This window comes from Mustela nivalis, assembly GCF_964662115.1.
Source record: "Mustela nivalis genome assembly, chromosome: 7".
Classification (NCBI taxonomy): Eukaryota; Metazoa; Chordata; class Mammalia; order Carnivora; family Mustelidae; genus Mustela; species Mustela nivalis.
In genome coordinates, this window is record NC_139026.1 from 93,124,813 (window position 1) to 93,268,991 (window position 144,179).

The 144,179-nt window shown below is 35.9% G+C and overlaps 3 protein-coding genes and 4 pseudogenes across 7 annotated transcripts; 2 read left to right on the forward strand and 5 right to left on the reverse strand.

The window, feature by feature from the left end:
• Positions 1–15,341: 15,341 nt before the first annotated feature.
• Positions 15,342–16,280, reverse strand: LOC309869878 (olfactory receptor 6C6-like; the record flags this gene model as incomplete). The annotated part of the gene is made up of 1 exon (XM_082741653.1): positions 15,342–16,280. The coding sequence occupies one exon, from the start codon at positions 16,278–16,280 to the stop codon at positions 15,342–15,344; it is 939 nt and encodes a 312-aa protein (XP_082597779.1).
• Positions 16,281–22,689: 6,409 nt separating this feature from the next.
• LOC309870319 (olfactory receptor 6C74-like) lies at positions 22,690–101,952 on the reverse strand (annotated as a pseudogene). The gene is made up of 3 exons: positions 101,914–101,952; positions 98,211–98,936; positions 22,690–22,873 (listed from the first exon to the last, which is right to left on the reverse strand). The product of its transcript is annotated as an olfactory receptor 6C74-like (transcript).
• On the reverse strand, positions 44,162–45,014 carry LOC309869907 (olfactory receptor 6C6-like; annotated as a pseudogene). Its single transcript has one exon. The product of its transcript is annotated as an olfactory receptor 6C6-like (transcript).
• On the forward strand, positions 66,483–67,779 carry LOC309869901 (olfactory receptor 6C6-like; annotated as a pseudogene). Its single transcript has 2 exons — positions 66,483–66,960; positions 67,317–67,779. The product of its transcript is annotated as an olfactory receptor 6C6-like (transcript).
• LOC309869867 (olfactory receptor 6C74-like) lies at positions 78,725–79,663 on the reverse strand (the record flags this gene model as incomplete). The annotated part of the gene is made up of 1 exon (XM_082741641.1): positions 78,725–79,663. The coding sequence occupies one exon, from the start codon at positions 79,661–79,663 to the stop codon at positions 78,725–78,727; it is 939 nt and encodes a 312-aa protein (XP_082597767.1).
• Positions 101,953–112,039: 10,087 nt separating the features above from the next.
• On the reverse strand, positions 112,040–113,682 carry LOC309870320 (olfactory receptor 6C74-like; annotated as a pseudogene). The gene is made up of 2 exons: positions 113,622–113,682; positions 112,040–112,985 (listed from the first exon to the last, which is right to left on the reverse strand). The product of its transcript is annotated as an olfactory receptor 6C74-like (transcript).
• Positions 113,683–129,446: 15,764 nt separating this feature from the next.
• On the forward strand, positions 129,447–130,382 carry LOC309869890 (olfactory receptor 6C76-like; the record flags this gene model as incomplete). Its single annotated transcript, XM_082741661.1, has 1 exon — positions 129,447–130,382. The coding sequence occupies one exon, from the start codon at positions 129,447–129,449 to the stop codon at positions 130,380–130,382; it is 936 nt and encodes a 311-aa protein (XP_082597787.1).
• Positions 130,383–144,179: the final 13,797 nt, after the last annotated feature.

Genomic DNA, 144,179 nt, shown 5'->3' on the forward strand with positions numbered 1-144,179 from the left:
AAGCAAAGGAAATATTTTTCCGCAACAATTGTTATCATGTCTATTTTTTAGACATTCAGACACTACTCTCCAGTTTCCAGGATTGTGTGCTCTTGGGGCTGAAATGCCTAATTCTGAGTTTTAAGTTTGATGCTATTTACAGACCTCATTTTCTTCCTAGATTTTGGTGGAAACTGATGACCCAGTCACTATTCCTGAGCTTAGTAAGAGCTATGATTATTGCTATTCTTAATATATATTCTTTTAAATGTGACCCTGAAAGACCCGCGGATCCCCTTACCCAAGAATCCAACACTGCCACTGGATGCAATCAGCAAGAGGTTCTTTATTGTTACGCAGGCGCCTGCGGGTGGTCAGCGCGCGCCTGCGGGTGGTCAGCAGCTCCTGCCAGCTGAGCACACCTGGCTGGGGTGGTGCCGGGTTTTTATAGACAGGTACAAACAAGTTTTGGGTGGGGCGCAACTGGTTGGTGGACAGTTTGAACTTTTGAAAAAGGCATATGTGGAGTTTGCTGATTGGCTTTGGGGACCCGCTCGCACGGAAGAGAGAGGCGGGAAGGGGGAACAAGCTGATTGGTTCTGAGGGCCCGCGCGCGGGAGGAGAGAGGCAGGGAGGGGGAACAAGAAGGGGGAAGGTAGGAATGCCATCATGGCGTCTTCTATTATTTCTATAAGCCAAACAGTTACAGAAGGGCAAAAGAGCAATTAGTCACGCAATTAATAACCTAATCTACGCCTAAAAGCCAGCGGTTCACAGAAAAGCAAACAAGCGGTTAGTTATCCTATCTATCTTCCAGGGGAGGGGTCTTTCATTCCCCCCTTTTTCTTTATCATGGATAGAATCTTATATCCATTTGTCTTGTTCCTGCTCTAAGTGGGGTGCAAGGCACCAGCTTTTGCTTTCTCCTCAGCCAGCCTCCTGCTCCTTCATTTCCCCCTGAACAATCTTGACCCTGAAATCTTTAAGGGGGTTGAAGGTGGAAGGTCTCATCTTCTATAACTTCTTCATGCTGAATAGGGGCGTAGAGCTGTCCCTACCTGCTCGGGTCAATATTGATCAGGGAAGGAACGTATAAGGGAGTTACAAAGGTGGAGGCAGCTGAATCCAGTGCTGACAGTGAAGAGGCGTCCTTGCGCGCGACAAGGATCGTCTGTCGTGGCAAAGTCATTGTAGCAATGGAGTCTCGGCACCAAGTAGAGAAACATGGAACAAAGTAACATATTAAGATTAATAACGCGATAAGAATGAAAAGCCCGAAAAAGAGATTCGGCCATAGTCCTCCTTCAAATTAGGAACTTAACCATTTACTGAGAGAAGGATCTTGTAGGGCCTTAATCTGGGTGTTCATATCCTTTATTATTCCTGTGACATTTTTGTGATAGTCTGGGATGTATACGCAACATTCTGTCTTGATAATTGCGCATGTGCTATCCTGGGCTGCTGTCAGGACATCCAAGGCCATCCTATTTTGTAGGACCACCTTGCATATCTGTGACACTTCAGTATTAAGCTGGGAGATGCTATTTAGTGAATCATTGAGTGCCTTTGTAGTATATTTATTAAGGGCTTCTACATGCCACATGACATTCTCTAGTCCCGCAGATGGAACAAAGATGGATGCTAAGTGATCATACCATTTAAAAACAGATTGTGTCCATCTTTGTTTCAAGTTGGGGAGATTAGCTGGAGTTGTAATGGTTTTAGTAATGCGCCCATGGATCCAGGCAAATCCTAAAGTACAGCGACCTATCCACCCTGGAGGAAGCCAGGGCCACAGGTTGGTTCCACATATCCAGTGGGTTCCGTTTGGAGCGGGCCATCTAATGCCAGGTCGCCTTACCCAGTCAGTAGCAAACCGGTCAGTAGCCTGGAGTACCATTACTTGGGAACACATTTCTAGTGAGCCATCCTAGACATCATGTGTTATTTGCCCAAGTACCACTCGTATGATTCTTGTTCCCAGCATAAAACTGCCTTCTGACTGAGCTGTCCAATCATGGGTGTAAGACACAGATGTGTATCCCAGATTTGATATATGCCATCCTTAGTATAGCGATGAGGAGGGTTTTGGAACTTAGGCCCATATTGGATTGGGGAGTTATGGCTTGATAGCAATCCCCTTTCCTTCCAAATAGCTCCATGGGCATGTAGTACCAGGAAAGCATATTTGGAGTCAGTATAAATGTTAATTCTTAGGCTTTGGCAATTGCAAAGTGCTAGTGAGCACTATGGCACACCTAGCTTTTCTTATTCTTTCTATGAAAACTATTGACATCAGAAAATCAACTGTCATTCATATTTTTAACAGGGGCATCTTAAATCTGGCCAGATAGAGTAAGCAAGATCAATAACCTTTTTTGCTCCATAGAGAAAGAAGTACAGTGGTCAGGTTCAAGCATACAGGTAACTAGGTTTAAAGTTTGACAAGTTTTAAGTATTATTTCTGGCATATCTGTTAGTGTAGCCCAGTATTTAATAAGTCGGCCTCCATCATCCATTGGTGGCCTTTGGCTTCTAAGACAAATCTGGACCTGATGTGAAGTCATTACAGTCAGGGACTGTTTTATAGTGAGCTTTGAGGCTCTTTTTATGAGGAGGGCTGTTCTATGCTTAGCTACAGCATCTGTTTGCAATTGCACCTCAACAGAGGTGGCCTCTAGGATAAATATGAAAAAGGGATGAAACCAATAAGAAGACCTTTGAGTGGTCCAGCCTTAACAATATCCTGATTACAGAGGATCATTGTCAAGTGAGAAAACTTGTCAAAAGATAAGGGGAGTCCCTCATGGAGCATTCAATCCATTCATAAAGAAAGTGGGGTCATCCATTATCTCCACAAGTCCATAGTTAATCCTATGGAGTGTGATATGGTGGTTTTTAGGCAATTTCATTATTCCAGCCACACATAAGGTGTTAGTTAAGTTATACAATTGTAGGGGAGTCAATCCCATTTTCCAGTTGTTTAATCATGTGCTGTGGGGTCTGCTAATATCCCCACAAAATAATAAGATTGACTAAAGAAGCGATTGTACAACTACTCTGAAGTTTATCTCAAATTGTTTAGCTTAGGTAAACAAACATTTAAAGACAATCAAATCTAGAATTTAACATCCATAAAGGTGTGTTACTAAAACAATTTTTCTCTCTAAAATAACCCTCATTTCCAGAGATAGCCAAATCAGGACTAATTCACTTGTGAAACAAGTCCAGTTTTAACAAACTTGGCCTAATTATTTACATAAGCTCAGCAAGAATAGTGACTGTGATCAATAGATCTTTTAGAATCTGCTTTGCTGGAACTTTGTATAAGGAATCTCTAGGTTGAACTTTTAGTAGCCTCTCTGGGCCAGAAGCCAAGCCCTGTACTTGCCATGAGGCATGCCTGCAATGCCTTTGGGCGAATTCCTCTTCCCCAGGCTGCACCTACCAAGGAGTGACATTCTTTACTCACCTGGTGGGGCTGCTGGGAACTCTGTAAGCAAGGTATCAGGCCAACAGTCCCAAGGGGCTTTATGGCTCCAGGTTTCATAAAGTCAACCTTAGTTCCTTAAAGCTGTCTGGTCATATCTGAGTCTTTTCAAATATGACATCCCAGTCAAAGCCTTGGTAAAATAACCAGTTTCCAATTCTTTCCTGTTACAAGGAGAACAGATTCTTATTGAACTTATGCAAATGACTGATTGCCATGGAAGAAAGAATACTTACTAAGACCTTTTGGTTTCAGAGGGTTCAGATAGAGAGAAAATTTGAATGCCTTGAGCACTTTTACAAATGAGCACTTTTACATCTCTATAAGTTACAGATAACTAGGAGGAAGTATCCCTAGTCTGTAAGAGCAAACAGTAGAGAGAACCAGCAATGTTTAAAGACAAAACATTAAGGGACACAACACTATAATCTTTTAGTTCATTTAGTCCCATATTACTAATTCTGGTGAATGCGGCTTTAGTCCGTTTTGGAAATTCTTACCCATTTCAGTTTTAGGATTTTCAAGCATATCAAAAATCTGTAAAAGTCCTTTATAGGAATCTCCTTGAAGATAAAACTCATTTTACCAGAGAATTAAAACAATTATAAATGACAAAAACTCAGAATGGATATGGTTAGAGCTAAAGAGACATGGGAGTTTACAATTTTGCTGCAAGGAAATCAGGTTATTTCTGATACGTAACTTTTCCATAATTACAGTATCAAGCGATGATCTCTCAAAACATTAAACTTTAGGAAGTGCGTAGAATCTCTAGAATAGTTCTAGCATTTTCCCAAATGTAACCCAAGGTTTATCATTGGTTCAGTAGTACTTCATGAGCAACTTCACATACCAAGGAAAAGCCTGAGTTAAAGAGATTTACAACTTAAATCTTGTCAACATTTGCTAAAATCTTAGAAAGTTCTAAAGCACATGCCTAAATATAATTAGGGATGTTAAACACCTGATAAAACTGAACATAGAAACTCGTTTTTCTGGGCAGGCAAAGAAAAAACCATTTACATTTTCTTAACAGCAGATCAATTGATCTAAGAAAACATTGTCCTTTTGAACAGAGAATTTCAGTCTTGTACCAATGTACCTTTAAAACCCATTCATTTCAATCTTAATCCATTCTTGACCATAGCTAAAATTCCTTTTCTGAAGATTTCCCTTCACAAACCTTCTACAACTTTCCTTTGCATTCAGGTTTTGTCCCAAGCCATTTCCTTCTAAACAACCATCTCATTTAGGACAAAATTATCTTTCTTTACCTTCAACAAAATGTATTCCCATTCCTTAAATCTTTCCTACATATCTCCTATTTTCCTACGTCCAGTAATTAACGACTTAGCATTTTATCCTGTTTGGTTAAGACCTAGATGTCCACAATTTAATTCCATTTGTCATCCAAGCAAAACTTAAACTTTCAGGTTACCAAAGACTTTGAAAGCTACTTCAGCAATTACCCATTAGAACTTTGAGACAGACAATTAACCATCAGTTTAGTCATTTCTCTGCTAACAAATTTTAACAAATAACACGAGCTTATTTGACCTTCAGTAAATTTTGAAGTTTCACATTTACTGCTGATAACTTAAAAGACAGGTCTTAATTAAACCAACAAACTTAACTTAGTTCCAATAGTGATTTATGTTCCACCTGGGCCCACTCCACTTTGAATGTTTACCTGAGACATGCGTGGGAAGATCTGGAGTGGGGAGTGTTAGGTCCAGGGGTGCTCTTCTTGCTCCTTTACAGTGGAGAGAGAAGGAGCCGTGGTGCATGATCTAGAGGCCAGTCATGCAGGCTGCACACACGTTGGTACAGAAACACGTAAGGGGGAAACAGAAGAAACAAAGTGCTACCAGAAGGCAGAGAAAAGATTACCAGTTTTAGAGCTCATAAGCCCCAACAGAGGAGCAGAGGCCATGCTTTCCCACCAGCAAGGGGGGAGGGGTTAGGCAGTCCAAGTCAGGCCAGAGAACACAAGGAAACTTCCCCGAAACAAAGAGAGTTTCGGCAGCTGCTTGGGAATATTCCTTATAGTCTCTGTCTCGAGTTAGACCAACCCCAGTTGGCTCCAGTAATAGCCATTTACATGGGAAGTGAGTGAGGGAGAAGCCCCCCACATCTATTAGGAGAAACAGAGAGAAATAAAGCCAGAGTCCCCTTAAACAGAATGTAACATTCATGACCAGTACAAGGAACATATATCCACATTTAAAGACATAACATGGAGACATACATGAAGACATACATTGTTGGCCTCCATTCGGAGTCAAAGAAAACACAAAGGACAATAAGCAAGACACACAAAACAATTAACAAGAAGGACGCTGCGCGATTTCGGTACAAAACCGAAAATACAAATTCAACCGGCCCAGGGGAACCACGAGGTCTCCCTTTGGCGGACAGATCCAGCCCAGGGGAACCACGAGGTCTCCCTGTGGCGGACAGAACCAGCCCAGGGGAACCAAGAGGCTCCTCTGCGGCGGACAGAACCAGCCCAGGGGAACCAAAAGGCTCCTCTGCGGCGGACAGAACCAGCCCAGGGGAACCACGAGGCTCCTCTGTGGCGGACAGATCCCTGGGACGTCCCCCAGGGTGGCAGGGGAGAAGTCCGAGTTCGTCAACTCCTTCTCAAGCTGCCTACAGAATACAGAGCAACAACGCGCGCTGTTGTACAAACACTATACCACTGCCTGCAGTATAGGTCAAACAGAGGCCTCACAAGACGAGAGACAAGACGAGAGACAACAAGAACACAAGACAGGAGACAAGAACACAATTACAAAAATTTAGATGCTGGCCAGCTTACCTCCCGGTGGGAGTCAGTTGGATCCGTGGGCAGGAGTCCGATGATCTCGGTGGGACCTCCAAATGAAAGACCCGCGGATCCCCTTACCCAAGAATCCAACACTGCCACTGGATGCAATCAGCAAGAGGTTCTTTATTGTTACGCAGGCGCCTGCGGGTGGTCAGCGCGCGCCTGCGAGTGGTCAGCAGCTCCTGCTAGCTGAGCACACCTGGCTGGGGTGGTGCCGGGTTTTTATAGACAGGTACAAACAACTTTTGGGTGGGGCGCAACTGGTTGGTGGACAGTTTGAACTTTTGAAAAAGGCATATGTGGAGTTTGCTGATTGGCTTTGGGGACCCGCTCGCACGGAAGAGAGAGGCGGGAAGGGGGAACAAGCTGATTGGTTCTGAGGGCCCGCGCGCGGGAGGAGAGAGGCAGGGAGGGGGAACAAGAAGGGGGAAGGTAGGAATGCCATCATGGCGTCTTCTATTATTTCTATAAGCCAAACAGTTACAGAAGGGCAAAAGAGCAATTAGTCACGCAATTAATAACCTAATCTACGCCTAAAAGCCAGCGGTTCACAGAAAAGCAAACAAGCGGTTAGTTATCCTATCTATCTTCCAGGGGAGGGATCTTTCAACCCGAAGAAATAAACGTGTTTCCTGTCTTAGAAATATAAGACTAGAATTGCCTTGGTTGTAAATAAATACAAAGTTCTTGTTTTGTGGGAAAGAAAACAGAAGCCAGAGATACGAATATTCACATAGATAGATCTATATCAATATATAATTTGTACAGCATGCTGGTCCATTTATATCATTTTTATATTTCTTATTTAAAATAACAATTGCCTTTTTTTTGTTTTTTCTTTCTTTTTTCTATTATGTTTATCTTGCCTTTTTACTCTCAAATTTCCCTGAAGACAAGAAATTCATGAAGGAGATATTTTTTTAAGATTTTATTTATGTAGGGGTCCCTGGGTGGCTCAGTGGGTGAAGCTTCTGCCTTCGGCTCAGGTCATGATCTCAGGGTCCTGGGATCAAGCCCCACGTTGGATGGGCGGGGAGCCTGCTTCTCCCTCTCGCTCTGTGATCTCTCGCTTTCTTTCTCTCTCAAATAGATAAAATCTTAAAAAAAATTATTTATTTACTTGAGACAAAGAGACAGACAGAGAGAGAGAGAGAGAACAGGGCAAGTAAGGAGAGGGAGAAGCTGACTCCTTGAGGAGCTGAAAGCCCCACCCAGGGCTAGATCTCAGGACCCTGGGATCATGACCAGAGCTGAAAACAGATGTTTAACCACCTGAGCCATCTAGATGCCCTATAATAAGGGAGGTTTTTGATGACAAAATATTTCAATATCTTCTTTCTAAGATACTAAAACATAGAATCAATAAAAAATCTCTCTAAAATTAACTGTGTAAAAACCACAAATTGTTAAAATGTAATCTATATGACATTTATCCGTCATGTTCTTTCTTCATTCTTAGCAACAGCATTTTGTCTATGCTCTAAGTTCTTAATAATATTTGCTGTATTTTTTTCTTCCTGTGGGATGAACTTGGCAAGTAAGTAGGGGCTAAGTGTCAAACTTGCATTGTGACTACTTTTTTTTTTCTTCTGTATTTTTCTGATTAGCATTCTTTTCATTTAGGAATAGACACATATTTGTTATTAGACACCAGTAAAATGGCAGATCAAAAGGCAGATTATCAGTGTATCTAAACAATGACTGAAATGTGAAATTATAAAATTAGTGATCCTAAATATACTGATGTGATAACTTGGAGACCCCTGTAATTTATTCCAGCAAAATAACCTTTGGAATGGAGGAGAGATAAACACATTCATTGACAATATGAAGCATACTTTCTTTTTGCTATTTTAATGATTCAAGTTATATATATATAACCCCAAATTTTCTTAATTTACTTAAAATGTGAGAGGCAGTTCACTCATAATCTATTTCAGGAGGTTTTTGTCATGAGTTTACCCTTGCCTCTGTCATGTAAAAGCCTCTCACACTGAGAAAATGCAGGCTTGATTGCACAGGAGCTTTCTATAGCCTCTGCTCTAAGCAAAGGAATTTCTTTTCATCACTCTCATCTTTCCATATTACCATAAACATTGTTCTGAACTAAACTCCAAGAAGTACTTCTGTAAACCTGTGAATTCTAAGAGATTTCCCAGGGTTAAAACCCTATGACTGGAAGGTAAAACACTTCACAGCTCCCTGAATAAGACAAAGATTGAATACTATTCAAAGACAAAATAATTTTACCTTCTCTTGTCATGGTATAAATCCCTGAGAGACCAGAGTAAGAAAGGAAAAAGTGCAAAGAGAGATAAACTCAAGAAGCATAGTGATGCCATAACAGGTATCATTCCAGACAGCTAACAATATAGTGAAGTAAAAGCAGAAGTGTATTTACCAGCAACCCAATCAACACGGTTTCCCTTTGTCTGTACTTATTTTTCCTGATATGACCATGGAGTTCAGTCTACACTCAGGAGATAGTTTATTCTCAGTTCCTTTGGGACTGGTTAAATACAGGGCTGAGCTGCACAGTAGTGGACCCTCCACCAAAGGTAGTGCCCAGGCTTTTTAAATTTATACATCTCCATCATTATAAAATAGAGTGAACAAATAAACAATTCATTTTTGTTGTGTATTTTTAGTATTATCTTTAAAGTGAAAACAGATCTTTGAAATGAAAATGTCCCAAACAGTTACCAAATTTATTGCCCCAAAAAACAAACCCAAAAAAACATTTTCAAACTTCAGTGTTAGGCTGTTGTTTGTTTGTTTGTTTCTTTCTTTCTTTCCTTTTTTTTTGTGGTAATTTTTCTTTTCTTTCTTTTTAAAAAAAATTTATTTATTTTTAAAATTTCTTTTCAGTGTTCCAGAACTCATTGTTTATGCACCACACCCAGTGCTCCATACAATATGTGCCTTCCACAATACCCACCACCAGGGTCACCCAACCTCCCACCCCCTTCCCTACAAAACCCTCAGTTAGTTCCTCAGAGTCCATGGTCTCTCATGGTTCTCCTTCCCCTCCAATTTACCCCAACTCCCTTCTTTCTATCTCTCCATGTCTTCCATGTTATTCCTTATACTCCACAAAGAGGTGAAACCATATGATAACTGACTCTGCTTGACTTATTTCACTAGGCAAAATCTCTTCCAGTCCTTTCCATGTTGATACAAAAGTTGGGTATTCATCCTTTCTGATGGAGGCATGATACTCCATAGTATATATGGGCCACATCTTCTTTATCCATTCATCTGTTGAAGGGCATCTTGGTTCTTTTCACAGGAGAGTATGGCCATTGCTGTTATGAACATTGGGGTACAGATGGCCCTTCTTTTCACTACATCAGTATCTTTGGGGTAAATACCCAGTAGCGCAATTGCACGGTCATAGGAAAGCTCTATTTTTAATTTCTTATGGAATCTCCATGCTGTTTTCCAAGTGGCTGAACTTTCTCCACATCCTCTCCAACACATGTTCTTTCCTATCTTGTTAATTTTGGCCATTCTAAGTGGTGTCAAATGGCTAACAGATGCATGGAAAATTGTTAATCATCACTAGCCATCAGGGAGCTTCAAGTGAAAACCACATTAGACCTGTTGTCCACTTTCTTTCAAAAAACCATTCAAGATTAAATCCTCGGCCAGAACTAAAAGTCTCATCAAAAATCCTTTATCTTGTCAACTCTCAGCCCCAACCTACTTAATATATCCACACTCCATGTGACCAATCTGAATATCATTATTCCCTTGAAAAATACCTGCTCTGTGCTCAACAAACTTTGCTTTCTTTTTCTTTTTTTATTTTCCTATGCTTTCTTTTTTAAGTTACTATTTAAAAAAAAAAAAAAGGGAGTATAGTTGTCACACAATGTTATGTTAGCTTAAGGTGTACCACTTAATGATTTGACAAGTTTATACATTATGCTATGTTCACCACAAGTGTAACTACATCTATCCTGTTACACTGGTATTATAGTATCATAGATAGTATTCCTTCTGTTGTGTGTTTTACTCCTATGACTTATTCATTCCATAACTGAAAGCCTATATCTTCCTCTCCCTTCACCCATTTTACCCAACCCCTTACCCACCTCTCCTCTGGTAACCATCAGTTTGTTCTCCATATTTACACATCTGATTCTGCTTTCTGTTTATTTATTATCTTTTTTTAAAGAAATCACTTATAAGGAGAATCATATAGTATTTGTCCTTCTCAGAGTTATTTCACTTAGAATAATACCCTCTTTGTATTCCCATGTTGTCACATGTGGAAAAAAAAAAAAAAAAAAACACCTATCATCCTTTTTTATTGCTGCATACAATTCATGTATCCATCTATATCTCACCGCTTCTCTTTCCATCTTTCTAGTAATATTGATTTCTATTATAATAATGTTGGCTTCTATTATAAATAATGCTGCAGTAAACATAGTGGTGCAAATATCTTTTCAATTTACTGTTTTTTTTTTTCTTTTTCCCAGAGGGTGTGTCTAAATACCCAGTATGGAATCATTAGATCATAATGCATTCCTATCCTTAATTTTTTGAGGAAATTCCATAATGTTTTACACAATGGCTGTACCAATTTAGATTCTCACCAAGTACATTTGGGTCCTTTTTCTCCACATGCTTGTCAACGTGTGTTGATTTTTGACATTTTGATTTTAGTCATTCTAACTGGTATAAGGTGATATCCCAGCATGGTTTTGATTTTTATTTCCCTGATAATGAGTGATGTTGATCATTTTTTCATATGTCTGTTGGCCATCTATATGTCTTCTTTGGAGTGATGTCTATCAGATCCTCTGCCCATTCAATGAGATTGGGTTTTTTGGTGTTCAGTTGTGTAAGTTCTTCATATATTTTGGATATTAACCCCTTATCAGGTATATCATTTGCAAATATCTTCCCCCTTTCAGTACATATTATTTTTGTTTTGTTGTGCAACAACTTTTTATTTTCATGTAGTCCCAATAATTTATTTTTGCTTTTGTTTGTCTTGCCTTAGGGTACATATCTAGTAAATGTTGCTATAGTTGATGTCAGACAAATTACTGTCTGTGATTTCTTCTAGGAGTATTCATGGTTCCAGGTCACACATTTAGGTTTTTAATCCATTTTGAGTTTGACTTTTTGTTTTGATTTTATCATGTTTTTTTAGATTGAATGTGAGGTGTTAGTGGTCCAACTTCATTGTTTTACATATAACTGTCCAGGTTCCTAGCACTGCTGTTTGAAAATATTGTTTTTTCCCCCATTGTATTTTCTTGTCACCATTGTCAGAGATTAGTTGACCTTAGAATCATAGCTTCTACTTCTGAGGTCTCTATTCTCTTGTATTGATCTATGTTTCTAGTTTTGTGCCAGTACCATACTTTTTTGATTACTATACCTTTGTAGTGTATCTTGAAATCTCAGATTGGGATGCTTCCAGCTTTGTTTTTTTCTCAGGATTTCTTTGGCTATTTGGGTCTTCTGTAGGTCCCTACACATATTAGGATTATTTGTTTTTGTGAACAATGCTTTGGTATTTTCATAAGGACTGCTCATTGTGGTCTCAAGCCACTGGACCCAGATCCTACTCTAGTCTTTGCTTCTTGGATAGATGGGGAGAGAGTGTGCCTGCAACTCTTCAGTTTTTTAAAACTGTGGCTTTTTTTCTGTGCCCAAGGAAAGAGGAATCTATTCCCAGTCCCTCAGTACTATCCCTCCTCACTTGTTTTTCAAGTAAAGGAGTGGGGGGAGCTCCCTTTTTTACTGTGTCTCCCTGTTTATTCTGTGCTCTTGCCTTTTTCTTTGTCTTTGGTTGTTCAGAAGCTGTTCAGTCAACCCTAGCTCTTCTTCAGGAGGAATTGTACTACTAATAGGTGTAATTTGGTGTGATCTATGGAGGAGGTGTGTTCAGGGTCCTCCTATCTCATCATCTTCTCCATTCAAAAGAACATTTTAACATCTTGAAAAGCCTCAAGAGTACTTGAAACTTTAGCATTTCATTTTTAATTTAAGGATAATATATGCCTAATGTAATGAGAAAATAATGTCAAAGACTGAAGTATCAAATCAGTAGTATTTGGGAAATATAGAATGGCCCTTTGATTTTTGACCAATCCTCACTCACATTTTCAGTATAACTGGGATTAAATATTTATAGTATATTCTACCAGAGTTTTATTTCTGTCAGATGTTTTTATATATATATATTCCCTCACACAGTCACATTCATACACTCAGACTTGTCTTTTTCCTTATATAATATGGTAATACATATTTACTATAGAAAATATTCTGTAAGTTTCCTTTTTTTAGTTAACAAAGTGCAGTAGATATCATTCATGGTCAAATTATCATCCATTTATAATTGCATAGAATAACAGAGGAGATTTCTGTATAATTTAGTGGTTTCATTGTTGGTTATATTTGAGGAAATCAGGTTGGTATCAATGCACATTATTAGCTGCAGTGCTAAAGTCATTTGTATGCATTCATATGCAAGTATATAAGTATGTGTACAGCATTTATGTGAGGACTGAAATTTTAAAAATTATGTTATTTATTTATTTTCAGAGAAAGAATGAGAGAGTGAGAGTACAAACAGGGGGAGCAGCTCACAGATGGAGAAGCAGGTTCCCCCTGAGCAAGGAGCCTGAATCCCAGCATGATGTAATCATGACCTGAGCTAAAGTCAGATGCTTAATCACTAAGTTACGCAGGTATCCCAGTGAGTACTAAATTTTGATAGATATTTTACAATTTCTCTTCCACAGACAAGAATAAAGACATTTCCTTGCATGCTAACCATCATGGATATTAAAGATCATTTGCACATTTTTAAAATGGAAAAGCAAAAATGATGTCATAGCTCACCTAATAATAAAGACACTATTATAAAGAACAGATCATATTGTCTAGATTTTGAGGTTAAAAAGATCCAGTAACTTTGTAAACTTGCAAAACTTATCCAACCTGTCTTAGCATTAATTACTCTTCTCATAAAATGAGAAGACCAACCGTCTTCCCTCCTAGGATATTGTAAAGATTAAAGGAGATAATGAATGAAAGCACTTACAGACTAGTTAGGATACAGGAAGGTCTTAGTAGATGAATGTTAAGGACTCCTTTAAATTTCATATTCTCCAATTGTTAGAGAGGTTTTTTTTATTTTATTTGTTTTTTGTTTTTTGTTTTTTTTTTTTAACCTAATGTAGTTTTAATGAGTTAAGCACAGGGCTATTCCATATGCTCCAATACATATGTTTAAAAACACATATATTGTAACAAAAGAAGATTTTACTTGACTGGTGGATCAAACAGTGTTCATTTCAATGACTTAAGCATAAGGCAATCTCCATATGCTTCTAAACTTATGTTTACATACACTTATAGCTTAATAAAAGAAGATGTTGCTTGAAAGAAAGATTATGAACAGTGGAGTTTCAATGAGTTAAGCACAGCAATATTCTCATGTACTTCTATACTTAAGTTTACAACACTTTTTTCTTTCCAAAAAAGTTTTTTATTTCAATTCCAGTTAGTTAACACACAGTGTAGTGTTAGTTTTAGGTGTACACTATAGTGATTTAAAACTTCTGTAAAAAACCCAGAGCTCATCACAAGTGCCTTAGAAAGGAAGATGGTTAACAGTGTTGGCTTAAGAGGTGTCTGGGTGGTTCAGCAGTTAAGTGTCTGCTTTTGGCTCCGGGATCTAACCCCACAGGAGACTTCTCATCCTTTTCCTTCTGCAGATCTCTCACTCTCTCTCTCTCAAATAAATAAAATCTTTAAAAACAAAAAAGAGTGTTGGCTTAAAATAGTAAAACAAATCAGAACACAAACCTGAGCTTAAATTGTTTTCTTCTCAGGGCCACATGGATAGGATTACAGTATTAAGTACTCTGTTTCACTCATATTTCTCTGATGGCACATTATATCCAATAGAGAACACATTATAATTCATGGATTTCTTTGCACATCCATTTTTATTTTTATTATTTTATCTGACAGGATATCGGTAATACTCACTTCTTTAAAAGCATTTTAAGTATGAGTGAGTACGTGCAGGAGTGGGCAGAAGGGAAGGTGAAAGGAGACCCAAATCATTTTTTAAATATTTTTTCAGTGATCCCATATGACCAAATGTCCAACCATTCCTTTCTTTTCTTTTCTTTCTTTCTTTCTTTTTTTTTTTTTTTCAAATATCTCTGGAACCATTTACTGGAGCTTCAGATTCATTGACATTATTACATTTCAACACTCAAATAACCCATTTAGTTTAAAATATAAGCCTTCCAACTTGCCTCCTAGATGCCAATTCCAAAAACCCATCCTCAACACATTTAACATAGTGTTTTTATAAGGTAAAAATCTGCTTGCATAGGTTTTTATATTAAAAAAGAAAACTCTCAAAAGTGCCACCTGCATTAGAATCACCTACTATCCATGTTCCTATATTGTACTCCAGGTAAACTGAAAAGACATTTTAAGAGTGAGAACATTGACTTGTGTGTGTGTGATTAACAAATCATGTGTGTGAGTCTTAGTCATTTCACATTTTCAGGTCTCTAAACCTACCAGATAACATCCTGCTACATTTTAGAACATATGAGCTTTTTATGACTTGAAGCCTCCCTTTTTTTCTTTCTGTGTTGAAACAGGTGATTCACATTTGAAGAACTTCTTAGAGTTCCAGTAGTGTATATTGTTATATTGATGTCTGTATTATTCTTTAAAATTCTAATGATGCATATCTATTTAAAATCATTTTTTGAGGAAGTCAGTACCATGTTTTGTAGAATAAAAGAAATTTCATATTTGTATTGATAACTCAAGATAATACTCTACTATAGCACAGAAAGGAATGCATCTAATCATAAAGAGAAGTAGGAAGGAAAAGATGCACTGTGCTGAAATGTTTGGATAAAATGTTGTGAGGTGAAAAAATATTATGAGGTGAACTAAGTGAAGGACAGAATAAGTAAACTTATGAGTCAAAATGTTTATTTACTTTCTTTTTCAAGGTTTTAAAATTAAATTTCCTCTTCATTTTTTGAAAAAAGAGAAAATCTTTTGGAGTGTGTCCTTGAAAGCTTGTTTCACTTGCTGGTTTCTGAGAGTGTAAATGAAAGGGTTTAATAAAGGGGCAACCGAGGTATAAATGACACTTACACCTTTGGATAAAGTCACCCTTTCCTTTGCTGTTGGCTTTATGTAATTAAAGATACAGCTCCCATAAGTAAGGGAGACTACAATCATATGAGAAGAACAAGTAGAAAAAGCCTTTGTTCTTTTCTGAGCAGAGGGGATTTTTAGAATGGTCTTGATAATATATGTGTAAGAAAGAACCAGTAACAGCAAAGTGACTAGGAGATTTATAAGAGATAAGACAAATGAAAGTAATTCCAGTAAATGAGTGTCAGTGCAGGAAAGCTGAAGCACAGGGGAAGTGTCACACATGAAATGATCAATTACTTTGGAAGCACAAAAATCCAGTGTTAGTCCTGAGGCCAATGGTGGAAACGAAAGCAGAAAGCCAACCGTCCATGAACTGAATAGAAGTTGGTAACACACTTTGTTGTTCATAATGATGGGGTAATGTAGAGGTTTGCAGATTGCTACATACCGATCAAAAGACATGGCAGCCAGTAGGTAAAATTCTGTAATTTCTAACAAGAGGAAAAAGAATAACTGAGATGCACAACTATTGTAGGAAATTATTTTGTTTTCAGTCATGATGCTTATCAGGTATCTGGGAATACAGACTGTTGTCAATGAAGCTTCCAAGAAGGAGAAATTTCGGAGGAAAAAATACATGGGAGTCTTGAGGCGGGGATCTAGCAAGGTAAGAAGGATGATGGTTAAGTTCCCCAGCACACTCAACACATAGTTTATGAAGAAAAATATAAAAATCACAATTTGCAATTGTGGGTCATCAGTCAATCCTAGGAGAATGAATTCGATCTCTCTTGACTGATTCCTCATTTTAGACCTGAGTACTATTAAATACAGACAGGAAGACAACTTCAGAATTGGAAAAAAGAGGATTTTTACAAAAGCTACTGGCAGAAAAAAAAAATGTAGTCAGAAATGTAAAGAAGTTTTAAAAAATTGATCTAATTTAACAGGATAGATGATACTTAAAACTGTATTAGCCTAGGTCAATCTAACTGATTGCTGCTGTGATAGTTATGATAAGAACACTACTAAACTTTTTCTTTTTCCCTATTTGAACTTGAAAAATCATTTAAATTTTAGCTGATTATTTCCTAATGAGGTAAATTCTCTTTTATGTCTATAGAACAAAAGCTTGACCTTTAGAATATTTTCTATGTATAGCTTAAAAATCATTGAAAAACTTCTCATTACATCCAGAAAATTAATACCAATATCTATATGTAATTTGCTCTTCAAAAATTCTTAGCTCACTAAAACACTTAAAAATTTGTGAAATATGGAAGTAATGACAGTTACATTCTATTTCTATGATTGAAATATTCAGATATATACCATTATTTTGTCCTGATGCAGTACTTCCCCATTGTTCCTTTATCTCATTTCACTTAATTATTATTTTTCATTCATGTCAAATACATCAGTCTTCTCAGCAGTTGCATTTAATCATGAGGTTTTGACTGTTACATCTACATAAAAATAGAAAAGTAAATGACAGTTCAAAAGTCAATGGATATTACCTGGCTTTCACTTGTGGCAATGCTTTCATTTATGATCTATATATTTACTACAAATTATAAGTGACTTACCATATCTAGAATACATTGATATAATTTTTCCCTTATGGGAATATGGGTGAAACAGGGGTCAAAAGTAAATGATGAATATTCCATCTCTAATAATATTACAAAAAATTCAATAGCTTAAGAGGAAAGTTAATTCCAAAGCATTTCTGCAGAAAGGTTCTAAAAACATATATGCATTCTGGAAATTATATTAATCTGCTAATAACTTTCACTCTCACTGATGGTCATTAAAATGACACAACCCAGATATTACAAATAATTAGAATCCTCTTTCAGGCTGGATGAGATTGATTTTCTGTCCTTTTTCTTATATATTAAGATTAATGTAAATGTCTCTATAAAAATACTAAGTGAAAATATAATGCTCTAAATGAAAAGTGATTTGGGGAAATCCTTCATACAAAAGGAACCCAAATTTTGTAACATAGAATTCTTGCTTCAAATTATGCACTAACAAAAGGAACAGTTTTATTACTTTGCTCATAGGATACACAGGGGATTAATTTAAAAAGAAGAAGAAGAAGAAAGAAAAAGAAATGCCCCCTCGAGACTCATATCAGGAATATCAGTTATGTGAAAAATAACACAACAACCAAAACAAACAAAAAAGGAAGGAAATAAAAACTACTGTGAAATGCCTTAAGCACAAAACTGAATTTCTTTAACTACAAAACATATTCTCCCAAACGAGAACTAGAAGTAATTTAAACCCTATACTTAATGCCAACAAGAATTTCAGATATTCCAGTACCCTGGGACAGTATGACCATTTCTACACATTAAGAGGATTTAGCCCAAATGGAAACCATTCACTTGCTTCCCCAGTCAATAGTGGGATTTCATTAACTAGTGAATTAACTATGCCCCAAATTGGAGGTATAGGGCAGTACGTAATATTTTGCTATTTTTAATATTTTGATATAAAATATAAAGAAGAAAACCAACAAATAACCATGAAGATCATTTATTCCTGGATCATTTGTTGATCTATCTGCTATTCAATATAATAGTATGTGTTAATAACAAAAAAGAATATTCTACTAGATAAGCATGATATAGCCATTAGTATCAGGGCATTAACATTTATAGATTATTAACATACTTCTCCAATGCTATTTAAGTTTCACCGGTGACTAAAAGTTTTTTTAATGGAAAATAATACAATTTAGACTTATATGTTAATTTAATTACCATAATGTTTTAGTTTCCTTTAATTTGGAAAATTCTGTAGTCTTTCCTTAACTTCAAGAATATTGATTGAAAAATTTTTTTTCTTCCTTAAATTAACTCTAAATACATTTTTAAAAAATTTGAATCCAGTATAGTCTACCTACAGTTTTATATTAGTTTCAGGTGTACAAGGGAGTGATTCATTACTTCTGTATATTATGCAGTGCTCTTCAAGGTAAGTGTGATCTTTGTCCCCTTCTGTACATGCACACTTGAGCTGCTTCTATATTTTGGCCATTGAAAATAATGCTTCAAAATCAGAGTGCACAAATCTTTTAAATTACTATTTTCATATTCTTTGGGTAAATGCTCAGTTGTGGAATTAATGGATCATAGAGTAGCTTTATTTTAAGTTTTTAGGAAGCCTCATATTTTCTTCAACAGTGGTTGTATCAATTTGTATTTCCACCAATAATGCACAAAGTTTCCTTTTGAATTTGTTTTTGTGTTTGATATAAGAAAATGGTCCAGTTTCCTTTTTTTGCATTTAGCTTTCCAGTTTTTCCAACTCCATTGGTGAAAAAGACTGTCTTCTCACAGCTTACTTTTGCCTTCTTTGTCAAAGAGTAATTTTATCATGGGTTTATTTCTGGACTTTTTATTCTGTTCCATTGATCTGTGTCTACTTTCCTGCCAATACCATACTGTTTTGATTTATAGCTTTGTTATATAACTTGAAGTCCAGAATTGTGATAACTCCAATTTTGTTCGTTTTCAACTTGCTTTGGTTATTTGGGTTTGTGACTTTGGTGGCACCCCTATCTAAAACAAATTTTAGAGTTGCTTGGTGTAGTTTTGTGAAACATGCTGTTAGTATTTTGATAGAGATTTCAGTAAATGTTTAGATTGCTTTGGGTAGTATGAACATTTTAACAATATTTGTTCTTCCAGCCCATGAGCATAGAATACCTTGCCATATGGTTGTATCATCTTCAATTCCTTTCATCGGTGTTTTACAGTTTTTAGAGTACAGGTCTTTGATCTCATTGGCGAGTTTTTTTTTTTTTAAGTATTTTGTTATTTTTGGTGTAATTGTAATTGAGCTTGTTTCTGTCTATATGATTTATCCATTCATGTAAATAGGGTGTGAAAGTCGCCTACTATTATTGTATTATTATTGATTAGTACCTTTATGTTTGTTATTAACTGCTTTGTGTATTTGGTGTCCCATGTTGGGTACATAAATACTTACAATTGTTATATTTTCTTGTTGGATTGTTCCTGGTGTAATTATTTAGCATAATTTGCCTCTTTTTACAGTATTGGTATTAAAGTCTATTTTATCTGATATAAGTATTGTTACCCCAGCTTTCTTTCCACATCCATTTGCATGATAAATGAACAATATATATTTCTTTGAGTACAGAGAGTGAGAAAGGCTAAATATATGGGAAAAAAAAAAAAAAAACAAGGAAACAATAGCATTGATGACACATTGGATGGCCCAGATGAGTTTAGCAGTTCTATTCAGATTATTCCAGGCTAAAACAGCAAAATACACATTCTTTTCAAGTGCACACTGACTACTCTCTGGTATAGATCACAGGTTAGGCCACAAAAGAAGCCTCAACAAATTAAAAAAAAAAAATCAAAGTCATACCACAATGCTGTGAAACTAGACCACAACACTATAAACTACAAATCAACCACAAGAAAAAAATAAGTGGAAAGAACAGAAATACATGGAGGTTAAATAATGTGTTACTAAACAATAAATGGGTCACCAAAGATAACACATAGAAATAAAAAAAAAAAATACATGGAAACAGTGAAAATAAAAACCCAATGGTTTAAACCTTTGAGGTGCAGCAAAGGTGAATCTAAGAGGGGAAAAAAAATCAGAAGATGTTTTGAAAGTGTCTGGTATGGTTTCTACACAGATTTTATGTAGCATAAGCTACTTATTATTTTATATGTTCTCTCTGCTCCTGGATCACTGGAAATATTTCAGTGAATCAAAATTGCTAGAGCAGGACTGCTCATAAAACACTAAAAAATATAAAAGATCATATACATTAGTACTGAATTTGAAAAGGAATCTTGGGGACAGTGTCCAGTGAGACAGGAAAAACAACAACAACAACACCAAGCAAAAAACCACACTAGGTAAAGTTTGCTTCCCTTGACAATATTTTTCAGAGATTAACAACCAAACATCTAGTTCCTAATGCATATCTCTACTGAATGTGCTACTTCCCATGCCAATGTTTAAAAACTGGTAATCTACTATATAGTACTAAGTCCATTCTTGTTTTTAATTTAAATTCAATTAGCCAACATATAGTAGCGTATCATTAGTTTTGAGGTAATGTTTAATGATTTATTATTTGCCTATAACAACCAGTGCTCATCCATTACATGCACACTTTAATGCCCATCCTCCAGTTATCCCATCCTCCCATCCCCCCTCCTTTCTGCAACCCACAATTTGTTTCCTAGAGTTAAGAGCCTTCAGAAAGAATGAATACCTACCATTTGCATGACATAGATAGAAATAAAGGGTATTATGCTAGGTGAAATAAGTCAGTCAGAGAAAGAAAATTATCATATGTGGTTCCATTGTTTACTTAATATTTTTAATCTGTCTTCCATAAGAAAGTTTGTTACTATAAAACTGCTAATACTTCATACATTTTTTCTTTCCCACTCTGTTACTCACCAGCAATGGACCTTGAAAAACTTCTTGTTTTGTTTGATTAGAATTTTAATGTATTTGCCAAGTATAATATTAAGAATTAGTACCTTCCCCGACTAGACTATAGTAATATAATCATGCCCAAATGATATAATGTGTAAAAGTATAAAACACCAATAAAATTGTGCAGGTCCTAAGTAAAAGCTACAGATTTTTTCAGGTTCCCACAATTTTAAATATGCATGAAATAAACACAACTTTTTGTCTGTCTTGTTTTACAAACCAGTTACCACATTGGCTGTTATACCTCAAGATCTAAGGCAAATTACTCAACCTTTCCAAGCATCACTTTTAATATCTATAACAAAGATAATTGGTCTATGTTACCATATAGCTGTGAAGATTAAACACAATATTATTTAGGACATACCTAGTTAATTGTTCTCTAGAGAAGATATATTATTATTATTATGTTTAAAGATTTTATTTATTTTTTTGACAGACAGAGATCACAAGTAGGCGGAGAGGCAGGCAGAGAGAGAGAGGAGGAAGCAGGCTCCCCACTGCGCAGAGAGCCTGACGCATAGTTAGACCCCGGGATCCTGGGTTATGACCTGAACCAAAGGCAGAGGCTTTAACCCACTGAGCCATCCAGGCACCCCAGAAGAGATATTATTATTTATGAAATTCCTCTCAAACACTCATGTGGCATAGGTGTAATGGTGACTGCCTACCTCTCCATCTGTTACATATTTAAACAAATAATACAGATTTGGGAAGCCTGGTGGCTCCATTGGTTAAGTGTTGGACTTCAGTTCAGGTGATGATCTCAGGGTCCTGGAATTGAGACCCACATTAGACTCACCACTCAGCAGGGTATCTGCTTATCCCTTTCCCTCAAACCCTCTTCTTCCCCTGTTCATGCTCTCTCTCTTTCTCAAATAAAAAAAATAAAATATTTATTTTTATTTTGTATTATTTTTAAAACTTTTATTTATATATTTGACACAAAGAGATCATAAGCATGGGGAGCAGCAGGCAGAAGAGCAGGCTTCCTTCTGAGCAAGGGTCTGATGCTAGGCTCGATCCCAGGACACTGGGATCATGACCTGAGCCGAAGGCAGCAACTTAACCAACCAAGTCACCCAGGAGCCCCTAAAATCTTACATAATAATAATAATACAGTTAAATAAGGGTAGTACATAAAAAAGACATAACACATACCTTGAGCATAGCTAGAAAGGAATAGATGTATGACTTTTAGACAATTTATAAGTAGTAAAATAAACACTCAACTGAGCATGAAGAACTAGACAGATACTGCAGTTTGTGTGCATAAAATATGATTGTTGGATAATTTATTTCATACTTTTTATAGCTTTAAGAAAAAAAAATGTAAGAAAAAGTAAGAAATGCAATATTAGTAATGGAACAGATTTTAGAATAAATCCATGAAAAGAATGTTTACTCAAGTCTTTACAGTAAAAATAAGTATTTATATTATTTGGAACAATCAGGAAAATGATTATTGTTGTATAGCCACAGATGTCCAATTTAGTCTTACAAATCAATGAGGAAATGGAACCTATAGAGGATTTGAAAGAAACACACAATAAAGTTACTTTAGGTTTAAAAGAAAGCTTAAGGAAATGAGCACATCATAGCAAGTATTTGGGAGATGGATATTAGAAGATACTCTAGAAGTTGAAATTTTATTTGCCCTTTATTGGATCTTCACAATGACATCCATTCGTGTTAATACATACTTTCATTTTTTTCTAGAAAGCAGTACTTTATGAAGCAAGTTTCTGAAAGCTTGTTTTACTTGCTGATTTCTCAGGGTATAAATAAAAGGGTTCAACATGGCGGCAATTGAGGTGTTGAGAATAGCTATTCCTTTGGTCAGTGATGCTCTTTCTTTTGCTGAAGGCTTGACATACATGAATATACAGCTCCCATAAGAGATGGAAATGACAATCAAGTGAGAGGAGCATGTGGAGAAAGCCTTTTTCCTCTGACTAGCAGATGGGATTCTCAGGATGGTGCTAAGGATGCACAGGTAGGAGAGAATCACTAATGCCAAAGTGAAGAGCAGAGTGAGAAAAGTGTTATAAAGGCAATCCTCTCCAAAAGCCACATATCTGAGCACGAGAGTTGTAGGATGGGGAAATAGTCACAAGAGAAATGATAAATTACTTGGAAGCACAGAAATTTAGCTGGAGGATAAGCATGAGTGGTGGGAAAATGTTAAGAAATCCTCCTAGCCAGGACCCAAAGACAAGCAGTGTGCAGATTTTTTGCTCATGATGGTGGTGTAATGAAGAGACTTGCAGATGGCAATGTAATGACCAAAAGACATGGCAGTGAGAAGAAAAAATTCAGAAAGACCTATGAAGATGAAGAAAAATAGTTGAGCTAAACAATTGTTATAGGAAATGGTCTTGATGTTGGTAATGATTGCCCCCAAAAATCTTGAGGTAGAGACACTGATGAATGTGATTTCTAAGAAGGAGAAATTCTGCAGGAAGTAATACATAGGAGTCTTGAGATGATAATCAAGGTGAGGATGATGCTGGTTAGGTTTCCAGTGACACTTAATACATAAGCCATAAATAAAAAGATAAAGATTATAACCTGAAGCTGTGGGTCATCTGAGATGCCCAAGAGAATGAACTCTGTAATCATTGTATGTTTTCTCCTACTGCTTTTAATTTTCTTTAAGCAAAATCTGTTGAGAAACAAGACAGAAAGAAAGAGTATATGAACAGTAAAGGAATTGAAAATTTAAGAGTTCCTATTAGCTCCAATGAAATGAAGCAATGGAACTTTTTCCTGTGTGCAGTTTCACAATATCCACTCAGCCTGTTAAAGCATAAATATTTTACACATCCTCAGTGTGTACTTTGGGATACTTTGGGATGGATCAAGGTGGGCAATGGGGAATTGCTATTAACTGGCAGGAGTTCAGTTCTGTATGGTAAATAAGTACCAAAGATTTTGAAGATGAAGATGAATATTGTTGAGGAACAGTGTTTTCTGTACTACATTTTCCTTAAAGTTAACAGTACTGTATTTTAGATAGTCCAAGCTGGTGGATGAATAGGAGACATTAGTGTTTGTCTGGCCCCAGGAATTCAGCTAGATAGCATTCAAAGCATTCTTAAAACATGTGAACTCAACTGGAGATCTAAGAAAAGAAAAGCTGCAACTCTACAAATAGAAAAGTGACCCATTTCTACAAGGTAAGAAATGTGGAGAAGTGAATCTGAGGTGATCTATGGGTTGATAAACCGAGGAGGGAAAGAGACTTCATCAGTCAGCTACTGGAAAACGATAAAACAGAGAGCCTAAAATCAGAACTTTTAGAAGTCTGCTCCATTGGGGGGCCATCCCTGTCTGAAAGGTGCTCAGGTGGTAGAAACAGGGTAAAATACTTGGTGGCACAGTGTGGTCTCAGGATCCCCAGAGTCACAAGAAGGCCAGGATGTGGCAGCATTCCCAGTCATCAGAGCAGGGAAGTTGGCTACAATCAATGAGCCCAGGAATGGACTCTCAGGTCAGGTTGCCATATACCATGAAAAACAGTATGGCTGACCCCACCTTCAAGCAGGGGCCCACCAAAAGGCAGAACTATTGTGAGACCCCCTTTCCACCTGTGGAAGGAGTGGTGTGAGTGTGAACCACAGGGGTCTTCAGGGTTTGGAGACTCCAAATGGGGTTACATGCCTTGGATAGAAATGCACTCTCATAGGGTGGGTGGGCACTAAGAGTGGATGGAGACCAGGGAGATGGGAGTGATTGAGTACTTTTATCTGAGGGCACACTGAGGAGTGGGGCCCTTTTCTTTAGTCTCTGTGGATGGAGACTGGGAGGCTTCCATTTCCATTCATATCCTCTAAAGAGGCAAGGAAAGCCTTCAGGGAACAAAAGACACAGGGAGCAATCAGAGTAGATTACTTAACCTGATCCCTTGGCAAGGGCAGCACCAGTCTGTCTGGGGCAAATACACTGGAGAATCAGTGATCTCAGAAAGATCAGCAAGGACATCTGGCTCAGACCAGGTTTACAGATTATAGGAAATTGCAAAACTCCAGTGCTTGGAGAAAACAATATATAGAATGTATGGTTTTCCCCCAAATTCTTTTACCTTTCAATTTTAATTTTTTTCTCCTTCCCTGTTCAACCAATTTCTTATTTTGTCAACTCTTTTTTTAAGAACTTTATTTATTTATTTATTTGACAGACAGAGATCACAAGTAGGCAGAGAGGCAGGCAGAGAGAGGGAGAAAGCAGGCTCCCTGCCAAGCAGAGAGGTCGATGCAGGGCTCAATCCCAGGACCCTGGGATCATAACCTGTGCTGAAGGCAGAGACTTAACCCACTGAGCCACCCAGGCACCCCTTACAACTGTTTTTTAAAAAATCTTTTTAATGTTCATTTTCACACTTACATTCTATCCTTTTATTATATTTAATTTTATTTTTTGTATATATATATATATATATATATATATGCACACACAAACACACACACACACATATATATATACACATATATATGTATATATATATTTCTTTTTTACAATTTTAGGATGCACTTTCTTCTAACAAATAGGCAACAAACTTATACACCAAGAATCTAGTATATAGCAATACAAGCCTTTCTCAAGAAACATGAAAGTTCTCAAATAGACAATTGACTCTACACCTAAACTTCTTGGGAAAAGAACAGAAAATAAAGCCTAAACCCATGAGGATAATAAAATTAATAAAGATTACAGCAGAAATCAATAAAGTAGAAACCAAAAGAGCAGTACAGTAGATAAGCAAAACTTGCACCTGGTTCTTTGAAAAAATTAATAAGATTGATAAGCCCCTGACCAGACTTATCAAAAAGAAGGAGAAATGACCCAGATAAATAAAATCTTGAATGAAAGAGAGAGGTCTCAACCAACACTAAAGAAATACAATTATAAGAACACTTGAGGAGCAACTATATGCCAATAAATTAGGCAATGAGGAAGAAATAGATGCATTCTTAGAAATGTATATCCTACTAAAACTGGAACAGGAAGAAACTGAACAGACCCATAGCCAGCAAGGTAATTGAAGCAGTAATCAAAAATCTCACAACAAACAAGGGTCCAGTACTGGATGGTTTTCTAGGGGACTTCTACTGAACACTTGAAGAAATACTATTCTTCTGAAATAAAGCCTATTCTTCTGAAGCTTGTTCAAAAAATAGAAATGGAAGGAAAACTTCCAAACTTTTCCTATGAGGCCAGGATTACCTTGATCCCCAAATCAGAGAAAGACCCTAACAAAAAAGAGAATTACAGATCAATATCCCTGATGAACACGGATGCAATAATTCTCACCAAATTACTAGCCAATAGCATCCAAAAGTGCATTAAAAGGGTAATTCACCTCAACAAAGTGATATTTTTTCCTGATATGCAAGTGTGTTCAACATCTACAAATCAATCAACATGATATACTACATTTATAAAAGAAAGGACAAGAACTATATGATCGTCTTAATGCAGAAAAAGTATTTGATAAAGAATGCTTTCTTGATTAAAACACTTCATAGTATAGGGATAGAGGGAACGTACCTCAATATCATAGAAGCCATATACAGAAAGCCCAGACAAATATCATTCTCAATGGGGGAAAACTGACAGTTTTTCCCCTAGGGTCAGGAACATGGCAGGGATGTCCTCTCTCACCACTATTGTTCAACGTAGTACTAGAAGTCCTAGTCTCAGCAATTAGACAACAAAAGAAACAAAGGACATCCTAACCGGCAAAAAAGTCAGACTCTCACTCTTCATAGATGGGTTGATACTAAATGTGGAGAACCCAAAAGATTCCACCCTCATATTACCAGAACTCATGCAGGAAATCTGAGTGGCAGGATATAAAATAAATGCACAGAAAACAGTTGAATTTTATACACTAACAATGAGAAAGAAGGAAGAGAATTTAAGGAGTGGATCTCATTTACAATTGCACCAAGAACCATAAGATACGTAGGAGTAAACCTAACCAACAGGCAAAGGAACTTTACTCAGAAAACTATGGAGTACTCATGAAAAAAATTGAGGAAAATAACACAAAGAAATGGAAAAACACCCCATGCTCATGAACTGGAAGAATAAATATTGTTAAAATGTCTATGCTACCTAGAGCAATCTACACATTCAATGCAATCTCTATCAAAATACCATAAACTTTTTTCACAGAGGTAGAAAAAAAATCTTAATATAAATATGGAACCAAAAAAGACCCTGAATATCCAAAAGAATGTTGTAAAAGAAAACCTATATTACAAATCTGTAATCATTCAGATGCTATGGTAGTGGCACAAAAACAGACACATGTAGTCTTTTGGATGCTACTGGCTATTGGAAGAGAATAGAGAACTCAGAAATGAACCCTCAACTCTATGATCAACTAATCTTTGACAAAGCAGGAAAGAATATCCAGTGGCAAAAAGACTTTTGTTGAAAAAGTCTTATCAACAAATGGTGTTGGGAAAATTGGACAGCCACATGCAGAAGAATGAAATTGGACCATTTTCTCACACCATACACAGACTCAAAATGGATGAAAGACTTGGATGTAAGACAGAATCCATCAAAATCCTTAAGGAGAACACAGTCAGCAACCGCTGTGACCTCAGCCACCACAACTTCCTGCTGAACAAATCTCCAAAGGCTAAGAGAGTCAATGGCAAAAATGAACTCTTGCGACTTCATCCAGATAAAAAGCTTTTGCACAAGAAAGGAAACAGTCAACAAAACTGAAAGAGAACCTACAGAATGGGAGAAAATCTTTTGCAAATGTCTTAACAGATAAAGGGCTTGTATCCAAAATCTATAAAGAAGTAATCATACTCACACCAAAAAAACAAATAATCTAATCAAGAAATGGAGAGAGGACACAAATCAACATTTCCCTAAAGAAGACTGTAAAATAGCCAACAGACACATGAGAAAATGCTTCACATCACTCAGCATCAGGAAAATACAAATCAAAACCACAATGAGATACCATATACAGCAGTCAGAATGGCTAAAATTAACCATTCAGGAAATGACAGATGTTAGGGAAGATAGAGAATGGGGAACCCTCTTACATTGTTGGTGCGAATGTAAGCTGGTGTAGTCATTCTGGAAAATAGTATGGAGGTTCTTCAAAAAGTTAAAAATAGAGGTACCCTATAGCCCAGCAATTGCACGACTAAGCATTTATCTCCAAAGATACAAATGTAGTGATCCGAAGGGGCACCTGTACCCTAATGTTTAAAACAGCAATATCCACAATAACCCAACTATGGAAGGATCCCAAATGTCCATCAAGAGATAATTGGATAAAGAACACGTGGTGCATTTATACTATGGAATACTACTTATCAAAAAACATAAAATCTTGCCATTTGTAATGACATGGATGGAACAAGAGGGTATTATTCTAAGCAAAGTAAGTCAATCAGAGAAAGACAGCATATGATCTCACTCATATGTGGAATTTAAGAAACAAAATGGAGAATCACAGGGAAAGAGAGGAGAATATAAAACAAAGTGAAATCAGAGAGAGACACACAAACCATAAGAAACTCTTAATCATAGGAAACAAACTAAGGGTTACTGGAGGGGAAAGGGGTAAGGGGATGGGATAGCCAGGCAATGGACATTAAGGAAGACACGTGATGTAATGAATACTGGGTATTATATAAGACTGATGAATCACTGACCTTACCTCTGAAACTGATGAAACATTTTATTTTAATTAACTGAATTTAAATAAAAATGAAAGAGGGCGCCTGGGTGGCTCAGTGGGTTAAGCCGCTGCCTTTGGCTCAGGTCATGATCTCAGGGTCCTGGGATCGAGTCCCGCATCGGGCTCTCTGCTCAGCAGGGAGCCTGCTTCCCTCTCTCTCTGCCTGCCTCTCCATCTACTTGTGATTTCTCTCTGTCAAATAAATAAATAAAATCTTTAAAAATAAATAAATAAAAATGAAAGAAAACATTACTGTATCATGCCTTTAAAAATACAAATGGGTAGATCTTAAGTGTTCTCACCACTTTACAAATATAATTTGTACTTATTCACAACCAGAGCAGTTAGCTATATAATCCCAATATTATTAATAATCTCTACTATTTATTGATAACTAATTACACTATGTGCTTGAAAGACTCATTTCCATCCCATAGTACATTACGTGTGCCAGATTTATCTGACATCTGACTTACCAGTTACCATCTGACTTATTAGAGGGAAGCCTCTATTGAGAGAGGCTATAAAAACCCTGTTTGTCAACTATTTGCCTTCTATCACATGCAAATTATACTTCAGTCAAAATGAAATTGAGAAACCATTCATACATTTTATCTTCTATTTTGATCCCCTTTAATTTTTTATACTTATTTTATTTTTTTCTTAACAAATACTGTGCTATATTTCTTAATTGATACACTGTATAGGGATCATTATGAATGTTGAACAACTAATTAGGATGTAGTATATTTTTCATTAATAAAAAGTGTTTTCTATTATTTAGGAAACATTTCAATATCCACAATTCTTATTTAACCTACATATGCATGCATGCACACACACACACACACACACACACACACACACACACACAACCACACATACATATCATCCAAAATACTTTAGGCATTTAATACATTCAGTAGAATGGAAGAGTATTTTAACAGATGAAATTCTAATTTTATATGAGATGGGAAATTTTGTTCTGTTATGTAGTTTTTATTTTCTAAAAACACGAGTGATTTTGTTTAGGCATTAAGTAATTTACATACATGCCCAGTTTTAAACTAGTCTAAAACTAGAGAAGGAGCTACACATCTATATTCTAGTGTAGTGTATAGTGTACCTCTAGTGTATACCTATAGAGATATTTATACTATTTCATACTCTCTTTCTATTTAAAATCATATGAATTACTGCTATTAGTATGGAGGAATTTCCCTAAGTTAAAGAGGTAGGAAAGCACTCTCCTAGAAAACTTGGGTGAATAGTTTAATTTCTTTACTTGTATGTGTTTTCAAAGTAATAGGTTTTAATTTCTTTTTTATTTTCATTTTTTGTTTTTCATTATTATTACTTATTAAAGATTTTATTTTTTTATTTGACAGGGAGAGAGAGAGTACAGTAGACAGAGCAGAAGGCAGAGGGAGCGGGAGAAGGCTCTCTGCTGAGCTGGAAGCCCCATGTGGGGCTCGATCCCAGAATCCTAAGATCATCACCTGACTTGAAGGCAGCTGCTTTAACCAACTGAGCCACACAGGTGCCCCATAATTTCTCTTTTCAAAAATATTAAATGATATTACCATAGTTATTTCCATAAGGAAGAGTGAAAATATCTGGGCTCAAATCCAGACCATTTAACTGGTCTGAAACCATGTATTCTTTGTACAGCATGAACTGGTCAGTAGGTGATAAGTGTCAAAGTTTGTATTTTGCCTTAATTTCAGTCTCTTTGTTTTTCTTTATTTATTTTTATTTTTATTTTATTTCATTCTCTTATTTTTTTTTCCTGACAATCAGATTTGTCTTCCCCTAAAAAAAAGACATATTTTTGACACATTTCAGCAAAATTTGCATATCAAAAGGCAGAGTCTGTTACAATATTTTGAACAAACAAATACTGAAATATTAAGATATTAAACTAGAAATAGTAAGTATGTTAAAGAGATAATTTGGGGATTCTTGCTATGTATTCCAAAAATAACCTTTTGAATGAGAGAAAGATAAAAATATATTTATTGACAAATAAGAACATACTTAATTTCGGATATGTCTAATGATTCCAGACAGAAGTATAATCCCAGATTTTCTTAATTTACTTAAAAGGTGAGACACAATGCATTCATAAGCTACTTCTGGAGACTTTTTGTCAGGAATTCACCCTTCCTCTATTATGTGATATCTCTTTCATTTTTTCATATAAATATAAACATTATTCTGACCTAAATTTTAAAAAGCTACTATTGTAACTCTGAGAGTTCTTTAAGTAAATTTCTGGAGAATACTGCTTTGTGACTAAAATGTAAACCATTTTAAAGTTATCTGGATAAGATGAGGATTGAATACTATCCAAAGATGAAACAATTTACCTTCTCTAGTCACTGTATAATGAATGAAAGGCCAGAATAAAGAAAAGCCAGATGCAGGAGAGATGGGCCTAAGAGGTAGAGTGATGTCATAAAGTATATCTTTCAGAAAACTAAGGAATATAGTGAGATAGAAGCAAAATTAGACCTACCAGCATATCCAATCAACTTAGTTTCTCCTTGGTTGTATTTAATTTTTCTCATATGCACATGGCACTCGGTCTTCACACAGGAGATAATTTAATCTTAACTCTTTTGGGTTTATTAAATACAGAGCTGAGCTCCAACTCTTCATTGAGGGTAGCACTCAGGTTTTATTCATTTATACATGTCTACCAGCATGAAAAAGAATGAATGTACCAAGAAAGAAATGCAATAATTTAAAAGTCAGAAGGGTATTTGAAACTCAGTGTTTAATATTTTAATTTTAAGTGTATAGATGTAATACCATGAGAAGTAAATGTCAGTGAATTAATTATAAATCAATAATATATAATGAGAGATGGAATGGCACTTAGTTTCTAACTGATCCTCCATTTGCCCTTAAATCTTCAAATTAACCAGTATTAAATATTTACAGTCTATTATATCAGAAATTTTGTTCACGAAGACAGTCATATTCATACACTCAGAGAGCATATTTTTAATATGTAATAGATAATGGAATTTTACTACAGAAATATTAACCATTTTTTTCCCAGTTAACAATGTACTAGATATCATTCCTTGTCAATTTACAGAGCTGGCACTCATCCTTTCCTAACAAATTCATAGACTACCAGAGGAAACTTTTAATAATTTAGTAGTTTAATTATTAATTGAGATTCAAGGAATTAGCTTGCTATCAATTTCACATCATTAGCTAAAATGCTAAGTCTATTTTTATGCATTCATTTGCATATACGCAACTACTAGAATAAAATATGTGTAAGTCCACATTTTGATAAATACTTCAAAAATCCTACCAACAAAGAATGAGCCCTTTTCATTGGATCCTAGCCATCACAGATATTAGAAAGCATTTCCATATTTTATAAACAGATACAAAAATGAAGCCACAATCCACATAATGAGATATCATAAGGATCAGATCACAATTCTTAGATTTTGAGGTTAAAGAGACCCAATGATTTTGTAAAGTTGTAAAATTTATTTAACTTGCAAAATCTATTCAACCTTCCTATCAATTTCTGTACTCATAAAATGAGAGGGCCAATACTATTAACTCATAGTTTATAATAAAGATTAAGTGAAATAAATCACGAGTGGAAGTCATTCACTCTCACATGTGTTGTGTTCCCTGCTGGAAGTGGTTTCTTAGGCATCTCAATTCATTTCTAACCATTCATCAGTGCTAATTTATTTGTTCTTTTTTTTTTTATATTGAGTATAGCTGACATACAACTGTTAGTTACATTAGTATATTAGTAATATTGTTGTATTATGCTCAGATGGAAAGCATAATGAATTGACAAGTTTATACATTGTGCTATGTTCACCACAAGAGTAGCTATGATCTATTACCAAAGAAAATGGACCTCTTTCTCACACAATACACAAAAATAAATTCAAAATGGATTAAAGACCTACATGTGAGACCCAAAACCATAAAAGTTCTGGAGAAAGAATAGGCAGTAAGCTTTTTGACATTGGCTATAGCAACATTTTTCTATATATATCTCCTGAGGCAAGGGAAACAAAAGACAAAATCTACTATTGGGACTACACCAAAATAAAAAGCTTCTGCACAACAAAAGAAATAGCCAACAAAACTATAAGGCAATCTATGGAATGAGAGAAGATATTTGTAAGTGCCATACCAATAAAAGGTTAATATCCAAGATACATAGAGAACTTATAAAACTCAAAACACCAAAAAGGAAAAAATCCAATAAAATAATGGGCAGAAGACATGAATAGACACTTTTCCAAAGAAGGCATCCAGATGGCTAACAGAACATGAAAAGGTGCTCAACATCACTCATAATTAGGGAAATAAGAATCAAAACTACAATGAGATATCATTTCACACCTGTCAGAGTGGCTAAATAAAATAATACGAGAAAAAACAAGTATTCATGAGGATGTGGAAAATGGAGATCCCTCCTGCACTTTTGTGCTGAATGAAAATTGGTGCAGCCACTCTGGAAGACAGTATGGCAGTTCCTCAAAAAGTTAAAAATAGAACTACCCTATCATCCAGCAATTGCACTACTAGGTATTTACCCAAAGAAGACAAAAAATTCTAACTCAAATGGCTACATGGACCTGTATTTGTAGTAGCACTAGCTATGATAGCCAAATTATAGGAAGAGTCCAAATTTCTACCAAATGCTGAATGGATAAAAAATGGTATATATACACAATGGAATATTACTCAGTCATAAAAAGCAATGAAACATTCCCATTTGAAATGACATGGATGTAACTGGAGAATATTATGTTATGTGACATAAGTCATTCAGGGAAAGACAAATACCATGTGATTACACTTGTATGTGGAATTGAAGAAACAAAACAAATAAGCAAAAGGAAAAAACAGATGGAGGGAAGCAAACCAAGAAACAGACCCTCAACTGTGGAGAACAAAGTGTTGGTTACCAGAGGGGAAGTGAGTTGGGGGGATGGGTGAAATAGGTGATGGAGATTAAGGAGTGCACTTCTGATTAACAACAGTTGCTGTATGAAAGTGTTGAGCCACTGGGTTGTACACCTGAAACTCATATTAAGATATATGTTAACTAACCAGAACTTAAATACAGACTTAAAAAGAAAAACAAATAAACATAAATGCAAAATAATTGATTTATTAATGAATAAATGAACAACAGTTCTCCTTCAGGATCTGGGATGTACTAAGTAAAGATAATTCATTTTCTAAATTATTGTAGTGGTCTTATTCTCCTTGGACATTCTAGAACTTAAAATATATATATTTTTTAAAAAGATTTTATTTATATGACAGAGAGAGCACACAAGTAGGGGGAGCAGCAGGCAGAGGGAGAGGGAGAAGCAGGCTCCCCACTGAGCAGGGAGCCTGAAGCAGGGCTCAATCCTAGGACCTGGACTCATGACCTGAGCCAAAGGCAGATACCTAAGTGACTGAGCTACCGAGGCACCCCTAGAACTTAAAATCTACACCTGTGCTAGCCTCATGGAAAATTATACTACATTACTAATAATATAATTTATTACCCTATTTTTATCACATTACTTCTCATTCTTCCTTTTTTTTTTTTAATTATTTCTTTTCAGCGTAACAGTATTCAATGTTTTGCACCACACCCAGTGCTCCATGCAATCTGTGCCCTCTGTAATACCCACCACCTGGTTCCCCCAACCTCCCAACCCCACCCCTTCAAAACCCTCAGGTTGTTTTTCAGTGTCCATAGTCTCTCATGGTTCACCTCCGCTTCCAATTTCCCTCAACTCCCTTCTCCTCTCCATCTCCATTTGTCCTCCAGGTTATTTGTTATGCTCCACAAATAAGTGAAACCATATTATAATTGACTCTCTTCGCTTGACTTATTTCACACAGCATAATCTCTTCCAGTCCTGTCCATGTGGCTACAAAAGTTGGGTATTCATCATTTCTGATGGAGGCATAATACTCCATAGTGTATATGGACCTTTAACAGAAACTCATCTATTCTACCCTGGAGAGATGTAATTATCAACCAGATTGCCAAGGGTATTGGAAATAACATGAGTGGATAACACGCATTTAAGCATTTATAATGTCAGGATCTTGGCATAGTGCCCTATACAGTGGAGGTAAATTGAACAAGAAGATGTAAAATCTCTTTCTCTTTTTTTTCCCTAAAGATATTTATTTATTTATTTATTTTTAGAGAGAGAGAGTCGGACAGAGTGAGGTTAGGGATAGAAGGAGAGAATCTTCAAGCAGACTCTCCACTGAGTGTTGATCCTGAAATGGGACTCAATTCCATAGTTATCGCCCTCGGAGCACAACGACAAGATGCCCTGGTTCGGATGCATCTTCTCTCTCTTCTCTCTCTTTATTTCCGCAAGTCTACACACTTATATACACTTACATGACCAATCAGCGAGCAGGGTACAGGAGGGAGCGAATCAGGCTGTGCACCTAAACGAACAACTTCGCTAGCAACCAATGCTGTTTACTTCCTCTTTGGGCGTTCTGCTTAGTCTCATGAGGCAATCCTAACCTGGCAACTAGCCAGGCGCCATTTTTTAATGGCGGAGGCCGCCCTGGCCAGGGGCCTGCCTCCGACATCTCCCCCTTTTTTCTTTTATGGCAGGGATCATTCCTGTCTTAGGTTGTCAGTGGCGGGGAATATCCTTACCTGTCATCAGACGGCAGATATCAATGATCTGCGTCCTGTCTTAGGTTGGTATATTTTTCCCACCAATCTTACCCGTCATTGACTACCGATCCAGCATACTTAGCCACACTTGGGGGGATGTTCCAGACTTGATGGCTAACAAGGCCTGCACCATGGCTTGCTGTTGCCTAGGTTGCTGTCGCCTCCAAATTTGCAGTTTCCTTACTAGCAGAATCAAACCCACTACGAGGATTATCATCAAACCAATTACGCTAGCCCATTGTTTCGTAAAGGTTAACACATCTTGCAATGTTTTGATTATCTCTGGGAGAGTTGCAAGCTCAACTCTGGTGTTATTTATCCTTGTTATTCCTAGTACCAGGTGCTGAGTATAGTTTTGGAATTCTGCGGACTAATTTCTCCGCAAGTATTGGGAGAGCTGTTGGGAGACATTCTGTAAGTCACTCATATTAGTATAGGCTACGGTAGTTACACAAATTGCCAGGAAGGGTACTATACATACCAGTCCCAATAGGGCCCCCCATATATCCACTTGTTCTTGAACCAAATCCACTCTCTGGTTGACTATCAGGATTCCTGCTTGCAGATGTGCATTGATCTGAGTCTATGTTTGAAGGGCAGCCGCCGTTCCTTCTGCAAGGGTTTTCACAGCTTCCACAGTGGGTATAGTTGCAGCAAGCAAGACTGCTGCTGCCGTGGCAGCTGCTGTAGATATAGCCAGTGCTGTCAAAATGGCGGCTGTGATACCAGAATCTCTCTTCTTTCTGGATAGCACCACCAGTAACTTGTCCTCTGGAATGGAAAATGGGATAGGAACATGGGTAGGGATACGCATAATCACAGCCAGCTTGAAGGCCGTGACATTCCAGCACTGGGAAAGATAGCAATTCTTAGTGCAATCATTCAGCTCGCTAGCATTTGTTACGAGGAAAAGGCACGGTGGCCAGACGCATATGGGAGTGGGCTGATAAGTAATATTATTGGGACAAGACACATTAACTGTTGTCTCAAAGGTACTAGAGTCATTTTGTTTATAAGAACAGTTGAGGAATTTGCCACCGTTTAACATGGACACTGCTGAGATATCAGTACATGCTCCTAGCAAGTACAGACCTGCCATGCATCAAAGGGAGAGGAGGGAATATGAGAGAAGAGTTAGTCACTGGTAAAGGATATAGCCATGCTTTAACCACTGCTCACAGCTCTCTGGCTTGAGTCTGCTGCAGGAGGTTTAGCCTCCCCAGAGTTATCATCAGCATCTTCAGCATCATGACTGGTGTTTGGAGGCAAGGCTGCACGCACCAGCCGCTCTGGGATCCAAATTGGAGCCTCCTTTTCCTGTGGAAAAACACATACAGACCCCCTACTCCACCTAACACTGGATCTGGTTCATTTCACTTTCCTGTGAGGATGTCCTTCCAAAGTACTAAAGGCTTAAGGGAAGCAGCAGCATCACTTGCATGTCTGTCTGCAGCTGATTTACCCGTTTTGCCCAATGTTAAAAATTTCAAAATAAAGAGAATGGTGTTGAGCTTATCTTTAGGGGATCTGAAGGTGCTCCTTATTCCCCCTTTTTGTTTATAAAGTGCATTTTTTATTGTAAGATGCGCACGCTCCACAACACCCTGTCCTTGTGGGTTATAGGGTATTCCATGTATCAAGTGAATGTCAAGTTGTTGTAGGAAGGCTTTAAAGGGTTGTGAGATGTAGCCTGGACCATTATCTGTCTTTAATTGGCGTGGCTTTCCCCATGCCGTGAAAGCCTGTAGGCAATGGGCGATAACATCTCTGGATTGCCCCCCCCCACCATGCACTGAGGCGAAAATTATTCCAGAGCAGGTATCTACAGAGACATGAACATATCTTAACTTTCCAAATTCTGAAACATGTGTGACATCCATATGCCATATATGATTAGGTAACAAACCCTTAGGATTAACCCCTAAGGACGGTGCAGGTAGTAAGATCATGCAATTTCTGCAGGAGACTATGTCCCATGCCTGTGCTTTTGTTATGTTAAATTTGAAGCGAAGAGTTAAAGCATCCTGTTTCTTCAAATCCTCCCCTAAGTGGTCCCTTTGAGGTACGTTTAGCAAGCCTTCATCTAGGAACCATGGAGCCGCCTTTTCCACTGTATTCAAAAAGGCCCGAGCAGTTTTTGCTTTTAGTGGAGTTCCATTGGCTTTCAGCAGGTCTTCTAAAGACCCTTCCAACCACACTTTAGGTACTTCAGATCCCATTATGAACACACCGACAACAGACGCAGACGTTAAAGACTCGCTGCTAAATTCTGCTCTAAGGCCGCCCCGCTTCTTATTGCGGACTTGTACAAGATTCCCACCACTTTGGTCCCTTCCCCGCTTATCTGCGGTTTCGATAAGAAAATCCCGGCTCTATGGCCGCCCCGCTTCTTGTTGCGGTCTTGTACAAGTTTCCCATCACCTTTGTCGTGGTTTTACCCCACTTACCTGCGGACTTCTCTCTTGCAAGGTTTTTCTATTTTTACTCCCCGCTTTACCGCGGAATTCCCACTTTTGAACGTGGCTAATGTCCCCACTTACCTGCGGACCTTTAGTCCCTGCTTTCCTGCGGAATACCTTGCAAGATTCCTTTATTTAGTTCCCGGGTGCCGGCGCCATTTATCGCCCTCGGAGCACAAGGACAACAAGACGCCCTGGTTCAGATGAATCTTCTCTCTCTTCTCTCTCTTTATTTCCACAAGTCTACACACTTATATACGCTTACATGACCAATCAGCGAGCAGGGTACAGGAGGGAGCGAATCAGGCTGTGCACCTAAACGAACAACTTCGCTAGCAACCAATGCTGTTTACTTCCTCTTTGGGCGTTCTGCTTAGTCTTAGGAGGCAATCCTAACCTGGCAACTAGCCAGGTGCCATCTTTTAATGGCGGAGGCCGCCCTGGCCAGGGGCCTGCCTCCGACACACAATGCATGAGATCATGACTTGAGTTGAAACTCTTGGTCCCTGAGCCATCTAGGGACTGTGCATCTCATGTCTACTAAGATGCTACCAATACTGATATAGCACTTCAGGCAGAGCCAGTGAAAAAAAGAAATAATTGGCCATAATAGGACTTGGCTTTGGTTGTTTTCAAAGCACTTGCCTTTAGCTATCTGTTGCCAACTCAACATCACATAATACATTTTTAGTTTTTCTCTCAGTGCTGTAGAGAAACTAGGATGCTATTTCTCAAGGTTCCCTTCCCTGTATGGTCTTAATTTATGATTTGTCAGTGTTAGGACTTAGCACAAAATTTGGAAGTTGGAAGGGAAGTGGAGGCTATTGCTCTACAGTTTGAAGCCAGGCTGGTGTGTGCAGGCTAGATCATGGTAGATTTTCAGGAAGTGTTTGAAAACTACCAACTTTATTGCTAAGATATAGGTAGACGCTTTCTCAGAAATAACAGACTCACTGTGATTTCCTGTTAAGCTTTCTTGAAGCATTCTCACAAGGCTTCAACATGAGATCTTTGGTGTTAGTTTCCTCAACATTCTCCTTTGTGTTCAAACTTTTATTTCCATAGTTATCTCTTTAATTATTTTTAAAAGCTATAATTCCTCCATTATCTCCTTTCTTTCCAAAGTGCTTACAGAAATCCTACCTTTACCTGAACCCTGACTGATAGATGACTCATGCTGTAAGAATTTGCAAATTTATGATTTCTTATAGTTACACCATTTTGTGATTCTATATATAACTTGCAGTATAACCTTAAGCCAAATATGCTGATTCATCAGAGGTTAACAAAGATGAGAGGTAAGACAGTGTACTATTCTATCGCAAGTCTTTGGGTATAAAGCCCAAAAGATCAAGTAGATACTAGCACACAGGAGAAAAGTAGGTTGTCTTGCAACATGCTGCATCTGAAAAGAGAGTAGAAGATGTTAATTAAGAAGCTGGGATGAGATGCCAAAAATAGCAACAAAATGGTGAATAGTGTTTCTCTTCATGTATCCTTCATACTTCTTACATGTATCTTGTCCTCTAAAGACAATTGGTATAATTCTGTAGTTCAAACTGCCATGGAGAATGGTAATTGAGGAATAGAGTCAACAAAGAATAGGGGAATAACATCAACCCCCAATTATTTTTCCTTTGACACTTACTTCAGAAGGACATTATGAAAGGATATATGCTTTTAGGGACTGGCATTTCAGAATATAGTGTGTATTTGATTATGACAGTAATTGAAACAAATCATTGAGTCTTGTGGTGAGATTCCACAGAGAAAAAAAAAACACCAATGTGTGGGAATTGGGAAAGGAAGGCTGGCTATAACAAAAGGATGCCAGAGATTCTGAATTTGTTAAATCAAATATGGTAATTTAGATCTGCCAAATAGCATTAGCAAAAAGGAAAGAATTTAAGCATGCATGAAATAAAATGGGTGATCCTCCAATTGTGAGATTAAATTTCCCAATTTGTGATTTCTTTTATAAGAATTCCAGAAAAAATAAAAGTAATTGATGTGGCCAAAAGATACCCGTGTATATCTAAATCCGGTAGCAGGCATGGAGAGTAAAGCGAATGGCTCTGAAGAGGCCAAGGAAATTGTTAAGCATGATGCAGATATTCTATATACGCTTTCTCAATTGTTGTCCAAATCTATTGGATTAAAATGATTGCATATGCTTTTATGTAAGATACATTAATAAATTTCATTACATTGACACAACTAGAATGAATCAGTAATTTTTAATTTATAAATGGTTTAAAATATGAGAAGATCCCCAATCACAGAAATAAGTAAATCAGACTTTGAATTTCTTCCAAGATTCATTCTCACTGGTATAATAGAAATGATTCTGACCAAAATCCAGGGTTCAATTGTTTATACACAGAAAAATAACTGATATTTATAAATACTATAAGTTTCAGTCAACTTTTTCTAAACTCCTGTTCATGTTGACTCTTTTGGCCCCTTGCTATGAATCATGAATATTCTTAGTGGCATCTAGAGTGGTAAAGCCTTTCCAGAAAAATTTCCATTTTGCCCAGATCCATTAGAGAAATCAGGATCCATGACATCTCTAGCCTTATGAAGTGTATTTTTAAAATTACTTGAAAGTCAGAATTACCCCTTGATCCAAGGGCTTCAGAATGATTGCTGTGTTAGCAGTCATGAAAACATTATCCATATTGTACCTCTCCATCAGAACTCGAATGGCCAGGTGCATTGTCAATGAGCAGCAATATTTTGAAAAGAATCTTTTACTGAGGAGCAGGTCTCAACAGTGGATTAAAATATTTAGTAAACCATGTTGTAAACAAAGGTGCTGTCATCCAGACTTTGTTATTCTATTTATAGAGCACAGGCAGAGTAGTGTTAGCATAATTCTTAGGCCTAGGTCTTTCAGAATGATGAATGAGCATTGACTTCTATTTAGAGTCACTGGCTGCCTTAACCTTAATATGAGAGTCAGGCTAGACTTTGATCCTTTGAAGTCAACTCATTAGCTCCTCTTTGCTAGGAATAAACAGCTTAGATGGCATCTTCATCAACTATAAGTCTTTTTCATCTGCATTGAAAGTGTGTGGTTTAATATTGTCGCTGTTATTAATTATCTTAGCTAGGTCTTCCGGATAACTCACTTCAGGTACTACATCAGTGCTTGCTGCTTCACTGCATACTTTAATGTTATGGAAATGGCTTCTTTCCCTAAACCTCATGAGCCAATCTCTTCTCACTTCAGACTTTTTTTTTTCCCCTGTAGCTTCCTCACCTCTTCCTGCCTTCACAGAATTGAAGACAATTAGGGCCTTCCTCTGTGGTAAGCTTTGGTTTAAGGGAATATTGTGGCTGGTTTGGTATTCTATCTATACCACTAAAACTTTCTCCACCATAATAAATATATCATAATGAAAAATCTTGAAATATTGTGAGAATTACAAAAATGTGATGCAGAAAGGAACAAATGCTGTTGGAAAAATAGCCAATTAGAATGGCTTGATGCAGGATTGTGACAAATGTTCAACTTGTGAGAAATGTAGTATATGCAAAATACAACAAAGCAAAGCACAATAAAGTGAACTATACCTGTACCACATTTTGTCTATCCATTCATCACTTAAAGGTTACATGTGTTGTTTCTCATATTTGGCTCTTAATGCCTGATCCTCTGTGAAAATGTGTATTGAAATCTTTGCATGAACATATGTTTTCAATTCTTAGAATTTCTAGGTTATATGGTAACTCTGCATTTACCTTCTTGATGAGCTGCCAAACTTTTCCAAGTGGCTGCATGTTTTACATTCCAACCAGCAGCATATGGGGTTCGTAATTCTGTACATCATCACTTGTTATTATATACAATAACACTTGTTGGTTTTTGTGTTATATATAACCAACATATATGTACTCACACCCACATAGCCACACACACACACACATACTTAACTGTCCTAGTAGCTGTGAAGTGGTATGTCATTGTAGTTTTGAATTACATTTTCCTAAAGACTACTGTTCTCGAGCATCTTTTCAAGTGCTTTTTGTCTGTTTGTATATCTTCTTCAAGCCCTTTGTCTATATTTTCTTGAGTGTTGGTCTTCTTTATTGTTCAGTTGTAGGAGTGATTTATGTAAATTTAACCATGAAAGTACAACACTTGTACCAAAAAAAAACCCTACAACTTAAAAAAAAAAAAGAAGTCCTAATTAAATAAAGACATTCCATGTTATTGGGTAGTACACTTGACATTATTAATTAAGATAACAGTTCCCAAAGTGATCTGATTCAATGTAATCCTTATTAAATTTTCAACTATTCTTTTTGCATCAATAAACAATCTAATCCTAAAACTCGTATGGAATTGCAAGGGACCTTGATAGCCAAAACAATATTGAAAAAGAGGAGCAAAATTGAATGAGTCATACTTTGCAATTTCAGAAATTAATATAAAGATACAGTGATCAGGACAATGTGATACTGGTATAGCAACTGAGTTTTACCTCGAAGTAATAGATTTGTGCATTAATGGTCAATTGATTTTTAACAAGGGTGTTTTTTAATGGGGAAATAATAGCCTTTTCAACAAATCATGTTGTGATAACTATTTACATGCAAATTGTGACTTGAATCTTTACCTCAAACCATACACAAACATTGACCCAGGAGAATTCAAACCTAAATGTAAGATATAAAACTATAAATTTCTTAGAATAAATGGTAGGTATACATCTTGCTACTTTGGATTAAGTAATGGTTCTTTTACATATGCCCCTGAAAACACAAGCAACCAAATAAAAAATAGAAAAACTTGACTTCATCAGAATTAAAACTTTTGTGACCAAAGGACACTACCAGAAAAGTGAAATGACAACCCAAACAATAAGAAAAATACTCATAATCCAAATCTAATAAGGGTATAGTAGTTTTTAAAGAGCTTAATGGAAGGCTTTGAGGGCCTTGAATATAATAACATGAACTTATTTTCTTGTAATTGCAATCAGAAAGAAGATGGCTAACAGTGCTGATTTAAAGAAGTAATATAAATCAGAATACAAACCTGAACTTATTTATTTTTTCCCTTAGGGCCACATGGATAGAAGCTATTGCATTAAATACCATAATGTTTTTTTTTTTCACTCATATTTCTCTGATGGCATATTATATCAATATGGAACTCATTATATTTCACAGTTTTCTTTGTAGGCTTATATTTTGTTTTTATCTGAGGGCATACCAGTAACACTCTCTTCTTTAATAGCATAAAAACATGAGTGAGTCCACACAGGAGTAGGCAGAAGGGACGTTGAAAGACAATGTAACTAATTTTTTAAAAATCTCTTCAATTTATCCCATATATCCAAATGTTCAACCATTCCTCTCAGTTTGTGTTCCTAAATTTCTCTGGAGCCATCACCTGGAGCTTCAAATTCATTTACACTATTGAATTTCAACTCTCAAATAACTCACTTAGTTTAAAACATTAGTCCTCCAACTTGTCTCTCAGATTCCAATACCCAAATACCCATCCACAATACATTTAACATAGCAATGACTATAAAATAAAAATCTGCTCACATAAGTTTTGATATTAAAAAAGGAAACTGTTATGGAAACCACCTATATTACAATTAGCTAGAGTCCATGTTTCTACACTGTACTACAGGTGTATTGAAAAGACATTTTAGGAATGAGAACCTTGACTTTGTTTTGAAGTAATACAAACAGGTGTGATTCTTATTCACTCCAAATTTTCAGATCTATAATAGACCTACCAGATGAAATCCTGCTCCATTTTAGAACATAAGTGCTTTTTATAACTTGAAGTCTGCGTTTTTCCTTACTTATTGAAAACAACTGACTTATATTTGAAGTGCTTCTTAAAGTCACAGTGGTAGTACATGTTGTTATACTGATGTCTGTAAAATTCTATTAAAATCTTATGATATATATCAATTTAAAATTGTTTTTTTTTTGAGGAGGTCAGTACCATGTTGGAGAATAAAAGAAATTTCATATTTGTGTTGATAACCTAATAGATGACTCACCTTGATCTCTGAAAGGAATTATGACAATAAAGAGAAGTAGGAAGGAAAAGATGCTCTTCGCTGAAAAGTTTGGTTAAAATATTGTGAGGTGAAAAAATATTATGAGGTGAACTAATTGAAGGACATAATAAGTAAACTTTTAAGTCAAAAATTTTATTTACTTTTTTATCTAAGATTTTTTAAAATTAAATTTCTTCTTCATTTTTTGAAAAAAGAGAAAATCTTTTGGAGTGTGTCCTTGAAGGCTTGTTTCACAATAAAGGGGCAACTGAGGTGTAAATAACAGTTACACCTTTAGATAAATTCACCCTTTCCTTTGCAGTTGGTTTTATGTAATTAAAGATACAGCTACCATAAGTAAGGGAGACTACAATCATATGAGAAGAACAAGTAGAAAAAGCCTTTGTTCTTTTCTGAGCAGAGGGGATTTTTAGAATGGTCTTGATAATATATGTTTAAGAAAGAGTCACTAAAAGCAAAGTGACCATGAGTGTTACAATACCTAAGACAAATGCAAGCAATTCCAAGAAATGAGCGTCAGTGCAGGAAAACTGCAGTATAGGGGAAATATCACACATGAAACGATCAATTCCTCTGGAAGGACAGAAATCCAGTGTTAGTCCCACAGCCAGTGGTACAAATGAAAGCAGAAAGCCAACTGTCCATGAACTGAATAGAAGTTGGTAACACACTTTGTTGTTCATAATGATGGGGTAATGGAGGGGTTTGCAGATTGCTACATACCGGTCAAAAGACATGGCAGCCAGTAAGTAAAATTCTGTAATTTCTAATAAGGGGAAAAAGAAGAACTGAGATGCACAACCATTGTAGGTAATTATTTTGTTTTTAGTCACGATGCATATCAGGTATCTAGGAATACAGACTGTTGTCAAGGAAGCTTCCATGAATGAGAAATTTCGGAGGAAAAAAATACATGGGAGTCTTGAGGCGGGGATCTAGCAACGTAAGAAGAATGATAGTTAAGTTCCCCATCATAATCAATACGTAGTTTATAAAGAGAAATATGAAAATCACAATTTGCAGTTGTGGGTCATCGGTCAATCCTAGGAGAATGTACTCCATCTCTCTTGACTGATTCCTCATTTCAGATTTGAGTCTTAGGGGATAGATGTAGGAAAACAACTCCAGAAGTGCAAATAAGATTTTTTTAAAAAGCTACAGAAAAAAACCATAGTAAAAATGTAAATAAGTTAAAAGGTTGATCCAACTTAGTAAGGCAGATAATACTTAAAATTATAACATAGGTCAACCTAGGCAGCCTCTAACTTATTGTTCCATTTAAGTAACAGTTATGTTAACACTATTAAATTTTTCCTTTTCTCTATTTGAACTTAAAAGATAATTTAAATTTTAGCTGATAATTTCCAAAAGAGCTGAGTTCTGTTAAAGTGTCTAAATAGAACATAGGCTTGACTTTAAATGTGTTTTCTATGTACAGCTTAAAAATTTTTGAAAAGTTCTTGTAACATCTAAAAAATTAAACCAATGTCAATTCACAATGTTTATTCAAAAATAATGCTAAAATATATGTGAAATATAGAAACAATGAATTATACATTTCTCTATGATTGAAATTTCATGATATATACCATTATTTATTTTTCCACAATGTAGTAATTCCCCATTGTTTTTTTGTCTCATTTCACTTAATATTATTTTTCTTTGATTTCTAACACATCAGTGTTCTCAAATTGGTTGCATTTGATCATGAAGTTTTGATGATTAAATCTACATAAAAATAGAAAGATATATTACAGTTAAAAAGTCAGTGGCTACTACCTGACTTGTACTTGAGGTATTGCTTTCGTTTATGATCCAGATATTTATTGCAAACTATAAGTGACTTACCATATATAGGAGACATTGGTATAATTTTCCTCCTATGGGAATATGGTAGAAATTGGTCAAAAATAAATGATGAGGGGCGCCTGGGTGACTCAGTGGGTTATAGACTCTGCCTTCGGCTCAGGTCATGATCTCAGGATCCTGTGATCAAGCTCTGCATCGGGCTCCCTGCTTGGAGGGGAGCCTGCTTCCTCCTCCCTCTCTTTCTCTCTCTGCCTGCCTCTCTGCCTACTTGTGATTTCTCTCTGTCAAATAAATAAATAAATAAATCTTAAAAAAATGATTCAAAAAAATAAAAAAATAAAGGATGAACATTCTCTCTCTTATAAAAAAATTCAACAATTTAAGAGGAAAGTTCATTCCAAAGCTTTTCTCTAGAAGGAGTCTAAAGAATAATATGCATTCTGGACATGATATGCATCTGTTAATATCTTTCACTTTCACTTACACTCATTACAATGATTACCCAGATATTACAAATAATTAAGTTAGAATCTTCTTCCTGGTTAGGTAAGATTCATTTTCCATCTTCTTAGATTTAAAATGAAGGTAACAGTTTCCATAAAAATTGTAAGTGAAAATATAATGATCTAAATGAAAATGGATTTTGGGAAATCCCTCATATGAAAGGAGCCCAAATTTTGTAACAAGAAATTCTGGCTTCAAATCATGCACTAGCAAAAAGTCACAGTTTTATCATTTTGCACATAAGAGACACAGGGGGTTAATTAAAATTAAAAAAAAAAAAAGAAAGAAAAAGAATTGTCCCCTGGAGATTAGTGTCAAGAGGAATACAAGTTATGTAAAAAAAATAGAAAAACAACAACAAACCAAAGTAGGAAAGACATAAAAACTACTATGAATTGCTTTAAGCACAAAGTGAATTTCTTTAGCTACAAAACAGATAATCCCCCAAAAGAAAATAAGAAATAATTCAAACTCTATACTTAAGCCCAACAAGAATTTCAGATATTCCAGTACCCTGGGACACTATGACCATTTGTACACATTAAGAGGGTTTATTCAAAAAGGAAACCTTTCTCTTGCTTCCTCAATCAATGTTGGGAAGATTTCATTAACTTGTGGCATATCCCCCAAATTGGAGGTATAGGGCAGTACTTAAATGTTTCATTATTTTTTTTTAATTTTGAAACAATATAAAATATAAAAAAGAAAACCAACAAATAACCATGAGGATCTTTTATTACACCATTTGATGATCCATCTGCTGTTCAATATAATAGTATGTGTTTATAACAAAAAAGAATATTCTACTAGATAAGCATGCTATAACCATTAGAGTTAGGACATTAATAATGCCATATTATTAACATGTACTTCTCCACATTAATAATGCCATATTATTGGGGGGAGGAGTCAAGATGGCGGAGAAGTAGCAAGCTGAGACTGCTTCAGCTAGCCGGAGATCAGCTAGATAGCTTATCTAAAGATTGCAAACACCTGAAAATCCATCGGCAGATCGAAGAGAAGAAGAACAGCAATTCTGGAAACAGAAAAACAACCACTTTCTGAAAGGTAGGACCGGCGGAGAAGTGAATCCAAAGCGACAGGAAGATAGACCCCGGGGGGAGGGGCCGGCTCCCGGCAAGCGGCGGAGCAACCGCGCACAAAATCAGGACTTTTAAAAGTCTGTTCCGCTGAGGGACATCGCTCCAGAGGCTAAACCGGGGCGAAGCCCACGCGGGGTCAGCGTGGCCTCAGGTCCCGCAGGGTCACAGAAGGATCGGGGGTGTCTGAGTGTCGCAGAGCTTGCGGGTATTGGAACGGGAAAGCCGGCTACAGAAACAGAGCCGACAGTAAGCTCGCAGCTCGGGGTTACCTTGAACCGATCGCAGGCTCGGTGAGCTCGGAGTGCAGCCAGAGGTCAGGCAGACAGGAGTAACTGGGCGCTGTTCTCTGAGGGCGCACTGAGGAGTGGGGCCCCGGGCTCTCGGCTCCTCCGGGCCGGAGACCAGGAGGCCGCCATTTGTGTTCCCGTCCTCCGGAACTCTACGGAAAGCCCTCAGGGAACAAAAGCTCCTGAAAGCAAACCCGAGCGGATTACTCACCCCGGCCCCAGGTAAGGGAGGTGTAATTCCGCCTGGGGCAAAGACACTTGAGAATCACTACAACAGGCCCCTCCCCCAGAAGATCAACAAGAAATCCAGCCGAGACCAAGTGCACCTACCAAGGAGTGCGGTTTCAATACCAAGGAGAGCAGCAGAATTCCAGAGGAGGAGAAAGCCAAGCACGGAACTCATGGCTTTTTTCCTGTGATTTTTTTTTAGTCTTGCAGTTAATTTAATTTTTTCTTTTTCATTTTTTTTTTTCTTTCTTTTTCTTCTCGCCTTCGGGTAAAATTTTTTTTTTTTTTAACTGTTACCTTTTTCTTTTTTAACGATTTTTTACTAGTTTATCTAATATATATATTTTTTCTTTTTTACATTTTTCTCAGGTGTTTTCTTTTTTTTAAAAAATTTTTTTTTCTTTTCTTTTTTTTTTCTTTTCTTTTTTCTTTTTTTTTTCTTTCTTTCCTTCTGAACCTCTTTTTATCCCCTTTCTCCCCACTCACGATTTTGGATCTCTTCTAATTTGGTTAAAGCATATTTTCCTGGGGTTGTTACCACCCTTTTAGTATTTTACTTGCCCCTTCATTTACTCTTATCTGGCCAAAATGACAAGACATAAAAATTCAACGCAAAAAAAAGAACAAGAGGCAGTACCGAAGGCTAGGGACCTAATCAATACAGACATCGGTAATATGTCAGATCTAGAGTTCAGAATGACAATTCTCAAGGTTCTAGCCGGGCTCGAAAAAGGCATGGAAGATATTAGAGAAACCCTCTCGAGAGATATAAAAGCCCTTTCTGGAGAAATAAAAGAACTAAAATCTAACCAAGTTGAAATCAAAAAAGCTATTAATGAGGTGCAATCAAAAATGGAGGCTCTAACTGCTAGGATAAATGAGGCAGAAGAAAGAATTAGGGATATAGAAGACCAAATGACAGAGAATAAAGAAGCTGAGCAAAAGAGGGACAAACAGCTACTGGACCACGAGGGGAGAATTCGAGAATTAAGTGACACCATAAGACGAAACAACATTAGAATAATTGGGATTCCAGAAGAAGAAGAGAGAGGGGAGCAGAAGGTATACTGGAGAGAATTATTGTGGAGAATTTCCCCAATATGGCAAAGGGAACGGGCATCAAAATTCAGGAGGTTCAGAGAACGCCCCTCAAAATCAATAAGAATAGGCCCACACCCCGTCACCTAATAGTAAAATTTACAAGTCTCAGTGACAAAGAGAAAATCCTGAAAGCAGCCCGGGAAAAGAAGTCTGTAACATACAATGGTAAAAATATTAGATTGGCAGCAGACTTATCCACAGAGACCTGGCAGGCCAGAAAGAGCTGGCATGATATTTTTAGAGCACTAAACGAGAAAAACATGCAGCCCAGAATACTATATCCAGCTAGGCTATCATTGAAAATAGAAGGAGAGATTAAAAGCTTCCAGGACAAACAACAACTGAAAGAATTTGCAAATACCAAACCAGCTCTACAGGAAATATTGAAAGGGGTTCTCTAAGCAAAGAGAGATCCTACAAGTGGTAGATCAGAAAGGAACAGAGACCATATACAGTAACAGTCACCTTACAGGCAATACAATGGCACTAAATTCATATCTCTCAATAGTTACCCTGAATGTGAATGGGCTAAATGCCCCTGTCAAAAGACACAGGGTATCAGAATGGATAAAAAAACAAAACCCATCTATATGTTGCCTCCAAGAAACTCATTTTAAGCCCGAAGACACCTCCAGATTTAAAGTGAGGGGGTGGAAAAGAATTTACCATGCTAATGGACATCAGAAGAAAGCAGGAGTGGCAATCCTTATATCAGATCAATTAGATTTTAAGCCAAAAACTATAATAAGAGATGAGGAAGGACACTATATCATACTCAAAGGGTCTGTCCAACAAGAAGATTTAACATATCTATGCCCCCAACGTGGGAGCAGCCAACTATATAAACCAATTAATAACAAAATCAAAGAAACACATCAACAACAATACAATAATAGTAGGGGACTTTAACACTCCCCTCACTGAAATGGACAGGTCATCCAAGCAAAAGATCAGCAAGGAAATAAAGGCCTTAAATGACACACTGGACCAGATGGACATCACAGATATATTCAGAACATTTCATCCCAAAGCAACAGAATACACATTCTTCTCTAGTGCACATGGAACATTCTCCAGAATAGATCACATCCTCGGTCCTAAATCAGGACTCAACCGGTATCAAAAGATTGGGATCATTCCCTGCATATTTTCAGACCACAATGCTCTAAAGCTAGAACTCAACCACAAAAGGAAGTTTGGAAAGAACCCAAATACATGGAGACTAAACAGTATCCTTCTAAAGAATGAATGGGTCAACCGGGAAATTAAAGAAGAATTGAAAAAAATCATGGAAACAAATGATAATGAAAATACAACGGTTCAAAATCTGTGGGACACAACAAAGGCAGTCCTGAGAGGATAATATATAGCGGTACAAGCCTTTCTCAAGAAACAAGAAAGGTCTCAGGTACACAACCTAACCCTACACCTAAAGGAGCTGGAGAAAGAACAAGAAAGAAACCCTAAGCCCAGCAGGAGAAGAGAAATCATAAAGATCAGAGCAGAAATCAATGAAATAGAAACCAAAAAAACAATAGAACAAATCAACGAAACTAGGAGCTGGTTCTTTGAAAGAATTAATAAAATTGATAAACCCCTGGCCCGACTTATCAAAAAGAAAAGAGAAAGGACCCAAATAAATAAAATCATGAATGAAAGAGGAGAGATCACAACTAACACCAAAGAAATACAAACTATTATAAGAACATACTATGAGCAACTCTACGGCAATAAATTTGACAATCTGGAAGAAATGGATGCATTCCTAGAAACATCAAACTACCACAACTGAACCAGGAAGAAATAGAAAGCCTGAACAGACCCATAACCAGTAAGGAGATTGAAACAGTCATTAAAACTCTCCAAACAAACAAAAGCCCAGGGCCAGATGGCTTCCCGGGGGAATTCTACCAAACATTTAAAGAAGAACTAATTCCTATTCTCCTGAAACTGTTCCAAAAAATAGAAATGGAAGGAAAACTTCCAAACTCATTTTATGAGGCCAGCATCACCTTGATCCCAAAACCAGACAAGGATCTCACCAAAAAAGAGAGCTATAGACCAATATCCTTGATGAACACAGATGCGAAAATACTCAACAAAATACTAGCCAATAGGATTCAACAGTACATTAAAAAGATTATTCACCACGACCAAGTGGGATTTATTCCAGGGCTGCAAGGTTGGTTCAACATCCGCAAATCAGTCAATGTGATACAACACATCAATAAAAGAAAGAACAAGAACCATATGATACTTTCAATAGATGCTGAAAAAGCATTTGACAAAGTACAGCATCCCTTCCTGATCAAAACTCTTCAAAGTGTAGGGATAGAGGGCACATACCTCAATATCATCAAAGCCATCTATGAAAAACCCACCGCAAATATCATTCTCAATGGAGAAAAACTGAAAGCTTTTACACTAAGGTCAGGAACATGGCAGGGATGTCCATTATCACCACTGCTATTCAACATAGTACTAGAGGTCCTAGCCTCAGCAATCAGACAACAAAAGGAAATTAAAGGCATCCAAATCGGCAAAGAAGAAGTCAAATTATCACTCTTCGCAGATGATATGATACTATATGTGGAAAACCCAAAAGACTCCACTCCAAAACTGCTAGAACTTATACAGGACTTCAGTAAAGTGTCAGGATATAAAATCAATGCACAGAAATCAGTTGCATTTCTCTACACCAACAGCAAGACAGAAGAAAGAGATATTAAGGAGTCAATCCCATTTACAATTGCATCCAAAACCATAAGATACCTAGGAATAAACCTAACCAAAGAGACACAGAATCTATACTCAGAAAACTATAAAGTACTCATGAAAGAAATTGAGGAAGACACAAAGAAATGGAAAAATGTTCCATGCTCCTGGATTGGAAGAATAAATATTGTGAAAATGTCTATGCTACCTAAAGCAATCTACACATTTAATGCAATTCCTATCAAAGTACCATCCATCTTTTTCAAAGAAATGGAACAAATAATGCTAAAATTTATATGGAACCAGAAAAGACCTCGAATAGCCAAAGGGATATTGAAAAAGAAAGCCAACGTTGGTGGCATCACAATTCCGGACTTCAAGCTCTATTACAAAGCTGTCATCATCAAGACAGCATGGTACTGGCACAAAAACAGACACATAGATCAATGGAACAGAATAGAGAGCCCAGAAATAGACCCTCAAATCTATGGTCAACTCATCCTCGACAAAGCAGGAAAGAATGTCCAATGGTAAAAAGACAGCCTCTTCAATAAATGGTGCTGGGAAAATTGGACAGCCACATGCAGAAAAATGAAATTGGACCATTTCCTTACACCACACACAAAAATAGACTCAAAATGGATGAAGGACCTCAATGTGCGAAAGGAATCCATCAAAATCCTTGAGGAGAACACAGGCAGCAACCTCTTCGACCTCTGCCGCAGCAACATCTTCCTAGGAACAACGCAAAAGGCAAGGGAAGCAAGGGAAAAAATGAACTATTGGGATTTCATCAAGATCAAAAGCTTTTGCACAGCAAAGGAAACAGTTAACAAAATCAAAAGACAACTGACAGAATGGGAGAAGATATTTGCAAACGACATATCAGATAAAGGACTAGTGTCCAGAATCTATAAAGAACTTAGCAAACTCAACACCCAAAGAACAAATAATCCAATCAAGAAATGGGCAGAGGACATGAACAGACATTTCTGCAAAGAAGACATCCAGATGGCCAACAGACACATGCAAAAGTGCTCCATATCACTCGGCATCAGGGAAATACAAATCAAAACCACAATGAGATATCACCTCACACCAGTCAGAATGGCTAAAATAAACAAGTCAGGAAATGACAGATGCTGGCGAGGATGTGGAGAAAGGGGAACCCTCCTACACTGTTGGTGGGAATGCAAGCTGGTGCAGCCACTCTGGAAAACAGCATGAAGGTTCCTCAGAATGTTGAAAATAGAACTGCCCTATGACCCAGCAATTGCACTATTGGGTATTTACCCTAAAGATACAAATGTAGTGATCCAAAGGGGCACATGCACCCGAATGTTTATAGCAGCAATGTCCACAATAGCCAAACTATGGAAAGAACCTAGATGTCCATCCACAGATGAATGGATCAAGAAGATGTGGTATATATACACAATGGAATACTATGCAGCCATCAAAAGAAATGAAATCTTGCCATTTGCGACAACATGGATGGAACTAGAGCGTATCATGCTTAGCGAAATAAGTCAAGCAGAGAAAGTCAACTATCATATGATCTCCCTGATATGAGGAAGTGGTGATGCAACATGGAGGCTTAAGTGGGTAGGAGAAGAATAAATGAAACAAGATGGGATTGGGAGGAAGACAAACCATAAGTGACTCTTAATCTCACAAAACAAACTGAGGGTTGCTGGGGGGAGGGGGTTTGGGAGAAGGGGGTGGGATTATGGACATTGGGGAGGGTATGTGCTTTGGTGAGTGCTGTGAAGTGTGTAAACCTGGTGATTCACAGACCTGTACCCCTGGGGATAAAAATATATGTTTATAAAAAATAAAAAGTTAAAAAAAAAATAATGCCATATTATTAACATGTACTTCTCCAATGCTATTTAAGTTTCATCAGCGACTAAAAATTTCCTTTATGCAAAAAAAAATACAATTTAGAATTACATGTTAATTTAATTACTGTAATGTTTTAGTCTCCTTTAATTTGGAAAATTCTGTGGTCTTTCCTTAAATTTCAAGAATATTGATTGAAAATTCTTTTTTTTCTTTTTTCTTTTTCTCTTCTTTTTTTTCTTTAAATTGACTCTAAGTATATTTTTTAAAAATTTAAATCAATGTAATCTACATACAGGCCTATATTAGTTTCAGGTGTAAAATACTGTGATTCATCAATTCTATACATTAACACAGTACTCTTTAAAATAAGTGTGGTCTTAATCCCCTTCACCAATTTCACCCCTCCCCTCAGGTTTCTGTCATTTTGTTTTTCATAGTTAAGTGTCAATTTTTTGGTATGTCTCTCTCTTTCTTTTGTTCACTGTTTTGTTTTGTTCGTTTTGTTTAGTTTGTTTTTGCTTAAATTCCATGTGTGCATGATATCAAGTGTTATTTGTTCTCCTCTGACTGACTTATTTTGCTCAGCATTATGCATTCTAGATCCATCCTGATTTGCATTTCTGTAATGATGAGTGATGTTGAGCATCTTTTCATGTGTCTAATGCCATGTGGATATGTTCTTCGGAGAAATGTCTACTCAGATCTTCCGCCCATTTGTTAATTGTATTGTTTGTTTTTTAAGTGTTGAGTTGTATAATTTCTGTGTATACTCTCCATACTAACCCTTCATTAGATAGGTCATTTGAAAATATATTTTCCCTTTTGGTAGTTTGTCTTTAGTTTTGTTGATCGTTTCCTTTGCTGTACAAAAACTTTTTATTTTGATGAAGTCTCAATAGTTTTGTTTCATTTTGTTTTGCTTTTGCTTTTGTTTCCTTGCCTCAAGAAACATATCAGGAAAAATGTTGCTATAGCCAATGTCAGTTACTTCCTGTGCTCTCTTCCAGGATTTTTTTATGGTTTCAGGTGTCACATTCAGGTCTTTAAACTTTTCTTTTTTTGGTAAGAAAATCTATTATTTTTGTTTGGTGTAAGAAAGTCATCCAGTTTCATTCTTTTGCATATAGTTTTCCAGTTTTCACAACCCCATTGGTAGAAAAGATTGCATACTTTTGCCTCCTTTGTCAAAGAGTAATTGAATCATGGGTTTATTTCTGGACTTTTTATTGTCTTCCATTGATCTGTGAGTCTACTTTCCTGCCAGTACCATATTGTTTTGATTATTATAGCTTTGTAATATAACTTGTAGTCTGGAATTATGATAACTCCATTTTTTTTCCTTTTCTAGATTCCTTTGGCTATTTGTTTTTTTGTGGTTTCATACAAATTTTAAGCTTTTTACCTAATTTTATGAAAATGCAGTTGGTATTTTGATAGAACTGCTTTAAATGTGTAGATTGCTTTGGGTAGCATAGAGGTTTTAACAATATTTTGTCTTCCAACCCATCAGGATGGAGTGTCTTGCCATTTGTTTGTGTCCTCTTCAATTTCTTTCATCAGGCTTTAATAGTTTTCTGAGTACAGGTCTTTCACCTCTTTAAGTTAGTTCCTTAGTATCTTATTTTTAGGGTAGTTGTAAATGAGTTTGTTTTCTTAATTTCTCTTTCTGTTGCTTCAATATTGGTATATAGAAATATGACAGATTTTAGTACATTAGTTCCATAACATGTGATCTTAGTGAATTCATTTATCAGTTCTAGTAGTTTTGGAGTTTTTTGGGATTTCTCTATACAGTATCATTTCAGTTGCAAAGAGTGAGTTTCACTTCTTCACCAATTTATGTGACATTTATTCCTTTTTCTTGTCTGATTGCTGTGGTTAGGACATCTAGTACTATGTAGAATAAATGTGGTGAGAGTGGATATCCTTGTCATGTTTTTGACCTTTGGGGAAAAGCTCTCAGTTTTTTCCCATTGAGTGTCATGTTAGTATTGGGTTTTTGTATAGGGCCTTTATTTTTTTGAGGTATGTTCCTTCTACATCTATTTTGTTGAGGGGCTTATTATGAATGAGTATTGTACTCTGTCAAGTGCTTTTTTTGCATCTATTGAAATGACTGTGATTTTTATCTTTTTTCCTTGTTGATGTGATGTATGACATTGCTTTGCAAAAACTGAAATGTGCTTCCATCTCAGGAATAAATCCCATTTGACCATGGTGAATACTTTTTTAAAGGTATTTTTGGATTTGATTTGGTAATATGGTGTTGAGGATTTTTGCATCTATGTTCATCAGAGATATTGGCTTCTGGTATTCTTTTTTTAGTGCCTGTATCTAGTGTTGGTATTGGAAGAATGCTGATCTCATAGAACGAATTTGGAAGCTTTCCTTCCTGTTCTATTTCTTGGAAAAGTTTGAAAAGAATAGGTCTTAACTTTTCATTAAATGTTTGGTAGAATTCACCTGTGAAGCCTTTGGTCCTGAACTTTTGTTTGTTGGAATTTTTCAAATTATTGATTCAACTCTATTGCTCATAATTGTTCTGTTCAAATTTTCTATTTCTTCCTGTTTCAGTTTTCATAGTGTGTATGTTTCTAGAAATTTATTCATTTCATTTAGGTTGCCCAATTTCTTGGCATATAATTTTTCATAATATTCTTTTAAAATTCTTTGTATTTCTGTGATGTCAGCTTTTTTTTTTTTTTAATTGATGAGTGTGACTAAGGGCTTGTCAATTTAATTGATTATTTCTAAGAACTAGCTACTGGTTTCTACTTTTTTTTTTCTTTTAGCTTTTGTTTTGTTTATTTCTGCTCTAAACTTTATTTCCTTCCTTCCACTGCACTTATGTTTTACTTATTCTTTTTTTCTGGTTTCTTTACAAGTAATGGCAGGTTGTTTGAGATTTTTCTTGTTTCTTTATGTTGGCTTGTGCTGGTATAAACTTCCTTTTTAAAACCACTTTTGCTGTATCTCAGAGGTTTGAACCACTGTGTTTTCATTTTCATTATCTCCAAAATTTTTGATTTCCTGTGTGCTATCTTGTTTGCCCTTTTATTGTTTAGTAACATGTTATTTAACCTCCCATGTATTTATGTTCTTTCCAGGACTTTTTTGTGGTTGATTTCTAGTTTCATAGCATTATGGCAGAAAAGATGCATGGTATGACTTCGATCTTTTTGAATATGTTGATATTATTTTTCTCTCCAAGTTTGTGGTCTATTTTGGAGAATAGTCAATGTGCACTTTAGAAGAATGTATATCCTGTTGCTTTAGGATGGAATATTATGAATATAACTGTTGCAATCATCTAGTCCAATGCATCATCAAAGCCACTGTTTTCTTATTGACTTTCTGTCACTATGATTTATCCAATAATGTAAATAGGGTGTGAAAGTCCCCTACTGTTATTGTATTACTCTTGATTAGTTCCTTTATGTTTCTTACTCACTGTTTTGTGTTTTAGTTGTTCCAATTTTCGGTGCATAAATATCTACAATTGTTATATCTTCTGGTTGGATTGTTCCTTTTAGAATTATCTAGTGTCTTTTGTGTCCTGTTACAGTCTTTGTTTTAAAGTCTAATTTGTCTGGTATGAGTATTGCTACCCCAGATTTCTTTGCACAACCATTTACATGATAAATATTTCTCTGAACTCTTACTTTAAATGTGCATGTGTCTTTTTGGTGAAATGAGTCTCTTAAGGGCAGCATATAGATGGGACTTGCTTTTTAATCCCTTCCATCACCCTGTGTATTTGATTGGAGAGTTGAATCCATTTACATTTATTGTAATTATTGATAGATGCACTTATTGCCATTCTATTTCTTGTTTTGTGGTTGTTTTTGTAGTTCTTCTCTGTTCCTTTCTTCTCTTCTCTCCTGTTCTGCTGGCTTGTTCTTCTGCTACCTACTTGGATTCCATCCTCATTATTTCCTGCATATCTATTACCGGGTTTTAGTTTGTGTTTACCATTAGCTTTGTGTGTAACATCTTCTGCATATAGCAGTCTATATTAAGTGATAGTCACTTACGTTTCAATGCATTCGGAACTCCCTTTCACATTTTAGGAATGTGGTGTCATTCATTACATTCTTTCATTTGTGAGTCGCTGACTGATTTTTACAGATACATTTATTTTTACTGCTTTTGCCCTTTTTACTATTTTCCTCTTACTTAAGGTCTTTGTTTTCCACTCAAAGAGTCCCCTTTAACATTTCTTGGATAGCTGGTTGAGTTGTCATAAACTCCTTTAGCTTTTGTCTGGGAAACTCTATCTCCTCTTCTATTCTGAATATTATCCTTGATGGATAGAATATTCTTAGCTCTAGGTTTTTCTGTTTGTTTGTTTGTTTGTTTGCTTTGTTTTTGTTTTGTTTTCTTTTAGCCCTGTGAATATATCATGCCACTTTATTCTGGCCTGCAAAATTTCTGCTGAATCATCAGCTCATAGCCTCTTAGGGGTTCTTTCATATATTACTGTCTTCCTTTCTCTTGTTTGCTTTAAAATTCTTTCTTAATCACTAATTTTTGCAATCTTAATTAGTATGCATCTTTGTGTGGACCTCCTTGGGTTGACTTTTTTGGGGTATCTCTGTGCCTCCTAAGTGTGGATTTCTGTTTCCTACCCCAGATTCAGGAAGTTTTCAGTTACTACTTCTTCAAATGAATTTTCTTCTCCCTTTTCTCTCTTCTTCTGAGATGCCTATAATGCGAATGTGATTACACTTGATGGAGTCACTGAGTTCCCTTAGTCTATTCTTATTTTTGGCGTGTGTGTGTGTATAAATATATATATATATATATGTATATATATATATTTTTTTTTTTTCACACTCTGCTCAGCTTGATTACTGTCCATTACTCTGTCCTTCAGGTCACCAATGTTGGTTGACTTAATCTAGTCTGTTTCTTCTTCCATGTAGTGTTTTTAAATTTCACTTATTTTGTTCTTAAACTCTGATATTTTCCTTTTAATATTTTTGTTAAGGATCTCACTGAGGGTCTCCACTCTTTTCTCAAGTCTAGTAAGTATCTTTATGATATAACTTGAAATTTTATATCAGGCATATTACTTTTCTCCATTTCACTTAGGTCTCTCACTGTAGTTTTTTTCTGGTTTTTCATCTGGGATATATTCCTCTGCCTCAGGAACTCTGCTACTTCTCCTGCTTTTAACAGTAATAGCTTTATGAAGAGGAGATCCTGTATGCCCTGAGGGGTTGTCCTCTATTCACTGGAACCTGGCATGGGGGGGGAGTCTCCTAACTGTGCTCCATGTATCTTGCTATTGTATGTTGGCCACTTTTTCCTTCACTCCAATCATCTTAGTGGCTCTCCTTGCCTCTTGTGGGCAGTGTTGTCTCCCTGTGGTATTAGTGGATCAATCTGGGGCTACCTTGTGCTGAATTTAGTCAGACCAGGTGTTTGTCAGAGATGTAGTAGCACCAAACTGCAAGGGGATTTCCCTGTGCTGTCCCCTGAGAAGCTTTCATTGGTGGGTGGGGCCTGAAATCAGTCCAACTGTCTTCTCCCAGCCCACTGCTAGGGGTAAGTCTGAGAGATGTGTGCTTATATTCCCTTGACTCCAGGCACCTTGGAGTGGTACTGGCCCCTATCAAGTCTGCTTTGCTTGCACCCTGCCAGGCTTGTGCCTGGTTTGAATGGGCTCTGACCAAGAACATATTGGAGGGAGTGGGACATGCAATATCTACACAGTTTACATGCTAGTAAAAGAGGACATGTTGCCATTTACAGTCAGAGTAATTAATGAAATATAAATTTAGTGCCCGTAAGTTAGCTGTTCCTCTGGATTGTCTCTACTCCTCTCTAGTCCTTTTTACATCCTGCCCCTTCTATGATTGGGATATTATTTTGCTTATGGAATCACCGAGTTCCCTATGTCTACCTTAGTGATCAATTAGCTATCTTTCTCCTCTTCTTTTCAGGTTCATTATTTTCCATAATCTTACCTTCTATATCACATATATTCTCCTGTGCTTCTTTAATCCTTGTAGTGATTATATCTACTCTGTTTGCATCTCTATTGTAGCTTTTTTTTTTTAATTTCAGCCTAACTAGTTTTTAGATCGGCGCCTGGGTGGCTCAGTGGTTGAGCCGCTGCCTTCGGCTCGGGTCATGATCTCGGGGTCCTGGGATCGAGTCCCGCGTCGGGCTCTCTGCTCAGCGGGGAGCCTGCTTCCTCCTCTCTCTCTCTCTGCCTGCCTCTCTGCCTACTTGTGATCTCTCTCTGTCAAATAAATGAATAAAATCTTTAAAAAAAAAAAAAAAAAATAAAGTCCTTCTAGTAGTCTTATGACTGTTGATCTAAATTCTTATTCAGATATATTGCTTATATCTGCTTTGAGCAAGTATCTGGCTGTGATATCTTCCTGACCTTTCTTTAGGGGAGAATTCCTCCATTTTGTCACCTTGGCTAAGTTTCTATCTTTTGCATGTTATAAAATGTTGTTACCTCAGAGTAGTGCTAAATTAAAAAGAGGTCATACAGTGTCCAGGGCCTGGCACTTTGGGAAGTGTTTCTGGTATATGCTGTGTGCACTCTGCTGTTGTGTTTGGCTGTTCTCTCCCACTGGTCAGTCCTCTGCAAAGTTCCTTCTTGTTTGTAGTGGGGAGAGTTTTGGCCATTATTGAGGTATGCATTGATTTGTTTGTTGAAAAAACCTAAGAAAAAAGCAAAAAAGAAAAAGAAAAAAAATGTTGTATGTGTGGGGAAGGCTGATCCAAAAAGGAAAGGAAGCAGAACAACAATGACAACAGCAAAAACAACAACAGACACTCAAAAATACTATAGACTGATTCCAAAGAAATAGAAAAAAAAAAGGAAAAACAGAAGAAAAAAAGAAAAAAGAGTCCTGAACAAAAATAAAAGAGAACTAAATTTAAGTGAGAAAAGGAAATAAAAACCAAGCAAAAAACTGTAAGAGGAAAAATAAAAAATAAAATAAAATATACAATAAGACAAAAGAAAAAAAAAATACTGCCCAGTCCTATTTTCCAGAAGTGAAGGGGGTACATTGGGACAATTTGTTCAGTATACTTGGTGAGTGCAGCATCCTGCTGCTTTGCTTCTCTGTGTGGGAGGGGGAGAGGCCCACTGAGCTGGGTCTCTCCAAAAGACATTAGGGAAGTTCCATTCCTTGCCTCTACCTACTTTTGGAGGCAACTAGTGTTCTTTGGTTTGTGGTCACATTATCAAATCTCTGCCTCTGTGTTTAGATTATTTTCTCTTCTTTCTGTCTCAAATATCTCTCTGCCTCTCTTTTAATAAGGATACTTGTAGTTACATTTAAAACCTATGTGGATAAACCAGGATAATCTCTCCATTTTAAGATCTTTAACTTAATCATATCTGCAAAGACTTTTTTTTTTTAATTGGATAATATTTGCAGGTTCCAGAGATTAGGTCTCCTTATTTTAGGAGATCATTATCAGTCTACCACTTTCAGCTACATTATCATCACCATCTCTTCACCAGCAGATTATTATTCTCATTATTCTGGTTACTTACCTTTATGAGTTTGCTAAGAGGGCAATGATTAGTATGGTGACCAGGGTCATCGACAGAGATGTAAAGTTAAAATTCTTGTGATCATTTTTTTAGAAGTCAATGTTTTAGAAATAATATATCCTGATTAATAGCATCAAAATTGTTTTATATAATTCTCCAAGTTTGTTTCTTTAGCTTTATATTTCATCGTGTGATAATTAAATTGACAAATTATACTGTACATTGACTACTACTAAGTGCTGTGCATAGTACAAATATCTTCTCATCAAAGTTAAAACAACTCCATAATATAAGAATGCTCTTACCATCTCCTTTTAGTCAAGTAGGAAATAAATGCTGGAATGATCAACCAATTAGACTGTTACAATATAGCTAAGTAGTTTGGAGCTGAGATTGAAAAATGAAGACTTTCAAGTAGTCTACCCATGGCTATCATATGCATTCATATTTTCTTGCAAACTAGTAGTTTTTTAGTAGCATTTATTAAAGTTTTTTAAATTCTAAATAGAGTATGTAAAATCAGACAAATGTCTGACTATAAGAAAACAAAGAAATTGTTGTCACAAGATTAGAAGTAATTCCTTTCTATGGGTATCTGTAGCCCAATGAATCACATACAAAACAAGGCCAAAAAAAAAAAGAAGAAGAAAAGAAAAGAAAAACTCACCAAATTAAATAAATATATTAAGGATATAGTTTTTTCCTTTTAATAAACGAAATCAATATTAGAGTTATCTACAAAATTTGAATATACATATTGTGTTCAAAATTATTAGAGAATGGTTATTTATTCATTTATTTATTTATTTATAAAGATTTTATTTATTTATTTGACAGATAGAGATCACAAGTATGCAGAGAGGCAGACAGAGAGAGAGAGGAGAGAGCAGAAAGCTGAGCAGAGAGCCTGATGTGGGGCTCAATCCTAGGACCCTGAGATCATGACCTGAACCAAAGGCAGAGGCTTAACCCACTAAGCCACCCAGGTGCCCCAGGAATGGTTATATAAAATCTGATACCTGATACACTGATTAATGTAGGAAAAAAAGGGAGTATATTAAATTTAAATATGAATCTGTTCCAGTCAAGTACGTTATTTACTTGGAGTTTACAAGCTTGTCATGAAAATCAGTAGGTCCTTGAGGGAATTGCCCCTTGAGAGGCAAGCACCTGGAATCTGTCTCCCCACCTAGACAACATTTCTACTGGTAACATCTGTCTGATATAATCAGTTTAGAACTCTAGGGTTTAGTGAATTCCTGTAACTGCCAGAGGAAGGCTGGGATGATAAATTACTGTTAATTTTGGTAATTTTAGATCTTAGCACAGTAGCAAAGACCCATCCCATGGACCCAGCTGAGGAACTGAATATTTAATTTTTAATTTAATGTTTATTACTTTAAGTTTAAGTGTATATATCCACTGTGGCCTGTCCCTATCTTATTGAACAGCACACATCTAAGTAATTTTACTAGTAGTCTAATAAAAAGTCAAGTCACATCCAAATTATTTGGTAGATTATTGAGATAGAATTAACTACAAAAAAAAGGTCACCTTTTGGGGAGTATATAGTTTGAGGAACTCTGAAAAACATATATAATCAAGCAACCACCATTATAATCAAGATATAAAATAGTTCCATTATCCTACACAGTTTTCTCATGACACTTTTGCAGTCAATCACTTCTCACCATCAGCCCCTAAAACCACTGATCAGATTTCTAACCCTATAGTTCAATGTTTTTCAGAATTATAGAAATAGAATCACAGAATATGTAGACATTGTATATGACTTCTTTCAGTTAGTGTAATATTTTGAAGACTCAATCATTTTTTTTTAATCTGACTAATTTATTGCATTGCATGTACATGGCATAATTTTTTAAAGTACTTACCAGATGATGGAAATTGGATCATCTCCAGGTTTGGGCATTATCATAAAGTATATTTAATGGCTAAAATTCAGTTCACTTGAAGGATCAAAATAATTTCACCAAACATCCAATTGAAACCTCAACCTATTAATATGATAAAATGTTATGCTTTTTACTTGTAAATAAATACACTACCAGGTGCCAGTGTGTAAAATAGTTTACAATAAAGTCTAAAATTACTTCTGTTGCTAATTGGAAACAAGGCTGTGTCTTGGGCTTGTACAATCCAGCTTGGGATTTTTCCATATTGCCCCAGGACAGTGAACTGCTGATGATCCTGTTAAATATTTCATCCATTATTCTAAATTATTAATGATACTCCTCTGGGATACTTTCACTTCAGCTTTTGTTTAAGGTAAATTACAATAGTGTTTTTTATTGCCAGTAATTAGTATTTTTGGAACTTTGATCCAAAGTTGCTTTTTTTTTTTTCCTCTTTACTTTATTTCAGTAGAACCCTTGAGTCAGTAGTAAATAGAAAATGATAAAGCTGCAGCATTTCATAAGTGGATAGAAAGCAATATGGAGTTTCAGAATAGTTGCTTAACTTTCATCAGATGATGCCCCGAGTTCTTTTAGTTGCCTCACTTTATTTTATTTTAATGTATAACTACTGATTTTGAGGCTTTGAATGATAGCAATTATAACAACCAGCTTTCACAAAATGCAAGTTATCTGGAAAAGAAGATGGACGTCCATTAAAATTATTAATACTTGTGTTCTTAACTTCAAAGTGAGTATAAATTTGAGGGATGTGGAAATTCTTTACAGAAGGACCATATGTTCATGGTCCCTCCCACAAAAATCATTGATAGGAAATATTCAGCTTATAAAGTAAAATGTGATGATAAGAGAGTAAAATCATGATTAATTATTTTAACATAAATTTCTGGCATGTGCATATAAGGGAACACTAGATGCAGTAGATGCCAGAAGGTAAGGAGACTATAATTTTAACTTGACTTCAAACTCAGAAATTAAGTTAAGTGCACAAGTGCCATTCAGGGAGTTGAATTTGACTACACATTTTTAAGGTTTACAGGTTTTTATTTTTTTTTAATGGTTGTGTATTAACAGATGTTGTAATCTATTCTATTCATATATAGTTACATGTAACTTTCATTTCCTCTGATTCTCTTCATCAATTATTTTACTGAGTAAAATAATGTGGAAAAATGCTGAGCATCTCTTTTCTAAAATCTGAAATACCATAGCTCTAGAACAGTCTGTTAGATCCACGTGGTAACAGAAACTGTATGCTAACTCCTGGACCATAGCTTTTCAAATAAAAATAGAGCAAGATGGGAGTTATAACAAGGATATAAACATATATTTTTATATAAAACTTTGTGGTAACACAGTAGTTGAAGATTGCAAGTCTTCAATTGCTATTAAAAATATTAAAGCTATTCCCTAAAATCTGTTTCAGAAAAGCACTTTGAGCATGGAACAGTTTTATCTTTCCCCAAATAAGAAAAACTAATATATATGCAGCAATATTAATAAGACAAATGCAAAAGAATAAAAATAACAGAGTGCTTTAGCAAACCATTTCCTTTATAAGTCTGCAGGTAATGCATATAATGAAACAGACTAGCATGTTTCACATAAAAGAGAATGGTATTACATGGAAATAAGTAGAATTCTTATACTTAAAAAGAACAGGTTAATATTATGTTAGGGAGGGAAAATGTTACCCTAATATGCAAGATTCTTTTGGCTGGTTTAAGAATTAAAGTGACATGAGACAGATTAATAGGAGAAAATGAAATTAATTGCAAATACATGGGATGTATGTACATGGAGTGGCTCCATGAGAATATAGGAATAATTGTCTCATATAAGACAATTGAGTCTTATATGCCATTCTGGTCAAAGAAGTATGTGGAGGTCTGGGACTTCAAAGGGAAGGAAGACAATTCAAAGGAAAACAAAAAAGAATAAATGTTTGGGAAACAAATGTTTGCTGGGCCACACGGAAACAGTGGGCTATACAGAAGAATTTTAACAGACTTTACTAAGTTCCTCCCTCTCTATCACACCTAATTCATATTACATTGTAGTTGTTTTTGGTGATGGTTCCCTTTTGGAGCAGAGAGCATTATCTAAATTTGGAGCATTATTTAAATTCTTTCAGACATTTGAGGAGGAGATAAAAGGTTGTAAAAGGGGGGGGGAAATAGGAGGTAAAAGTATAAACATGCTGTCTTCCATTTATCAAAAGTAATTAGCTTAAATTAATGATCATGCCAAAGAGACACATTTTGGGGTAGCAGATTTTACTTCCCTACAATAATTTCTGTTAGTATTCAACAATTCTACAAAGAATATTGGGAAAGTAAAATAAAGGAGTGACTCAAATTATGTAGACACATGTAGGAACCTCAAAAAGGTTAATTAAAAAAATACAGAATATGTTTTATTAAAATATGTTGTTTGTGGGTGCCTGGGTGGCTCAGTGGGTTAAAGCCTCTGCCATTGGCTCAGGTCATGATCCCAGGGTCCTGGGATCGAGCCCCACATCGGGCTGTCTGCTCTGCAGGGAGCCTGCTTCCTCTTCTCTCTCTCTCTGCTTACTTGTGATCTCTATGTGTCAAATAAATAAATAAAATCTTTAAACAAAACAAAAAAAAGTTGTTTGTTTTTGTCATGTTTTGCTTTGTTGTATTTGTTATATATACTGAAAAACAACTGTCCATTTGACTATAGCAAAGCCAGTGAAAAAAATTCATAATAATAATTGTGTACTCTAGGTGCAGAAAAAATTTCACTTTACCAAATTAATGGAAATCAGTGCTGCTTAGTCATTGCCTATCACAGGATTTGTAATATAAATGTATATCCTGATTGTGCAAATCACCCTCATACTCCAAACCACAAAACAACATAGTGTATTTGCACAGGGAGAATAAAAAAGATAGAAAAATACATTTAAAATAACTCATATTCTTTTATTTAAATCATTCATGCAGAGTTGAGTCCATTAAGGAGGAATGGGTAAAACATGCATATTAACCAAAGAAAATATTCAATTTCCAGAGAAAAAATTGTGAGAAATATTATAATAAAGAGAACTTATAGATGAAAAAGAACTTAGTATTGTCCTAGCATGTAATTATGGATCATCACAAATTTCAGACAGGAGAAATCCTTTCCAAATAGATAAATTTGAGAATATATACCTTTCTCTTGCATCAGGTAAATATATAAATATCTAGGTTAACATATATGTTTAGTTAAGATGTGTAATTAGTATATATACATTTATTTAGTTTGTATATATTTAGGTTAATTTCTATATAATTATGTTAATTTATATACACAGGCTTATTTATATGTATTTAGGTTTATGTATATTTATATATAGGTTAATGTGTGTATTTATATATATATGAAAAAATTTATATTACACTACTATATATTATATTCATGTGTATGCTTAATTTTTTGTCTTTTTTTCTTATGTATATTTGTTAAGGTTCATATTAAGAGAAATGAAAAACCAGTCAATGAAAATAGAGTTCATTCTCCTGGGACTGACAGATGATCCACTATTGCAAATTGTGATTTTCATGTTTCTCTTTCTTAATTACACATTGAGCCTGATGGGGAACTTAATCATTATCCTCCTCACCCTGCTAGATCCTTGCCTCAAGATACCAATGTATTCCTTTCTCCGTAACTTCTCATTTTTAGAAATCATATTCATAGCAGTATGTATTCCCAGATATTTGATAACCATTGTGACTAGAGAAAAAACCATCTCATATAATAATTGTGCAGCTCAATTGTTTTTTTATTCTTTTACTGGGAGTTACGGAGTTTTACCTTCTGGCTGCTATGCCCTATGACCGCTATGTTGCCATCTGTAAACCCTTGCATTACCCATTCATTATGAACAGCAGAGTGTGCTATTGGCTTTTACTTTCCTCTTGGCTAACCAGATTCCTAATCATCTTTCTCCCAATGCTTATGGGACTCAAGCTCAATTTCTTTTCTTTTCTTTTCTTTTCTTTTCTTTTCTTTTCTTTTCTTTTCTTTTCTTTTCTTTTCTTTTCTTTTCTTTCTTTCTTTCTTTCTTTCTTTCTTTCTTTCTTTCTTTTTCTTTCTTTCTCTTCTTTCTTTTTCTTTTTTAAGATTTTATTTATTTATCTGTCAGAGACAGAGGGAGAGCGAGCAAGCGAGCACAGGCAGACAGAGAGGCAGGCAGAGGCAGAGGGAGAAGCAGGCTCCCTGCCGAGCAAAGAGCCCGATGTGGGACTCGATTCCAGGACCCTGGGATCATGACCTGAGCCGAAGGCAGCCGCTTAACCAACTGAGCCACCCAGGTGTCCCTCAAGCTCAATTTCTGTGCTTCCAAAATAATGATCATTTTATGTGTGAAACTTCTCCTATCCTGCAGATATCCTGCACAGATACACATGTCCCAGAATTGATGTCTTTTATCTTTGCTGTGGTGACACTTGTGGTCACATTGGTGTTAGTGATTCTCTCCTACACTTGCATCATGAACACCATTATGCAATTCTCTTCAGCACAGCAAAGGACCAAAGCTTTTTCCACTTGTACTTCCCATATGATTGTTGTCTCCATGACTTATGGGAGCTGCATCTTTGTGTATATTAAACCATCTGCCAAAGAAAGGGTGACTGTATCCAAAGGCATAGCTTTGCTGTATAGCTGGTTGCCCCTTTACTAAACCCCTTCATTTATACTGTAAGGAACCAGCAGGTGAAAGAAATCTTCTGGGATAAGTTACAAAAGATGTGTTTTTCAAAAAAGCAATTGTAATGAATTTACAAATCACAGCCTTGCTATAAAAACAAAAAAAGAATCATTCATTTATTTTTTTAAGATTTTGTTTATTTATTTGAGACAGAGATAGCATAAGCAGAGTGGAGGCTGAGTGAGAGGGAGAAGCGGGCTTCCAGGGAGCCTGATGAAGGGCTTGTTCCCAGGACCCAGGATCATGACCTGAGGCAAAAGCAGATGCTCAGCTGACTGAGCCTCCTAGGTACTTCATTCATTTCTTCTGATTGTGTTTTTCTGCCTCATTACTTTTCTGCTATGGACATTCTTTTAGAGAATCTTGCAGCTAAGTTCTACCGTTACATTTTATTATTCCTAATGAAAATACCTCTCAAATCTGTACCACAAGATTCAAATAACATTTCTTTATTGTATATTAGCTTCTAGAAACCATGAGTTTAAAAAATATGCCTTTTATAAGTATAATTTGCTATAAAATTTGTTAAACATCTATTTTGTATCTCTCTTATTTCAGACATTTGCTAAGTGCTCCATCCTTATATTTAAGAAGTTTGTCTTACTTAAAGGAGACAAACATATAACTCTAATATTAGTTCATTAGTGTTTTAATAAAAAAATATTAAAATATTATGGGGCATATTGTATAGTTTCTGAGTTATTTTGGAGTTCTGGGAGGCCTTTTAGGAGAAGGTAATAGTGAGACTAAAAATATACATAAGGAAAGAAGACTTAAGTCTAAATATATGAAAATCACACACATGTATTAAATAACCACATGCATTTGAGGAATTAGTATATCTAATGTTTAAAACAAGATTTTTGAGATATTCAGTCTGGTTTCAGTGAAGTTTCCTTACAAATAAAATGTCAAATACTTCACAGAATACATAACATTTTTGTGTCTCAGAATTTCCATATATAAAGTAGGATAATATTTTTAAAGATTTTATTTCATTTATTTTAGAGAGAGAGTGTGTGTGTACAAGAGCAGGGGGAGAGGCAGAGAGAAAGGAAAGTGGACTCCCCACTGAGCCTAGAGCTGATATGGACCTTGATCTCAGGACCCTGAGATCATGATTGGAGCCAAAACCGAGAGATGGATGCTTAACTGACTAAGTCACTCAGGTGCCTGTTTAGCACCCAGTAAAAGATATTGCTTATTTTGAACAATTCAAGAATGTGGTTCAACTAGTACTTAGTATGGTATTATATAGGTAGAGGTAACAAGTATTTTGGACTTACACCTGGTATTTAAGTAATGTTGAAATGTTTCTGAAGAATCACTTTGGTAGACTTTTAAACGTAATTTACAGTTATAATTCCTGCCCTTTCATTCCTATGTCTGGAATACAACCAGTATATCCTATGTTAACCGTCTGTTTTCTAAAATTGTTATGAAATAAATTCAGTGTTTTTCATAGCAATGTAGTGTCAAATTATTATCTGATATAAGGTTTGTTTGCCAAAATCTTTCTCTCAATTCCAGCTTGTTTTCTACCTAGCAAAACTATGTTAATTCTGACCTGAGGAAAAAATGCACAGACTCTATTCCCTTGACAACAATAGTGTGCATCTCCATATTCAAAGATTCAGCAAACTTCCATCTAGGAAAGATACATTTCCTTTGTGTAGGTATTCCACCCTTAATTTTGGTTTAGGGAAGTGATAGAAGAAAATCTTTCATCTATCTCACTCCTTTTCGTCAGGGTAATTAGGTTAATACTTCCATCTGTTTATCAAATATATATATATAGATATCTATAGATATCTATATATATATATATATCTGACCACAATTGTTGGTGACTGTTTTTAGACTCTGATCTGCAAAGTAAAATCTTTGTATTTGGTCTTTTTATAGCAATTCATGGAAAATAAGAAATTCTCATTTGACTTACAAATTTGAAAGCCATTTCTTATATTTATTATTGAAAGTATGATTACTCTTACTTTCATTCAATGATTCTGAGAATCTTCTAAGACTACTAAATACATTTTTTCTATGTTCTATTGTTATAATTTTATTTTCAATTTCTTTGGAAGACTCATAATTAGGAAATTCAGTCCCTCTAAAAACAAGATTATTGTTTAGATCATTAAAATAGTAAACTTATTTGAACCCTTTTATTCAACAATAAAGGTCTCATTATTCAAATAGTTTAAGTATAACTATTGAGATCTTTGAGGAAGTCTTCCCAGAGTCTGTAAAGTACTAGTCCAAAGATAAACATTGGCTTAAGGAACCAGAAGAAAAAGGTTGTCTGCATCCACGCCACTGTAAAACAACTGTGCTGTACAGCTGTTGTAAGAAATGGTCTTATTGATGCAGACAGACTGGGTCCAAGGATGCAGGGGAGGGTCCCACAGGACCAGCCAAGATGGTCCTTGACTTCCCACAGGATAGAACTCAAATGTGAGCCAGAGAAAGCAGAAACAGAGTTTATTGACTAGTGTAAGTGACAGACAGAATAGTAGACAGAGTGAATGACAGACTTGGAAAGGAAAGGAGTATATAAATATTGTCATATATATATATATATATATATATATATATATATATATGTCTTTTTGTTGTTTTGGGGGGCCAGGTGTTTATATTAGAAAATTGTCTAGGGTGTGTGTTTCTCCAGGAATCCAGGGAAAAGTGAGCATCAGGTGAATAACAGGGATTATTCTATGAATTACCAAAGATAAGGGTGTTGATGCTGGGGTCAGCAAAATCTGTTTAAAGCTAATGTCCTGGAATGTGTCTGGAATCTGACTCTTCTTGGATGTTACCAGGTGTTTGGGGGAGTAGGACAAAACCCAGAGAATGTTGAATTTTCTTCTTCTCCCTTGAGGTGGGAACATAGCTTCTTTGGCTTGTTCAGAGGTGATATATGAAACATGAGTAAACAGGTCTTAGCGTTTACAGCAGGGATGGAGTCTTTCTGAAAAGGAGTCCCTTCAGCTTTCCTACTTCCTTATTACCTGTTGTTACACTGACAAGAAATTTGGGGATGCATAATTGTGAATGATATTTCTAAAAATTAGAAATTCTGGAGAAAGAAATACACGGATGTCTTTGGATCAGAGTCCATCAGGGTGAGGGTGATTATGGTTGGATTCCCAGTGACACTCAAGATGTAGGTAAAGACAAAAATAAAGAGGAGAAAAAATAACCACTTATAATTGTCGATTATTGGTCATTCCAAGAAGAATAAAAGGTGTCACTTCTGTGTGGTTTCTCACAGCTTATCTCTATGAAGAAGGGGGATTAATGGGAGGAGAAGAGGGGAAAAAAAAAAAAGAGAATTAAAGAGAAAAGGTTACAGAGATACCTACTCTCTTAATATCCTCATAAACACATTGCTATGGACAACCAACCTCCTTTAATATTCTGTTAGTCAGCAGTAACATCCCCTAAATCTTCACTCATATAATTTTTACTCAAAAATTCACTAACTCTATCAAACTCTCTGAATTTGTTTTCTTTTAATCCAAGGTTCACAAAAAGATAACACATTGCATTAATAGAGCTGTATAAAGATAAAAGCAAAGAAAGAAACCAAAGAAGCCTGTATTTTGGGGTGCCTGGGTGGCTCAGGTGGTTAAGCATCTGCCTGCAGCTCAGGTCATGATCCCGGGGTCCTGGGATTGAGTCCCTCATTGGGCTCCCTGCTCAGAGGCGAGTCTGCTTCTCTTTTTCCCTTGACTTCTTCCCCTGCTTGTACTCTCTTGTTCTCTCGGACAAATAAATATATAAATAAAATCTTTTTTAAGAAGTCTATATATCTCTATTACTTTTCATGATAGCCTTTGCTATTCTGTAAGTCAGATTTCAGTGGACTCCACCTTTTAACATAACACAAACTTGACCTTAACATCTCCAGCCTACATATGGTGCCAAACTTTTCCATAGTGACTACACAATTTTACGTTCCCACTAACAATATAAAGCATTCCAATTACTCCACATTGTAGAGCTTTGATACTGGGATATGTGAGTCTTCTCACTTTTTTCTTCTTTTCAGGATGGATTTGGATATTCAGGTTTCCTTGCAGTACTATTTGAATCTGAGAATCAACTTTTCTGGTTTTTTTGTTTGTTTGTTTTCCATTTTTGAAAAGAAGTAATGTTTTTAGAATTAGATAGAAATTGAACTAAATCTATAAATTGTTTTGGATGATATCAATAGTATTCTAAGAAACTCTGAACATGGAATGCTTGATGCTATCTGTTTTAGAAGGTAATTAATTATTAAGTGAATTTTTAATAGATATAAACCTTTTTTGGATTATTACTATGTGAGTTTTGGCAAATTGTTTCTTTCAAAGAATGGTCACTTTCGGGGCGCCTGGGTGGCTCAGTGGGTTAAGCCGCTGCCTTTGGCTCAGGTCATGATCTCAGGGTCCTGGGATCGAGTCCCGCATCGGGCTCTCTGCTCAGCAGGGAGCCTGCTTCTCTCTCTCTCTCTGCCTGCCTCTCCAACTACTTGTGATTTCTCTCTGTCAAATAAATAAATAAAATCTTTAAAAAAAAAAAAAAAAAGAATGGTCACTTTCATTTAGGTTATCAAATTTTAGAACTGTTCATAGGGCTTCCTTATTTTTATCCTTTTAATTGCCATATCCTACAGTGGAAACAGTTAACTGATTATAGATTTCTCTTCTTTTTTAGTAGAGACATCGGATGATATAATTCCCTCTAAGCATTGCTTTCACTGCACCCCACAAACATTAATAAATATTTCTTTTGATGCGCCTGGGTGGCTCAGCGGGTTGAAGCCTCTGCCTTCGGCCCAGGTCATGATCCCAGGGTCCTGGGATCGAGCCCCGCATCGGGCTCTCTGCTCAGTGCAGATCCTGCTTCTCTCTCTCTCTCCCTTCCTGCCTCTCTGCCTGCTTTTGTTCTCTGTCAAATAAATAAATAAAATCTTTAAAAATAAATAAATAAATAAATATTTCTTTTCATTTATTTGAAAATGTTTAAATTTCTTCCCATTCAGTTTTCCCTCCCTTCCCTTATGGTCCTCCATGCTATTCCACAGCAAATGAATCATTGAACACTGCATAAAAACTAATGATGTACTATATGTTGTTTAATTGAACATAATAAAAAAATAAATAAATAAATAATAAATATAGACGTTTTAAATTTCTCTAGAGTTTTTTTTTTTGATCCATGTGTTATTTAGATGTGTTATTTAATCTATACATAATTTAATATTTCTCATTCATTCTTTTTATTTATTTATAGTTTAATACCATGTCATTTGTAAGCCAATATTGTGTCAGTTCTAGTCTTCAAAATTTTTAAAGTGTGTGATCTGTCTTGGTGAGCTTGGGGAAAAAAGGTATATAGCTGTTGTTGGTTGAAATAGTCTATAGATGTTGATTACATACAGTTGATTCTTGGTGTTGTTGAGTCCAACTGTGTCCTTACCAATTTTATGCCTGCACTTCTGCCCATTTTGAATAGAGTTGTTGACATTGCTAACTATGATAAGGATTTGTCTATTTCTCTTTTCAATGCTAATATTTTTTTCTCATACTGTTTGATGCATTTGTGTATGCATGTTAAGGATTACATCAATATATTTTCTAATGTTAAATGGGCAGAGAATTTTACGAGTAAACCCCACTTGATCATTGTATACTATCATTTTTATATGTTATTGGATTTAATTTTTATATATTGCTTTAAAAATTTTTATCTGTATTCATAAGTAATATTTTCTGAATTTATATTTTCTTTTTTTAATTTATATTTTATTTATTTTAAGCATAACAGTATTCATTATTTTAGCACCACACCCAGTGCTCCATGCAATCTGTGCCCTCTCTAATACCCACCACCTGGTTCCCCCAACCTCCCACCCCGATGCCACGTCAAAACCCTCAGATTGTTTTTCAAAGACAATAGTCTCTCATGGTTCACCTCCCCTTCCAATTTCCCCCAACTCCCTTCTCCTCTAGAACTCCCCATGTCCTCCATGCTATTTGTTATGCTCCACAAATAAGTGAAACCATATGATAATTGAATCTCTTTGCGTGGCCATTGCTGCTATAAACATTGGGGTACAGATGGCCTTTCTTTTCACTACATCTGTATCGTTGGAGTAAATACCCAGGAGTGCAATTGCAGGGTCATAGGGAAGTGCTATTTTTAATTTCTTGAGGAATCTCCACACTGTTCTCCAAAGAGGCTGCACCAACTTGCATTCCCACCAACAGTGGAAGAGGGTTCCCCTTTCTCCACATCCTTTCCAACACATGCTGTTTCCGGTCTCGCTGATTTTGGCCATTTTAACTGGTGTAAGGTGATATCTCAATGTGGTTTTAATTTGAATCTCCCTGAGGGCTAGTGATGATGAACATTTTTTCATGTGTTTGATAGCCATTTGTATGTCTTCATTGGAGAAGTGTCTGTTCATATCTTCTGCCCATTTTTTTATATGATTGTCTGTTTTGTGTGTGTTGAGTTTCAGGGGTTCTTTATAGATCCTGGATATCAACCTTTTGTCTGTACTTTCATTTGCAAATCTCTTCCTCCATTCCGTGGGTTGCCTCTTTGTTTTGTTGACTGCTTCTTTTGCTGTGCAGAAGCTTTTGATTTTGATGAAGTCCCAAAAGTTTATTTTCGCTTTTGTTTCCTTTGCCTTTGGAGACATATCTTGAAAGAAGTTGCTGTGGCTGATATTGAAGAGATTATTGCCTATGTTCTCCTCTAGGAACATAGACGGATTCCTGTCTCACACTGAGGTCTTTTATCCATTTTGAGTTTATCTTTGTGTACGGTGTAAGAGAATGGCTGAGTTTCATTCTTCTACATATAGCTATCCAGTTTTCCCAGTACCATTTATTGAAGAGATCCCATTGAAATCAGGAACACGACAAGGATGCCCACTCTCACCACTCTTGTTCAACATAGTATTAGAAGTCCTAGCAACAGCAATCAGACAACAAAGAGAAATAAAAGGTATCCAAATTGGTAATGAAGAAGTCAAACTCTCTCTCTTCGCAGATGACATGATTCTTTATATGGAAAATCCAAAAGACTCCACCCTCAAACTACAAGATCTCATACACCAATTCAGCAACGTGTCAGGATACAAAGTCAATGTACAGAAATCAGTGGCTTTCTTATACAATAACAATGAAAATACAGAAAGGGAAATTAGAGAATTGATTCCATTTGCTATAGCACCAGGAACCATAAGATACCTGGGAATAAACCTAACCAAAGAGGTAAAGGATCTGTATTCGAGGAACTACAGAACACTAATGAAAGAAATTGAAGAAGACACAAAAAGTGGGAGACCATTCCATGCTCTTGGATTGGAAGAATAAACATTGTTAAAATGTCTATACTGCCTAGAGCAATCCACACTTTTCATGCCATTCCGATAAAAATTCCACCGGTATTCTTCAAAGAGCTGGAGCAAATAATCCTAAAATTTGTATGGAATCATAAGAGACCCCGAATTGCCAAGAAAATGTTGAAAAACAAAAATAAAACACGGGCATCATGCTACCTGATTTCAAGCTTTACTACAAAGCTGTGATCACTAAGACAGCACAGTACTGGCATAAAAACAGACACATAGACCAGTGCAACAGAGTAGAGAGCCCAGATATTTTTCTTTTAATTTCTTGTCCTTGTTTTGTGTAATAATAATGATGGCTTAGGAATGAATTGAGTATTCTCTCTTCCAGTTTTTTGGAGAATGTGTGCATAGTTGATATTTTTAGAATTTTTGGTATAATTTATAAGTGAAGCCATCTAAACCTAGATTTGTGTGTGTGTGTGTGTGTGTGTCTGTGTGTGTGTGTGTGTGTGTGTGTGTATGCTGGGGGGAAACATTTCTAACTATGAATCATTTACTTTAGCTATTATAGATTTCTCCATTTATAAATCCCTTATGACTGCTTTAGAAGTTTATGGTTCACAAGTCTTTTATCAATTTCATATAAATTATCTATTTTTGCCAAAAACTGGTTCATATTATGTCATTGTTTTTTCAATATCCACAAGATCTGTAGTGAAGTCATATTATAGTCCTAACATCAGTAATTTGTGTCTTCTATTTTTCCTTGATGAACCTAACTAGAGATTTATCAATTATATTTATGTCCTAAAGATTTGACTTCTATCTTCATTGGTTTTTGCTATTGTTTTCTGTTTTCTGTCTCAGAGAGTTTTTCTTTAGTGATTCAGTGGATATGGCATAGTATTCAGCACTTACTGCTGAAACAATTAGATATCCAAATACTATTAAGTGAACTTTGATCTGTGCCTCAAAGTATGTTAAGAGATGAATCTACTTCCCATGTACTAATACAACTTGATACAAGTTGGTAGTACATTTTTCTGGGCATAATGATAAAGTGGCTCAGTGTGTTGCAGACCAAAAAGAGTAGTTGTAGGACATATGAACAGACAACTCCGAAGCTCCCAAAAAGATGAAGAAAAAATAATTAAGTTGTATCAACACTCTAGGGAAATGTTTACTCTTTGGTCAAGGGAGTTATCAACAATTTAGGAATACAAATCAGTATTAGTGAGATTTCCAAGAAGGAGAAATTTTGACAGAGGGAATACATTAAAACATTTAGGTAGGGATTTGGCAGATTGATATTCTCCATCATGTTCAACAATATACTTTAGAAATAGAAAGAGGAAAATAAAAATTTACTAAAAGTCTCCTCTGTTTTTCTAATCCAAATGAACTCCATATCCATTGAGTGATTATTTACCATCTATGACTCTTATCCAAACTTCCCAATAAAAGTGATTAAACTGTGGGAGGTTGGTGGTGGCTCGGCTAAATGGGTAATGGGTATTAAGGAGGGGACTTGTGATGAGCACTGTAAGTGCACTTACATGTAAGTGATGAATCACTAAATTCTATCTTGAAACCAATTTTACTATATATGTTAAATAACTAGAATTGAAATAAATAATGCAAATAAAAATAATTAAGTTAAACTTACTAAACTGTAATGTTATTATGAGGTGATTTTTTTAAAAATGCAGACAACCAAAGAAAGACATTTTTTCAGAATCTGATCATAATCAAGTATTTTTTTTCTGCTTAAAATATTAGCTATATCATGTAACAGATCAGCTTAGCTATTATCATATCCTGAGAGATAATCTCTCTTTGAAACTTCCATAGTTCCTATTTGCCAAAATGAAATTTACGTCATTATTTTTAATTTGATTCCATACTATATGAATATTTTTAAATGTCAGGACATGCAAATCATTACAATTATATTTTCTGTTGATTTAAAGAAAAAGTAATGACTAAAGTACATTCTAAATATCAGTGTCAACTATAACCCATTTCCAAAAGCTTCCCTCAACAATAGATTTTTTTTTTTTTTTGGTAAGATTTTTATTTATTCATTTGACAGGGAGAGAGATCACAAGTAGGCAGGGAGTCAGGCAGAGAGAGAGGAGGAAGCAGGCCCTCCGTGGAGCAGAGAGCCCAATGCGGGGCTCGGTCCCAAGACCCTGGGATCATGACTCGAGCTGAAGGCAGAGGCTTTAACCCACTGAGCCACTCATGCGCCCTAACATAGATTTTTGTCATGTTTTTTCAATGCCATACTTTCAGATTTAAGTTATAAATCCTGAGTATTATTCTATACTTTCACTCTACACAGAAAAAGTCATTCATTTATTGTTTTTTATCATTATATTTTTTGCTAACTGAATTAATCTACTTAGTTATTTATTATTTGATATTAAGTTCAGTAAATGAGATGATACTTTTCTAAATCTATGTCATGTATGGGAAGAAACAATTATAGGAAAGGTAAATAAAAGAGTAAAAATGTTATCCTTAGTTTCATCTTTCAAAATGATACAAGAATATGTGTGATTAATAATTTATAATTTTTTCAGCACATTTGTACTCATGAAATCCTCAAAGCTGATGTGCATATTAGGATAATTCTCAAACCAAGCTTAGGTATTTGCTGAAATTATTAAGCTGCTCCACCCTTCATGAATCAGGTTTGTTCAATAATTTCTTATGATTGTTAGTATATTATTTGTCAGGTTTAACTGAAATATTTGTAATTGCTCATAATTCTTTAACACAAATTAAACTAGTTTCAATGGAATATACTCTAATTCACAATGTTATTTTTTTAGTTTTATTTACTTTTTTAGAGATTTACTTATTTTAGAGAGAATGAGAGAACAAGATTGCATGATAGTAAGGGCAGAGGGAGAGAATCTTTAAGGAGACACCCCACTAAGCATGGAGTGTGACATGGGGCCTGATCTCACAACCCATTAGATCATTACTTGTGCCAAAATCAAGGGTGGACGCTTAATTGACTGAGCCATTCAGATGCCCCCACAATCTTTTCAAAATAAACTATTTTCTAATTTGATCATCAACACTAATGGTTATTCTCTGCCGCAATTATCTTTTCATTTCATTAAATAGAGTGTGTAACAATAATTCAAAAGATATAAGTAATTCAAAATTATTCAAAAGATAGAGGTTCAAAAATATATAATTCAACAGTAATTTAAAAGATATAAATAAATATCTGTTTTAAGTAGAGTGTAAATAGGTACAAATAAAGAGCTGAAATAACTTGTACATTGCCTGTTACATTAAATATAAAATAAATAAAATACTTCATAATCTTGACTAGAATTCAAATCTAACAGAGACAGATTGAAAACTTAGCTCCATTTCTTTCAGATACTCACAGGGAAAGGATGTGATGGGAAATAAAGTATCTCTTGCAGGACATAAAGAAAACTAAATTCTTTGGAACAAAGATTTTTCTGCAAATAATGCTTAAGAAGAGATAAAGATGAATATCAAAGACATAAAAGCAAAAAAAAAAAAAACATAACAAACCAGAAGAAACTGTATTGGAAGCTACTACTAGATATTTTGATATTATTAGGAGTTCCTTTGTTCATTTTCTTTATATAAAATGCAACAGGAATTCATTTGCTTGAGAAGGAAACGATCTTGTGTATCATGTTCAAGAAGGCTTTTTTCACCTGCTGGTTCCGCAAAGTATAGATGAAAGGATTCAAAAGTGGAGCCACGGAAGTATTGAGCACTGCAATTCCCTTGGAAAAAGATATTCTTTGTTTGACTGATGGTTTAACATACATGAAGATGCAGCTGCCATAAGAAAGGGATATCACAATCATGTGAGAAGAACATGTTGAAAAAGCTTTTTTCTTCTGATTAGTTGAAGGGAATTTTAGAATTGTTAACACAATAAAGGTGTATGATATTATCACCATTACCAACGTGACCACGAGTGTCATTGACGCAGAAATGAATCCCATGGTTTCAATGAGCTGTGTGTCTGAGCAGGAGATCTGCATGAGGGGAGTTGTATCACAGTAGAAATGATCAATAATTTTGGAGGCACAGAAGTCAAGATTTACACCTAAGAGGAGAGGTACAAAGATGGTAAAGAATCCAGCAAGCCAACAACAGAAGAGAAGTTGAATGCAGACTTTACTGTTCATGATGGTTGTGTAATGCAGAGGCTTACAGATGGCAACATAGCGGTCATAGGACATAGCAGCCAGCAAGTAAAATTCAGATGCACCAAGAAGGAAGGCAAAAAACACTTGAGTTGCACAACAATTAAAGGAAATGGTTTTGTCTCCAGTTGCCATAGTAACCAACAATTTAGGGATGCATGTAGTAGTATAAGAAATTTCTAGGAATGAAAAATTCCGAAGGAAAAAATACATGGGGGTCTTGAGGTGAATATCCACCAGGGTAAGTGTGATGATGGTCAGATTGCCAGTGACGCTCAGCAAGTAGGTGAGAAGCAGAAAGACAAATAACACAACTTTCAATTGTGGGTCATCAGTCAAACCTGCCAGGATAAACACTATTGCTTGTGTGTGGTTTCCCATTACTGTCCTCTACTTTTCCAGTTCTAAACAGAAAAGATAAACATAAAGAAATTGACAATCCCAGTGGAAAAATAAGAGTGATTTAGATGTCTAAAATAAAGCTAGCAAGCGACATTTCAGATAGAGTAACACAATGCTCGTTCAAGTTTTGAAGATGGATATGCCAGGAGGTTTGCATTTTCAGAGTATCTGGACAGCAAATTTCATCTTCAGTTTGTAATTCTACTGGAGAATAACCCATATGATGATAGAAATTGTTGATTTTTTAAGGAAATAAATTTGATGGAAATTAGAGGGACAAACCAAACATAGAAAAATGCTTTTCCTCTCTTGAATTTACACAATTGGAATGAATGCTGTTTATTGTTCAATTAATAGGTTTGCATACTAGAAACAAAGTGGTATCTGTCATTAAAAGTATAGCCGCCCATTTATTGCATTTAACACACACACACACACACACACCTTGCTGTCATTAATAAATAAGGCTACCATAACTTTACCATTTTCTTCAACAAATCAACTCAAATGCTTGATTCTTGTGTCATTTACTTTCATGGCTAATGAGATACAATTTCAGATAAGTGACTTTGAGGCATTGGGAATATATTTATTTGCCATCCTTATTAGTGTTTCCATTTCTTCAATATCCCCCCTTCCCAGTTTGTATCTTGAAACAAAATCAGTGGGAACAGTCTGTAATTTCAGTGTGTATATCAAAAAAGTTCAGTTTTCCTGTGCATGTTATCATTCTGAGAATAGATCAAGTAAAATAAAGTGAAGATAAGAATAAATTGTAAAGATGCAGAAAAAATATACAAATTAGTGTTCCGGAAATTGTTTGAGATGTTAGAGGTAAAGAAAAGAGGGAGATAAAGACAAGACTTTACAGAAACCTAGAAGTTAAGAAGGATTTAAAGAGACAGGATAATGAGTTTGAAAAAAAATTAGCAGAAGATTTAAAATAGGCAAATTACTAAGACAAATTTTAAATATAAAATACATAAATTGGTAACTAAAATATGTAACGTAGTAAGTAAAAATTTTAAGGAGAAAATGTTCACCAATAAAATTCTTCCCCATATGCTTTTGTGCTTTACACTTACCATTTTATTCTTTGTCTAAAATACAGCCTGAAAACTTGAACAATTTTGAGATCAGCATGGCCTAAGGGAGAGGAGGAGTGAGAGTATTTGGCACATTTCAAGCACATATTGGATCTCAGAACAGTGGTGACACCAGTTTTAGGAAGCATATATTTCCCTATCCTAATGACACTCAGCTAATTCATAATTAAAGAAATATTAACTGTAGGATACTATTTTCAACACCTGGCATACATTGAGAAAATTGAATTTTCAGATTTTCTATGCTAGTCAGTTGGAAATCAGGTTTAAATTTGAAGGAATATATTATCCAAGTCATCACCTTAAAGGGAAATATTTTGTGCAAGTAACTATAGGACAGATTATAGTGTATTTCTTCAAAAAAATATTTATATCTCTAAGGAATATTTCCTTCCCTGGTGTCTTCATCATGAAGCACAATAAAATAATTAAGGTTGGCTTTGGGCACTAGATAAGACAATACTGTATGTCTTAATACCAAAGTAATTATTTTCAATCTCAAAAACATAAATTATAATTTTTAAAGAGTTTATTTATTTATGATAGAGAGAGTGAGTGAGGGAACACAACCACTTGGGAGCTGAAGAGGGAGAAAGAGGCTCCTCGCCGAATAGGGAGCCTATTACGGGTCTGGATCCCAGGACACTGGGATCAGGACCTGAGCCAAAGGCAGATACTCAAGGACTGAGACACCTAGGGTCCACCAAAACATGTTATTATTAAAAGGTATGTACAGGGTACCTGGGTGGCTCAGTTAGTTAAGCGTCTTCATTTGGCTTGGATCATGATCCTAGGGTCCTGGGATTGAGCCCTGCATTAGGCTCCCAGCTCAGCAACGGAGTATGCTTTTCCCTTTGCCTCTGACCCTCCCTGCCGCTCATGTTCTCTCTCTCTCACATGCACTCTCTCTTTCTCTCTCTCTCAGAAATTAATAAAATCTTTTAAAAAATAAAATTCATATATATAAATAAAAATAAATATATAGGGACAAATAAAAGTTGCTTCCAATTATATCTAGAGGCATTTATAGGAGAATTCTAAGATTTTAAAAAAATGAGATCTGCTATTAAAATCACCTTACTAATGTAAAAGAAAAAGAAAGAACTATTGTTTTTCCTGGACATTCATTTTACATTCACATAATTGTGAAGCAATCTATTATAAATTTTTCTTCATTTACACAAAATATCCCAATGGCAACAATTATAGGTATACATATACCTATAACACATAAAACAGAGTTTTACTATGTCAAATTATTTCTTTGTCCAACTTTAACCTTTAAACACACCAACTATCCCCAACACACACTGTGCAAAAATTAACAAAGCTCATATTGCAAAACCATTAGAAGACAATGTGTATGATGTTACAATGATGTTTACTTGCATTAGATACTGTGAATATTTGTGAAATTTAAAAACCATTTTCAATACCAAATTTTCACTATATTCTGTCTTCTGTCATCATTTTCCCCACAATAAAAATTTAAAAGTTTAGAAAATTTAAATACTTTAATGGTAAAAACAGAACAACATGGATTAAACATAGCTAACAGGAAATATGGTTTTTAAATTTTAGACATACCAGTGGTGCCTGGGTGGCACAGTCCTTAAGCATCTGCCTTCAGCTCAGGTCATGATCCCAGGGTCCTGGATTTGAGCCCCACATCGGGCTCCCTGCTCAGTGGGAAGCATGCTTCTCCCTCTCCTACTCTCCCAGCTTGTGTTCCCTCTCTTGCTGTGTCTCTCTCTGTCAAATAAATAAAATCTTTTAAAAATAAATGAATAAAATAAATTTTAGACATACCTCTTCTTTTCATTTTTTTTGAGTCTTTAATCATTCTGACAAAGACCTAAAAACTCAAACACCTTTTCAAAAGCAGACATATACACAGATTTATTCAGATAAAACGATCTCTGCTCCAATTTTTAAATCTTTTGTCATCATACTGAACTGACTAAATTGACATTCCATTCCTCTCTAAATGGGTCTCCCTCTAGCTCACAATCTATGATAGTTTTTTCTTATGTATTTAAGATAACTTTGTAAATGATTTCATTAGCTGTGTTTTGTTTTGTTTTGTTTTTGGTAGATATTTAGAGTAGTACATTAAATTTTCCCATTGTTACAATTTACTTATTTTTGCATTGAATTCTTTTCCATTTATTATCCTCAATGCCATATAAATTAGTGAACATTTGATCCCATTGAATATTTATGCTTTCTGGGCCCTGAAGAAAAATATCTAAAGATGACTGAAGAATTCTCAGGAGGATATGAGATCCAAGAACACCATTCCCAAGGGATCACATATTTATTTTTTATTACAAAATTCTTCCCAACTACCAAATATTGGGGCACCTGGGTGCCTTAGTCATTAAGTGTCTGCCTCTGGTTCAGGTCATGATCCCAGCTCTACACTGGGCTTCCTGCTCAGCGGGAAGCATGTTTCTCCCTCTTGAGCACCCCCTGTTTGTGTTCCCTCTCTCACTGTATCCCTTTCTCATCAAATAAATGAATAAAATCTTAATAAAAACAAAAATTTAAAAATATAATTTAAAAAACCTGCTTTAAAAAATTATTTATTTGAGAAAGAGAGACTGAGAGAGAGATTACAGGCAGGAGAGAGAAGCAGAGGGAAAGGGACAAGCAGACTCCAGTGTGAGATGTGGAACTTGATCTCACATCTCTGAGATCATGACCTGATCTGAAATCAGAAGTCAGTTGTTCAACCTACTGAGGCACCCAGGCACCCTGGCACCCTGGAAAAACTACTTTTAACTATGTCTCCTGAGAATTCAGTTTAGACTTCCCTGTATTATATTATTGTTCTTCTGCATAGTCATGTTTTGAATTCAAAAATATAGATGAGGATTTAAAAGCAGGAAAAATGTATTTCTGTTGGTAATGAAAAGTGATAATATTAGTTGGAGAATTTACTAACCTGTCATAGAAAATACTGCCTCAAGTTAAATATATCACCATTAATCCTGTAGATACACCTAAGGTTTCTTTTTATACATGACCTCAGTGTCTTTTCTGAAAGGTGTCTTTTTCCAGATAATCTTTGTGATATGATCTAGTGGATCTTTTCTTTTTAAAGATTTTATTTATTTATTTGACAGACAGAGATCACAAGTAGGCAGAGAGGCAGGCAGAGAGAGAGGAGGAAGCAGGCTCCCTGCTGAGCAGAGAGCCCAATGCAGGGCTCAATCCCAGGATGCTGGGACCATGACCTGAGCCGAAGGCAGACGCTTTAACCCACCGAGCCACCCAGGCACCCCTGATCTAGTGGATCTTAAACTGATATTTCTTAATACCCAAGCATTCTCCACTCCCTTTGTGTTAATGGAATATTTATCTCTGTCTGTAGCTAGTCTTCCTTGCAACTTGCTGTGACCATGTGACTAAATCATAAACAATGGATGTAAGTGGAGATGTGCAATTTCTATGGATTATCCTTTGATAAAAGAAGTTTGCCCTCCTCTTGCTTTCTACCCCCTCTCACTGTTGCGATGCAGATGGGATAGATATAAGCTGTTTAAAGCCATGAGGATAATCAATCACACTAGGAATACACTGATCATTCAACAAGAGAGAGCACATTCAGGTTCTCGAAACCATTGCAGGTCCTTCCATCTTAGAAACACAGTGACTTCATGGAGGAGTTTCAACATACCAGCCTTAACATTTAAATGGGATAAAAGTATAGTATTTTTGTTTAAATCATTGTGATATATTTTTTTATATTCTACCAAATCCTTATTATCAAAATTGTTTCTTATATCTATGTATCTTCTCTGCCCACTTTTAAATTAAAATATTTATCTTTTTGGTGTACATGCTGAGGTTATTAACATCTTATTGGATATATCCTTTGCAAGTATCTCCTTCCATTCATAGGTTGTCCTTTTGTTTTGTTGATGTTTTCCTTTGCTGTGCAAAGCTTTTTATTTTGGTGTAGTCCAAATGGTTTATTTTGGCCTTTGTTTCCCTGGTCTAAGGAGACATATCCATAAATAGGTTGGTAAGGCCAATGCCCCAGAAATCACTGCCTCTGTTTTCTTTCAGGAGTTTTTAATGGTTTCAGCTCTCACATCTAGATCTTTAACCGATATTGAAAATCTTCCCTCCTCTTCCCTTCCTCCCTCATTTTGAGATTGTTTTCGTGTATAGTATAAGTTGTCCAGCTTCATTCTTTGGCATGTAACTGTCCAGTTTGCCCAACACCATTCTTTGAAAAGTTTCTCTTTCCCCAGTGTATATTTTTGCCTTCATTGTCTTAGATTCATTGTGGATATATGTGTTGATGTACTTCTAAGCTCTCTACCTGGTTCTGTTGACCTGCGTGTCTATTTTTGTGACTATATCATGCTGTTATGATTCCTGTAGCTTTGTAGTTTATCTCAAAATCTGGATTTGTGGTAACTCCAACTTTGTTCTTCTTTCTGAAGACTGGTTTAGCTTTTTGGAGGTTTTTTTTTTTGTGATTGTATAGAAATTTTAGGATTATTTGTTCTAGTCTGTTAAAAAGCTATTGGTATTTTGATAAGGATTTCATTTTCATAGAGATTGAATCTATAGATTGCTGCATAAGCATTTCTTAAACACACAATACCAATTATTTAAGTTGTGAATTTGTTAGCTCTTCAAGGGAAGTATTAGTTCTAGTTATTTTACAGACTGTGTGCTAGATATATGTAGATCTTCTCATGTCTCTTTCTATTTCTTTTACCTTCATGGTTTTGGACATTTGAACTTCCCTCTGATAAGGTTGTGAATTTTTTATTGTATACTCAAAACCATATTCAAATGTTATTGGCATGGATGATGATTGATTCCTACAAGGAGGATTTTATTCATTCTGGCACGCATTTAAAGCAGACAACCTTGACCAAAACAAGGAATGAGATTATTCTAATCTCTGTTCCATACTTTTTGAGAAATGGTAAATTCGTTGTGCTTATTCTTAGATGTAAGATTTCAGTGGTATTGACCCAGGCCACTCCATACTGGCAAATCATAAATGTCAAATATTTGTCTGCAGAGACTAGGAGACAGCAGGAATTTCTTTTTGGATTCTTCTTCAGTTATCTGTGGCTTTGTATTCATGGTCTCAGGCTACTATTGCTTGCCACTTAGGATTTATCAAATGTGATTAGAGAAAAAACACTACAAAATGTCAGGTTCAAACTATGGAAAGAGTCTAGATGTCCATTAACAGATGAGTGGATAAAGAAGAGGTGATAATGGAATATTATGCAGCCATCAAAAAACAAAATGTTGTCATTTGCAAGGACGTGGATGGAACTAGAGGCTATTATGCTAAGTGAAATAAATCAACCAGAAAAAGACAATTATCATATGATCTCACTGATATGAGGCATTTGAGAAACAAGACAGAGGGTCATGGGGGAAGGGAGAAAAAAATGAAACAAGATGAAATATAGAGGCAGACAAACCATACGAGTCTCTTAATCTCAGTAAACAAGCTGAGGGTTGCTGGAGGGGAGGGGGTAGAGTGATGCATTGGCTCGGGGATGGACATTAGGGTAGGTATGTGCTATGGTGAGTGCAGTGGATTGTGTAAGACTGATGAATCAGAGACCTGTACCCCTGAAACAAGTAATACATTTAGATGTTAATAAAAAAAAGTAAGGCTCATTCATCTTCAATTCCTTTTTATACAAGATCTTTTCTATCCAACATAAGCCCTGGTTGGCATTGACAGATGTGGATTCCAATTTATTTCTCTCTAGCCTCATGTGAGAATGCCTGTCTGCCATTTTCTGCTGGGAAATTTGCCATTCATTATATAAGAAAGAGCAAGAAGCTAATAGGAAAATTATAGAATGTATGACATCTCCTCAGTCAGTATAATTTTCTCAACGACCACAGCTTCCCAAATCCTGGCTATTTTTGCTCTCTAATGACATAGGTCTACACACACACACACACACATACACACACACACTCACAAAATTTGGAATTCGGTGTGATGTCTCATTAGGGAAAGTGAATAGAATACAAAGACAATGAAGAGAAGGGGCTCAGATGGAGTTTGGAGAACTGGGGCTCCTGCTGGTATTTAGGAATCAATCATAGGAAAAAACAGCAGAAGTAAAATGAGGAAGAATTGCCAATATGCTCAGAGAAGTCCACAAAATAATGTTTCCTTTAACCAGGGCAAATAAATGGTATTAAATAGAAAGCAGCATTCAACTGTGCCCAGTATTGCTGAAATATGTTAAAATGACCAAACAAACAAACAAACAAAACCCAAAAGATGGCTCATGACTCTGGAAAGGTGGAGTTTGAAACAATAGAGTTAATGGATGGGTGGGTTACGGACCAGTGAGAAGGCTGAGGAGAAAATGTGAAGTAAAAATGTAGTGATGGCAATAATAGCTAAATGTAGGCAAAGGCTGATGCTTTCTAAGTTGAGACTGGAAAACAAGCAATGAGACACTTATTAAGAAGAGAATTTTTCAAGTATTCCAATCACAGTGGACAACTTAATTTAGCTTTTATTAAATAGTATCATAAATGAAATATAAAAATAATCAAGGTAAATAAAATTTTAAAAGATGGCATCTGAAACTAAAAATTTCACATTATAACAAACCAATGGAAATAAATGAGTATAAATTTGTTAGATAATCTGAATATTGCAATTATGCTACTTTTGGGGAAAAGGAAGCCTTCATGATGAGAAATGTATTCTAAAATTTAGGAAATGACATTTGAGATTTTCAGAAAAAGACCAGAGTCTACCTAACACTAATTTTATTTTGTTTTTGTTTTGTTTTGTTTTAATTTTTTATTTATTTTCAGCATAACAGTATTCATTATTTTTACATCACACCCAGTGCTCCATGCAATCCGTGCCCTCTATAATACCCACCACTGGTACCCTGACCTCGTATCCCCTGCCCCTTCAAAACCCTCAGATAGTTTTTCAGAGTCCATAGTCTCTCATGGTTCACCTCCCCTTCCATATTCCCCCAACTCCCTTCTCCTCTCTATCTCCCCATGTCCTCCATGCTATTTGTTATGCTCCACAAATAAGTGAGACCATATGATAATTGACTCTCTGTCTGCTTGACTTATTTCACTCAGCATGCTCTCTTCCAGTCCCATCCATGTTGCTACAAAAGTTGGGTATTCGTCCTTTCTGATGGAGGCATAATATTCCATGGTTTATATGGATCACATCTTCCTTATCCATTTGTCTATTGAAGGGCATCTTGGTTCTTTCCACAGTTTGGTGACCACGGACATTGCTGCTATAAACATTGGGGTACAGATGGCCCTTCTTTTCACTACATCTGTATCTTTGGTGTAAATACCCAGGAGTGCAATTGCAGGGTCATAGGAAAGTGCTATTTTTAATTCTTGAGGAATCTCCACACTGTTCTCCAAAGAGGCTGCACCAACTTGCATTCCCCCCAACAGTGCAAGAGGGTTCCCCTTTCTCCACATCCCTTCCAACACATGTTGTTTCCTGTCTTGCTGATTTTGGCCATTCTAACTGGTGTAAGGTGATATCTCAATGTGGTTTTTTTTTTTTTTTTTAAAGATTTTATTTATTTATTTGAAAGACGGAGATCACAAGTAGGCAGAGAGGCAGGCAGAGAGAGAGAGAGAGGGAAGCAGGCTTCCTGCGGAGCAGGGAGCCCGATGTGGGGCTCGATCCCAGGACCCTGAGATCATGACCCGAGCCAAAGGCAGCAGCCCAAACCACTGAGCCACCCAGGCGCCCCCTCAATGTGGTTTTAATTTGAATCTCCCTGAGGGCTAGTGATGATGAACATGTTTTTCATGCGTCTGATAGCCATTTCTGTGTCTTCATTAGAGAAGTATCTGTTCATATCTTCTGCCCATTTTTTTATATGATTGTCTGTTTTGTGCGTGTTGAGTTTGAGGAGTTCTTTATAGATCCTGGATATCAACCTTTTCTACTGTCATTTGCAAATCTCTTCCCCCATTCCGTCGGTTGCCTCTTTGTTTTGTTGACTGTTTCTTTTGCTGTGCAGAAGCTTTTGATCTTGATGAAATCCCAAAAGTTTATTTTCGCTTTTGTTTCCTTTGCCTTTGGAGACATATCTTGAAAGAAGTTGCTGTGGCTGATATCGAAGAGATTACTGCCTATGTTCTCCTCTAGTATTTTGATGGATTCCTGTCTCACATGGAGGTCTTTTATCCATTTTGAGTTTATCTTTGTGTACGGTGTAAGAGGATGGTTGAGTTTCATTCTTCTACATATAGCTCTCCAGTTTTCCCAGCCCCATTTATTGAAGAGACTGTCTTTTATCCATTGCATATTTTTTCCTGTTTTTTCAAAAATTATTTGACCATAGAGTTGAGGGACCATATCTGGGCTCTCTACTCTGTTCCACTAGTCTATGCGTCTGTTTTTATGCCAGTACCATGCTGTCTTAGTGATCACTGCTTTGTAGTAAAGCTTGAAAACAGGTAGCGTGATGCCCGTGTTTTATTTTTGTTTTTCAACATTTCCTTAACATTTCGGGGTCTCTTCTGATTCCATACAAATTTCTGGATTATTTGCTCCAGCTCTTTGAAGAATACTGGTGGAATTTTTATCAGAATGGCATTAAAAGTATAGATTGCTCTAGGCAGTATAGACATTTTAACAACGTTTATTCTTCCAATCCAAGAGCACGGAATGGTTTTCCATCTTTTTGTGTCTTCTTCAATTTCTTCATGAGTGTTCTGTAGTTCCTCGAGTACAGATCCTTTTCCTCTTTGGTTAGGTTTATTCCCAGGTATCTTATGGTTCCTGGTGCTATAGTAAATGGAATCGAGTCTCTAATTTCCATTTTGTATTTTCATTATTAGTGTATAAGAAAGCCACTGATTTCTGTACATTGGCTTTGTATCCTGCCACGTTGCTGAATTGCTGTATGAGTTCTAGTAGTTTGGGGGTGGAGTCTTTTGGATTTTCCATATAAAGAATCATGTTATCTGCAAAGAGAGAGAGTTTGACTTTTTCATTGCCAGTTTGGATACCTTTTATTTCTCTTTGTTGTCTGATTGCTGTTGCTAGGACTTCTAATAATATGTTGAACAAGAGTGGAGAGAGTGGTCATCCTTGTCATGTTCCTGATCTCAATGGGAAGGTTGCAAGCTTTTTCCCATTGAGGATGGTATTTGCTGTGGGTCTTTCATAGATAGGTTTGATGAAGTTCAGGCATTTTCCCTCTATCCCTATACTTTGAAGTGTTTTAATCAGGAACGGATGCTGGATTTTGTCAAATGCTTTTTCTGCATCAATTAAGAGGACCATGTGGTTCTTCTCTCTTCCCTTATTAATTTGTTCTATCAAATTGATTGATTTGCAAATGTTGAACCATCCTTGTAGCCCAGTGGTGAATCCCACCTGGTCATGGTGGAAATCTTTTTAATGTGCTGTTGGATCCTGTTTGCTAGGATCTTGTTGAAAATCTTAGCACCCATATTCATCAGTGATACTGTTCTGAAATTCTCCTTTTTGATAGGGTCTTTGCCTGGTTTGGGGATCAGGGTAATGCTGGCTTCATAGAAAAAGTCTGGAAGTTTTCCTTCTGCTTCAATTTTTTGAAACAACTTCAGGAAAATAGGTGTTATTTGTTCTTTGAAAGTTTGGTAGAATTCCTCAGGGAATCCACCAGGTCCTGGGATCCTGTTTTTTGGGAGGTTTTTGATCACTGTTTCAATCTCGTTAGTAGATATTGGTCTATTCAGGGTGTCAGTTTCTTCCTGGTTCAATTTAGGCAGTTTATAGTTTTCCGGGAATGCATCCATTTCATCTAGGTTGCTTAGCTTATTGGTATATAACTGTTGATAATAACGTCTGAAGATTGTTTCAACTCCCTTGCTGTTCATTGCAATTTCTCCTTTTTCATTCATAATTTTATGAATTTGATCTTTCTCTCTTTTCTTTTGGATTAGTGTGGCCAATGTTTTATTGATCTTACTGATTCTTTCAAAAAAAACTGCTTCTAGTTTCATTGATATGTTCTACTGTATCTCTGCTTTCTACCTCATCAATCTCAGCTCTAATCTTGATTATTTCCCTTCTTATGTGTGGAGTTGGTTTGATTTATTGTTGTTTCTCCAGTTCTTTAGGTGTAGAGACAGCTGGTGTGTTCTGGATTTTTCAGTTTTTTTGAGTGAGGCTTGGATGGCTATGTATTTCCCCCTTAGGACCGCCTTTGCTCTATCCCATAGGTTTTGGATCAAAGTGTCTTCATTCTCATTGGCTTCCACGAATTGTTTCAGCTCTTCTTTGATCTCCTGGTTGATCCAAGCATTCTTAAGCAAGGCGGTCTTTAGCTTCCATGGGTTTGAGTTCCTTCAGAACTTTTCCTTGTGATTGAGCTCCAGTTTCAAAGCATTGTGATCTGAGAATATGCAGGGAATAATCTCAGTCTTTAAGTATCGGTTGAGTCCTGATTTTTGACCCAGTATGTGGTCTATTCTTGAGAAGGTTCCATGTTCACCTGAGAAGAATGAGTATTCTGTTGTTTTAGAGTGGAATGTTCTGTATATATCTGTGAGGTCCATCTGGCCCAATGTGTCATTCAACGCTCTTGTTTCTTTATTGATTTTCTGCTTTGATAATCTGTCTATTTCTGAGAGAAGCATGTTAAGATCTCCAATGATTAGTGTATTCATATCAATATGACTCTTTATCTTGATTAACAATTTTCTTATGTAATTGGCTGCTCCCATATTGGGGGCATAGATATTTACAATTGTTACATCATCTTGGTGGATAGTCCCTTTAAGAATGATGTAGTGTTCTTCTCTATCTCTGAAGACAGTCTCTAGTTTAAAATCTAATTTTTCTGATATGAGATTCACTACTCCGGCCTTCTTTTGAGGCCCATTGGCATGAAAGATGCTTCTCCATCCCTTTACTTTCAGTCTGGGTGTATCTTTAGGTTCAAAATGGGTCTCTTGTAGAAAACATATGGATGGGTCCTGTCGTTTTATCCAGTCTGCAACCCTGTGCCATCTTATGGGCACATTTAGGCCATTCACATTGAGAGTGATTATTGATACATACGTTTTTATTGACATCGTGTTACCTTTGAGGTCTTTCTTTCTGTAGATTGTCTCTATATTTCTGTTCAATGCTATTCTTGGGCTTTTTCCTCTTTTATAGAACTCCCCTTAATATTTCCTGCAGTATCGGCTTGGTGGTTGCATAGTCTTTTAAGCCTTGCTGGTCCTGGAAACTCTTTATCTCTCCATCCATTTTGAATATCAGTCTTGCTGGATAAAGTATTCTTGGCTGCATGTTCTTCTCATTCAGTGCCCTGAATATATCTTGCCAGCCCTTTCTGCCTTGCCAGGTCTCTGTGGACAGGTCTGACGTCGTTCTGATGGGCTTTCCTCTGTACGTAAGGATCTTCTTTGTCCTAGCTGCTTTCAAGAGGTTCTGCCTACAATTATAATTCTTCATTCTTACTATTAGGTGTCTCGAGGACTTTTGAGAATCTGTAATCTTGGGGGGAAACGTTTTGGCCTCTAGTACATAAACGCTGGTTCCACTCATGAGATTCTGAAAATTTTCATGAAGAACTTGTTCCACTATATCTTTGAGACTTCTTTCTTTCTCCTCCCCTTCAGGGATTCCAATAATTCTGATGTTGGAATGTTCCATGGCATCATTTATTTGCCTGATTCTGTTTTCGTGGCTTCTAAGCTGTTTGTTCCAGGCTTTCTTCTGATCATTTCTTTCTATCTGTTTGTCCTCCAGATCACTAATTCTGTCTTCTGTCTCAGTTACTCTAGCGTTGAGAGAATTTAGATTAGATTGGAACTCATTGAGAGCATTGTGAAGCTCATCCCTGGTAGCTTTCAGCTCTTCCCTAATATTGAAAACATGATCTCTGGTCGTTTTCAGTTCAGCCCTAATCAATTGCATTTGGTCACCCATGGCTTTCTCCAACCTAGCTATTGCTTGGATAATTGTTAGCCTGAATTCTCTTTCCGTCATATTATCTATGTTGATAGCCATTAGCTCTGTTGCAGTAGGTCCATCCTCTGTATTTTTCTTCTGTTGGGCATTCTTCCTCCTAGTCATTTTGGTGAGAGATGGCTGAACGGGTGTAGCTGGATGTATCGACCGTGCTGCAGTCAAGGTGCACCCTGGAACGCTTCTGAGCAATCAGGGCTCCCCACGCAAATGAGAGGAAAAAGAAAAGGAAAAGAAAAAAAAGAGAGAGGGAGAGAGACAGGAATGAAAGGTGAGATAAAAGAGAAGGTTTAGCCCAAATGAGCCCCAAGGTAAGATTTATGAAGTATACAAACAAAAACACTGATAAAAGTATATGACAAGAGAAAAAAAATTATATATATATATATATATATATATATATTTGCATATATATATGCAAATAAAGGAAGAACCTCGTCAAAAAGAACCCCCGAGAATAAGATTAATATACTAATAGGACAGACACAAAAACACAGAAATATTGGTGGAAGAAAAAGATGGGAGAGTGGTTGTAAATTTTCAGTGTGGGTGAGGAAGGTTGTTTTGATTCTTCCTGGATGTATCTTGATATCTTTGTTAAAGGACTCAACTTTCCTAAGATAAAGGGGGATTAGGTATTGGTTTACCTATGGGGGTAGCATTGATTGGGGAAAGGGGATTACCTTGAAGTTTAACTCTATATGAATATTAGAAAATTTTAAAAAAGGAATAAACTAAACTAAACTAAAATTTTAAAAAAAGAAATTTAAAAAATAGAAATGGAAAAGGAAAACACAGGTGTATGTATCAAAAAGTTCAGGTTAGAAGGTTATTATGGAATTTGAGGTACTGGACATCTCACTGACATCTCACTGTGACGGTAAATAGGTTAAAAAATTATCTCTATATATATAAAAAAAATGAGCCAGAATAGTGGGAACGAATTAATAATAAAAATTGTCCTATGAAGTAGTGGTGGTTGTTCTCTTGTCCTCTTTTTTTTTTTTTTTTTTTTCTATTCTGGTTGGTTTTCTTGGGGAGGGGCCTGTCATGTGGGTTTTCAGTCAATGATGTTCTCTGAGTTAAGTCCTCCCACCCCCCTCAAGGGGCTCTGAAGAAACTGGTTTTTTCAGGCTTTTGTTCTCTGGAGGTTTTTGTATTTGTTCACTTTTGTTTTTCTCTCTTGCCTTGACCGCTTTTGATGGTTTTTGTAGGTTTAGAGGGAAGCAAACTGCACCCTGACCTCCCTCTCAGAGAGAATCCTCAGTCTGGCTGCAGAGCCTGAATAAATCCCCCCTTGGCCACTGGTAGAGCAGGTTCCCAGTCGCAGTCCCGAGGGACTCAGGATTTTTTGCTTGTACCCAAAACCATGGCAGCGGCAGCTGTCTGGGCAGCTCCAGATTGCCAGAGAATTTCCAAGCAGCAATCACACACTGAGATTTTCTTGCTGGCCTGGGCTGGGAGTGCCTGGTCTTTCTGAGTCCAAGAGCACTGGGCTGGCACCTGTGCGCACCTCTCTCAGGGGAGTGTGCGGGGCAATGCTCAGACTCTGATGGCATGGCAGGGCACTCATATGGGGACTGCAAAAAGGCTGGGCTTCTATTGGCTGGCAAGGCTCCCAGCCCCTCATGGGAGCCAGGTGCCATGGGCTCTCAGGAACGCTGGTGGTTCAGGGACAAGACCTGGTTTTCTCTGCCGCACTCTCTCTGGCTCTGCACCAGTGGTGGCTGTCCTGGGTCTGGGGACTTAAGCCCCTGACCCTAACACCCAGATTCCTGCAATACCCCCCCTCCCCGTGATCCTTTGCTCTTTTTGAGTGCTTTCTACCAGACTCCCGAGTTAATGCTGGTCCCCAGACACAGGGCACTCTCTTATTGGGTTATTACTTTTCAATGGGTCACCTCTGGGGGCTCCCTCCCCCTTTTGTTATCTTCCAATATCAGCCCGACTTTCCCACTCTGCTATACCTGCCCACTGGCATTTTCTGCTCCAGTAGAGATCCAGACATGTATAATTCTGATCTCAGGCTGATTTTTTGGGTGATCGGAGTTCTTTGGAAGGTTATCAGCTCATTTTAGGGTACAGGTTGAAAAGGCGCCTCCTCCCTTCCCTGCAATCCTGTCTCCCCCCAATAAAACATTTTTTAAAAAAGAATTTATTTTGGAAAAGTTAATTAAAACAGCTAATTTTAAGAACAAATCTACTAAGAAATTAGAATAATATTCATAAGATAGATGTCATTGAGGGTTCCTGGGTGGCTCAGTCATTAAGTGTCTACCTTAGGTTCAGGTTATGATCCCAGTATCCTAGGATGGAGTCCCACATAGGGCTCCCTGGTGGGCGGAAAGTCTGCTTCTCCCTCTCCCTCTGCCTGTTGCTCCCCTGCTCTTGCTCTATCTCTTGCTGTCAAATAAATAAATAAAACCATTTAAAAAAGATAGATGTCATTGAATTACTAAAATAAATAATGCATTGAGGATGCAGTTACCCAGAAAATTGAATGATTTAGTCTCCTTTGAAAAAATAGGCAATGGTCTAAGAAGATGATATTTTTTTAAAAAATTTACTTATTCATTTGACAGAGAGAGAGAGAACAATCAGGGGCAGTAGCAGGCAGAAGGAGAGGGAGAAGCAGGTTTCCTGCTAATCAGAGAGCTGGATGCAGGGCTCAATGCAGGGCTTGATGGGGGACTCAATGGGGGTCTTGATGGGGAGTTTGTTAGGGGGACTTGATTCCAGTACCCAGGATCATGACCTGAGCCAATGGCAGATGCTTAACCAACTGAGTCACCCAGGCTCCTCAGAAAGGTGATATTTTGATTGAATACTTAGAGGGCTCAGGACAGTTTATACATTTGAGACAAGAAAATTTTAGCAAGCACAAGATGTGGGAATTTTACAAAAGTATAATGGCAAGCAGAACGAAAGTGATACTACTAATACTCTTTTACTCATCATTCAGAACACTCATTTTGTTAAGAAAATAAAGACCAGATATCTACCAGACAAGTCCATAATATCGGGAGAATAAGCTTAAGATAAAAATTTAATAGATAACAAGATCTTCAGTTGAAGTAATGAAAACTAAGCCTTCCTGAGTTTAAGTTTCTATCAATCATTTTAGCTGTGTATCTCTCAAAATGATCTTAGTCACTCCAAACTTTCTTTTGTTACTATACATAATGCTAATAATAATTATATTATAATATTGTTTCCATAATTATGTGATTTATATAGAATACCTAGCAGTTCATGCACCTAGTGGATGTCAACAGTAATATAAATCTTGTTTTTATATCATATTTATTTGGCCTACATCACTAGAGCAGCAAAGCTGGAACCATTTCTGGTAAAGCATTTCAGCATTTCAGGTGGAAGCTGTCTCAAGAAGTAAGTTGTACCTGTATTTAAAAAGCTATATTACTTGTTAAAGACAAATTTAACAAGAACAGAAGCAAAAACAAAGCAAAATTTGGGCAATCAGGATTGTGAGATCAAATGTTGAAATATAAAGTGATATTTCATAGACAAAAAAACATAGAAGGCTGGTGGTACAACTGTCATCTGTCTGGGGTTAGGAAGAAGTAGGAATGGGAAAGTCTTAGTTTAGAAGTGCCAGACCCTTATTAAAATTTAGAGAATCTGTGATAAATAACTTGTAAGTGACAGACATCTTAAAATATGTAAGAGAAGATTTTTCAGAATAGCTCCAAAAGAATTAGTGGCTAACTTGGAGAGTATGTTATTTTTTCCTTTTTTTTAAATTTAAGTTCAATTAGCTGGCATATAGTACATCACTAGTTTCAGATGTAGTCTTCAATAATTCATCAGTTGTATATAACACCCAGTGCTCATCACATCATGTGACATCCTTAAGACCCATCATCCAAAAACCCTATCCCCGGACAATATGTTTTAAGCAAACTCATTGTATTTGGCACCTTAATAGGATCAAAATAATCAGAATATTGAGACAGCTTTAGTTTAGGCTGTTCTTGTACAGCTGAACCCTGTACAATACAGATTTGACATTCACCATTCCATTTATATGTAAATATTTTGATAAATACATACAGTACTGTAAATTTATTTTTCTTATGATTTTCTTAATAATGTTTTCTTTTATCAAGCTTATTTTATTGTACTATTATAAGATATAATACATGCAATATATAAAATATGTATCAATAAACTGGTTATGTTATCAATAAGTCTTCCTGTCAACAGTAGTCTATTAACAGTAAACATTTTAGAGAGTAAAAAGTTATACATGGATTTTACTTTGCAAGGGGCATTGCCCCAATTGCTATGCTCTTCCAGGATCAACTGTATTAGACTGTCTCAATATGGATATACATATATATATGTGAATACATATATGTACATGTACACATACTTACAATATACACACATACACATGTACATACTATGTGTGTATATGTATGTGTATACACACACACACATATATAATTACAACATTCTTGAAATCATATTTGTAACCCAAATACCTTTTAAGAAGCAGTTCATTCTACAAGCTTTACATAAACATAAAATATTGTCCAGTTGATCATATACGTAGACTTCCTCCTGCTTATATTTTATTCAGTTCCTTAAGATAGCATTATTCAAACATATTTTCTTCTAAATAACTAGTTCCTACAGAACATACTTTAGCAAAACAATCACATTTCTAATGGACAATTTCAAAGATGAGCACCACCACTGATGGCTAATCTCTGTTAAAATTTTATTATAATTACTTTAAACATAATTATTGCCAACAGATTGTATTTTAAAAATATAAATGAATATAATGTTTTATTTTAAATTAATGAGTAATTTCAGTAAATAAACTCACTGTGTTTAAGAAAATAAACCTGATCACAAATAAAGATAGTAATAACCTTTGAATTGTGTGTTACAATAAGTATAATTCAAATTAAACAATATTTTGTAGTCTTGAGTAAGTAGGAATTATAGACAAGAGAGATAGATTGAAAAATGTGGCTTGATTTCTTTCCTATATCTAGAGAAAAAGGAAGTGAGATGAGAAAAAAAGATATATCTCATGAAGAATATAGGAACATGAACATTAAAAGCAAAGGCTTTTGTGGATAAAACTTGAAAGAGATTAAGATGAGTATCATAGAGATAAAGGGAAAAAAGAGGAAACTATGTACTGAAATCTACTATTGAATACACTGATATTATAGAAGACAACTTTGTTCATTTCCAGTATGTATTATGCATCAGGAAACTCATTTGTTTGAAAAATAAACAATTTTGTGTACTATATTCATGAAGGCTTTCTTCACCTGTGGGTTCTTCAAAGTGTAAATGAAAGGATTAAAAAGTGGAGCCACAGAATTATTGAGCACTGCAATTCCCTTGGAAAAAAGATGTTCTTTGTTTGACTGATGGTTTAACATACATGAAGATGCAGCTGCCATAAGAAAGGGATATCACAATCATGTGAGAACATGTTGAAAAGTTTTTTCTTCTGCTTACTTGAAGGGATTTTTAGAACTGTTAAGACAATATAGATATATGATATTATCACCATCACCAATGTGACTATGTGTGTCACCAAAGCAGAGATGTATCCCATTGTCTCTAAGAGCTGTGTGTCTGAGCAGGAGATCTGCAGCAGGGGAGTTGTATCACAGTAGAAATGGTCAACAATGTTGGAGGCACAGAAGTCAAGATTTATTCCTAAGAGGAGAGGTGGAAAGATGACAAAAAAACCAGCAAACCAACAACAGAAGACAAGTTGAATGCAGATCTTACTGTTCATGATGGTTGTGTAATGCAGGGGCTTACAGATGGCAACATAGTGGTCATAGGACATAGCAGCCAGCAAGTAAAATTCAGATGCACCAAGAAGGAAGGCAAAAAACACTTGAGTTGCACAACAATTAAAGGAAATGGTTTTGTCTCCAGTTGCCATAGTAACCAACAATTTAGAGATGCATGTAGTAGTATAAGAAATTTCTAGGAAGGAAAAATTCCGAAGGAAAAAATACATGGGGGTCTTGAGGTGAGTATCCACCAGGGTGAGTGTGATGATGGTCAGATTGCCGGTGATGCTCAGCAAGTAGGTGAGAAGCAGAAAGACAAATAACACAACTTTCAACTGTGGGTCATCAGTCAAACCTGACTATCACTTGTGTGCAGTTTTCCATTCCTGACCTTTACCTTTGCAGGTCTAAATAGAAAAGAAAGGAAGAAAGAAATTGATGATCCCAATGGAAAAATAACAGTGATTTAAGTGTTTAAAGTTAGTAAAGTGATATTTCAGATAGAAAACAATGGTCATTCATGTTTTGAAGATGGATATGCCAGGAAGAACTATAGTTTGCATTTCTACAGCAGCTGGACAGAGAATTTCATCCTTAATTCAGTTCTACCAGAGACTAACCCATGTGATTATAGCAATTGTTGAGCATTTTTATATGAGGAAATATCACAGGGAAATTAGAGTGCATTTTAAAACATTGAAAAATGCTTCTTCTCTCTTGATTTTATGCAAGAGTTGAGATAGATTCCATTTCCTATTCAATTAAGAGATTTTTATTCTAGAACCAAAACGATTATTGTCATTAAAAGTATATCAGATGGGGCGCCTGGGTGGCTCAGTGGGTTAGGCCGCTGCCTTCCTCTCAAGTCATGATCCCAGGGTCCTGGAATCGAGTCCCGCATCAGGCTCTCTGCTCAGCAGGGAGCCTGCTTCCTCCTTTCTCTCTGCCTGCCTCTCTGCCTACTTGTGATCTCTGTCAAATAAATAGATAAAATCTTAAAAAAAAAAGTACATCAGAAAATGTTTTCATAAAATATACAGCACTTGATCCTGTCAATAAACAGGGTTACTATAGCTTTACCATTTTACTCAACTAATCAAATTCAAGTGCCTGATTCTTCTGTCATTTCTTTCATGGCTAATGAGATACAATTTCAGAGAAATTAATATGAAATATCATGAATGGTTTTATTTTCTATTCTTCTTAGTACTTCCATCCCATCAATCTCTGTTAGCATCCCTTTCTTCCCATGTTGCACTCTCAAAAACATCAGTAGGAACAGTCTGGTAATATTGGTGTGTGTAATTTAAAAAAAAGTGCAGTTTTCCTCTAAAAGTTATGATTCTGAAAAATGAAAAAAAATATAAATGACAGTAGTGGATATATAAGCAAGTAGAAATAAATAAATAGGGTTTCAGGAAATTGCATGAGCAGGGAGAAAGATAAAGATAAAGCTTATGGAAACGTAGAGATGCTATGGTTTTTAGAAATAGCATGGTGAAGGGTGCCTGAATCAGATAAGTGGCAGGCTCTTGATTTCAGCTCAGGTCATAATCTCAGGATCCCAGATTAAGTCCCACTCCATGCTCAGCATGGAGTCTGCTGCTCTCCCTCTCCCTCTGCCCTTCCCCCTGCTCTCTGTCTTTTTCTTTCTCTCAAATAAATAAATAAATAAATCTTTAAAAAGTAAAAGAGAATAGTGACTTTATGGGGAAAAATTAAAAGAAGTAAATTAGTAAGTAAAAATTAAAAGAAAATTAAAACAAAATTAGTGTAATCTTAAAATTAATAATATGTAAATTATTATTAGTAAATAAAAATTACACAAAAATGTTTACCATAAAATTTCTTTCATCTGCTTCTATGCTTTACACTTACCATTTATTCTTTATCTAAAATAGAGACTGAAAAGCTGAACAATTTGAGGTCAGCATGGCCTAAAAGAGATGAAGGGTATTTTTTTTTTTTTTTATAAACATATATTTTTATCCCCAGGGGTACAGGTCTGTGTACACTGTACACAGTTAGTAAAGTGATATTTCACTTTACACACTTTACAGCACTCACCAAAGCACATACCCTCCCCAATGTCCATAACCCCAACCCCTTCTCCCAACCCCCCTCCCCCTGCAACCGATGAAGGGTATTTGGTAAGTTTCAAACACAGTGAATCACAAAAGAGTGCTGACAAAATTTTAGAAGACATGTATTTCTCTATTATAAAGATATTCAAATAATAAGTAATTAAATAAATATTAATTACAGATAACTATGATCATTGCAATACATGGCGTATATTAAGTGAGACAAAAATTTGAGATCAGGATTAAGTTTGAAAGAGGATTTTTCCTAAATTGTCCTCTGAAAAGTACAATCTGTACCAACAATTATGGGGCAACTTATAGTGCTTTTTTTTTTTTAAATTAATGATTCTAAGGAAGATTTCTTTTTTCAGTATCTTCATATTAAACATGTAAAATAATTAAGGTTTAGTAATGGGACCAAGATAGAAAATATTTTCTGTTTTGAGAATTTTGATATAATTATTTCCAATCTCTAAAACATACATTATTATTTCAAAGACATATACATAAAAATAACCATACAAGTACAAACAAAATTTGTTTCCTGTTATACCTGTAGGCATTTATAGGAGAATTCTCAGATTAAAAAATAAGATCTGTTGTCAGTCATGTTAATAACTGAGTGGATAGAAGTAAGGACTGTTGTTTTTTCCTCCACAGTTCTTTTACATTCACATAATTGTAAAGTGATGAATTATAAATTTTTCTTCATTTACACAAATTACTCCAATGTCAACAACTGTAGGAATGCTTATATCTAAATCACCTTAACCACAGTTTTATTATAAAGGTTATTGTTTTGTCCAACTTCAACAGTTACACACACCAACATTCCCCCCAACATGCATTGTATAAAAGTTAACAAGGTCACATTACAAAACCGTTAGAAATCAGAACTAGGTTAGATATTGTGAATATTAGTGAAATTTTTGAAATGTAATGTTTTTAATACTTAATTTTCATTGTATTCTTTTTCCATGATTTTTCTTAAATCACAGTTTAAAGGTTAGAAAAAGTAGGGCTAATACCATAATGGTAAAAATAGGAGAAAATGGGTTAAAACATATCTAATGGAAATTTGACCTAAATAAACTTTAGACATACCAATTATTTTCAACCATTTGAGTCATAAGTCTGTCTGCCAAAAACACCTAAAAATTAAACACTCTTTTTGGAAACTATTAAACAGACTTATTCAGACAAAGTATCTCTGTTTAAATATTTAACTTTTTTATCATCAGGCTGAACAAACCACACTGACATTCCATTCCTTTCGGAAGGAATCTCCCATTATCCCACAATCTATGATTATTTTTCGTTTCTATTCATAACTACTTTGTAAATGGCTTTAGAGCTTTTTTTCCAGATTTGTAGAGTAGTATATTAAATTTCCCCATTACTATAATTTACTTATTTATGTTTTGAATGCTTTTCTTAGTATTATTTGCAGTGCCATATAATTCATGAACACTTGATCCCATTGAGTATTTATGCCTTCTGGGCCCTGAAGGAAAATATCTAAAGATTATGACGAGTTCCCAGAAGTTATGAGATCCAAGAACACCATTCCCAAGGGTTGCAAATTTATACATTATACATGAGTTCTCCCCGGGCACTAAATACTTAAAAAAATAAATTATATATATATTTTTCAAAGCTACTTTTAACTGTGTCTCCAAAGCTTTCAGTATAGATGTCCCTAATCTGAGCTTGCCCTTCCACACAGATGTGTTTTAATATCCCAAATACATAGATAAAAAATTGGAAGTTTTAAAAGCAAAACCTTTTAGTTGGTAATAACAGGTGACAGTATTAGCTGGAGAATTTATTAGCCAGTCATAGAAAAAAACTGTACCTGAAATAGCTAAAATTTTATGTCCTGTATGTTATTTTGTTTCTATTCTAAATTTAGTCTTTCCTCCAAAAGTCTTTGCAAAATGATCTAGTAGATCCTAAACTTATATTTCATAACACCCATTCTTCACTTCTTCAGTATTAATAGAATATTTATCTATGTTTATAGCTAGACTTCCTTGCAACTTGTTGTGACCATGTGACTAAATTATGAGCAAAGGTTATAAGTGGAGATATGCAATTTCCATGGACTATCGTTTGATGAAAGGGATTTGCTCTTTTCCATTTAACCCCCCTCTCATTGTTGTGATATCAGCACTTGGGAAGACAAGCCATTTAAAGCCATGAATATGAGCAACCATACTAGGAATACACTGGCTGTTCAACAAGAGGGAGTAAACCCAGGTTCCTGACACCATTGCATTAACTTAGAAACACAGTGACTTGATAGAGGAGTTTCAACATACCAGACTGAACATTTAAATAAGATAAAAGTAAAGCTATTAGTGATTAAAGTGCTACAATATTTGTCTTTCTTATATTCTACCAAATCAATGGTATATTTTTTAAGATTTTATTTATTTATTTGACAGAGAGAGAGAGAGATCACAAGTGCACAGAGAGGCAGACAGAGAGAGAGAGGGAAGCAGAGAGTCCAATGTGGACCCTGGGATCATGACTAGAGCCAAAGGCAGAGGCTTTAACTCACTGAGCCACCCAGGTACCCCGAAATCTATGGTATTAATCAAAGCCTGATATTTTACCTCGAGTCTAACAGGTTGGCCAACCATCATTTCACAGATACTGAACAGAGGGATCCTATTGGGTCAGTGACAGAAAGCTTTATTATTTATTATATAGCAGGAAGCAGGAGCTTCATATTCTTATCAGTTCCCTTTCTCTGCAGAGAAGGGCTCTAATGGGTATTGTGTTACACAGTGCACCTACATCTAAAGCTGAGGAATCCCTAAATTAGTAAATTCTCAGTATTTTAAAGAGGAAAACCTTCCTAATTTTTCCCTACTAGAAGGTAATATCTTTTTTAAAAATTATTATGTTCAGTTAGCAGTCAAAACCACAGGGAGATACTACCTTACACCAGTTAGAATGGCAAAAATTAACAAGACAGGAAACAACAAATGTTGTCAAGGATGTGGAGAAAGGGGAACCCTCTTACACCGGTTGGTTGCAATGGAAGCTGGTACAGCTACTCTGGAAAATAGTATGGGAATTCCTCAAAAAGTTAAAAACTAGAGCTACCCTATGTCCCAGCAGTTGCACTACTAGGTATTTATCCCATAGATACAGATGTAGTGAAAATAAGGAGCATATGCACCTGAATGTTCATAGCAGCAATGTCCACAATAGCCTAAATGTGGTAGGAGATCAGATACCCTTCAAGAGATGAATGGATAAAGAAGATATGTTCATATATACAATGGAATATTACTCAGCCATCAGAAAGGATGAATGCCAATCATTTACACTGACATGGGTGGACGTGGAGAAGATTATGCTAAGTGAAAGAAGACAAGCAGAGAAAGGCAATTATCACACATTTTCACTCATATGTAGAACATAAGGGATGGCATGGAGGACATTAGGGGAAGAAAGGGAAACCGAATGGGAAGATAGGATTTTTAATATACTTCTAAGGGGAAAAAAATCTACCAAATCTGTTGCAAAATATTCCTGAATAGAGAGTCCAGAGCAAAAGCTATCACATGTAGAAATGTTTCAGAATTTCCACCCACAAAATCCATCCCTCATTTCTAAACCAACTCAGCTTCTGCTGCAAATTCACCTAAGTATGTTCCTCTGTTGTCCTCTCTGATTATTCTGCAGGTCTCTTTTATCACTCCCAAGATGCTAGTTACAGTGTTCTCCAAAAGGATGCAAGCCAGTGACTAGCCCTCACACAAGTATAAGCCCTCTTGGGGCTAAGGTCTCCTAGAAAGAGTTTACAATTTTGGAGGTTGGCAGCTGAGTTTAAAATCCATCATTCATATTACAGGTTAGTAATGCTTCTGACATAGCTTTCAGCTGGCTCTCAGGGCTCCCAATTCAATAACTTGTTTTTGGAGGGACTGCTTACGTATATTTAATACATCTGTCCTATTTGTTCAAGCCATCATCCATGTGACATTTGTCTGCTCCACTATATGACTTAAAATAGGAGTGAGGAAGACATTTGGAAGCATTTTGCCTGACTAAAGTAAAAAACACAAGAAAGAACACATACTGGTGAGGATATGGATAAAAAGGAACCCTTGTACACTGTTGGTGGGAATGCAAATCAGAACAGCCACTGTGGAAAACACTATGGAGATTCCTCAAAAAATTAAAAATAGAACCACCATATGACCCAGCAATTCCACTACTGGGTACTTACCCAAACAATTTTAAAGCATTAATTTGGAAGGATATTGTACCCCTATGTTTACTGCAGCACTTTTTATAAAAAGCCAAATTATGGAAGCAATACAACCCAAGTATCCATTGATAGATGAATTGATAAAGAAGATATAATAGTTATCTTTCTAGTATCTATCATCTGTCTATCCATATATCCATCATCTATCTTCAAATATATATATATATATATATATATATATATATATATATATATATATACACCCACACACACACAATTTGATATTACTCAGCCATAAAAAGAATGAAATCTTGTCATTTGCAACAAGGATAGATCTAGCGGATATAATGCTAAGTGAAACAAGTCATTCAGAGAAAGACAAATGACATACGATTTCTATCTCACATGTGGAATTTAAGGAGCAAACAAAGAAAAAGAGACAAACCAAAGAGTGGACTCTTAACTATAGAGAACAAGCAGATGGTTATCAGAGGGTAGGTGAGTGGAGGGAAGGGTGAAATAGATGAAGGGAATTTAGAATACACCTATCGTGATGAACAATGAAAAATGTATACAATTGCTGAATCACTATATTGTACACTTAAAATGAATATTGCACTGTCTCTTAATTTTACCAGAATTAAAATAAGTTTTGAAAAGAAGTATTTCGCCTGTGGGTGAAGGTAGGTGTGTACGGTGACTAGGAGGTGCTGGAGTGGTTCCCTATTATCTCTGTTATCTTCATCTGATGGAGGATGGCTTACCTAAAAGTCAAGCAAATTTAAAATTTAAAATTCTTGCCCTGAAGTATTTGTCTTTTGGAGAAAGGCTCCAGAGACAGTTCTTAGCGGCAAAGATCATTAAGTCTTCTGGGATCTAAAGTGTCCTCTTCCCTGATAATGGGTTTTCTCTCTCTCCCTCTCTCTCTCCACTTCCACAAAATCTGAGTAGTCCATTCCACAACTATAATTTCATCCGGTTTCCAGTCATACCATTCTCATACTCAGACCCCTCATCTAGAGGAGTCAGGGGATGAGGTACAAGGACAATTTTATAAAACTTACCAAGAATTAAGTTTGAATCTATGTGGCCATGTTACCATCTGGAATTTGTACCAACTAAACAGATTTGAGTTTGTTAAGGCAATAATAAAACAATGTATTGGGTGATATTATTATATACGATAGGTCTGTGTCACAACTGAGACCCTGAGCTTAGAAAAGGGTTGCCAGTAAACCTGCCCAGTCTTGCCCAGTACAGGACATTATCTTAATTCCAGTTAGGGGAAAAAACAAACAAACAAACAAACAAACAAACAAAAACACCTGCCTTCTACCCTTGAAGAATAAATGATCTCTATCTCCGTTGCTGAATGATTTAAAAACAATTGTAAAAGTAATGTAGAGCAAGAGCTAATACAAGATATGTAAAAGTCCATGGAAAATTGGCACTCAAAAGTCATGACTGCACAACTGGTTGCATCAAATAAACTCTTAAGGAGGATTTTTTTTTAAATTAGCTATCTGAACTTGAAGTGTTTGAAAAGAGTAAGAAGATAAGATATCAGGAATCCTTGGCATCAAGTATTGATGAGTTACTTAGATTATCACTTAGAAAGAAGCTTCTATTGGGGCAACTGGGTGGCACAGTCAAATATGTGCCTTTGGCTCAGGTCATGATCTTGGGGTCTGGGATTGAGTCTTGCTTTGGGCTCCCTGTTCATCTGGGAGCCTAATTTTCTCTCTCCCTCTTTCCCTCCCCCTGGTTATGCTCACTCTCTCTCTTTCTCTCAAATAAATAAGTAAAATCTTTAAAAAAAAAAAAAAAGAAAGAAAGAAGCTTGCTTGAAAGGATAACCTTCTTCAAAGTAAATAGAGATGATACAAAACAATATAAGCATGTGAAATATATTCACATATCTATGGTGGCTATAACTAATAATGTTTTATGACATATTTGGAAGTTGCCAAGAGAATAAATCTTAAAAGATCTCATCACAAGAAAAAAAAATGTAACCATGTATGGTGACAGATTGTAAATAGACTTATTGTGGAGATGATTTTGCAGTGTATATAAATATCAAATCACCGTGTTTTACACGTGAAACCAAAACAGTGTTATATGTCAACACTTCAACTGAAAAAATAAAAAAAGATCAGAACCTCCTTTGTTTTCAGTAACAACTGACATAAAGCTATAAGAGATAATAAATTTCTTGAGGGTAGTCATGGGAACTCCATTTTGCTGAGTATAAATCAAGCTAAGAATTCAAAGCCACAAACTTGTCATTTTCCTTCTCTCTATATAGTTAGATAAAACCTTTCTGCCTTGTAGCACGATAATGAATATATTTCACATGCTTATTGGCTAACATTCAAACCTCAAAAAAGAAAACTTAAATACCAAAAAGTATTGTAGTAATTGTTCTAGTCTATTTGGACTACTATAACAAAATATCAAAAGACTCTGTGTCATACATAAAAAGAAATGTATTTCACACAGTTCTGGAGCATGGAAAACCGTGTTCAGAGTGTCATTGTGGTCAGATAAGGGCCTTCTTCCAGTTTTCTGTTTTCTCATTGTATGCTTACATGGTGGAAGGAGGGGGACAGAATTCTCTGGGGGTACTTTCATAAGAGCAATAATCCTGTTAGTGGTTTCACGCCTATGATCTAACTACCTCCCAAAGGCCCTATCCCCTACTACCATCACCTTTGGGAGTTAGAATTTCAAAATATGAATTTTGGGGTTCCTATTAAGACCATAGCAATAATTCACCAACTTACATTAATAAAAGCCTGAGGGAATATATGTGATAATAGATTCTAAGGGTGATATACCAGAAAGAAAGTAAATATAATTCTATATCAGGGTGAATTTATTGATATATTTTTAATGATTTGGGGTTTGTTGGTTTGTTTGTTTTTGGCTCTAAATTAGGGTTTTGCTTTCAGAAAGCTAGTTTACCAGCATATCATAGATCAGGGTGAGGACTGAGTAGTGATTGTGGATTTAATGGAAGAGTTCAAACTTCTGATGATGGCTATAATTTTTTGTTCAATTAGATAACTACTTGAATTTGTGAATGACTTATCCTGATTAAAGCTGAAATATTAGAGAAATAAGTCCAAAGATCTAGAATGACAGCAATATGGAACATTTTTTAATGCACAGGAGGGTATTAACATCATTGAAAGGTACTGTAATTGCTGGTCTGAAGTGAAAGTGGGAGATAATTTCATTACAGTGAGTTTCCTCATTTCACTGGAAATGATGGGACTATGGGAAGGCAGAGGTCATGTAATAACAATTAGCTGACATTGACAAGATGGGTACGGTTACTTATTAGTTGGTAGAGTTAGACTGAATATCAAAATTGTGTGATATGCATTAGTTTGAAAAAGACATCATGCTGCTTCTAAGGCTAAAATAGACAATCCATTAAGTTCCTATTTGACCTCAATAATTGAAAGAACTATAATTTGGGTGAAATCAAGGATGATATAGCCATCGAATGGTGTTAAACTCCTTATCCAAATAAAGACTTTAGTCTTTATTCATAAGGCCAGAACCCATTAAGGAAGTTATCCTTGAGGAAGTGCCATGCATTGATATTAATATCTTAATCACCTTCCAATTTTCCTGAAAGGATATAAATTCTTTTGTCAGGAAAACTGTCCACTGAAGAGGGTAAAATCTGGAACTTTCTGGGATTGTTTCACCTCATCTCTGAGCTAATCTTACTTATTATGATGATAGAATGCCAGGGTACAGACATATTAGAGAGGAGAATAATGAGGGTGGAGAAAGTTTTATTGATAAGTGGCAGCTATGTGTTAGTCTCATTTACAGTGTTTCTATTGCATGTGAAAAATCATCCTGATATATTGTTAAAAGAGATATACTCAGGACCAAGTAGAAAACCATGGAGTTCACCCTCATAAACAAATAATAAATCAAAGCATCTTTCCCTGGAAAAACTGCAGTATTTGATACTACCATCAAATAAATACTTAAAAAAAGGATGCAGGGGGGCGCCTGGGTGGCTCAGTGGGTTAAGCCGCTGCCTTCGGCTCAGGTCATGATCTCAGGGTCCTGGGATCGAGTCCCGCATCGGGCTCTCTGCTCAGCAGGGAGCCTGCTTCCCTCTCTCTCTCTCTGCCTGCCTCTCCATCTACTTGAGATCTCTCTCTGTCAAATAAATAAATAAAATCTTAAAAAAAAAAAAAAAGGATGCAGGAATGGTAATCCATTCCACATACCCATATAATTCAAATATTTGCCTACCCTATCCCAGATGAATTTTAGAGGGTAACAATAGATTCATATGCTGAATTAGATTATGATACCAAATGCAATATGTTTTAAGGTATGGACCAATTATTGGTTTAAATCAAAACAATATTGGCAATAAATATTCAGTTATTGAATTTTAGATTTTTTTTTGATTAATAGAACATAACAGGTAGAATGCATCACCTTGAAATAGTAAAACAGATAAGAAATCAGATCTTCATCCTTACTTTAGGGCCATCCCTAGCCTTTTGCTATTATTTAGACATTGGACAAGCAAACCCAAATCTGCAGGACAAGCCCACAGGCTGTTTTTGTACAGTCTTCCATCTAAGAATAGTTTTTACGTTTGAAGGTTCAGAAGAGGAAAGAGGAAGAGGTTGAGGAAGTAGGGAGGATAGGAGAATGGAGGAAGCATATAAGGGTATGTTAAGATATATATATTTTTTATTTTTTATTTTCAGCATAACAGTATTCCTTGTTTTTTGCACCACACCCAGTGCTCCATGCAATCCGTGCCCTCTCTAATACCCAACACCTGGTTCCCCCAACCTCCTACCCTGCACTGCTTCAAACCCCTCAGATTGTTTTTCAGATATATTTTTAAAAAATGTATCAGGACTTAGAACTTCTCAGGCAAAATATTTTTTTAAATACGCATTAAGAGAAATATATGATTTTATTTTACAAATAGACATATTCCAATTTTCTCTTTTATATGATAACAAATACCCATCAATCGTATATGCTTTCATGAAGATACTGCTCTCCCATTCTGTTCCAAAATTCATTATATTTTATTTATTTTTTAATTTAAATTCAATTAGCCAATATATAGTACATCATCAGTTTCTGATGTTGTGTTTAACGATTGCATATAACACCCAGTGCTCATATCATGTGCCATTCTTAATGCATGGTATTTTAACAGTATGTGAAAAAGTAACCAGTTTTCAAAAGAGAGTTGTAGCAAGCAATAGAAATTTAGAAATTGATTGTTTGAAATTATTGCCATAGTTATTATTACTGAAGATTATATAAGCTCAATAATTATGAAAATTTCTCATCCACCTATTGGGAAAACTTAGAATTATTATAATCTCTATTAAAATATTCCAAGTAAAAATTTCTGTGCACTTTAAAAATGCTTATATAAAAATAAAAGTTTAGGCAGCATATTAACATTAGAGCAGACAGAATTGCAGTAATTCAATATCAAAAACAAATTCAAATAGAACAGAAGAATAATTACTGTGACTCCCTTCTTTTGATGTGATCAGCATGCAGTGTGAAGCATTAGTTTTGAACTATGAAGACCCTTCTTTTTTAAAATTTATTTATTTATTTATTTGACAGACAGAGATCACAAGTAGGCAGAGAAGCAGGCAGAGAGAGGGGGAAGTAGGTTCCCTGCTGAGCAGAGAGCCTAATGCAGGGCTCAATTCCAGGACCCTGAGATCATGACCTGAGCCAAAGGCAGAGGCTTTAACCCACTGAGCCACCCAGGTGCCCCTATGAAGACCCTTCCAACTACCAAGATCAGATAGGCTTAGAATAAGAATTTCATTTAACTTATCACATAATAAACTGATATTTGCAAATATAATAATACATGTTATATCAAATTGAATTTTATAGTTGTACTATTAACATTAAAATTAAATTATATCATAAATCTGTATTATAAGCTATATTGATTCTTTTGCTTAATATCTTTGCTTAATTTCTATTTTTCTATTAACATGTTTAAATATTCTATACTATAGTGAATATATAATTTATAAACAAATATACAGATACTGTGAAATTCAAGTGTTTTTGTTTGTGTTTTTTTTTTCTTTACTGGTAGAGTATATGATAAAGAATAATAATAATAAAAGAAATTTACAAATTGATTATTTGAAATGGCTGCCATGACCTCGATTTACAGAAACAAAAGAATTCCATAATATTTAAGGACATAGTGGTTAGTAATTCAATACCTCTAAAGGTTATAGGTGAATTCCCATTTTTTATTTTGCCTTGACTCAGTGACAATTTGGGCATTTCTAGAAGTATGTGTTTCTCAGCTAAGTTTCACAACTCTAGGTGGTGCATTAACTCTATATAGAATATGTGGAAAATTGAATCTGTGAATACCAGAACAGTGGATAAGAACAAGGAAAAAATATAGTGTATTTTGTCCTCCTCTGAGAGAATTTTTTAAGGAAATAGATAAAATCACCAAATAAAAAGGCATATTATTTTGGCCTAAATAAGGGACAGATAAAGGGAGAGAATTAAGCTTTGGGGATTAATTAGACCAACATGAAAATTATAGCAAGAAAAATAGTTATTCTTATTTTGAATATAAGAATTAAGAGTTCTGGGGGCGCCTGGGTGGCTCAGTGGATTAAGCCGCTTCCTTCGGCTCAGGTCATGATCTCAGTGTCCTGGGATGGAGCCCCGCATCGGGCTCTTTGCTCAGCGGGAGCCTGCTTCCTCCTCTCTCTCTCTGCCTGACTCTCCGCCTACTTGTGATCTTTCTCTCTGTCAAATAAATTAATAAAATCTTAAAAAAAAAAAAAAGAATTAAGAATTCTGGGCACCTGGGTGGCTCAGTGGGTTAAGCCACTGCCTTCGGCTCAGGTCATGATCTCAGGGTCCTGGGATCGAGTCCCGCATCAGGCTCTCTGCTCAGCAGGGAGCCTGCTTCCTTCTCTCTCTCTCTGCCTGCCTCTCAGTGTACTTGTAATTTCTCTCTGTCAAATAAATAAATAAAATCTTTAAAAAAAAAAAAAGAATTAAGAGTTCTATGAAGCACTTTATCCTTCTTGCTTTCTTTTACTCATAACCTCAGTAATATCACTAAAATGATTCACTTCACTGAAAAAATCTCAATCTTTTTGATCATGTACTTAAAAGCATCTTGCACTTGTTTGTTTCTCAGTATATAAGTGAAGGGATTCAACAGAGGGGCAACAGAAGTACTGAGCAGGGCTATCCCTTTATTTAAAGATACTCTGTCCTTTGCAGAGGGTTTCACATACATGAAAATGCAGCTGCCATATGAAATGGACACAACTACCATGTGAGAAGAACATGTAGAAAAGGCTTTCTTCCTCTGTTGAGAAGAAGGTATCTTCAGTATAGTCCTGATGATGTTTGCGTAGGAGAGAATCACTAATGTCAGTGTAACCAGGAGGTTCAAAATGGCTGAGAGAAATGCCATTAAATCTATTACATCTGTGTCTGTGCAAGAAAGCTGTAATATAGGAGAAAAAATTGCAGAAGAAATGATCTATAGCGTTGCTTGCACAGAAATCTACCTGGAGACCCACAAGGAGTGGTGGAACAATTACTCTAAAACCAGCCAACCATGAAGCAAAGACTAACAAGTTGCAGACTCTCACTCATGATGGTGGTGTAATGCAGGGGTTCTCAGATGGCCACATAGCGGTCATAAGACATGGCAGCTAGAAGAAAAAATTCAATTGCACCCAACACAATAGTAAAAAACAGCTGTGTTGCACAACAATAGTAAGAAATGGACTTATCACCTGTTGCCATACTGGCAAGAAATCTGGGGATGCAGACAGTTGTGAATGAAATTTCTAAAAATGAGAAACTTCAGAGGAAGAAATACATGGGTGTCTTTAGATGAGAGTCCAGTAGGGTGAGGGTGATTATGGTTAGATTCTCACTGACACGCAACATGAAGGTTTCAGAAGGAGAAAAAAAAATGACCACTTGTAATTGTGGATTATCAGTCAGTCCAAGAAGAATAAAGGTTGTTACTGTGCTGTGTTTTTTTTTATTGTTGACTTCAAAAAAAATAATAATTTTAAAAAGTAAGAAAAAATGAGAAATAAAAGGTATAATCTTGCATGAGATACCTATTAGCTTGAGACTGTCCATACATGTGTTGCTCCTGCCACACAACCTCCTTCAGTGTTATGCTAGTCAGCAGTAACAGCCTCTAAAAACTTGCTCATATAATTTGTACTCAAAATTTCACTAACCGAGTGCAACTCTAGGAGTGTCATTTCTCAAGTGTCATAAATTCAGGAATTTCAGAAAGATAATATATGGCATATAAAAATAGAAACCAAAAAAAAATCCAGAAATTTGTCATTAACTTGTGTCTTCTGTAGTTGCAATTTTCCCCCAATCTACTTAGTTCAGATTAAGTTATTTTACACCATCAGGTAACTCACTCCTCTTTGCTAAACTTATCTCTTTCTCAGTTTATTACTCCTTATGATAGTATTCTGTAAGTTAGATTTCAGCTGAGGACTCCTTGCCTTTTAAAAATCAAAAACATGACCTAAATACCTGAGTGGGGATTCAGAACTTTCACCAAACTTCCATAAACTCTTCAAGATTGAAATCTTCATGGCCACTTTAGGTCTGCTTTCCCCTTTTTCCTGAAGACTTGGGTGTACTTTTGTCTCACTCACCCTGGTTATTCTTATTTCTCTGATATGGACCCAAGTAGATAGGAAGTATATCCTCATGCATGATGACTGTGTTGTTTATGTAGCATTCTTTATTTACTTTTGCAGTAACAGGAGAGGGTTCTAGAAAACAAGCCATTTAAAAAAGATGTTATCTACTTATACCTGGTAGTTTGTTTTTAGTGTCATTGCTCTGCATGGCTCCCCCCCATTGCCATGGTAGTCTCTTCTCTCTCCCTCATGTCCTTCTTCTCTTCTCTTATTCACTTGTTTTGTGGTTAGCACCTTAAAATTCAGAATTTTATTAGCCTTTTCAATGTTTTTACTTTCCATCTTCTTCATTCCATGCCTACATCCTCATGTTCATCATCTCAAAAGTGTTTCACCAAATTTTTCTAAAGCATGACCATATCTTCCTTAAGAAGAATGTTATGTCATATGTTGCTTTAAACCTATTATATGCATTTTCAAGCTATTACATTTCACACAATCCAGTTCAGGTGTTTAAAAATGTGGAGATATTTCCAATGGTTATAAATAACTACAATAGGACTAAAATTTTTTTCCTCTTTTACTTCATTCCGTTCTTACATTTTTTTCCTTTCTTTCCCCAGACTCCCCAATGTATCATTTCTCTAAAAATGTCTACATTCTGGCTATTTAAGCATACTTTATACTCAGTGATTAAATTTTTGAAATCCAAGTTTGGTCTACTTTCCTTTTCTAAGTTCGGTCTATTTTTTAAGGTCAAAAGCATAAGAAAATGTCAGTCAACAAAGGATGAATTACATAGTGTACCAAATTATAAAGTTAGAAGTGAATTCATATATGCGTACTCCCAAGCTAAATTTAAATTACAAAACTGCAAAAAAAAAAAAAAACCTAAAAAATATTGAAACTACTTGACATCATTATCTTCTTTTAACTGCAAATAAAATACTTGGTGAATGGCAATAAAATAGTCACTGTTTCTGACCATTTTTATAAGCCCAGGGACTTCTGTAACCACTTCTGCAATTTATCAGTAAGGGAGAGGAGATTCCTTTGGGATATGAAACTGGATATTTTATGAAATGTTTAAATTCTATTGAATTCAATAAGAGGAAATGTCTCAAGTAGTACTAATTCATTTTTCCAATGTCATATTTTAAAACATTCACAATGATCCTGTATACCAAAAACATATGTAATTATAATTATCTGAGGAAAACAACATATTTATTTAATAAAATACATTTCCGAGATTCTTTTGAATGTTATGAAGGATGTCTATTCAAAGCCTGATTCCAACGAAATGAAGGTTCAAAGATTCCTTATAAGAACAAGTCAACTGAGTTGTGTAAAAAAAAAAACAAAAAACAGTTCTAACTTCATGGCCTTTATTTCAATGGCTTACAGATGAATCAACTTTTTTGTCCGGGTTCATGCAATCAATATGACTAAATTAAAAAAAAAAATTCCCCAACCTTACTGTATTTAGTAGCAATTTCATTCCCAACTGTCTGCTATTGATTTGAGCCCCAGAACACAGGAAATTTCTGAATTTTGCATATCCATCATATTTTTATATTACTTTAAACTACTTTTAACTTGCATTCTTATCCAAAATACATTAACCCCAATATCTCACACTCAACTGTGTGAGCTCAAATATTTTATCAGGACAAGAAATTTATCTAATTTCATTTCTTCTTTAAAGAGCCATATCTCCAGTTTATATTAAGTTTGGAGGACATTTTCTGTATTACATATAAAGTAAATGTATTTCTTTTAAAAAAAGAGTGGTAAAAAAAGATTTCAATCTCATTGTTTACTTTGAGATGTTTCTGGCCTACATGAGAAGCACAATTGCTTCATTTGTAGTTTTAGGATTTAATCATTTTTGTGTACTCTGCCATTGGTCTCAAGAGTATTAAATGACAAAACAACTTTTTAAAGATAGAAACATTTCCCAAGATACCGTTATACAACTATGTTAAAAATACATGGATTATTTATTAAGTATAATCTGTAAACTCATATGTAAAAACAAGATAAAATCTTCTTTTGAGGCAGCTATATGTTGTAAGCCATAAGGAGTTTTTGGAACTTACATCTTACATATCCATAACAAATATACATTCCACACAAGAAAATATACATTCCTCTACAATTCATATTGTGAAAAGATTCTAAGGGGTTTATTACCAAAAGTTTCAATCCTGATTCAATAACGGGCTTATATTATACTTACCTAAATTAAATTGCACAAGGCCATCCTCTTGAGTGGCAGTTTTAAAGACTTAATTAGTTTTAAGATTTGGAAGCCAAGATATTTCATCATTGACAAAGGAAATATTAAGTGTGTGACATTACCATGGCAGGATCATAGAGATCTAGACTGAAGGGAAATGAGTTTCTCAAGACAGAAAATAGGAGTCTAATGTTTATACCTGCTAAGTGTCTACATCCAATCAGCAGGAAATTTGGTTGATTCTACACAAAATTTTATTTCATTTTACCTATTTTTATCTCTATTGCTAAATACTTTAATACTGTCTTTTATAACAGATAAACTTTTTTTTTTTAAAGATTTTATTTATTTATTTGACAGAAATCACAAGTAGACAGAGAGGCAGGCAGAGAGAGAGAGGGAAGCAGGTACCCTGCTGAGCAGAGAGCCCGATGCGGGACTTGATCCCAGGACCCTGAGATCATGACCTGAGCCGAAGGCAGCGGCTTAACCCACTGAGCCACCCAGGCTACCCAACAGATAAACTTTTTAAAATTACTGCAATTTTACATATTAGATATTTAAAGATATTTCAATGAAGTAAAAATATATGTGCAGAATGTACAATTATCATACTATATAACTTGGTTACTTGTCACAAACTCAACATTCCTACATAAACAACGCTCAGATAAAGAAACAGAATGTACCAGTACTAGAGAATGCTCCCTTCTTTTTCTCTTCTGGTCATTAAAGCTTAGCCACTGTTCTTACTTCCAATGCATCAGTTCATTTTTTTTTTTTTTTTTTGGCCACATTTAACACAATTTAAATTTATTTCCTGAAAATTTCAATCAAATATGCAGCACAGATGGCAGAAATTTTGTATATTTGAAGCTGCAATGTGCCTATTCTACTCTATGCCATCATTCAGAGATTCATTTTTAAGGCTCTGCTCTCTTCAAAATATATCTACAGTCAGCTAGCAGATGGAGGAAGAGAGATTGGTGAATCACCTGGGAGATTTTTATTGCTAATCCTGGAGGTCATTATCATAATTTTCACTAAGTTTCCATTCATAAAAAACCCAGTTATATAGACAAGCCCAAATGCAAAATCTCTAGGATGTCTAGTCTCAACTTGTGTCCATCAAGAAATGCTTCATGATTAGACACTGTGTCTGCTACAGGTGCTAACATTCTAATCCAGTCTACTATTGCCTTCCACCTGGTCTAAATAGTAGCCTGTAATAACCTTCAAAATAATCTTTTTTTCCTTCGCTCATCCAATCTATTTTCGATACAGAAGAAAAAAAGTATGTTCTCTAAAATTTAACTCAGGTTATGCTACTTTACTGAAATTATGTCCTAAGACCTATTGAATTGCAGACAATGAGTGGCCAGGAAGAATCCTTGGCATAGCTCCTCACCACCATCTTCATCCTCTTCCACTCTTACCTTCTTTGCTTTTATCAGTTGTAACACTGACTCTCTTTTAATTCCTCAAGCTCTTTTTCACCTCTATCCCTACCTCTGTTCTCACTCTACCTCCAAATTCTAATTAAATGTCATTTCCAGAAAAAAGCCATTTTCAAAAAAGACCATATAAGAGGAGGTTCTTCTTTAGAGTCTTTATTTCAGTATTTTATTCTTTACAACACTGCAATATTAATTTTTGCATATCTTTCTTCTCTCTCTCACTTTCCCTTTTATCTTTTTGTTCTCCTAGATAATCCTCATTTCAGAGAAGGGAGTTGTCTGCTATCTTATTTCATCCCTATATGCTTAGGCTCTGAGGGTATCTAGGGTATCCCTCAAATTACCTAGAAATTGAATGTGTTGAATAATGTAAAAATTGAATTTTTTGTATATGAGATTGATTCATGGTTGTCCTGAAGTTGTGTTCATGATGAAATAAGAAATATGAATACTGTTATGCTGAAAATAAATAAATTAATTTAAAAAAAAGAAATAGATGGCGTTATTAAGTAAGTTGTAGTATAATAAGAGAAAGCCTGGGAAATGACCATGGAAGAAATTTGAAGAGAGGAAATAATGATGAGCTAATTTTTTAAATATTAAATTCAGGGTGTCATCTATATAAAAATCTTCTGATATAGTTCTTCCCAATTTTTAGATAAAATAATCTACACTGAAAACTAATAATTCAAACTGCTTCAACTCTGGAAGCATTTGAAAATAACTTTAAGATAAAATATTTTAGAAGGAGAAAAATATCTGTTAAAAGGCAATGAGTTTATAGCAGCAATGGCCACGGTCGCCAAACTGTGGAAAGAATCAAGATACCCTTCAATGGACAAATGGATAAGGAAGATGTGGTCCATATACACTATGGAGTATTATGCCTCCATCAGAAAGGATGAATACCCAACTTTTGTATCAGCATGGACAGGACTGGAAGAGATGATGCTGAGTGAAATAAGTCAAGCAGAGAGAGACAAGTATCATATGGTTTCACTTATTTGTGAAGCATAAGAAATAACACGGAGGACATGGGGAGATGGAGAGGAGAAGGGAGTTGAGGGAAATTGGAGGGGGAGACAAACCATGAGAGACTATGGACTCTGAAAACAATCTGAGGTTTTGAAGGGGCAGGGGGTGGGAGGTTGGGGGACCCTGGTGGTGGGTATTATGGAGGGCATGTATTGCATGGAGCACAGGGTGTGGTGCATAAACAATGAATTCTGTTACACTGAAAAGAAATCAAATTTTAAAAATTGTATTCTTTTCATTAAAAAAAAGGCAATGAGTTATCAAACTATGAGAAGACATGGGGGAAATCTTAAATTCATATTACTAAGTGAAAGAAGACAGTCTGAAAAGGTACATACTGTATGATTCCAACTATACGATATTCTGGGATGGGCAAAATTATGGAAATAGTAAAAAGACCGTGGTTGCCATGGGTTGGGGTAAGGGGTTAGGGATGAATAAATGCAGACAGGATTTGTAGGGCAATGAAAATTCTTTTTGTGATACCATAATGATGGATACATCTCATGCACTTGTCCAAACCCAAAGAGAGTACACACCAGGAGGGAACTGTAATTTTAACTATGGACTCTGGGTGATTATTATGAGTCAGTGTAAGTTCATGAGTTGTAACAAATGCATCACTCTGGTGGGGATTGTTGATACTGGAGGAGACTATGCACATGTGGGTGAAAATGTTATGGGAAATCCCTGTACTTCCCTCTTGATTTTGCTGTGAACCTAAACCTACTCTAAAATTATAATAGTAATAGTAAAAGTCTTAACTAAAAGAAAGAAATATGAGAGAAAAAAATCTAAGTTTCATATCACAAAAAACAAATAATAATAAATAATAATTTAAAAAAACCATCTCCAATTCCTCTTTAGTTCCTAATTGTCTTAAAGAAAGCATTACAAATGCTTTAACCTAGTTGTCTTAAAGGAAGCATTACAAATTACCCCTAAAACTGCTTACTATGACCCTAAGGAATTGTGTGTGTACCAAATGACCTCATTATTGTGTTATTCTTCCTCAGAATATTAATTCAGTAAATTTATTATTTTTATTAAAGGCATATATATTTGGGATGCCTGGGTGGCTCAGTCAGTTAAGTGCCTACCTTCAGCTCAGGTCATGATCCCAGGGTCCTGGGATAGAGTCCATCCAAGGTTCCTGCTCAGAGGGGAGCCTGCTTCCTTCTCAGCTTGCCTCTCTCTCTCACTCCCTCTCTCTCTCTCCCTTTCTCTGGCAAATAGATAAATAAAAATCTTTTGAAAAAAAGATACAAATATTCAAATTCAAAAGTCAAGAAACTTAGAATTCTATTAATGAAAATTAGTAGCTTCCTGCCCTCAGGAGGCTTTCATGCACCTTAACTCCTATTCTCCACAGCCCTCAGCTATTAAAAACAGGTTCGTATCCTCTATTTTATACATAACTACTTCTTAATATTTATTTTTTATTTTTTATAAACATATATTTTTATCCCCAGGGGTACAGGTCTGTGAATCACCAGGTCTACACACTTCACAGCACTCACGAAAGCACATACCCTCCCCAATGTCCATAATCCCACCCCCTTCTCCCAAACCCCCTCCCCCCAGCAACCCTAAGTTTGTTTTGTGATTAAGAGTCACTTATGGTTTGTCTCCCTCCCAATCCCATCTTGTTTCATTTACTTCTTAATATTGTGAGTTAGAAACTATTTAAATATTTACTGGCTTAAATATGGAAGGTGGGCACTTGAAATTCGTACATTTCCCATCCTTCGTACCCACATCCCTTTTTAATATTTAATATAATTTGAAAATAACTTTATTGTAATGATCAGTTGGATTTTTATACTAATTTACATTATTATTTTTTTAATTTACATTATTTTGACAGTGTAAAATTTTCTTCCATCTGAGCCAAATCTTGGCCTATATTCTGTTTCTTTATTTAGCAATGTTCTGTTTCCACTGGGCTTCATTTTCTCATTAAAATAATGTAATGTAATTAAAATAATTACATGGTAATTGTAAATGCGGTAAACATTTGGTAATGCATCTCAGTGTCAAATTACTATGTTGGGCACCTAAAACCAATATGATATTATACATCAACTATACCTCAATTATTGAAAAATTGCATAACTGTTTTTGTACTCTTCAATATTCTCTGTTCAGGTAGCTTCCTGAAGCGCAGCTATACCCTCAGTAGACTCAAATACATTTAGCAAACTCTACCTTTATTTATTTCTTTTTTTCTCTGTTCTAAGAGTCTCTGAACTCTTTTTCCTTCCAGCATCATCAGAACTCATTGCTTTCAAGGCCTAATCCACAACTATTGTATGGAGATGCTTGTTTCCAATATGGCAACATAGAGATTCATTTTTACCTTTCTCCTACTCCCAAGTGTGGATAGAGTGTGAGGATATTTAAGTTTCTTCAAATTGCAGTGCCCTCTTTTAAGAATACAACCTCCAAATTATGAATGCGCACTTATAAATAGAGGATTAGGAACAAATATGAGATTTATTTAGGATGAGAACAGTGATAACCAGTCACACATTTAATTAAGCTATTAAAATCATAAAGTCCAGAAAATAACACAATTTGCATTATGTGATACAGTTCTGTAATACTCTTTTTCCGTAACATATTTATTGTATTTTTATGATATTTCCATAGATTTTTTTTAATTGATCATCTTAAAGTGTACAGTTTAGGGTCATTTAGTCCATCCATACTGTTTTGCAGCCACCACCCATAGTAAGTTCCAAACATTGCTCACCCAAAAGAAAGCTCTGTAGCCATTTAGCAGTCATTTCCCATTCCTTCTTTCACAATCCCCTAGCAAATACTAATCTGTTTTCTTTCTCTGTGGATATCCAATTTTGGATATTTCACATAAGTGGAATCATACCATTTGTGACCTCTATGTCTGGCTTCTTTCACTTAGGATCATGATATCGAGGTATATCCACATTGAAGCATGTATTAATACTTCACTTTTTTCTCTTTGGATAACATCCCATTATACATATATATCACATTTTCTTCATCCATTCATCTATCAACTGACATTTCAGTTGTTTCTATATTTTTTCTACTGTGAATAGGGCTGCTTTGAACAATAGCATACTTACAAGCATTTGTGAGCAAGTTATTTGGGTCAATACCTAGGAATGGTGTCATTGAATCATATGACAATTTTATGTTTAAATTTTTTTAACGGAACTCCCGAACTTTCCACTTTTTCCTCATTTTACATTCCCACTAACAATGCACTGTGCTTCCAATTTCTTCATATTCACATCTTTTTTTTTTTTTTGAAATAATGGCCATGCAGCAGCTCCCCAACCCCCACCCCAGTGACCATAATTGAAATATAATTCACCATAGTTTTCACATGCATTTTTTATAATGACTAATGATGTGTAGCATCATTGCATGTCCTTGTTGGCCATTTGGAGAAATGTTTGCTCAAATACTTTGCATATTTTAAAATTGGATTACTTGGCATTCTTTTTGTGTTTTTATTGTGGCTGACTTGTAATAGTCCTTTATATAGTCTGGATACTAGAACCTTATCAGATAAGTGATCTGAAAATATTTCTTCCGGTTTTTTTTTAATACTTCTATGGCAAGGTCTTCTGATGCACAAAAACTTTTAATTAATTAAATAGTTTAAAATATTTTATTTATTTATTTGAGAGAGGATGAAAGCAAAAGAGTTCACAGAGGCAGATGGAGAGAGAACAGCAGATTTACCATTGAGGGGAGAGCCTGATGGGGGAGCTCAATCTCAGGACCTTCAGATCATGATCTGAGCCGAAGGCAGACACTTAGCCCAGGCACCTCAAACTTTTAATTTAGATAGAGTCCAATTTAATTTTTTCTTTTTTTGGTCATTTCTTTGGTGTCATGTAGAAGAATTCACTGCTAAATACAAATCAGTAAGATTCCAGCATTTACTGCTACAAATTTTATAGTTTTGGTTCTTACATCTAAGTCATTGATATATTAATTTGTGATAGTATGACCCAGGGCTCTAATATTCTTAGCATGTGGCCATCCAGTCATTCCAGCTCCATTTATGTAAAAGATTATTCTCTCCATTGAATAGTCTTGTAACCTACTCAAAAATTAATTGGCCTTAGATGTATGAGATTATTCTGGACTTACCTATTCTATTTGATTTCTCTATAAAGATCTAAAAGTTCTTTCCAATTCAAGTGTTATTTATTTATTTATTTATTTATTATTTTTGTCTAACTGTTCTGTCTAGAACTTCCAGCACAATGTTGAATAGCAGTTGGAAAAAGTGGACATCCTTGTCATGTTCCTGATGTTTGGGGGAAGGCTTTCAGTCTTTCAGCCTTGAATGGGACATTAGCTGTAGGGTTCTCATGAATGCTTTTCAGCAATTTGAGGAAGTTCCTTTCTACTCTGCATTTACTGTATTTTTCTTATGAAAGGATTTCAAATCTTGTCAAAGCTTGACGTTTCCTGCATCAATTGTAATAATCATGATTTTTTTTCCCTTTATTTCATCTTCCGTCATCTTCTATCATTGACATATTATGTAGGTTCATTTTTTTTTAAATGTTGGATCACCTTACATTCTACCCCACTTTATCATGGTATCTTACCTTTAAATACAACTGAATTTGCTTTCTTAGTATTTTCCTGAGGATTTTTGCATTGATGTTCATAAGGGATAGAGATCTGTATTTCTGATATTTTTATCCGGTTTTTGAATCAGAGTAATGCTGTCCTCATACAATCAAAGAGGAAGAGTATTATAATCTCCAGTATTTGGAAAAGTTTGAAAAGGATTAGTGTTAACTCTTTAAAGCTTTGTGGAAATTCATCTGGTCTTAGATAGCCTTTATATAGAGGTTTTGAATTACTGTTTCAATTTCTTCAATAACTATAGGTCTATTACATACCTGTGTCACCTGAGTAAGGGGTAATTTGTGGATTTTATGAACTGTGTTTCAGTTACGCTATCTAATTTGTTGATGCACAATGGCTGATAGTACATTCTTATACTCCTCTCTATTTCTACAAGGTCAATAGTCATGAACCAACTTTGATTCCTGATTTTAGCAATTTGAGCCTTCCCTTTTTTTTTTTTTTTTTTTAATTTTCTTGGTCAATCCAGCTAAAGTTTTGTCAGCTTTGATGACCTTTTGAAAGAAACAACTTTGGGATTTACTGATTTTCTCTATTTTTTCCCTTTCCTATATTTCATTTATCTCCACTCTACTATTTATTGTTTACTTCTTTCTGATAGCTTTAGGTTTCTTTTACTATTTTTATTTTTTCTTAAATATGTAAGTTTGAACTTAGATTACTGATATGAGATCCATCTTTTTTGTTAAAGCAGATGCCTAAAACTATAAATTTCCCTCTGTACACTGCTCTTATTGTATTTTGTAAGTTTTGATAGCTTGGGTGTCTGTTTTCATTTGTTCCCAGTGTTTTCTAATCGTCTTTGTGATTTATTCTTTGAACCATTAGTTGTTTATGGGGTTGTTTTTAATATCCACAGGTTTTTCATACATACTAGAATTTTGGTCTGAAACTACTGAGAAGCCAAAATGAAGACACAAACAACAAATGCCTTATATTATCTAACTATGTTTACATTATCCAATTTGGTAGTCATTAAAAATTGAAATATGTCTAGTCCAAACTGAGATGTGTTATAAATATAAATGTATATAATGTTTCAAAGGCAGTGCAAAAATGTAAAAGATCTCACTAATTTTTAATATGTATTAGATGCTGAAATGACAATCCATGGGATGTATTGGGTTAAATATGTTATTAAAATTAATTTCACTTCTTTTCTTTCACTTTTTAAAAATAAGGTTATCAGAAAATTTGATATTGCAAATGTGGCTTATATTTGTGTTTTGCATTATATTTCTATTGGACAGTGCTGATTTATAATATCTCTTGATTTTTTTAAGTTTAAATTATATACATGTATATATTAGACCTTTTGATATTGTCCCTAGGTCACAGAGGCTCTATTCATTAAATATATATAATTTACTTTTTTTTTGTTTTTCAAATTGAGTGGTCTCTATCAATCTTTAAGTTCACTCTTTTGTTTTATAATTACCCTTCTGCTGTTCAGCCCATCCATTGAACTTCTACTTTAGATAGAAATTTTGTTACTAATTTTAAAATAATTCTTTTAACACACATATATTTACATTTCTTTGGGAATAATTCTTATTTTATTTCAGGCTCATTGAAAAAAAGTTAGTCTCTGATATTTACCCCATATTTAAAATTTCTGATATTTCTAATTCCTCCCTGAAATTCCAGTTTTCCAGCTGGATTCAGTTTTCTTCAGCTGAAAAACTTCCTGCTACATTTCTTGTAGTGCTGATGTGTTACTGAAAAATGCTTGTGGTTTTATTTTATCTGAAAATGTCTTTATTTCCCTTTCATGTTGAAGCATAGTTTTAATGTATAGAATTCTAAATTGACAAATTTTTTTTTTTCTCTCAGCAATCTAAAGATTCCTCTCTAGTTTCTGGCCTCCCTAGCTTATGAAAAGAAGTCAGAAATTGTTCAAGCCATTGTGCTCCAACATTCATGGTATGAATGCTAGCCACACTTTTTCTCACTGTATTTGTTCTTTAACAGTTTGATTATAATGTGTGTAGGCATTTTATCATGCTGGAGCTCGCTTGGTTTCTTGATTTTGTAAATTTATGTCACTTTTCAAAGTTATGGACTTTGAAAACATTGATTCATCTAAGTGATCATGTGTCCAAGTTGGCAAAATGGAAGGCATTCTGTAAATTCTGTAAGTCTGTCAATCTTGTCCAATAATGTTCCCCCTTAAAACCGTCTGTTGATTAACGCAAGAAAGGGAGCAATAATAAAGAAGAGAAAAGGAAGGTAGGAAAGATATGATGGAAATAAAGAAGAAGAAAATAGGGAATGAAGAAAAGGTGGTCAGAGATAATCTAATTTGGCCTCAGAATATTGCCAATTATTAAAGACAGAAACATACTAATAACAATGGATTTATAATTAATTTTAATAAATGGTAATTAATAGTTGGTTCTACTCAGAAAGATTTACTTTAGTGGAAAATCCAGTTGAATGTACTTATCCCTTTATTCCTTCTTCAACACTCTTATTTTCTTGAGGAAGGACAGATTTCTGACCTATATCATTTGTGTTTTCCCTAAGAACTTTGTTCAACATTTGTTATGGGACAAGTTTGTTGGCAATGAATTCTGCTTTTATTTCTGTCTTAGTCTATCTGGACTGCTGTCACAAACACCGTAACTTGGTGCCTTGAATAACAGACATTTATTTCTCAGTTTTAGAAGCTAGAAAGGCTAAGATCTGGGTGCCAGCAGATTTGGTGTCTAGTAAGAGCTGGCTTCACAGGTTTCATAGACTTGTCTCCACGTCCTCACATGGCAGAAGTGGGTAGGGGAGCTGTCAGGACATCCAGGAGTGCTCGATACATTTCAAGCACACAATAAATAGTTATTTTAGGAAAGAATAAATGAACTAATAAATTAATGAAGATAAAGGGTGTGCCTAGTATGTTAATATAGTATATTTTGTACAGAATCTCCTAAGAACATAGTTGAAGGAGATAGAAAGGAGTCTATATTTTGTATCTCTTATATAGTAAACAAACCAAAGATCCTCAGGGAAATACTGCCTTTGGAGCTGAATTCCTTGGAGAGATATGCACACAGTTTAGGGCATTCCCTGGAAATAAACCATAATCATCTCATAGGATAACAGTTGTTTAATTTTAGTGCTTGTTGTATTAACGTAAAAACATTGACTATGAAGAATAAAAGAGATACTTTGGTGTTTAAATTGTTGATTTGAGCTAGAAATAGCTAATCATGAAATGTCCACAAGTATTAAAACTTATTTTAAGAATTACATATTTCAGTGTGCTGCCTGAGAAGAAGAAAAAAAAAAGTAAGCCTAAGTGCTTTTTCCTGCAATAGGAATATAAAAACCATGAACATCAACAAACAAAATCCTTTGCCAGTATAATTGTTTTTACACCTTTAAGAATAAAGGGCACTTGGTGGGTCAGTGGGTTAACCCTCTGCCTTCCACTCAGGTCATGGTCTCAGGGTCCTGGAATCGAGCCCCACATCAGGCTCTCTGTTCAGAGTGCTTCCCCACTCTGTTTGCCTGCCTCTCTGCCTACTTGTGTTCTCTCTCTCTGTCAAATGAATAAATAAATAAATATTTTTAAAAAATAACAGTTTGTAAGCTTTTGTGCTTTGAAGACTGATTTATAATCTATACACTGAAAATAAACATCTCTAAAACGCTGAGTAATTTATTTATATTAATAGATTTAAGTTATTCTGATCTTATCTTAATTATAGAGGATCTTAAATTAACTTATTAAAAGATATCATTTTTGAATAAAAATGTGCTCATGATTTCGAAGGTAGGGAAAATTTTCTTACATCTTTTAGCATAAATAAATAAATAAATAAATAAATGTGATAGGCTTGTTAAACATATTATAATACACTGTTCCAGTGTATATCTAGGGAATTGGAGAGCAGGAGAAAAACTAGGTCTGATTTGATAAAATTTTTACTTGTGGGGGTGATAGATCTGTTTTTGACCCAAATTACTATAGCCATTATAGTACAATTACTTGCCTCAGGAATTGTCCCTTAGGTTTGGGAGAATGTGTATAAGTACTAAGAAGATATCATTACACTTTTGTACTAATAGCCAGAATCTCTAGGACCTTAAGTATTTCGTGGAGTAAACTGTATTGTATTCTCTCTGATAAATTTTTAGTAATTCATGAGTTTTCATTTGTGTGTACCTTTTTCCCACAGTTTATCCTACCTAAAATACCTTACTCTAATTCTTAATCTCCAGTGCTTAGCTTTGAATCCATCTTTTTTTTTTTTTTAAGCATCCATTCTTAATCTCTCCCCATAGTAAGAATGGGTCTTATTTACTATTAACTTTATGGCACATGGTATATTGCTATATTCATGCACAAATTCTGTCTCCTCAATATATTGGTAAACTACAATAGTCAGGAACATTGACTTATGCTTCTTTGATCCCTCAGTATATAATAATGCATTCTCCATGGATTTATAAACATTGTTTACATTCCCACCAATGTAAACAATGTTTATAGGTCCATGGAGGATGCAAACTTGTGCAGCCACTCTGGAAAACAGAATGTAGGTGCCTCAAAAAGTTAATAGAACTACCCCAACCCAGCAACTGCACTACTATTACTACTACATAGGATACAAACATAATGACTAAATGGGCACATGCACCCCAATGTTTATAGCAGTAACTATGGAAAGAACCCAGATGTCCATCAATGGATGAATTGATAAAGAAGATATGAGATACACACACACACACACACACACACACACACACACACACCCCAGAATATTTCTCAGCAATCAAAAAGAATGAAGTTTTGCCATTTGTAATTATGTGGATGGAACTAGAGGGTATGATGTTAAGCAATATAAGTCAAAGACAAATACCATATGATTTCATTCATACATGGAATTTAAGAAGAACATAGAGAAAAGGAAGAAAAAATAAACTAAGATAAAAACAGAGAGGAAGGCAAACCATAAAAGACACTGACTAAAGGGAGCAAACAGTGTTGTTGGAGGTGAGGTGGGCAGGGGAATGGGGTAACTAGATGATGAGCATTAAGGAGGGCGCTTGATGTGAAGAACACTGGGTGTTACATGTAAGTGATCATCACTAAATTCTACTCCTGAAACTAAAAAAAAAAAAAAAAAAATTGTTTAACAAGTGTTTCATATTCATAATGAAGTCCACAAAGAAGCATAACTAATAATGAAGTCATCAAACAAGAAATTTGCCCCCAAGGGATAAAATGCTTATACCCAGGAGTTTTCATGACATTTAGTCTGATGAAAGCTTATATAATTTTCAACCACAAAATCAACTCAGGGACAAATCAATAGGCAAGGACATTGAATTGCCTTGGCTTTTGGCTTATCATATTATTTGGGGTCAGTCAGTATTACCTGCAAGTGTCTGAACACTTGCCAAGTGACTGATCATCACAGTAAAATTTGCAAAAATTTTTTTTTTCTGTTTTCCTCTTCAGCTTTGCTGTAACCCATTTCTACACATCAGGTAAAAAGCCAAGAGCTAAATACCAGTCACTGTCTCATCTGAAGAAGACTCTAATCTTAATGGTAAGTTTTTCTCTTTATGGTCTTCCCCTACGGTGCTACCTCTTTTCTACTTCTTTTGTCTTCCTTCTCTTCTTTCCCTATTTCATTTCCCCCTCTCTGAATGCTTATTCACTTTATTTTGCATTTTATTGTGTTATTCTCTTCCTGTTTTGAGAACTATAACTAGAAGAAACACTGAATTTGTTTAATTCTTTTCAAGTTAGTTTTACTATGCAATTAGATAAATTTAATAGTGGCATAGGAGATGATAAAAGTGAAGAAATGAAGAGATGGAATGGAGACAAAAGCCACTACACTGATTTATAGGAATAAAAAAATCAGATAGGACGAAGAAAGTGTGTTCATTAGCTGAGTGGATGTGGCACAGGCCGAACCTGGGAAAACTACAGTTGTTATACTGAATTGCTTCCAGGTTGATCTTATACCCAAAGCTGGATTTCTATTTCAACCATCTTAAACATTCATACATCATGTTGTTTCTCTGTTGCACACATGGTCAGTTCCTTGAGATAATGATATTGATATAGTCATCAGGCTGAGTATAAGTACAATGACATTTTAGTCCTTACATACTGAGAAAAGAGGAAATAATTTTTTTCCAAATGCCTGTTCATTTCTTCACCTCATTACCATAAATGTAAGCCACATTTAAAGATGATTTATAAGATGGGTTTTTATTTCACCAGATTTGTAGAAAATATTTGTCTTTCTTCAAAAGCAATACAACAGCTTTTGTTAGAGTTTATTTTACATTAATCATTAATATGTATAACCAATAGCAATTACTAATATTTTGACAATGTTATCTTCACATTATATCTTTGGTACCTGTACATATTTTTTTCTCAATATTTTTACCAGAACAAAAGTATATCAGGAGGTCAAGATGGAAAACCGTACAACTGTGACAGTATTTATCTTAGCAGGATTGACACAGGACCCCAAATTGAAGATTGTGTTATTTATCTTCCTACTCCTCACCTACTTGTTAAGCATCTCAGGAAACTTAGTTATCATTACTCTCACTTTGCTGGATTCTCATCTCAAGACCCCTATGTATTTCTTTCTTCGAAATTTTTCTTTCTTAGAAATTTCTTATACGACAGTCTGCATTCCCAAATTGCTTGTGAGCATGGCAACCGGTGACAAAACGATTTCCTATAACTGTTGCGCAACTCAGTTATTTTTTGCCTTCCTTCTCGGTGCATCTGAATTTTATCTCCTGGCTGTCATGTCCTATGATCGTTATGTTGCCATCTGTAAGCCTTTGCATTATACGACCATTATGAACAGCAAAATCTGTATCCAGTTAGTCCTTAGCTCTTGGATCACTGGTTTCCTCATCATCTTTCCAGGACTCATTTTAGGCTTAAGCCTGGACTTCTGTGACTCCAATATCATTGATCATTTCTACTGTGACACTGCTCCCCTCTTGCAAATCTCCTGCACTGATACACGTGTGTTGGAAATGATGAGTTTCATCTTAGCTTTGGTGACTCTGCTGGTCACTTTGGCATTAGTGATTCTATCATACACATGCATTGCCTTGACAATTTTAAAAATTCCTTCTGCCAACCAGAGAAAAAAGGCTTTCTCCACATGTTCTTCTCACATGATTGTCATCTCCCTCTCATATGGCAGCTGCATCTTCATGTACATTAAACCCTCAGTCAAACAGAGGATATCCTTAATGAAGGGAGTGGCAATTCTCAATACTTCTATTGCTCCGCTTTTAAACCCCTTCATTTATACTCTAAGGAACCAGCAGGTAAAGCAAGCATTTAAGAACTTGCTACAAAGATTTCTGTTTTTATTCAAATAAAATCATAATGAGATATATATAAGGAAAGTTAATAAGGAAAATTGCAAAAAGAAGTGCTTAGATCTGGTCCCAATTTTACCATTGCACCATCCAATATATAGTCTGTCCTTTCACTCTTTCTGAAGTGTCATGATGTTTACATTAGCTCTTGTTTCTTAATAACACTTCCCTTTCAAAATACTGAAACTTTATTTTTCTGTTCTATTGTAAGAGTTCTAAAATTTGACCTCTTTCTTATTCCTCCATTAAATGTAGCAAGTATTTGAACGATTATTTTAATCAACTTTATGTATTAGTTCATGGAGACTTAATTATTTCCATATCTGTATAGTATATTTTGTTTTTATGTTTGATTTCCTGTAAAATCTTGATCAGTTTAAAACAATTTTATGATGATTTCTTTGAGATTTTACCTTTGCTTGTCTTTTGATGTCCTGATACACATTCTCTATTTAAATAAAGGTATTTAAAAGTAGAAAGTTGCAATTAAAATATCACTGTCATTCTTTGTCCTTATATTAAGAAAATTCACTATGCTATTATAATAAAACATCATATGGTATGCTAGTATAGTAAAAAATCATATGGTGTGCTACTTTTATTTTATATTTTATGCTGTAAAAGTAAATAAGTAAATGTTGACTCATGTGTGTCCCAAATCACATAACTTTTTTTTTAAAGGTTTATTTATTTATTTGAGAGAAAGAAAGAGAGCATGAGTAGGGGGAGAGGCCAAGAGAGAGAGAAGCAGACTCTGCACTGTGAACAGAGCCTGACACAGGGCTTGATCTCACAACCCTGAGATCATGACCTGAGCCAAAATCAAGAATCAGAGACTTAACACACTGAGCCACCCAGTTGCCCCATCACATAACTTTGATTAAGAATAAAATGCAGCAAAGTTCAGGGAAGATAGTGGGAGAGTAGGGGACCTTGTTTCATCTAATTCCTTGAATTTAGCAGGATATCTATCAAGTTATTCTGAACACACATGCATTTAACCTGAAATGTGAGAGGATTTATCTGGATGTCTACAAGCAGAAAAATGACTACTCTTTGAAAGGTAAGAGGTGTGGAACTTTGAATCTTTGAGGGAAATATCAGAAGATAAATGGAGTGGGGAGGGAGCCTCCCATAAGCCAGCCACTGGAAAGTGATCTAACACCTGAACACTAAATCAGGACCCCTAGAAATCTGCTGCACTGACAGACATCCCTCTCTGAAAAAGGTACAGAGGATAAATAGGGTAGAATTCTAGGTGGATCATTTTGGTCTCAGGATTCTAGGAAACTCAGAAATTATGGGGGGGGCGGGAGGCTGAACTGATAGAGCACCCAAACCGTGGAGCAGGGAGACTAGTTATGGTCAGTGAGCATAGAGGGGTTTGGTCATTCTAAAACTTAAGCCAGGTCAGTAGGGAGAAGACTCTCTGCCTGAACACCACATAAAGGACTAGAAGGTTTGGGGTGTTTAACATCCCAGGGGAGATACAAAACCCCTTGCACCCATGACAAGGCAACAGCTCTCAGGGCACTGTGACCCCTGAAAGGACAATGGAGCTGCACCCAGCCATGACCTGGTTGCTGAGGAAGAGGGTGCACATGTGAGCCCATAGCTGCTAGTAATTGCAAAGTCACAAAGTGCAGAGATGCTCAGAGATCCCCCCAGGAGAGTTACAGCAGGCATGAATAGTGAGAGTCTGTGGAGTTTGGTACACACAGAAGTGGAGTCAGTTTAGCCCGGAGGATTTATTGAAGAAAGGGACTACAAACTTGTGGCTCTGGGCCAGAGATTCCCACACAGCTATATTTGCTCTGACCCTCTAAAGAGAAGTGGAAAGCCACCAGGGAGCAAAAGCCAGACAGACAGATGACAAGCTCACATTAAGCCCAACCCCCTGACAAGGTGTGGGGCAACTACACCCAGGCAAAGATGCCTGAGAAGCTAAACTGCAGTCTCCCTCCCCAGAAGACAAATTGGAAGAACAAGTGAATCATAAGCTTATTTACACAGGACTGTAAAACTTCGGTGCCAGGGGAAAATAGAGATGTCCAGATATAGAGATGTCCAGATGTTCTGTCATGACTGGTTTATACTTCAGGCTAAAATTTTACATTTCTTTTTATTTCTTTTCTTTTCTTTTCTTTTTTCCCATATTCCTGTATCAGGAATAGTCATTTCCCAAGTTATGTTTTTAAGTCATTTTTAACTTTAATTTTTGTACTGTGTACATTTTATAGATTTATGCCCCATACTAGCCCGTCTTTCACTGTACTCAACTTTATCTTGAGCTATATAAATATATAGATATTCTTTTTTAAAGGACTTAGATTATTTATTTACTTATTTATTTAATTATTTAAAAAATTTAAATTACTTTTCAGTGTACTACAATTCATTGCTTATGCGCCACACCCAGTGCTCAATGCAATAAGTGCCCTTTCTAATACCCACCACCTGGTTCCCCCAACCTCTCACGCCCCACCCCTTCAAAACCCTCAGATTGTTTTTCAGAGTTCATAGTCTCTCATGGTTCATCTCCCCTTCCAATCTCTCTCAACTCCTTTCTCCTCTCCATCTCCCCATGTCCTCTGTGTTATTTCTTATGTTCCACAAATAAGTGAAATGATATGATACTTGTTTCTCTCTGCTGACTTATTTCACTCAGCATAATCTCTTCCAGTCCCACCCATGTTGCTACAAAAGTTGGGTATTCATCCTTTCTGATGGAGGCATAATACTCCATATGGTATATGGATCATATCCTCCTTATCCATTCGTCCGTTGAAGGGCATCTTGGCTCTCTCCACATTTGGCGACTGTGGCCATTGCTGCTGTGAACGTTGGGGTACAGATGGACCTTCTGTTAACTACATCAGTATCTTTGGGGTAAATACTCAGGAGTGCAATTGCAGAGCCACAGGGAAGCTCTATTTTTAATTTCTTGAGGAATCTTCACACTGTTCTCCAAAGTGGCTGCACCAACTTGATTTCCCACCAACAGTATAAGAAGGTACACTTTTCTGCACTTCCTCTCCAACACACGTTGTTTCCTGTCCTGCTAATTTTGGCCATTTTAAGTGGTGTAAGGTGGTATCTCAATGTGGTTTTAATTTGAATCTCCCTGATGTCTAGTGATGATGAACATTGTTTCATGTGTGTGACAGCTGTTTGTATGTCTTCATTGGAGAAGTGTTTGTTCATGTCTTCTGCCCACTTTTTGACATGATTCTCTGTTTTGTGTGTGTTGAGTTTGGGGAGTTCTTGATAGATCCTGGATATCAACCTTTTGTCTGTACTGTCATTTGCAAATATCTTCTCCCAATCCATGGGTTGCCTCTTTGTTTTGTTCCCTGTTTCATTTGTTGTGCAGAAGCTTTTGATCTTGGTGAAGTCCCAAAACGAGAGACTATGGACTCTGAAAAACAATCTGAGGGGTTTGAAGTGGCGGGGGTTGGGAGGTTGGGGTACCAGGTGGTGGGTATTATAGAGGGCATGGATTGCATGGAGCACTGGGTGTGGTGAAAAAATAATGAATACTGTTTTTCTGAAAATAAAGAAATTGAAAAAAAATGTTCATTTTTGCTTTTGTTTCCTTTGCCTTCAGAGACATATCTTGAAAGAAGTTGCTGTGGCTGATATCAAAGAGATTACTTCCTATGTTCTCCTCTAGGATTCTGATGAATTCCGTCTCACATTGAGGTCTTTTATCCATTTTGAGTTTATTTTTGTGTACGGTATAAGAGAATGGATGAGTTTTATTCTTCTACATATAGCTGTCCAATTTTCCCAGCACCATTTATTGAAGAGACTTTATTTATTGAAGAGTCCCCCCCCCCCACTGGATATTTTTTTCCTGCTTTGTTGAAGATTGTTTCACCATAGAGCTGAGGGTCCATATCTGGACTCTCTACTCTGTTCCACTGTCTATGTGTCTGTTTTTATGCCAGTACTATGCTGTCTTGGTGATCACAGCTTTGTAGTAAAGCTTAAAATCAGGTAACGTGATGCCCCCAGTTTTGTTTTTCTTTTTCAACATTTCCTTAACAATCCAGGGTCTTTTCTGGTTCCATACAAATTTTTGGATTATTTGCTCCAGCTCTTTGAAAAATACCAGTGGAATTTTGATCAGAATGGTATTAAAGGTATAGATTGCTCTAGGCAGTATAGACATTTTAAAAATATTTATTCTCCCTATCCAAGGGCATGGAATGGTCTTCCATTTTTTGTGTCTTCTCCAATTTCTTTCATGAGTATTCTCTAGTTCCTTGAGTACAGATCCTTTACCTCTATGGTTAGGTTTATTCTCAGGTATCTTATGGTTCTTGGTGCTACAGTAAATGAAATTGATTCTCTAATTTCCCTTTCTGTATTTTCTTTGTTAGGTATATAAGAAAACAACTGATTTCTGTATATTGACTTTGTATCCTGCCACATTGCTGAATTGCTGTATGAGTGCTAGTAGTTTGGGGGTAGAGTCTTTGGGGTTTTCCATATAAAGTATCATGTCATCTTTGAAGAAAGAGAGTTTCACTACTTCATTGCCAATTTGGATACCTTTTATTTCTCTTTGTTGTCTGATTGCTGTTCCTAGGACTTCTAATACTATATTGAACAAAAGTGGTGAGAGTGAGCATCCTTGTGTTCCTGATCCCAATGGGAAGGCTGCAAGCTTTTTTCCATTGAGGATGATGTTTGCTGTGAGTTTTTAATAGATAGATTTGATGAAGTTGAGGAATGTTCCCTCTCTCCCTATACCTTGAAGCATTTTAATGAGGAACGGATGCTGGATTTTGTCAAATGCTTTCTCTGCATCAATTGAGAGGACCATGTGGTTCTTCTCTCTTCTCTTATTAATTTGTTCTATCACACTGATTGATTTGCAAATGTTGAGCCATCCTTGTAACCCAAGGATGAATCCCACCTGATCATGGTGGATAATCTTTTTAATGTGCTGTTGGATCCTGTTTGCTAGAATCTTGTTGATAATCTTAGCATCCATATTCATCATTGATATTAGTCTGAAATCCTCCTCTTTGGTGGGGTCTTTGCCTGGTTTGGGGATCAGGGTAATGCTGGTCCTATCTTTCAGAAAGTGGTCAATTTTCTGTTTCTAGAATTGTTGCTCTTCTTCTCTTCGATATCGTTTTGGATTTGTAGTGGTTCAGAATGGTTTGATAAGCTATCTAGCTGACCTCCTGCTACCTGATGTTCTCTCATCCTGCTACTTCTCTGCCATCTTGACTCCTCCCCCTTTAGCATCCAATTTCACCTGGGATGTTGGTATGAAATTCTCCTTTTTGGTGAGGTCTCTGCCTGGTTTGGGGATCGGGGTAATGCTGGCTGCACAGAAAGAGACTGGAAGCTTTCCTTCTGTTTCTATTTTTTGAAACAACTTCAGAAGCATAGGTATTATTTCCTCTTTGAATGTTTGGTAGAATTCTTCAGGGAATCTGTCAGGTCCTGGGCTCTTGTTTTGGGGGAGGTATTTGATTGCTGCTTCAATCTCATTATTAGATATCACTCTTCAGGTTGCCAATTTCTTCCTGGTTCAATTTTGGGAGTTTATAGTTTTCCCGGAATGTATCCATTTCATCTAGGTTGCTTAGCTTATTGGCATATAACTGTTGATAACTTCTGATGATTGTTTCTACTTCCTTGGTGTTAGTTGTGATCTCTCCCTTTTCACTCATAATTTTATTAATTTGAGCCTTCCTCCTTTTCTTTTGGATTTGCGTGGCCAATGGTTTATCAAACTTATTGATTCTTTCAAAAATCAGCTTCTAGTTTCATTGATACATTCTACTGTATCTCTAGTTTCTATCTCATTGATCTCTGCTCTAATCTTGATTATTTCTTGTGTGTGGAGTTGGTTTGATTTGTTGTTGATTCTCCAGTTTTTTAAGGTGTAGAGGCAGCTGGTGTATTCTGGATTTTTCAGTTTTTTGAGGGAGGCTTGGATGGCTATGTATTTCCCCCTTAGGACTGCCTTTGCTGTATCCCATAGGTTTTGGACCAAAGTGTATTCATTCTCATTTGTTTCCATGAATTGTTTCAGTTCTTCTTTGATCTCCTGGTTGATCCAAGCATTCTTAAGCAAGGTGGTCTTTAGCCTCCAGATTTTTGAGTTACTTCCAAACTTTTCCTTGTGATTGATCTCCAGTTTGAAAGCATTGTGATCTGAGAATATGCAGGGAATCATCTCAGTCTTTTGACTGAGTTGTATCAGTTGAGTCTTGATTTGTGACCCAGTATGTTGTCTATTCTGGAGAAGGTTCCATGTGCACTTGAGAAGAATGAGTATTCTGTTGTTTTAGGGTGAAATGTTCTATATATATCTATGAGGTCCATCTGGTCCAATATGCATTCATTGCTTTTTTTTCTTTATTGATTTTTTTTTCCTTTGATGATCTGTCCATTACTGAGAAGCATGTTAAGGTCTCCTACTATTAATGTATTCATATCAATATGACTCTTTATCTTGATTAACAGTTTTCTTATGTAATTGGCTGCTCCCATATTGGGGGCATAGATATTTACAATTGTTAGATCATCTTAGTAGATAGTCTCTTTAAGAATTATGTAGTGTCCTGTATCTCTGACTAGAGTCTTTAGTTTAAAATCTAATTTATCTGATATGAAAATTGCTATCCTACCTTCTTTTGAGGCCCATTGGCATGAAAGATGCTTCTTCATTCCTTCACTTTCAGTCTGGGCATATCCTTAGGTTTGAAATGGGTCTCTTGTAGACAACATATGGATGGGTCCTATTGTTTTATCCAATCTGTAACCCTGTGTCATTTTTAGGGGTGCCTTTAGGTCATTCACATTGAGAGTGATTATTGATAGATACGTTTTTATTCTATTTTTAGTTTCTTAAGGAATATCCACACTGTTCTCCAAAGTGGCTGCAACAACTTGATTTCCCACCAACAGGTAAGAGGGTTCCACATTCTCCACTTCCTCTCCAACACATGTTGTTTCCTGTCTTGCTAATTTTGGCAATTTTAAGTGGTGTAAGGTGGTATCTCAATGTGTTTTTAATTTGAATCTCCCTGATGGCTAGTGATGATGAACATTTTTTCATGTGTCTGATACCATTGGTATGTCTTTATTGGAGAAGTGTCTCTTCGTGTCTTCTGCCCATTTTTTGATATGATTCTCTGTTTTCTGTGTGTTGAGTTTGGGCAGTCCTTTTTAGATTCTGGATATGGACCTTTTGTCTGTACTGCCATTTGCAAATATCTTCTCCCAATCCATGAATTGCCTCTTTGTTTTCTTGACTGTTTCCTTTGATGTGCAGAATCTTTCGACCTTGATGAAGTCCCAAAAGTTCATTTTTGCTTTTGTTTCCTTTGCCTTTGGAGACATATCTTGAAAGAATTTGCTGTGGCTGATATCGAAGAGGTTACTGCTTATGTTCTCCTCTAGGACTCTAATGGAATCCTGTCTCACATTGGGGTCTTTTATCTATTTCGAGTTTATCTTTGTGTACAGTTTAAGAGAATGGTCACATTTTATTCTTCTTCATATAGCTTTCCAATGGATATATAGATATTCTTATTTTTTGCAATTTTGAAATATGGTGTCTTCTAACACTAACAGAACAAAAATCAAGCAGGAACAGGTAGATCACCCTGCTTTGTCCACCCTAAGATAGTATAATCTCTCCCCACTGCACACACTTTTTAAAAGTTATTTTGGATCTTCTTGGCTTTGTTTGCATATCTGTGGTAGCTTCTCACCATTTCAGATTTTTTTCTAGGGTGCATTTTGCTTGCATCATCATTGATATTTTGGATTCTGTTCATTTGCTCAACCATCCCTTAGCAGAATAACTAGGAAGAAGAACCCTCAACAAAGAAAAGAACCAGAGACATTGTCCTCTGCCATAGAACTAATTGATTTTGACATAGGCAAGGTGTCAGAGACAGAATTTAGGATAGCAATCATGAAGTCAATAGCTAGACTTGAAAAAAGCATTAGTGACAATATAGAATCTCTATAGGTAGAAATGAGATTTAATCAGGCCAAACTTAAAAATGCCATAAATGAGATGCACTCTAAACTGGATACTCTAACAGCTGGGTAAATGATGAAGAAGATCAAATCAATGATGTATAAGTTAAGCTGATGGGGAAAAACTGAGCACTTTTCCCCTAAGGTCAGGAAGATGACAAGGATGCCCACTCTCACCACCTTTGTTCAACATAGTACTGGAAGTTCTAGCCTCAGCAATTAAACAATGGAATGAAATAAAAGCCATTCAAAATAGCAAAGAAGAAGTGAAACTCTCTCCCTTCACAGATGACATGATACTTTATGTGGAAAACCCAAAGGACTCCACCCCCAAATACCAGAACTCATACAGCAATTCAGCAACGTGGCAGGATACAAAACAATGCACAGAAATCAGTTGCTTTTCTATATACTAACAATGTAACTGTAGAAAGAGAAATTAGGTAATCAATTCCATTTATAATAGCAACAGAAACCATAAGATACCAAGGAATAAATCTAACCAAAGAGGTAAAGGATCTGTATTCTAGAAACTACAAAACACTTATGAAAGAAACTGAGGAAGACACAAAAGGGTGGATAACTATTCCATGCTCATGGATTGGAAGAATAAACATTGTTAAAAAGTCTCTGCTGCCCAGAGCAATCTACATTTTCAGTGCAATCCCTGATATCAAAATACTATTGATGTTTTTAACAGAGCTGGAAAAAATAATCCTAAAATTTGTGTGGAACCAGAAAAGACCCTGAATTGCCAAGGAAATGTTGAAAAAGAAAACCAAAGCTGGGGGTATCACAATGCCTGACTTCAAACTATATTACAAAGCTGGGATCCTCAAGACAGCATGATTGGCACAATAACAGACACATGGATCAATGGAACAGAATAGAGAACCCAGACATCAACCTTCAACTCTGTAGTCAACTAATCTTCAACAAATCAGGAAAGACTATCCAATGGAAAGAAAACAGTCTCTTCAACAAATTGTTCTGGGAAAATTGGACAGCCACATTCAGAAGAGTAAAATTGGCCCATTCTCTTACACCATACTGATGATAAACTCAAAATGGATGAAAGATCTCTATATGAGACAGCAAAGCATCAAAATCTTAGAGGAGAACACTTTGACATTGGCCACCACAACTTCTTTCAAGACTCATCTCTAAAGACAAGGGAAACAAAAGCAAAAATGGACTTTTATGATTTCATCAAGATAAAAAGCTCTCCACAGCAAAGGAAACAGTCAGCAAAACTAAGAGGCAGGCCATGGAATGGGAGAAGGTATTTGAAAATGGCATTACAGATAAAGGACTGGTATCCAAGATATATAAAGAACTTCTCAAATCCAACATCCAGAAAACAAATAATCCAATCAATAAATGGTCAGAAGACATCAACAGACACTTCTCCAAAGGAGACATACAAATGACTAACAGACACATTATAAACGTTCAACATCACTAGCCATCCGGGAGATACTAATCAAAACCACAAAAAGACACCACCTCATGCCAGTTAGAATGGCAAAAATTAACAAGACAGGAAACAACAATTATTGGCCACTGTGTGGAGAAAGGGGAAACCTGTGACACTGTTGGTGGGAATGTAAGCTGGTACAGCCACTCTGGAAAACAGTATGGAGGTTCCTCAAAAATAGAGCCACCCTTCGACCCAGCAATTGTATGACAATGTATTACTGAAGAGATACAGATATAGTGAAAAGAAGGGATATATATCCCCAATGTTCATAGAAGAAATATACACAATAGTCAGACTGTGGAAGGAGCCAATATGCCCTTCAACAGAAGAATGGATATAGAAGATGTGGTCCATATATAAAATGGAATATTTCTCAATCATCATAATAGATGAATACCTACCATTTGCACTGACATGGATGGAACTGGAGGGGATTACGCTAAGTGAAATAATTCAAGCAGAGAAAGACAACTATATTGTTTCACTCATATGTGGAACATAGGGAATAGCATGGAGGACATTAGGGGAAGGGAGGGAAACCTGAATGGGATGAAAGTAGTGAGGAAGACAAACCATGAGAGACTCGACTCCAGGAAACAAACTGAGGGTTACAGAAGGAAGATGGGTAGGAGGATGGGGTAACCAGGTGATGGGTATTTAGGAGGGCATGTGTTATGATGAACACTGTGTGTTATATGCAGCTAATGAATGGTTGAACACATCCGAAGCTAATGATGTACCAAATGTTGGCTAACTGAAAACATAATAATAACAAAAAATAAAGCTATTGTCAGAGCTAAGCATGCACAACTGGAAAGAGAAATTTATTATTATTATTATTAATTATTATTATTTACCCTTTAAATAAATTATAGAGACACAGTTAAATAAAAAAGAATAAGATGCAACCTGGAGAGATTACATTTGATACTTTACAAGCTAATCCTTATTCATCTTGAAGCTACCTTTGCTCCTTAGATTTTACATCTATAATAGAATAATTACCATTTTTTTAAAATTTTGAGATATTTTTAGGCAAATTTGAAAGTATAAAATAAGCATAAGTATATTCCAGATTTAAAAAAAAAAACATGAAAACTTGTAGAGTAAATTATTCTGATTTTATCTTGTAAAAAAATACATTTCAAAGAGGTATAGAAAGTTAGACCCATCACATGGCTAATAAGATAGAATTCAAATTCACTTTTGCTTGATTCCAGAGGCTATGTCTATCCACTACCAGAACTATCCAATCAGTTGGTAACAAGAGTGGTTTGTGGGCATACCAAAATGGTGATGGCTTCAGTTTTGGGGTTGAGCATTAAGACTGAATAAATAAGAGACTCTCAAGCTGATTCCATTAGCTGGTATTGTAGTTTATCACATGCCTTCTCATTTTATATATGTGACATGCCACTTAAAAATCTGGAAAGCTCTGTAGTATAACAGTTATGTACTTGGAGGATGCTTCTTATAGTTTTACCATATGGCCTAGTGTGGAATCAAATTGTCTTAAAGTAGATAGTTGATTTTGTATGCACAAAATAATCTCCCTTTCTCTTTTGCTGTCTCATCTGGCTTTCTCTCTCTCTCTTTCAGTCCCTCTTCCTCTCTCTCTCTCTCTCTCTCTCTATCAGACACACACACACACACACACACACACCTTTCTATATTTCAATAATTTTGTATTCTTTCCTATTTTTTTTTCCTTTTGGTAAAATGATTTCCATAAATTGTATGTGAGTCCCTAAACCACAATTAGCCAATCAAGTCTTTGGATAGTCTGATTAGTTCAAGATTACACTTCAATCCAAGACTTTACAAATAATCATATTCTCTCTACAAATAAGAACTCAGTGTTGGGCATGAGATCAAAGTCAGTTTAAAAAAGTCAAAGTCAGTAAAACTCAATTCAATAAATTTTTGTAAATTTAAAGAGAATATTCTTTTCTGTCATAATTACAACTATAAAAAATGAGCACAAAACTTTCAGAAATCCATTAAAAAGAGCATATTTACCTCATTAAGAAGCCAGAGTAAAGAAAAGCAGAACCAGGAAATAAACTGATAGAATATGAAGACCAACAACTTATTTGATTTTCTGTAACCAATAATAACAAAAGCAAGCATCCCTTGGAATTTCAGGTTGTGTTTTCTATATTTATAAACAAGATGAGTCTATCTAATTGACTTATCCTCTAAATGTTCTCTCTACTCCACCGTGTACTTTTGACCCTTCGTGGATTTGTCCTCAGGTACAAAGCAAGAGAAAATAAAAACTAAGAAAACTTTTACTTCCTATTTCCATTTTGTCTATTAAGTTTTTACTTAATGTTTATGCAAATATTATCAGGCAAGATATTTCTTAGAAATTTGTTCCTGATATATAGAGATATTGACTATATATATATATATATAGATAGATAGATAGATAAATACATAGATATAAATCCTCTATGCCCTGCCTGGTCATCACTCCTCACCCCTCAACCCCTGAGAACCACCAATTTTACTGACTTCATAGACTTCCTTTCCAGAATGTCAGATATTGAAATCATAAAATATGTAGTTTTTCAGAGGAGTCAAGATGGCAGAGAAGTAGCAGGCTGAGACTACTTCAGGTAGCAGGAGATAAGCTAGATAGCTTATCTGAAGATTGCAAACACCAGCAAATCCAATGGGAGATCGAAGCAATTCTAGAAACAGAAAATCAACTACTTTCTGAAAGGTAGGACTGGCGGAGAAGTGAATCCAAAGCGACAGGAAGATAGACTGCGGTGGGAGGGGCCAGCTCCCAGGAAGCGGTGAAGCAACAGAACACAAAATCAGGACTTTTAAAAGTGTGTTCCACTTTCCCCCAACTCCCTTCTCTTCTCTAACTTCCCATGTCCTCCATGCTATTTGTTATGCTCCACAAATAAGTGGGGGAAATTGGAAGGGAAGTTGAGCCATGAGAGACTATGGACTCTGAAAAACAATCTGAGGGTTTTGAAGGGACAGGGGGGTGGGAGGTCCGGGTACCAGGTTGTGGGTATTATAGAGGGCACGGATTATATGGAGCACTGGGTATGGTGCAAGAATAATGAATACTGTTATGCTGAAAATAAAAAATAAATTAAAAAAAAAAAGTCTGTTCTACTGAGGGACTTTGCTTCAGAGGCTAAACCGGGGTGAAGCCCATGTGGGGTCAGTGTGGCCTTAGGTCCTACAGGGTCACAGAAGGATCGGGGGTGTCTGAGTGTCACAGAGCTTGCAGATATTAGAATGGGGAAGCCGGCTACAGAGACAGAGCCAAGGAGTGAGCTGTCAGCTTGGGGTTACCTTGAACCAGTTGCAGGCTCGGTGAGCTTGGAGCGTGGCCAGAGGCCAGCGAGACGGGAGTAATTGGGTGCTATTCTCTGAGGGCACACTGAGGAGTGGGGCCCCGAGGTCTTGGCTCCTCCAGGCTGGAGACTGGGAGGCTGCCATTTTCATTCCCGGCTTCTGGAACTCTACGGAAAGCATTCAGGAAACAAAAGCTCCTGAAAGCAAACCCAAGCTGATTACTCAGCCAGGTCCCTGGTAAGGGCGGTGCAATTCCGCCTGTGGCAAAGACCCTTGAGAATCACTACAACAGTCCCCTCCCCCAGAAGATCAACAAGAAATCCAGCCAGGATCAAGTTCACCTACCAAGGAGTGCAGGTTCAATACCAAGGAGAGCAGCAGAATTCCAGAGGAGGAGAAAGCAAAGCACGGAACTCATGGCTTTCTCCCCATGATTCTTTCGTCTTGCAGTTAATTTAATTTTTTTCCTTTTTCTTTTTTTTTCTTCTTTTTCCAAATTTTTTTTAACTTTTACCATTTTTTATGTATAAATATAAAGTTTATTTAGCATAGTGTTTAGAAAAATAAGTTCACATCATTTCAGAAAACAAATAAAACACTTAATTGTCCAGGCATAAACCCCTATTACAGTACAATATACATACTTTATATCTCTTTGATTGGGTAATTAAGCACAGAAATGTTCTGGGACATGCTCTGTGTGCCATCACCTAACAGTGCAGTAGAGACTCTGTCACTCCACCCCATGATATACATTCGGTATAGATTTTCTCTTTGTGTAAGGCACAGTAAAACCATATTGAGTATATAAGCGGTCTCCTCTAAACATACAGTACATGCAACAAAAGAACAAAAATTGAGAACCCTGAAAGCCAAAAGAGTCACATGCTACATAATTTTGATTAATGAAATGTATGGTTGTAATATTAAATTAACATGAAATGTATCAACTAGATACAAAATAACTCTTAGGC